The sequence below is a fragment of the Zea mays genome, chromosome 4, assembly GCF_902167145.1.
Source record: "Zea mays cultivar B73 chromosome 4, Zm-B73-REFERENCE-NAM-5.0, whole genome shotgun sequence".
Lineage (NCBI taxonomy): Eukaryota > Viridiplantae > Streptophyta > Magnoliopsida > Poales > Poaceae > Zea > Zea mays.
This window is the reverse complement of record NC_050099.1, coordinates 236,076,648-236,220,522: the sequence shown is the minus strand read 5'-3', so window position 1 is coordinate 236,220,522 and position 143,875 is coordinate 236,076,648. Positions and strand designations below refer to the sequence as shown.

At 49.9% G+C, this 143,875-nt stretch overlaps 2 protein-coding genes across 7 annotated transcripts; one reads left to right on the top strand and one right to left on the bottom strand.

The window, feature by feature from the left end:
* Positions 1-37,643: 37,643 nt before the first annotated feature.
* LOC100286329 (ATP binding protein) lies at positions 37,644-96,976 on the top strand. 6 transcript variants are annotated; one of them, XM_020551609.2, is made up of 18 exons: positions 37,685-37,989; positions 40,855-41,195; positions 47,312-47,655; positions 47,752-47,955; positions 48,268-48,459; positions 48,562-48,800; positions 61,124-61,219; positions 61,327-61,419; positions 80,414-80,494; positions 82,445-82,528; positions 91,230-91,326; positions 94,405-94,693; positions 94,919-95,042; positions 95,128-95,147; positions 95,324-95,480; positions 95,617-95,905; positions 96,003-96,075; positions 96,727-96,960. In XM_020551609.2, the coding sequence occupies exons 3-18, from the start codon at positions 47,413-47,415 to the stop codon at positions 96,807-96,809; spliced, it is 2,364 nt and encodes a 787-aa protein (XP_020407198.1). In that variant the 5' UTR covers positions 37,685-37,989; positions 40,855-41,195; positions 47,312-47,412; the 3' UTR covers positions 96,810-96,960. The 6 variants fall into 6 exon arrangements, with proteins under 6 accessions (XP_008677420.1, XP_008677421.1, XP_020407198.1 ...); XM_008679197.4 differs by lacking the exon at positions 40,855-41,195 and having other exon boundaries at positions 47,353-47,655; NM_001159216.1 differs by lacking the exon at positions 40,855-41,195 and having other exon boundaries at positions 37,828-37,989; positions 96,727-96,976.
* Positions 96,977-136,565: 39,589 nt separating this feature from the next.
* On the bottom strand, positions 136,566-138,275 carry LOC100281891 (hydroquinone glucosyltransferase). The gene has a single exon (NM_001154811.2). It carries the CDS (start codon positions 138,151-138,153, stop codon positions 136,696-136,698), a length of 1,458 nt encoding a protein of 485 aa, NP_001148283.2. The 5' UTR covers positions 138,154-138,275; the 3' UTR covers positions 136,566-136,695.
* Between the last annotated feature and the right edge of the window lie 5,600 nt (positions 138,276-143,875).

Here is a 143,875-nt window from a genome sequence, read left to right as displayed (position 1 = left end):
CGGCGACATCCCTCGGTATGCCAGGCATGTCCGAGGGACTCCACGCAAAAACTTCGGCATTCGCGCGGAGGAAGTCGACGAGCACTGCTTCCTATTTGGGGTCGAGCTCGGAGCCGATCCGGATCTGCTTGGAGGCGTCGTTGCTGGGGTTGAGAGGGATGGACTTAACCGTCTCAGTTGGCTCAAAGTTGTCGGCATGGCGCTTCGCATCTGGCGCCTCCTTGGAGAGGCTCACCAGGTCGGCGATGAGGGCCTCGGATTCGGCGAGGGCCTCGGTGTACTCCACGCACTCCACGTCGCATTCGTACGCGTGTCGGTACGTGGAGCCGACGATGATGACCCCGTTGGGGCCCGACATCTTGAGCTTGAGGTAGGTGTAGTTGGGGATGGCCATGAACTTGGCGTAGCATGGTCTCCCCAGTACTGCGTGGTAGGTTCCTCGGAACCCGACCACCTCAAACGTGAGGGTTTCCTTTTGGAACTTGGAGAGAGTCCCGAAGCAGGCGGGCAGATCGAGTTGTCCGAGGGGTTGGACGCGTTTCCCGAGGATGATTCCGTGAAAGGGCGCCGCGCCGGCCCGGATCGAGGACAGATCGATCTGCAGGAGCCCGAGGGTCTCGGCGTAGATGATGTTGAGGCTACTGCCTCCGTCCATGAGGACCTTGGTAAGCCTGATGTTGCCGATGACGGGATCGACAACGAGCGGGTACTTTCCCGGGCTCGGCACGCGGTCGGGGTGGTCGCCCTGGTCGAAGGTGATGGGCTTGTCGGACCAGTCTAGGTAGACTGGCGCCGCCACCTTTACCGAGCAGACCTCCCAGCGCTCTTGCTTGCGGTGCCGAGCCGAGGCGTTCGCCACATGCCCACCGTAGATCATGAAGCAGTCGTGGACCTCGGGGAACTCCTCTGCCTTGTGATCCTCCTTCTTGTCGTTGTCGGGGGCTCTGCCACCTTCCGCCGGTGGCCCGGCCTTGTGGAAGTAGCGCCGAAGCATGACGCACTCCTCAAGGGTGTGCCTGACGGGACCCTGATGATAGGGGCACGACTCCTTGAGCATCTTGTCGAACAGGTTGGCGCCTCCAGGAGGCTTCCGAGGGTTCCTGTGCTCGGCGGCGGCGACAAGGTCTGCGTCGGCGGCGTCGCGTTTCGCTTGCGACTTCTTCTTGCCCTTCTTCTTGGTGCCGCGCTGAGCGGACGCCTCAGGGACGTCTTCCGGCTGGCGCCCCTGAGGCTGCTTGTCCTTCCGGAAGATGGCCTCGACCGCCTCCTAACCAGAGGCGAACTTGGTGGCGATGTCCATCAGCTCGCGTGCCCTGGTGGGAGTCTTGTGACCCAGCTTGCTCACCAGGTCGCGGCAAGTGGTGCCGGCGAGGAACGCGCCGATGACATCCGAGTCGGTGATGTTGGGCAGCTCGGTGCGCTGCTTCAAGAATCGCCGGATGTAGTCCCGGAGGGATTCTCCCGGCTGCTGGCGGCAGCTTCGGAGATCCCAGGAGTTCCTAGGACGCACGTATGTGCCCTTGAAGTTACCGGCGAAAGCTTTGACCAGGTCATCCCAGTTGGAGATCTGCGCAGGAGGCAGATGCTCCAGCCAGGCCCGGGCGGCGTCGGAGAGGAACAGGGGAAGGTTGCGGATGATGAGGTTGTCATCGTCCGTTCCACCCAGCTGGCAGGCCAGCCGGTAGTCCGCGAGCCACAGTTCTGGCTTTGACTCCCCCGAGTACTTGGTGATGGTAGTCGGGGTTCGGAACCGGGTCGGGGACGGTGCCCGTCGTATGGCCCGGCTGAAATCTCGCGGACCGGGTGGTTCGGGTGAGGGGCTCCGATCCTCCCCGCTGTCGTAGCATCCCCCACGCCTGGGGTGGTAGCCTCGGTGCACCTTCTCATCGAGGTGGGCTCGACGGTCGTGACGGTGGTGCTCGTTGCCGAGGCGACCCGGGGCCGCAGTCGCTGAGTTCCGCGTTCACCCGGTGTGGACCGAGGCTTCTCGCATGAATCGGGAAGTCGCGGCGCGATGCTCCGGGGGGTACCCCTGCCTTCGGGAGGCAGAGCTCTCGGCCCGTCGGACCGCGACATCTTCCAGGAGATTCTTGAGCTCTCCCTGGATACACTGCCCCTCGGTGGTGGATGGTTCCGGCATCGCTCGAAGTAGTATCGCTGCTGCAGCCAGGTTCTGGCCGACCCCACTGGAAGCTGGGGGCAGCCTTGCCCTGGCATCGTCGGCGATGCGGTGCTGGACGTCCTAGGCCAGATGACGCGCTTCTCCGGCCGGTGCTCGGCCTGCCCACTCCTGCCCGATATTTTGCCGAAGCTGCACAAGTTGTCATGCTTCCTCGTCGAGCTTGGCCTGTACCTCGTGGATTTGCTCGAGCTGTGCGTCCTGACCCCCCGCAGGGACTGGGACCACAGCTAGCTCCCGAAGGATGTCAACGCGAGGCACAGGCGTAGGGGGATCACCGTCCTCCGGCATACCAAGATGGTTGCCTTTGTCGAGACCCCCTAGATCGACGTGGAAGCATTCGCGTCTTGGGCCATAGTCCTCGTCGCCGAGGCTGTGGCTGCTATCGGAGCAATCGGAGAGGCAGTAGTCACATGCGGTCATGAAGTCCCGCATGGCACTGGGGTTATCGAGCCCGGAGAAATCCCAACCAGAGTCGGGCTCGTCATCTTCCTCGGAACCCGGGGGCCCGTATGTCGAGACGGCCGTCAGTCGGTCCCAGGTTGACCGCATATGATACCCCAGAGGGTTTGGATATGCCTTTATGAAAGCGTCCACCGAAGCGGGGTCGCTTGGTGGGTCGCAGCTGAATCTAAAAGGCATGGGATGGGAAACGGACGGTACCTCTTGATCGACGGATGGTGACGAAGTCGCGTCAGGGACGGACTGCACCGTTATCTCAGGTACGAGGCTAACGCCTAGCAAGTCCTTCGCGAGCGTGCTGGCGTCGTCCGTCTGCTTGGGGTTGGCGTGTTGCGGGGAAACGACGCTCATCTTCGTCTCAGACGCGAGGTCAACGCCCGACGTGTCCCCCGTTGGGGCGCCAGCGCCGTCGACTCGCTCGACAGCTAACGAGGTGTCGCCTCCTGCTTGGCCATGCCTGCCCCGCCTCCTCCTCCGTCGGTGGGGAAGGTGATGGGACAGACCCGGATGTTGCTCTTCCGTCACGTGGGGAAGACGTCGTCGATTCCGCTGCCGACGGGCGGGCTGACGGTCGCCATTGTCGTTGTCGCGCGGCGGAGGAAGGAGTATCATGTCGTAGCTGCCGTCGAGGGACATGAACTCAAGACCCCCGAAACGAAGCATCGTCCTGGGTTGGAGTGGTTGCTGGAGACTACCCATCTGGAGCTTGACGGGAAGCTGTTCGTCAACACGCAGCAGGCCCCTACCTGGCACACCAACTGTCGGCGTTTCGACCCGGGGGGGTCCCTGGACCGACGAGTAAATTGTCGCTGCGTGTCCCAGCCCAGATGGGTCGGCGTGAGACGGAACACAAAGGGGGGAGAAATAGTAAGGGGAAATCGTGGCCTTCGTGTTGTCCTGCGCCCAGGGCGGATGCGCTTGCAGTAGGGGATTACAAGCGTTCGCGTGGGAGAGAGAGAGAGCTTTGTGCGTCGGCCCGTTCTCCCGTGCGGCCAACCTTCTCGTACGAGAGCCCTGGACCTTCCTTTTATAGGCGTAAGGAGAGGGCCCAGGTGTACAATGGGGGTGTAGCAATGTGCTAACGTGTCTAGCAAAGGGGAGCCAGAGCCCTATGTACGTGTCGTCGTGGCTGTCGGAGAGGTTTTGGCGCCCTGTTCATGTGATGTCGTGGCCATCGGAGGAGCGCTTGAGCCCCGTGGAAGTACAGCTGTTGGGGCTATCGGATCCTTGCTGACGCCTCCTTGCTTCCGTAAGGGGCTGAGAGCCGCCGTCGTCATGGAGCACGCGGGGTGCCATCATTACTTGTTTACCGGGGCGAGCCAGATGGAACGCCGGTCTTGTTCCCCGTAGCCTGAGCTAACTAGGGGTAGGGTAATGATGGCCCCCCTATGACGTGGTCGATCCGAGCCCACGGTCGGGCGAGGCGGAGGCTCCTCCGAGGTCGAGGCTGAGTCCGAGCCCTGGGGTCGGGCGAGGTGGAGTCCGTCTTCCGAGGTCGAGGCTGAGTCCGAGCCCTGGGGTCGGGCGAGGCGGAGTCCGTCGTCCGGCGTCGAGGTTGAGTCCGAGCCCTGGGGTCGGGCGAGGCGGAGTCCGTCATCCGGCGTCGAGGTTGAGTCCGAGCCCTAGGGTCGGGTGAGGCGGAGTCCGTCGTCCAACGTCGAGGTTGAGTCCGAGCCCTGGGGTCGGGCGAGGCGGAGTCCGTCGTCCGGCGTCGAGGTTGAGTCCGAGCCCTGGGGTCAGGCGAGGCGGAGTCCGTCGTCCGGTGTCGAGGTTGAGTTCGAGCCCTGGGGTTGGGCGAGGCGGAGCTTCCTATGGCGCCCGAGGCTGGACTTAGCTGCTGTCAGCCTCACTCTGTCGAGTGGCACAGCAGTCGGAGTAGGGCAGGCAGCGCTGTTTTCCTGTTAGGTCGGTCAGTGGAGCGGCGAAGTGACTGCAGTCACTTCGGCCCTGTCGACTGAGGAGCGCACGTCAGGATAAGGTGTCAGTCGATCCTTGCATTAAATGCTCCTGCGATACGGTCGGTTGGCGTGGCGATCTGGCCAAGGTTGCTTCTCCGTGAAGCCTAGGCCTCGGGTGAGCCGAAGGTGCGGCCGTTGCTTGAGGGGACCCTCGGGCGAGACGTGAATCCTCCTGGGTCGGCTGCCTTTGCCCGAGGCTGGGCTCGGGCGAGGCGAGATCGTGTCCCTTGAGTGGACGGAGCCTTGACCTGAATCGCGCCCATCAGGCCTTTGCAGCTTTGTGCTGATGGGGGTTACCAGCTGAGATTAGGAGTCTTGGGGGTACCCCTAATTATGGTCCCCGACAGTCAGTTATACTTAGTAGATTTTGATAGAGCTGAACTCGACACTTGCTTAATTGCTAAGACTAACATGGGCTGGCTCTAGCATCGCCGACTAGCACATGTTGGAATGAAGAATCTTCACAAACTTCTAAAGGGAGAACACATTTTGGGACTAGCAAATGTTCATTTTGAGAAAGACAGGATTTGTAGCGCATGTCAGGCAGGGAAGCAAGTTGGTGTTCATCATCCACACAAGAACATCATGACGACTGATAGGCCACTCGAGCTCCTACACATGGACCTATTCGGCCCGATAGCTTACATAAGCATCGGCGGGAGTAAGTACTGTCTAGTTATTGAGGATGATTATTCTCGCTTCACTTGGGTGTTCTTTTTGCAGGAAAAATCTCATACCCAAGAGACCTTAAAGGGATTCTTGAGATGGGCTCAAAACGAGTTCGGCTTAAGGATCAAGAAAATTAGAAGCGACAACGGGACGGAGTTCAAGAACTCTCAAATTGAAGGCTTCCTTGAGGAGGAGGGCATCAAGCATGAGTTCTCTTCTCCCTACATGCCACAACAAAATGGTGTTGTGGAGATGAAGAATCGAACTCTACTGGACATGGCAAGAACCATGCTTGATGAATACAAGACTTCGGATCGGTTTTGGGCCGAGGCAGTCAACACCGCCTGCTACGCCATCAACCGGTTATATCTACACCGAATCCTCAAGAAGACATCGTATGAACTCCTAACCGGTAAAAAGCCCAATGTTTCATATTTTAGAGTCTTTGGTAGCAAATGCTTTATTCTTGTTAAACGAGGTAGAAAATCTAAATTTGCTCCTAAGGCTGTAGAAGGCTTTTTACTAGGATATGATTCAAACACAAGGGCATATAGAGTCTTTAACAAGTCCTCTAGACAAGTTGAAGTTTCTTGTGACATTGTGTTTGATGAGACTAACAGCTCTCAAGTAGAGCAAGTTGATCTTGATGAGATAGGTGATGAAGAGGCTCCGTGCGTCGCGCTAAGGAACATGTCCATTGGGGATGTGTGTCCTAAGGAATCCGAAGAGCCACCACATGCACAAGATCAACCATCTTCCTCCACACAAGCATCTCCACCAACTCAAGATGAGGATGGGGCTCATAATGATGAAGGAGAAGATCAAGATGTTGAGCCACCTCAAGAGGAGAGCAATGATCAAGGGGGAGATGCCCATGATCAAGATGAGGAAGATGAACAAGTTCCAAGGCCGCCACACCCAAGAGTCCACCAAGCAATCCAACGAGATCACCCCGTGAACACCATCCTCGGCGATATTCAAAAGGGGGTAACTACTAGATCTCGGGTTGCTCATTTTTGTGAACATTACTCTTTTGTTTCCTCTATTGAGCCACACAGGATAGAGGAAGCACTACAAGATTCGGATTGGGTGGTGGCGATGCAAGAGGAGCTCAACAACTTCACTAGGAATGAGGTATGGCATTTAGTTCCACGTCCTAATCAAAATGTTGTAGGAACCAAGTGGGTCTTCCGCAACAAGCAAGACGAGCATGGTGTGGTGACAAGGATCAAAGCCCGACTTGTGGCCAATGGATATTCACAAGTCCAAGGTTTGGATTTCGGTGAAACCTATGCACCCGTAGCTAGGCTAGAATCAATTCGCATTTTACTTGCCTATGCTACTTACCATGGCTTCAAGCTTTATCAAATGGACGTGAAAAGTGCCTTCCTTAATGGACCCATCAAGGAAGAGGTCTATGTTGAGCAACCTCCCGGCTTTGAAGATAGTGAGTATCCTAATCATGTGTATAAACTCTCTAAGGCGCTTTATGGGCTTAAGCAAGCCCCAAGAGCATGGTATGAATGCCTAAGAGATTTTCTTATCACTAATGGCTTCAAAGTCGGAAAGGCCGATCCTACTTTATTCACTAAAACTCTTGACAATGATTTGTTTGTATGCCAAATTTATGTTGATGATATTATATTTGGGTCTACTAACGAATCTACATGTGAGGAATTTAGTAGGATCATGACTCAGAAATTCGAGATGTCGATGATGGGGGAGTTGAAGTACTTCTTGGGATTTCAAGTGAAGCAACTCTAAGAGGGCACCTTCATTAGTCAAACGAAGTACATTCAAGACATTCTAACCAAGTTTGGGATGAAGGATGCCAAGCCCATCAAGACACCCATGGGAACCAATGGGCATCTCGACCTCGACACGGGAGGTAAATCCGTCGATCAAAAGGTATACCGGTCGATGATAGGCTCTTTACTCTATTTATGTGCATCTCGACCGGACATAATGCTTTCCATTTGCATGTGTGCAAGATTCCAAGCCGACCCTAAGGAAGCTCACCTTACGACCGTAAAACGAATCTTGAGATATTTAGTTTATACTCCTAAGTTTGGGCTTTGGTACCCTCGGGGATCCACATTCGATTTAATTAGTTATTCGGATGCCGATTGGGCGGGGTGTAAAATTAATAGAAAGAGCACATCAGGGACTTGCCAGTTCTTGGAAAGGTCTCTGGTGTCTTGGGCTTCAAAGAAGCAAAATTCGGTAGGTCTTTCTACCGCCGAAGCCGAGTATATTGCCGCAGGCCATTGTTGCGTGCAATTACTTTGGATGAGGCAAACCCTTAGGGACTATGGTTACAAATTAACCAAAGTTCCTCTTCTATGTGATAATGAGAGTGCAATCCGCATGGCGGATAATCCCGTTGAGCATAGCCGCACTAAACACATAGCCATTCGGTATCATTTTCTTAGGGATCACCAACAAAAGGGGGATATCGAGATTGCTTATATCAACACTAGAGAACAATTGGCCGATATCTTTACCAAGCCACTAGATGAACAAACCTTTAACAAACTTAGGCATGAGCTAAATATTCTTGATTCTAGGAATTTCTTTTGATGTTTTGCACACATAGCTCATTATTATACCTTTGATCATATCTCTTTCACGTGCTATGACTAATGTGTTTTCAAGTATATTTCAAACCAAGTCATAGGTGTATTGAAAGGGAATTGGAGTCTTCGGCAAAGACAAAGGCTTCCACTCCACTCCATCAAATTACATATCCTTCGCCGTCGCTCCAAGCAACTCTCCAACTTTGGTATAATCTTCACTCATATTTTATTTGCCAAAGGAGGAGAAAGTAGTTATCAAGGGCTTATATTTCACTCAAGTATCCGTTTTTGGCGATTCATGCCAAAGGGGGAGAAAGTATTAGCCCAAAGCAAAAGGACCGCACCACCACTAATTTTCAAAATTTTAAAGGTCTTGAAATGATGAACCTTTCAATTGATATCTTATTGTTTTCAAAAGGGGGAGAAAGTAGTATTTTCAAAATTAGTATCTTAAAACCCTCTTGAACACTACCCTCTTGAACACTAAGAGGAGAATTTTATTGAAAGGGAGTTTTGTTTAGTCAAAGGAAAAGCATTTGAAACAGGGGGAGAAAATTTCAAATCTTGAGAATGCTTCTCAAAATCTTATTCATTTACCTTTGACTATTTGCAAAAGAACATGAATTTACAAAAGAATTTGCAAAAACAAAACATATGGTGCAAGCATGGTCCAAAATGTTAAAAATAAAGAAACAATCCATGCATATCTTATGTGAATTAATATTGGCTCAATTCTAAGTAACCTTTGCACTTACAATTATGCAAACTAGTTCAATTATGCACTTCTATACTTGCTTTGGTTTGTGTAGGCATCAATCACCAAAAAGGGGGAGATTGAAAGGGAATTAGGCTTACACCTTTTTCCTAATTGATTTTGGTGGTTGAATTGCCCAACACAAATAATTGGACTAACTAGTTTGCTCTAGTCTATAAGTTTTACAGGTGCCAAAGGTTCACAATAAGCCAATAAAAAGACCAAGAAAGGGTTCAAACCAAGAGAGCAAAAGACAACCCAAAGGCACCCTGGTCTGGTGCACCGGACTGTCCGGTGCACCACCGAACAATGTCCGGTGCACCAGGGCACTCGACGCTGAACTCGCTACCTTCGGGAAATTCAGAGGGCACTCCGCTATAATTCACCGGACTGTCCGGTGAAGCACCGGACAGTGTCCGGTGCAACACCGGACTGTCCGGTGTACCAGCGGAGCAACGGCTACTTCGCGCGCAACGGTCGACTGCAACCGCATTCAATGCGCTACAGTGCGCGCCAGAGTCAGAGCACGCGCAGTTGGCGCACCGGACAGTCTACAGGACCTGTCTGGTGCACCACCAGACAGCCCAGAGGCCCCACCTGTCAGAGCTCCAACGGTCAAACCCCAACGGCTGGCTGACGTGGCTGGCGCACCGGACAGTGTCCGGTGGCGCACCGGACTTTCCGGTGCGCCATGCGACAGCACTCTCCCAACGGCCATTTTTAGTGGTTGGGGCTATAAATACCCCAACCACCCCACATTCAATGGCATCCAAGTTTTCCACCTTCAACACATTACAAGAGCTATAGCATTCAATTCTAGACACTCCAAAGAGATCAAATCGTCTCCTAAGTCCGGAATCACTCCAAATCAAATAGTGACTAGAGAGAGCGACATTTGTGTTCATTTGATCTCTTGCGCTTGGATTGCTTCTTTTCTTTCTCATTCTTCTTGTGATCAAACTCAATTGTAATCAAGGCAAGAGACACCAATTGTGTGGTGGTCCTTGCGGGAACTTCGTGTTCCGTTTGATTGAGAAGAGAAGCTCACTCGGTCTAAGTGACCGTTTGAGAGAGGGAAAGGGTTGAAAGAGACCCGGTCTTTGTGACCACCTCAACGGGGAGTAGGTTTGCAAGAACCGAATCTCGGTAAAACAAATCATCGTGTCTCGCTCTTTATTTGCTCTCGATTTGTTTTTGCACCCTCTCTCTCGGACCCGTTTATATTTCTAACGCTAACCCGGCTTGTAGTTGTGCTTAAGTTTATAAATTTCAGATTCGCCCTATTCACCCCCCCTCTAGGCGACTTTCAGGGAGGCAGAGCTCTTGGCTCGTCGGACCGCTGCGTTTTCCAGGAGACCCTTGAGTTCGCGCTGGATACGCCGCCCCTCGGTGGTGGATGGCTCCGGCATTGCTCGGAGTAGCATCGCCGCCGCAGTTAGATTCTGGCCGACCCCGCTGAAGGCCGGGGGCAGCCCTGCCCTGGCATCGTCAACGATACGGCGCTGGACGTCTCGGGCCTGATGACGCGCTCCTCCGGCTAGTGCTTGGCCTACCCACTCATGCTCGATGTTTTGTCGGAGCTGCACAAGCCGCCCCGCTTCTTCGTCGAGCTTGGCCTGCATCTCGCGGAATTGCTCGAGCTGTGTGTCCTGACCCCCTGCAGGGACTGGGACCACAGCTAGCTACCGCGGGATGTCAAAGCGAGACGCGGGCACAGGGGCGTTGTCATCTTGCGGCATGCCGAGGTGGTTGTCTTCGCCGTGATCCCCCTGATCGATGTGGAAACACTCGCGACTGGGGTCGCAACCCACGTCACCGAGGCTGAGGCCATCGTCAGAGCAGCCGGAGAGGCAGTAGTCACATGCGGACATGAAGTCTCGCATGGCACTGGGATCACTGAGTCCAGAGAAATCCCAACCAAAGTCGGAGTTGTCGTCTTCCTCGGAACTCACGGGTCCGGAGGTTGAGACGGTCGTCAGTCGGTCCCAAGATGACCACATATGATACCCTGGAAGGTCAGGGTATGCCCTTGCGAAAGCGCTCATCGAAGCGGGGTCGCTTGGTGGATCGAAGCTGAATCTAAAAGGGACAGGGTGTAAAGCAGACGATACCTCTTGGTCGATGGACGGTGGCGAAGTCGCGTCGGAGACGGGCTGCACCGTTATTTCGGGTACGAGGCTAACGCCCAGCAAGTCCTTCGCGAGGGTGCTGGCGTCATCAGTCCGCTTGGGGTTGGCACGTAGCGGGGAAGCGATACCCGTCATTGTCTCAGGTGCGAGGACAACACCCGACATGTCCCCCGCAAGGGTGCTGGCATCGTTGACTCGCTTTGGTCCGACAGCCGACGAGGTGCTGCCTCCTGCCTGGCCACGGTTGCCCCGTCTCCTCCTCCTCTGACGAGGAGGGTGGCGGGGCAAACCCGGGTGTTCCTCTTCTGCCACGGTGGGAAGTCGTCGTCGAGTTCGCCACCGCCGGGCGAGCCGACGACCGTTATTGCTGTCGCGCTGCGGGGGGAGGAGTACCATGTCGTAGCTGCCGTCAAGGGACATGAACTCGAGACTCCCGAAGCGGAGCACCGTCCCCGGCTGAAGAGGCTGCTGGAGGCTACCCATCTGGAACTCAACGGGAAAGTGTTCGTTAACATGCAGCGAGCCCCTACCTGGCGCGCCAACTGTCGGCGTTTCGGACCCGCGAGGACTGTCAACCGACCAGTAAATTTGTTGTTGCGTGTCCCTGCCCAGATGGGTTGATGCAAGATGGAACACAAGAGGGAAAATGAGGCTTATGTTATCTCGCACCGGGGTGCTCGTAGTTGGGGTTACAAGCGTCGCGCGAGGGAGCAAGGGCGAGAGAGAGAGAGAGAGAGTGAGTCCCTGCGTGTCTATGTCTCAACATCAACGTATTGTGTCAACGTGTCTCCCCGTCTGTCCACGACATCCCACGCGCCTTAGGAAGGCCATGTACATCCCCTTTTATAGATACAAGGAGATGCCCAGCTGTACAATGGGGTGTAGTTATGTGCTAACGTGGCTGGCGGAGAAGCGCCTTGAGCCCTGTACACGAGCTATCGTGGCCGTCAGAGAAGTGCCTTGAGCCCTATAGAAGCACAGCTGTCGGGTGGCATGGATCCTGCTGACGTTGTCTTGCTTCCGTAGGGGGTTAAGAGCGATCCGACATCATGGGCGCACACGGGGAACCATCATTACCTGTTGTCGGAGTAACCTTAGATGGGACACCGGTCTTGTTCCTTTGTAGCCTAAGGCAGCTAGCTAGGAGTAGGGTAATGATGTATCCCCTGTAGCGCAGTCGGTCCGAGACCCAGGTCGGGCGAGGCGGAGGCTTCTCCTAAGACCGAGGCTGAGGTCGGGCGAGGCGGAGTCCTTCTCCCGAGGCCAAGGCTGAGGCCAAGGCCTGAGGTCGGGCGAGGCGGAGATCTTCTTCCGAGGCCGAGGCCTGAGGTCGAGCGAGGCGGAGCTCCCTGTTGCGCCCGAGGCCAAGCTTGTGGGAGATCGTGACTCAGTTTTATCCTGGTGGTTGGCACAGTAGCCGGAGCGGGGCGAACAACGATGTTTTCCTATCAGATCGGTCAGTAAAGGGGGCGAAGTGATTGCGGTCACTTCGACCTTGCCGACTGAGGCACGCGTGTCAGGATAAGGTGTCAGGCGATCTCCGCATTAAATGTGCATGCGATATGGTCGGTTGGTAGGGCGATACGATCTGGGCTCCAGGCGAGCCGAGGGTGCGCTCACTGCCTGAGGAGGCCCTCGGGCGAGGCGTGAATCCGTCCGGGACTTCTGTTCCCGCCCGAGGCTAGGCTCGGATGAGGTCGCGTCCTTTGGTAGACAAGGCCCTGACTTGAACCGCGCTTTACCAGCCGTGTATGGTTTGTTCTGAAGATGTTTTCCAGCCGGATTAAGGAGCATTGGGGGTACCCCTAATTATGGTACCCGACAACACCTATTTTATTATGTGTTTATATAGTTTTTGTCCATATGATGCACATGATGAGTAAGCTCTTTTTCTTAATAAGGAATGAGTAAGCTGTTTATGTGCGCATCTATTGGTGACAATGCTTGTGTCGAAGTTAAGCATTTCATGGTTTAGTGATTTACATATGTCCCTAAACCACATTGATAAGTCCTTGGTGAAAATTAAGAGAGTTCATGGTAGGATAATGTGCTGATAATTCACCCTGGTTAAACACCTGGCCTTTTAGTGTCCCCTAGGAAAGGTATTTCCAAGCGGCACACCTGCTCTACAACTTTGAGTTGTGTTTAGATTAATATATGATATACGGGGTTCCTTTGCTCACATGTATTTGGATGCACCTATCTAGGTCTAGATCTATTGATTACATCTTTTGTGCAGGGTTGATGAGCTATCCCCGGATGAGTTTGAGCGTCTCATGAGTCATGACCATCGTTGGATGGTTGCCAACCCCCAATAGTTGAAGGTCTCTGGCTGGTTCCTCAATAGGAAAAAAGGATTGCAAGGATGGCAGGTTCTCTCAAGGTTGTTTCCAATGCCCTCACCATGAAGCTTAGCTCAGGGATGACCTTGAGAGACTGAAGAAGATCAAGTTAGTCTATTACCATTACCATATTTATGTGTCGAGGTTACTGATGTTTTGTGGCTATACATAAGTCAGCATGCCAACATAGTTACTGTCACGAAACTGCTGAAATATTAGTTGCACTTTTTTGTCTTCATTAGTGCTGTCGTTCATGGTTTTCATAATTGTACATAGCTTTTCATAATTGTACACTTGGTGAAGAAACTTGCTCATCTATGTTGGGAACTGTCATATGCTCTTTCGTCCATAGCTCTATTTTGTTGCTTGCACTCATTATATGATAGGAACCCCTTGTGTTATCTAGGAACCACCGTGGATGTGTCACTACTGGGGCATGCTTGTCCGCGGTCAGCACATTAAGACTACCGGGAGGCGTAGAAAGGCTGTAGGTGATAAAACTTATTTGGCGCCTATCTTGGAAGTTTATTATCTGTAGGATAGATGAATTGTTCTAGTTCATGAAACTTTTGCTGTCCGTGTGCTAAGCTGGTTGAATTGAATGTCCGTAGGATCCAATGTCGTTAGAAAAAGCTAAAATGTTTATGTTGGGGACTTGTTCTCAAATGCTATGAATCAAGAACAAGGCAACATAAAATGTTAAGTGCTAACACCCTTCGTCTTCCGAAACATTATTTCCCTAAGGTTATAATGATCTTCGGATGAAGGGCATACCTTCATCAATTCCTCATACATGAAGATATATGATTGTTAACAATCAATGAAGCATGTAAAGCATAAGTAACAATGTGTATAATAACATTATCATATATGTATTTCTTATCATATAAACGCAAAATCAACATAAAGACAATATTGAATTACATTTGGTACCTTCGGCTTGATAAACAGCAAAGGTACGATCGTGATGCGCAAATGCCAAGTCAGCGTGAACAGTACGGGGGTACTATTCATCTATTTATAGGCATGGGACGCAGCCCATGTGAAATTACATCCATGCCCTTTACATTTGCTAATGTCTATAAGGTAATTCATCAAGGTCTAAATAGCCTTTTCCCCTTTAAGTCGGTTCCCTTCCATGTTGTCATGCTGAAGCTCCCTTGCGCGTAGCTTCGTCGCTGCATCAATCTTCGTATTGTTCGTCCTTCTTCCACTGTGGTTCTGATCCGAGTCCGAAGGTACCTGTTCATGTATTACAACTCCGGAAACATTGTTAAATCACGTTTTTGAGGACCTTCGGAAGACGAAGGCCCCCAACAGTAGCCCCTCGCAAGATTAATTTGTTAGAATAACGAATTCAGATTGCGATAAGGACGAAGGCCCTAAGCCGAAGGTCCAAAAAAACACCTTCCCTTTGCTAGAATAGCAACAGTCAATGACAGATGGGGCCCTCCAACTTGGAGCGCACTGGGCGTATAAATAAGAACCCACCCCGAGCACATTTGGTACGCTATCTGCCGCCTGCTTTGCTTGCTCAATTTTTTAGCTCTTGCCAACCAACGCTTGCTTGGTTTCTTAGACTTTCTAAACTTCGGCTTTAAGGACACATTTTCACCATTTCCGAAGAAAAGATGTCTGAAGACAAAAAAGTTGTTGCTGAGACAAAGCTGAGCGAGAAGGAGAAGCTCCTTGAGGAGAAAACTGCTGGATTTATTGAGTCAATTGCAAAAACAAACACATAAAAGATAACTAAAGAGATATTAGAAGGCTTGTCTGAAGATACTGATGATAGCGACAGCTATGATGTGGAGAGTGGGGGCGAAGACTCTGAAGATCGTCCTTGGCGACCAAGTCATGCAGTCTTCAGGAAATCAACTATCAAACAGAGTCATCTTGATAATATGAGAGGAAGGTACTTTCGAGATATGTCTATTGTGAGGGCTGACGCAGACAGAGCCGTTCCTCCTCCTGAAGAAGACGAAGTTGTAATCTACCGAAGTTTCTTCAAAGCTGGACTTCGGTTCCCATTAAGTAGATTTGTGGTTGAAGTTTTAAAGATATATTAGTTTTTCCTTCACCAGATTACTCCCGAAGCAATTATCAGAATGGGGATCTTCGTCTGGGCTGTGAGAAGTCAAGGTCTGGAGTCAAGTGCAAAATGTTTTTGCAGTATGCATGAACGTTCCTATGAGACGAAGCCTTGGGGTAAGGAACAATATCATAACAATTTTGGTTGTTATGGCTTTGTTGCTCGTTCTGGCTCAAGCTACCTAGTGCCAACTTTTCGGAAGAGATGGCCCGGGGCCTGGATGGAAGAGTGGTTTTACGTGAAAAATGATTTGAAAGCAAGAGAAGATATTAAAGAAATCATTATGCGACCCATCTGGTCCCGCTTCGGCCTCCAAAAGTCGAAAGTAGAAACTGATGAGGTAGCCGAAGCATGCCGAAGGGCTTTCAGCACAGATTGTTCTTTTATTGGGACAAGGGACTTAGTCCAAGAACATGTAGCTTACAGGATATGGCCACTGATAGACAGCTAGGAAATGCCAAAAGAGACCATCAGCAACCCTAGCGAAGGTGGTTTAGTTCGATTGAAATACACCTTCAGGTTTGGAGACTAATTTATCGAATTAGACGATGACTAGCTGAAGTGTGTTGAAAATACTAGTGATGAACTACTTGGAGCATACTCCATGTCTGAAGATAATGCACTATCAGCGACCTTCGGGAGCCGAAAAAAGAAAAGGCTAAATAGAGTTTTTGATGCTATCGGATTTGTGTACCCTGATTACCGCTACCCGCCGCGGGGGCAGAAAAGAAAGGGTGCAACTTCTAGGAAGGCTGCTACTTCGGCTGCTTCAAGCGAGCCCGCACCGAAGAGGAAAAAGTTGAAGGTCCTTACTCACCGACCACGCTACATTGAACCGGCCATAGTGCCTGAATTTGGCGGTGAGACTTCTTCAGTTATTGAAGCCAAAGGACCTGCTCTTACGCAGAAGATTGAAGAGTCGGCTGCAATGTCAAAGAATGACAAAATTGAAAAATCGAGAATCGAAGGGGCAAAAACATTAGAAGTCCTAAGCCCTTCGGCAGGAGTGGAGGTGTCGAAGACACAAAAAGGTCTAGCAACGACCCTCAAGAGAAAAAGGATGGCTAGTGTACTAGATGTGCTGGAGACAATAAAAGCTTCAAGCTCTACTCCAGGGAAAACTGCCAAGGCTTCGAAAGCGCAGATTGAAACCGAGACAAAGCCGAACGAAGCCGAAGCTACAATGAGCCAGGCCGACGCCGAAGCTGGGCCTTCAGAGCCCGCCAAGGAGAAATCCTTAGAAACTGGAGAAAAGGCAGCGGAAGAAGAAGCTATAGAACAGATTCTGCCTGAAAAAGCTGCCGCTCCTACTCCCGAAGCGCCTTCCGAAGTCCTTGATTATATTATTCGGCACGCTTCGGGAAAAAGATTGTCTGAAGAAAAAAAATTTGAAGCTAAGCACTATGCCCGAGAACTAAAGTACCCGAAAGGGGCCTTAGTGTTTAATGGCACAGATGAAGATGACTTCTTGTATTGCCTCCCAGACAACAAAGAATTATCTGTCTACCGGGAGATGGCCAGAAGCATGGGGTTCCCGAAGCTTGAAGCTGGCCTCTGCGCCATGACGAAGGACGATCTTGCAGATAACCTTGCATATAACAGTCTGAAGGTACAAAAATTGTGTATTTTGGAAGTTTATGAATTTTGAATTATTCTTTTGTTCTTATATTAACCCATTCATTTTTTTCATATAGGGTTTAATACTTAGCAATGCCTTAAGGGCACAAAAGAATGCCGAAGACGAGAGTTGCACTATTGCTCTCAACAACCTTCGAACAGAGGTTATCAAGCTGAGGAATGAAGCTTTGGAAAAAGACAAAATTTTACTTACATTAGTGGATAAAGTAAAGGAGAATGAAGCTAACTTCAAAACTGAATTTGAAGCACAAAAGTCTGAGATTGAAGACCTTCGGAAACAGCTGTTCGAAGCTAAAGAAAAATGCGGTCTCGCAGAGGCTAACCGAGATATTAGTGAATATTGGAAGAACTACTTACAAAAAACAGTTGATGAACTTCGCGCATCCAAGGAGAGATGTTTCGAAAAATCCGTGGAGTGCGTGAAGAAAATAAAGAATAGCTTCGCCAACGTGGGCGCCTACTCGAACGAAGATAACTTCATACGGGGCGACCCTGAGGGCCCAATTGAGTGGATCAGCAGCGAAGCCGAAGCTTTTGAGGAAATTTTGAGTGACCGTGGGGACGTCTGTGCCTTCTCTGGTGCGAGGGGAATTGCAACTATTTTGGAGAAGTCAGGTTGTGAGCATGTTAAAACCTTGGCTCAGGCCGAAGCTGCCCTCTGCATTGATGATACGAAGGACCCCTCGGCCGAAGCAAGCTTAATAGGTGGAAACTTTTTCACTGACATATGGGAAAATGGTGGCTGAGGAATGGCCCATGAAATAATAAAGAAAAACAAAAAAGATATTCATGACACTCGAGAGTCAATAAAAGCAGCTAAAAAGGTTGCGGAGCTTGAGAGACGAATATGTATTACTTAATGGTTTTTAACTTTGTTGTTTATTTTTGTGACTTCGAACTGATTTATGTTTTCTACCACAGCTGAACTATCTCCTCCCCCAGAGCCCTTCGAGTCACTGACCGACCCAGAGGCAAAGGAATCAACAGAAATTATTAACATGGCCGAAACTATTGTAGACGAAGTCGTTACCCAACTGTTGACCGAAGCTGCAGATAAAGTTTTGAAAGAATAATAATAGCTATTGTAAAAACATTGCTAGAATATTAATGTAACATTTGCTGGACTATGCTTGTAATATTTGGTGCTCATGGGTTTTGAATGTAATATATGAATGGTTTTTGTAATTCATTTCTTTGCGATGCATGAAACTTTTATTTACATACCGTTTTTGAGCCTTCGGCGAAAAAACACCTTTCCTTCTTTTCATGCTTCGTAAAGAAGACCTTTTAAGCTTCATAAAAAATCCTCCAAGCATCGCAAAAACATTAATGCTTTGTCAACAATAGATTTTTTCCTCCACATCAGAGCTGATGAAGCTGTATTTCTTCAAAACTTATTTTGTGCCTTAGCACAATTTCACTTTTTCGAAGCATTCTTCGAAGGTCAACATTGTATCCCGAAGGTCAACAATTTTGTGCCATTGATGCAATATGATGTATGATGTTATGTTATGCGAGATGATGTGATGATGTTATGTTATGCAAAATGATATTTATGTCGAAGACACACACTCACACCCCTATAGTGGAATACACAATCTCTTTGCCGCTTATTTTTCGGCTTCACCGCTTATTTTTCGGTGTATCAGCGTTGACTTTTCGCTGTAAGTTCTGCATTCCCTTAGGAACGTCTTTTGAACTTCTTCGCCTTCTATTTCGACGGTATTCGCGTTGACTTTTCGCGCTTCGCCTTATATTTCAGCGGTATTTGGCTCTGCATTCCCTTTGGAACGACTTTTGAGCAGAAAACTTACACTGCGCTCCCTTAGGAATGACTTTTTGTATCTTCGGCAAACTTACGCTGCGTTCCGTAGAACGACTTTTGTAGCTTCAGAGATAATTGTAATGTGATTTTTAGCCGCGCGTTCCCTTAGGAACGACTTTTATGCTTCAGCGACTTTTTGGACTTCGTGAGTCTGTGGATAAGATATTTTTCACTTATGACAAAAATGAAGCTATTACAAGAAATTGAAAATGACAAGAAAACTAGGTTTTCAATAATTGTTCCTTAGTAAAAAAGGAAATGACAATGAATGTAAAAACTGTTTCAGGGGTAGGATATTTCTCAATAGATATGCTTCGATTCTGGCACAATACTGTTGACTGTGCGAGCTTCGGACTCCTCCCTGAAATCTCGCTGCTGATGGGTCTGTTGGCTCCCTTCTGGCTGCTGGCCTCGTGAATATACAGGTTGTAGTGGTGGCAGAGGTGGGGGCTGTGGCCAGGATGTCTGTGGCTGGCTAGGTGGTCGAAAAGGATTCACCGGAGGTGGGCGCCAATGTTGGGGACTTGTTCTCAAATGCTATGAATCAAGAACAAGGCAACATAAAATGTTAAGTGCTAACGCCCTTTGTCTTCCGAAACATTATTTCCCTAAGGTTAGAATGATCTTCGGACGAAGGGCATGAAGGGCATACCTTCATCAATTCCTCATACATGAAGATATATGATTGTTAACAATCAATGAAGCATGTAAAGCATAAGAAACAATGTGTATAATAACATTATCATATATGTATTTCTTATCATATAAACGCAAAATCAACATAAAGACAATATTGAATTACATTTGGTACCTTCGGCTTGATAAACAGCAAAGGTACGACCGTGATGCGCAAATGCCAAGTCAGCGTGAACAGTACGGGGGTACTGTTCATCTATTTATAGGCATGGGACGCAGCCCATGTGAAATTACATCCATGCCCTTTACATTTGCTAATGTCTATAAGGTAATTCATCAAGGTCTAAATAGCATTTTCCCCTTTAAGTCGGTTCCCTTCCATGCTGTCATGCCGAAGCTCCCTTGCGCGTAGCTTTGGCGCTGCATCAATCTTCGTATTGTTCGTGCTTCTTCCACTGTGGTTCTGATCCGAGTCCGAAGGTACCTGTTCATGTATTACAACTCCGGAAACATTGTTAAATCACGTTTTTGAGGACCTTCGGAAGACGAAGGCCCCCAACAGTTTATAATTTGGAATGGTCTTGCCACACAGATTTAACATATCATAGTAATGTTTGTCGTTTTTATCTATGTTTTATACTAATTTTTTAACTACCATGGCAACGCAGAGGCATACACTCTACTACTTATTAAGTCAATAGTGTAGATCACACCCCTGCCCCGCTTCCTTCCGTGCGCGCAACATCCGCAGCCCAGCCTGTGCCTACCCCCGCGACGTAGCAACCCCCGCCCCCCGTCGCTGCGCGCAACCCCCCTCCCCTGCAGGTACCGTGAAGAGCGGGTCGAGCATGCAGAGGTCCCGCGTGGGCAGCTCACATCGTCACATCATGGTGGCCTTGTCGATCTCCAGCGTCTGCATGGAGGCCGTGGCGGCCTCAACGCGAATCCAGCTACGCCCGCCACCGCCGCGCTTCTTCAGGTTGGGCACATCGAGGCCCCCTGGGAACCTCGATTTGCATATTGGCCAAAGCGATAATGGAATCTGAGCAGGGTTGTCAACGTGAATGAATGATTGATGACAAAACAAGAGGTGATGGCAAGTACTAAGGTCAGTGGAGCACTGTAAAGTCTAATGCCTTTCCTTCATTTGAAGAGGTATTGAGAGAGCAGATTGCAGGAGGCCAGTCTCATACACACAGGCCATGGACTGGTAAGGGTATGTTACTTCCTGACTGTAATTCAACATGTTTTTGCTCTACGAACCTACTACCAATGACCCCTCCTTTTTTGCATTTTGTAAGAGGAGAGACATGTTAAAAGACTCTATCTTGCAACTGCTACAACACCTGTGTCAACAGGGACAATTACCCATTATACACATCCAGTTAGTCGCGCTTCTATATGAGTTTCTGAAGGTAATTTTGAACTGAAATTGTTGATTCTATATGGTTACTGGTTCAAACAATATGTGTTTTGTGCTTTTATGCTGACACAATTATCTTACTTTGTCATACTTTGTTAATTTATTTTTTGATTTTCCACATAATTATCTCGGCATGCGAATAGACAATATTAAGCCCTCTTGAAAATGAAATTATGCACGGAAGTTGTTTATGTTACTTCTTGAAAATGAAATTATGTGTTGGAATTGGACACAGTTGAATGCAGCAAGAGCTCAAGAGATGCCAATGCGCAAGGTTCCTGAAGCATCGGCATCTGAGCCCCCAACCTCCCAAGTGCAACCGGATATGTATACTAATACGCATGGTTCCCAAATGCAACATCAGTAAAGCACAATAGGGGAGTTCAACCTGCTTCCTACTTCTCCGTTGATACTCTGTGCTATTCGGAACCCCTCAGCTGAGCTATCTCATCCAACCGGTCTTCTAATGCGTATATGTTAGACTGTAAAATGACGTCTAAAGGATGCTAGTGGCCATTGGCCTCCAGCTGTGCCTACACCATCCTCCATTCCTCCTCAACTTAACACTGCTAAATTTGTTAGTAATTAAGTACTTCAATAGCTTACATTTATATCTAAGGCCCTTATATAGAGTTCACACGCGGGTAACCAACCCTTTTTTAGCTTCATAGTTGTTCATAATATAGGACCATGTGTAATCTATTTAGTTGAGAAAATAAATATATAAAGACAACTAACCTACACGATGGCTCTTGTACTTATAGCTAGATGGTTCTCAGTGTTTTCAGGAACTTCTTTTTTCTTTCGCAAAATACTATCTTGCTAACAATACCTCCTATGACCTGCTTACATATAATAAACACACACATATACTAATATTCTTATGTCTCATGATATTCGTTGTTACTTATATTTAAATGAGTCCTAGGTATGGCTTGCTGGAATATGTGTTCCTCATGTTGAAATTGTCATTGAGATTATGAATAACTCTTTTTGGAAGTTGTTTTGCTTAAGATTTTGGAAGGAGAAAATTTCCTCAATGGCATTGAGGACATATGCATAAATTAGTAGAAAATAACATTTATGTGAGGATTCTTTTCCCTCTCGTTGTATTGCTATATTTGTCTATATATTCAAAATCATATATTGATTCTTTAGAAATAACTAGGTCAGTACCCGTGCGTTGCAACGGGAACATATAATACCATGATAACTTATATACAAAATATGTCTTATATTGTTATAAGAAAATATTTCATAATCCATTTGTGATCCTAGCCATACATAAATTTTGTTATTTTAATTTAGTTGTTTCACTACTACATTGCAACCATCAGTATCATGCAGACTTCGATATATGTCATGATTTGCATGGTCTCATTATTGGAGAGCACGTGCCACACCTACCGGTAGAAGTTCCGTTGTACATCGTTAGTCATCAGGCACGCACCACCATACACGCTTGCTTAAACAAAAAATGCAAGTGTGTGTTTGCGAAGAGAATTAAAGGCAGGCCGGCACAAAAGGTACCCCGACGATGGCGAGTGGTCATTGTTGTCGGTCCACCTCTGCTCACCTCCGGTGTCGAGATGACGCCACAATCCTTGATATAATAGTCGTCGAACGCGCGCGATATGGTGAGTACCGATCACTCTTGGCTGGGCTGCCAAATGAAGTGCACCCCGGGCTCATCAACGAGGTAGTACACCTGGTCGTTGCACCACCGGATGTGCTACTCCTCTACATACATCTTGTTCGAGAACACTCACACAACAAAAACAATGGTCGTCATTCCAGCGCACAAGAATTCATGGCCGGTCAGTAGCGACTTACGTGGCAGGTTAGGCTTCAGTTGGATGATGAGCTAGACGACGTGATGGCGTCGTCGTAGGTTGCGATGCCCAGAACAACCCGAGAGTCGTCGACATTGGCGACGACCATGAGGTCCCCATGTTTGATGATGGACAGCGCGGTGCAGCCGCTCTAGACCACGTCCAAGCGGCGGCTGCGCCAGAGCTTGCCGTACATAGCGGCGCATGGGCCATGTAGGACTGCTTCCAGAGGTCAAACTGGCAGTCGCCAAGTTTCTTCTCGTCGTCGGTGAGCGACGCCAACGCGAGCGCCTCGTGCTAGTGGTGTTTGTTCGGGGTTTCCAAGTAAGAAACATGGATTCACCTTTGGCATTGGTTTATGAAAATGATTTATAAGTTAGATCCATGGAAAAATATTACGGAGAATAAATGTTACACATGCAAAAAAAAGTATTTAAGTTGAAAACATTATTCAAACAAAAGAAATTGCATGCAAGGCTCTTCTTTAAATACTACTCCCTCAATCCAAAAATATAATTTAATAATCTCAGTGATACTTATCTACTACTACACATTGTGCAAGGGTAGCAGGTGGGCTTCGGGAGAGATGTATTATATGTTTTTACTATAATAGATGTAGACATAAACACACATGTGGTGTAGTGGTAGCTACAAACACATTTATTTGAGAGGTCGCAGGTTCGAATCCCCTTGGAGCCTGTTTTTTTAATTTAATTTTAGCTAGGCGTGGGATGCACGTGAGAATGAGAATAGGCTTTGTGGGAGCCGGGAATGGAAATGTGAATGGGCTTTGCAGGGAGAGGGTCCAGCTGGGAATGGGAATGAGCTTTGCAGTGAGGACGGAATGAGAATGACAGAACACAGAATGGTAGTATTAGAAATAATTTATGCGATATTATAATGTTTGTTCGTCATCAGTTCATTCTATTTAAGTTAGCGTATTTACAATAATAATATATATTTATATTGGCTATATAATATTAGTGTTATAATAATATTTAATTTTAGCTAGGCGTGGGATGCACGTGAGAATGAGAATAGACTTTGTGGGAGCCGAGAATGGAAATGTGAATGGGCTTTGCAGGGAGAGGGTGCAGCTGGGAATGGGAATGAGCTTTGCAGTGAGGACGGAATGGGAATGGCAGAACACGGAATGGTAGTATTAGAAATAATTTATGCGATATTTGTCGGCGTTTCGAGACAGGGGGGTCCCTAAGCCGACGAGTGAGTGTGCTGCGTGCCCCAGCCCAGATGGGTCGAGCGCGTGGGCGAGCGCGAAGGGGGAGAGGCGAGGTGGCTGGAGTCGAGCGTGAGAGAGGTGGAAGTCCCGCGACCTTCGTGTTCGTCCCGCGCCCAGGTCGGGTGCGCTTGCAGTAGGGGGGTTACAAGCGTCCACGCGGGTGAGGGAAGCGAGCGGCCCCAAGAGAGCGTCTGTCCCGTCCTCGGTCCCGCGCGGCCAACCTTCTCTGAGAAGGCCCTGGTCCTTCCTTTTATAGTCGTAAGGAGAGGATCCAGGTGTACAATGGGGGGTGTAGCAGAGTGCTACGTGTCTAGCGGAGGGAGAGCTAGCGCCCTAGGTACATGCCAATGTGGCAGCCGGAGAGATCTGGGCACCCTGCTGGCGTGATGTCGTGGCTGCCGGAGGTGCGGCGGAGCCTAGCGGAGGGACAGCTGTTGGAGCGGTCGAGTCCCTGCTGACGTCGTTCTGCTTCCGTAAGAGAGCTGGGGGCCGCCGTCGTCATAGAGCTTGTGGAGCGCCATCATTGCCCCTCCGGCGGAGCTGGCCGGATGGGACGCCGGTCTTGTTCTCCGTGACCCGAGTCGATTCGGGGTAGGATGATGATGGCGCTTCCTGTTGACGTGGCGGTCTGTGCCCTAGGCAGGGCGACGTGGGGGTTCCTCCGAAGCCGAGGTTGAGTCTGCCTTCCGTTGCCGTGGCCGAGCCCGAGCCATGGGGTCGGGCGAGGCAGAAGTCGTTCGGCCGAGGCCAGGGCGGAGTCCGAGCCCTGGGGTCGGGCGAAGCGGAGTTTCGTCGTCTTCCGGGTCTTAGCCCGAGTCCGAGCCCTGGGGTCGGGCGGAGCGGAGTTCGCCGTCTTCCGGGTCTTAGCCCGAGTCCGAGCCCTAGGGTCGGGCGGAGCGGAGTTCGCCGTCTTCCGGGTCTTAGCCCGAGTCCGAGCCCTGGGGTCGGGCGGAGCGGAGTTCGCCGTGGCGCCTTTGTCAAGACCTGACTGCCGGTCAGACTCACTCTGTCGAGTGGCGCTGCAGTCGGAGTGGCGCAGGCGGCGCTGTCCCTCTGTCAGACTGGTTAGTGGAGCGGTGGAGTGACGGCGGTCACTTCGGCTCTGCCGGGGGCGCGTGTCAGGATAAAGGTGTCAGGCCACCTTTGCGTTAAATGCCCCTGCAATTTGGTCAGTCGGTGTGGCGATTTAGTCAAGGTTGCTTCTGAGCGAAGCCAAGGCCTCGGGCGAGCCGGTGATGTGTCCGCCATAAAAAGGGGGCCTCGGGCGAGACGGAAGTCTCTCGAGGTCGGCTGCCCTTGGCCGAGGCTAGGCTCGGGTGAAGCATGATCGGGTCACTCGTGTGGACTGATCCCTGACTTAATCGTACCCATCAGGCCTTTGCAGCTTTATGCTGATGGGGGTTACCAGCTGAGAATTAGGCGTCTTGAGGGTACCCCTAATTATGGTCCCCGACAGTAGCCCCCGAGCCTCGAAGGGAGTGTTAGCACTCGCTTGGAGGCTTTTGTCGCACTTTTTTGCAAGGGGACCAGCCTTTCTCGGTTGCCTTTCGTTCCGGCGGGTGCGCGCGAGCGCACCCGCCGGGTGTAGCCCCCGAGGCCTCGGAGGAGTGGTTACACTCCTTCGAGGTCTTAATACCTCGCGTAACGCTTCGGCTGGCCTGGTCGTTCCCTCATGCGAACTGGCCGTAGCCCGGGTGCACGGTCGGGGCCCAAGCTCTCGGGCTGGTATGTTGACGCTGTCAACGATTTGGCCGGAGCCGGTTTTTGCGAGAGCAGCCCTCGAGCCCCCGCACAGGGCGAGAGGACGATCAGGGACAGACTCGACTTTTTACATACGCCCCTACATCGCCTTTCCGCAAGGAGGAGGGGGGGAGTGCGCCATGTTACCCTCGATGGGCACCGAACATGGTGTCTCCGGTGAGCTGCAAGCGGGTAATCCGAGTGGACGTCCGTGCCCCGTTCGTTGGGGGTCGGCTAGGGGCCCGGAGGCACGCCCAAAAGTACCTGCGGGTGATTTGCCGGACCCGGTCCCCTGGCGACGGGGTCCGAGGGCTCGATGCCTCCCTCCGATGGGATTCTGTTACAAGATCGTTCCCGCTGGTCTCGGAAATGTCCTAGGGTACCTCGGGAGCGCAGCCCGAGCCTCGGTTATGTATCGAACGTACCCCTGGTCATCCCTCGCTCGGTGTCTGAGGCGACTGTGAACCCTTCGGGGGCCAGCCTTCGAACCCCTGATCAGTAATGGGCGCGGAGCCCGAGTAGCCTGAGGCGGCCATGGAACCCTTCGGGGGGCTGGCCTTCGAACCCCTGACCAGTAGTGGGTGTCGGGCCCACGCGATCTGAGGCGGCTGTTGAACCCTTCGGAGGGCCAGCCTTCGAACCCCTGATCAGTAGTGGGGGGCTCGGAGCCCGGTTCCTTCGCGGAGAAGGATCCCTTTCGGGGTGTCCCCCTTTCCCGGTCCCTGTTGCAAGAGATAGAGAAAGAGGAAAACGGAAAAGGATATGAAATCGGACGACGTGGCGTACCTTTTCTGACGCGGTTATTATGGCGAAGGTGAAGCGTCGCGCGCTCCTCCCGTCAGAGACGCCGCCTGTCCCGCCGCGGAGTAAATGCGACGGGGCGAGTGGTTGGCGGGGCGGCCGTTGCGCGCGTGCGATCCGTTCGAGGAACGGGTCACGGGTGCAACGTTTCCACGCCGTGAGAGGAGGCTCTCTTGCTGTCCCAGGATGGGACGTGAGCCTGGCTGACGACGTGACCGCTGCGCCCGCCCGCCTGCCATCGCCATTACTGCCGGCCCACTTTCGGTCGCTTTGACCGACGCGCCAGGCTGGCGCTGTTGGGTCGCCTCGAGTCGCGGTACTGGCTCCGCAACAGAAGAGGCGCGATGGTGGCACAAGTGGCGGTGCGGTTGCTTGCATGCAGCAACTGGCGCGCCGGTTGCTCGACGCGTGGGCCTGGGTTCCCAAGCTGACGTGTCAGAAGTCGGAGAAGCGCGTCCACCTGGCGCGGTTGCATGCTGCCTGCATGGCTGCCCGCCCCTTCTGCCCGTTGGTCTGGGCGAAAATGGGGGGTCGCTTGTAACCGCTGGACGGTCGTGCGCACCACGCGCGGCGGTTTGGCTTCTTCTGCCCTGAGCCGGCTTGCATGACATGCGGGACCCGACCCCCGAGTCGCAGGGGAGGGCCTTGGAGCGTGTTGGAGAAGACTCAACCTGTGGCGCCTGGGGGCGCACGTAGGGAGAGTTGCCTTTAAAAGGAGGGAGACTCCTTTCGGAAGGCAACCATGTCTTCTTCCTCCCTTAAGCGTCGTGTCTTCCCATCTTCCAAGCCCCCGGATGGGGGGTATCCGCCGCCTTTCCACCTCCTCGTTGGAGGAACGCAACTTCATGGGAGTTGGTACCTCTCAGCCATCGTTCGGCTTCAAGGATTTTCATCAGCCGGCCCGGCCGTACCCCCATGCCGTCGATCACCCAGGACGGTGACCGCCGGTTTCTGGGTGGGGAAGAGCAAGCCGGGCTGCGATCTTGGTCCCACCCTCAGCTTCAAGGATGTTCATCATCCCCGCTGGGGCGGGAACCACGCTGAGCCGGCGCTCTACCTTCCGCGAGGGTCCGCGGGTCGCCCCTTCCCGCGGCGTTTGGGGGTGGAGGCGCTCGCTGGCCCTGCGGACGGCGCGGACTTAGACAACGTGGGGCTGATCGACGGCGGGCGTCGTCACCTCCAGCGTGTCGGAGTCGTCGGCCGGGCTTCCGGCGGCCCCTCCTGCCGGAGGGTGACCGCCGCATCGTGTGCACGGGAGGACCACCCACGATTCCGCGCGCCGTTAGGGCGGCGTTCGTGTTCTGGGGTGGTCCTGCTTTTGCACTGGGACGGCGCCCTTGCGCGGAGGCCGGCGCCCCACTCGTTTGGGAGGATTTGAGTGGGGATCTGCCGGGGGGCTGGTGTCCCCGCCATCGGCGCCGAGGCGGAGGCGGCTCGAGAAGTCCCCGTCACCGACGGGATCACTGCCACCACCCGCGCCCCGGGCCACCGCGCCGGCGTGCTTGTCCTCGCCCCTCGAGCGTCGGCGGGGGCGAGGGCAAGATCGCAGCAGCGCCGACCCACTGTCGCCGTAGTCAGGATGGGCGGCGGCGAGCCGGCCGTCGGTCTTCTGTTGCTCCGCAGGCCTTCCCCATAGAGTGGGGTCGTTCGTACCTGCGGAGAGGGGAACCGGAGTTCCGTTCGTAATGGCACTTCGAATGCCAGCGTTTTTTGTTCATTGTGGCTGTCGGGGCCTGAACATGTATGTAATTTCGGCACGGAGCCGTGTTTTTTCCTCATTTTCGAGCACTAAGTCTCGCCTGTTGATTATCTGAACCGCTTTACCAAGCATGAGTCGCCCCGTGTTAAGGTGACGGGTGAGGTATCCGTATCCCGGAGGCGTAGGAATCCCTCGGCCCGTTTGGCCTTGTTGTCTGGGGCTCCTCTAGCTTAGTTAAAGAGACCCCTCGGCCGCCCTTCGGTGGACCGAGGCCAGGGGTAGCGATGTCAGTATGAACAGAGGCGGAGTTGGCTCGAGAATGGGAACCTGGTTGGCCGGAGCCTAGTCGTGTTGTCCGTCAGCGGAGCCGACGCCAAAGCCGATCAGTTGAGGCCTCGGGTCGGGCTGGCGCCCTTGGAAGCCAGTTGACCGAGGCCCCGGGGGTAACCGGTTGAGCCGCCTGCTCGGGCCGGATTCCCGGAGGAGTCCCTGGATCGCGTCGCCGCCCGAGGCTGGGTCGGGCTTTGCTGAAGACGTCGTCGATGCCGAGGGTGCTACGGCTCCCTTCAGCGTGAAGACCCGAGCCTGCAGGATCAGATCATCTTGTAGCGTGTGCTTTCTGCGGCCGCCGAGGCCAGAAAAAACACACCCTCGCCACGCTTGCGAAGCTGCGCCTTTTTTCCTCTTGTTTCGCGCATCTGGACTCTGTCGGTAACAGGGATGTTTGTGTGAGCGAGAGTTGCTTTTCGCGGAAGGGACGAGTGAGGTATCCGTATCCCAGAGGCGTGGGAATCCCTCGGCTCGGTCGGCCTTGCCGCTTACGCGTACTTTCACCCGTCCATGAGGCCCTGTCCCCGACTTAGTCGAGAAAGCTTGAAGGACTGCTTCGGCAGGAGAGCTTCCAAACGTGAAGACTTGTTCGGTCCACGGAGTCGCTTTATCCGAGCGCAAGTTACTTATCGCAGAAGGTGATGAGTGAGGTATCTGTATCCCGGAGGCGTAGGAGTCCCTCGGCTCGGTCAGCCTTGGCTGCTTACGTGTACTCCGTCGTTTCCAGGATCCGCTTTTCGAAGTAGTCAAGAAGCATGAAAGAAATCCTGCTAAAAAGAGATCCTTTTTCGAGGAAAAATTCGACGCAGAGGGGGTCTCCCCCCTTTTTAGCCCCCGAGGGAGGGTCGGGCTTTACCGAGGCTAGGCCGACCCTTCCTTGACGACTAAACTTTGCGTAGGTGCGAGGTATATGAACAACTTGAAAACATCTTAAGGGTAGAAGCGACGTAGCTGTTTGATGTTCCAAGCGTTGCCGTAGATTTCGCCTTGGTTGTTGGCCAGCTTGTATGTTCCGGGCTTCAGAACTTTGGCGATGACGAATGGCCCTTCCCAGGGGGGCATGAGCTTGTGCCTCCCTCGGGCGTCTTGCCGCAGCCGGAGCACCAGATCGCCCACCTGGAGTTCTCGGGACCGGACCCCTCGGGCGTGGTAGCGTCGCAGGGACTGTTGGTACCGCGCCGAGTGTAGTAAGGCCCTGTCCCGAGCTTCCTCCAGCTGGTCCAGCGATTCCTCTCGGCTAGCTTGGTTGCTTTGTTCGGTGTAGGCCCTCGCCCTCGGGGAGTCGTATTCCAGGTCAATGGGCAAGATAGCTTCAGCCCCGTAGACCAGGAAAAACGGCGTGAAGCCCGTGGCACGACTCGGCGTCGTCCTTAGGCTCCAGACCACCGAGGGGAGTTCCTTCATCCATCGCTTGCCGAACTTGTTGAGGTCGTTGTAGATTCGAGGCTTGAGCCCTTGTAGAATCATGCCGTTGGCACGCTCTACTTGCCCATTCGACATGGGATGAGCCACGGCGGCCCAGTCCACCCGGATATGGTGATCCTCGCAAAAATCCAAGAATTTTTTGCCGGTGAACTGGGTGCCGTTGTCGGTGATGATGGAGTTCGGGACCCCGAAGCGATAGATGATGTTGGTGAAGAACGCCACCGCCTGCTCGGACCTGATGCTGTTCAGAGGTCGGACCTCGATCCACTTGGAGAATTTGTCGATGGCAACCAGCAGGTGCGTGTAGCCCCCGGGCGCCTTCTGCAAGGGACCGACGAGGTCCAGACCCCATACAGCGAAGGGCCAGGTGATGGGTATTGTCTGCAGAGCCTGAGCGGGCAGGTGCGTCTGCTTCGCGTAGAATTGGCACCCTTCGCAGGTGCGGACAATTCTAGTGGCGTCAGCCACCGCCGTTGGCCAGTAGAAGCCTTGCCGGAAAGCATTTCCGACAAGGGCTCGGGGCGCTGCGTGGTGGCCGCAAGCCCCCGAGTGTATTTCTTGCAGCAGTTCCCGACCTTCGGCGATGGAGATGCATCGCTGGAGGATGCCCGAGGGGCTGCGATGGTAGAGCTCCTCTTCGTCGCCCAGCAAGACGAATGACTTGGCGCGTCGCGCTACCCGCCGAGCCTCGGCTTGGTCGAGCGATAGCTCTCCTCGGCGGAGATATTGCAGGTACGGGGCCTGCCAATCTTGATCTGGCGTGGCCCCGCTCTGCCCTTCCTCGATGTTCAGTGCCCCGCCCTCGGGGGCCGAGGGTACCTCGGGCTGTGACGAGGGTACCTCGGGCTGAGCCGAGGGTACCTCGGGCTCGGGCGCGTCGTCGAGCTTGACGGAGGGTTGATGCAGATCCCGGGAGAAGACGTCCGGGGGGACTGTCGTTCGTCCCGAGGCTATCTTAGCCAGCTCGTCTGCGGTTTCGTTGTAGCGCCGAGCGATGTGGTTGAGCTCGAGCCCGAAGAACTTGTCTTCCAGGCGCCGTACCTCGTCGCAGTAGGCCTCCATCTTCGGGTCGCGGCAGTGGGAGTTCTTCATGACTTGGTCGATGACGAGCTGCGAATCACCGCGGGCGTCGAGGCGTCTGACCCCTAGCTCGATGGCGATGCGCAATCCGTTGACCAGAGCTTCGTACTCGGCCACATTGTTGGACGCCGGGAAATGGAGGCGCAGCACGTAGCGTAAGTGCTTTCCGAGGGGCGAGATGAAGAGCAGGCCTGCGCCAGCCCCCGTCTTCATCAGCGACCCGTCGAAAAACATGGTCCAGAGCTCCGGTTGGATCGGAGTCGTTGGCAGCTGGGTGTCGACCCATTCGGCCACGAAATCCGCCAACACCTGGGACTTGATGGCCTTCCGAGGGGCGAACGAGATCGTTTCGCCCATGATTTCCACCGCCCACTTTGCGATCCTGCCCGAGGCCTCTCGGCACTGGATGATCTCCCCCAGGGGGAAGGATGACACCACAGTTACCGGATGAGATTCAAAGTAGTGTCGCAGCTTCCGCCTCGTCAGGATCACAGCATACAGCAGCTTTTGAACTTGTGGGTAGCGGATCTTAGTCTCGGACAGCACTTCGCTGATGAAGTAGACCGGCCTCTGAACGGGCAATGCATGCCCTTCCTCTTGCCTTTCGACCACAATCGCGGCGCTAACCACCTGAGTGGTCGCGACGACGTAGACCAAGAGGGCTTCTCCGTCCGCCGGGGGCACCAAGACAGGCGCCTTTGTAAGGAGCGCCTTCAGGTTGCCGAGGGCTTCCTCGGCCTCAGGGGTCCAAGCGAAACACTCGGCCTTCCTTAAGAGGCGGTACAGAGGCAGACCTCTTTCGCCGAGGCGTGAGATGAAGCGGCTCAGGGCCGCGAGGCATCCCATGACCCTCTGTACCCCTTTTAAGTCCTTGATGGGTCCCATGCTGGTGATGGCCGCGATCTTCTCCGGGTTGGCTTCGATGCCTCGCTCGGAGGCGATGAACCCTAGGAGCATGCCTCGGGGCACCCCGAAGACACACTTCTCAGGATTAAGCTTGACTCCTTTCGCCTTGAGACACCGAAATGTCACTTCAAGGTCGGAGAGGAGGTCGGAAGCCTTCCTTGTCTTGACTACGATGTCATCGACGTAGGCCTCGACTGTGCGACCGATGTGTTCGCCGAACACATGGTTCATGCACCGCTGGTACGTCGCGCCCGCATTCCTCAATCCGAACGGCATGGTGACATAGCAGTACATGCCGAACGGCGTGATGAAAGAAGTCGCGAGCTGGTCGGACTCTTTCATCCGGATCTGGTGATACCCTGAGTAGGCATCGAGGAAGGACAGGGTTTCGCACCCAGCGGTGGAATCCACGATTTGGTCGATGCGAGGCAGAGGGTAGGGAACCTTCGGACATGCTTTGTTGAGACCAGTGTAGTCTACACACATCCGCCATTTCCCCCCTTTCTTCCTCACGAGCACAGGGTTGGCAAGCCATTCGGGATGGAATACCTCTTTGATGAACCCTGCTGCCATTAGCTTGTGGATCTCTTCGCCAATCGCTCTGCGCTTCTCCTCATCGAATCGGCGCAGAGGCTGCTTGACGGGTCGGGCTCCGGCCCGAATATCCAGCGAGTGCTCGGCGACATCCCTCGGTATGCCGGGCATGTCCGAGGGACTCCACGCAAAGACGTCGGCGTTTGCGCGGAGAAAGTCGACGAGCACTGCTTCCTTTTTGGGGTCGAGCTCGGAACCGATCCGGACCTGCTTGGTGGTGTCGCCACTGGGGTCGAGAGGGACGGCCTTGACCGTCCCCGCTGGCTCGAAGTTGCCGGCGTGGCGCTTCACGTCTGGCACCTCCTTGGAGAGGTTCTCCAGGTCGGCGATGAGGGCCTCGGACTCGGCGAGGGCCTCGGCGTACTCCACGCACTCCACGTCGCATTCGAACGCGTGTTTGTACGTGGGGCCGACGGTGATGACCCCGTTGGGGCCCGGCATCTTGAGCTTCAGGTAGGTGTAGTTGGGGATGGCCATGAACTTCGCGTAGCATGGCCTCCCTAGCACGGCGTGGTAGGTTCCTCGGAACCCGACCACCTCGAACGTCAGGGTCTCCCTTCGGAAGTTGGAGGGTGTCCCGAAGCAGACGGGGAGGTCGAGTCGCCCGAGGGGCTGGACGCGCTTCCCAGGGGTGATCCCGTGGAAGGGCGCAGCACCTGCTCGGACGGAGGACAGATCGACGCGCAGGAGCTTGAGGGTCTCGGCGTAGATGATGTTGAGGCAGCTGCCCCCATCCATCAGGACCTTGGTGAGCCTGACATCGCCGACAACGGGGTCGACGACGAGCGGGTATTTCCCCGGGCTCGGCACATGATCGGGGTGGTCGGCCTGGTCGAAAGTGATGGGCTTGTCGGACCAGTCTAGGTAGACTGGCGCCGCCACCTTCACCGAGCAGACCTCCCGACGCTCTTGTTTGCGGTGCCAAGCCGAGGTATTCGCCTCATGCCCTCCATAGATCATGAAGCAGTCGCGGACCTCGGGGAATTCTCCTGCGAGGTGATCTTCGTTCTTGTCATCGTCGCGGGCCCTACCACCCTCGGCAGGTGGCCCGGCCCTGTGGAAGTGACGCCGAAGCATAACGCACTCCTCGAGGGTGTGCTTGACGGGCCCCTAATGGTAGGGGCACGGCTCCTTGAGCATCTTGTCGAAGAGGTTCGCACCTCCGGGGGGCTTCCGAGGGTTCTTATACTCGGCGGCGGCGACAAGGTCCGCGTCAGCGGCGTCGCGTTTCGATTGCGACTTCTTCTTGCCTTTCTTCCTGGCGCCGCGCGGAGCAGACGCCTCGGGAACCTCTTCCGATGGGCGGCCCTGGGGCTGCTTGTCCTTTCGGAAGATAGCCTCGACCGCCTCCTGGCCAGAGGCGAACTTGGTGGCGATGTCCATCAGCTCGCTCGCCCTGGTGGGGGTTTTGCGACCCAGCTTGCTTACCAGGTCGCGGCAAGTGGTGCCGGCGAGGAACGCGCCGATGACATCCGAGTCGGTGATGTTGGGCAGCTCGGTGCGCTGCTTCGAGAATCGCCGGATATAGTCCCGGAGCGACTCCCTCGGCTGTTGCCGGCAGCTTCGAAGGTCCCAGGAATTCCCGGGGCGCACGTATGTGCCCTGGAAATTGCCAGCGAAGGCTTGGACCAAGTCGTCCCAGTTGGAGATCTGCCCCGGAGGCAGGTGCTCCAACCAGGCGCGAGCAGTGTCAGAGAGGAACAGGGGGAGGTTACGGATGATGAGGTTGTCGTCGTCCGTTCCACCCAGTTGGCAGGCAAGGCGGTAGTCCGCGAGCCACAGTTCCGGTCTCGTTTCCCCCGAGTACTTTGTGATAGTAGTCGGGGGTCGGAACCGGGTCGGGAATGGCGCCCGTCGGATGGCCCGACTGAAGGCCTGCGGACCGGGTGGTTCGGGCGAGGGACTCCGATCCTCCCCGCTGTCGTAGCGCCCCCCACGCCTGGGGTGGTAGCCTCGGCGCACCCTTTCGTCGAGGTGAGCCCGACGGTCGCGTCGTTGGTGCTCGTTGCCGAGGTGGCTCGGGGCCGCAGGCGCGGTGTTGCGCGTGCGCCCGGTGTAGACCGAGGCTTCCCGCATGAATCGGGAAGTCGCGGCATGAGGTTCCGAGGGATAACCTTGCCTTCGGGAGGCAGTGCTCTCGGCCCGCCGGGCCGCAGCGCCTTCCAGGAGATTCTTGAGTTCTCCCTGGATTCGCCGACCCTCGGTGGTTGACGGCTCCGGCATCGCGCGGATGAGCATTGCTGCGGTTGCCAGGTTCTGACCAACCCCGCTGGATGCGGGCGGCGGCCTGATCCTGACATCGTTGGCGACGCGGTGCTGGAGACCTTGGGGCAGGTGACGTATTTCTCCGGCCAGGGGTTGGCCCACCCACGCCTGTCCGACGTCCCGACGGATTGGCTCAAGCGCTCCTGTTCCCTCGTTGAGCCTGGCCTGCGCCTCGCGGACTTGCTCGAGTTGTGGGTCGTAACCCCCCGCCGGAGCGGGGACCATAGCTAGCTCCCGTGGGATGTCGGCGCGAGGCACCGGCCTAGGGAGATCACCGTCCTCCGGCATGCCAAGATGGTTGCCTTCGGAGGGATCCCCTAGCTCGATGTGGAAACATTCGCGGCTTGGGCCGCAGCTCTCGTCGCCAAGGCTGCGGCTTCCATCGGAACAGTCGGATAGGCAGTAGTCGCATGCGGTCATGAAGTCCCGCACGGCACTGGGGTTGCCAAGTCCGGAGAAATCCCAACCGATGCTGGGATCGTCATCTTCCTCGGACCCAGAGGGCCCGTAGGTCGAGACGTCCGTCAGTCGGTCCCAAGGCGACCGCATACGGAACCTCAGTGGGGTTGCACTCGCCTCAATGAGAGCGCCCGCCAAAACGAGGTCGTTTGGCGGGTTGAGGCCGAGTCGAAATGACGCAAGATGGGAGTTAGTCGTTACCTTTTGGTCGACGAGGAGCGACGTAGTCACATCGGGGACTGGTTGCACCATCATCTCTGGTCCGAGGGCGACGTCCTGCAGGCTTTCCGCGAGCGTGCCGGCGTCGTCTTCTTGCTAGGGGTCAGCGTGCCGCGGGGGGACGACGCTTGCCTCCGTCTTGAACGCGAGGTCGACGTCCGGCGTGCCTTCCGTCGGGGTGTCGGGGGCGTCGATTCGCTCGACGGCCGACGAAGCGCGGCCTCCCACCTGGCCTTGACGGCCCCGTCTCCTCCTCCGTTGGCGGGGGAGAGAACGGAGCAAGCCCGAATGTTGCCCTTCCACCACGCGGGGAAGACGTCGTCGATTCCGCCGCCGGCGGGCGGGTTGTCGGCCGCCATTGTCGTAGTCGCGCGGCGGTGGAAGAAGTATCATGTCGTAGCTGCCGTCGAAGGACATGAACTCAAGAGTCCCGAAACGAAGCACCGTCCCGGGGCAGAGAGGTTGCTGGAGACTGCCCATCTGGAGCTTGACGGGGAGCTGTTCGTCAGCACGCAGCAGGCCCCTACCTGGCGCGCCAACTATCGGCGTTTCGAGACAGGGGGGTCCCTAAGCCGACGAGTGAGTGTGCTGCGTGCCCCAGCCCAGATGGGTCGAGCGCGTGGGCGAGCGCGAAGGGGGGAGAGGCGAGGTGGCCGGAGTCGAGCGTGAGAGAGGTGGAAGTCCCGCGACCTTCGTGTTCGTCCCGCGCCCAGGTCGGGTGCGCTTGAAGTAGGGGGGTTACAAGCGTCCACGCGGGTGAGGGAAGCGAGCGGCCCCAAGAGAGCGCCTGTCCCGTCCTCGGTCCCGCGCGACCAACCTTCTCTGAGAAGGCCCTGGTCCTTCCTTTTATAGTCGTAAGGAGAGGATCCAGGTGTACAATGGGGGGTGTAGCAGAGTGCTACGTGTCTAGCGGAGGGAGAGCTAGCGCCCTAGGTACATGCCAATGTGGCAGCCGGAGAGATCTGGGCACCCTGCTGGCGTGATGTCGTGGCTGCCGGAGGTGCGGCGGAGCCTGGCGGAGGGACAGCTGTTGGAGCGGTCGAGTCCCTGCTGACGTCGTTCTGCTTCCGTAAGAGAGCTGGGGGCCGCCGTCGTCATAGAGCTTGTGGAGCACTATCATTGCCCCTCCGGCGGAGCTGGCCGGATGGGACGCCGGTCTTGTTCTCCGTGACCCGAGTCGATTCGGGGTAGGATGATGATGACGCTTCCTGTTGACGTGGCGGTCTGTGCCCTAGGCAGGGCGACGTGGGGGTTCCTCCGAAGCCGAGGTTGAGTCTGCCTTCCGTTGCCGTGGCCGAGCCCGAGCCATGGGGTCGGGCGAGGCGGAAGTCGTTCGGCCGAGGCCAGGGCGGAGTCCGAGCCCTGGGGTCGGGCGAAGCGGAGTTTCGTCGTCTTCCGGGTCTTAGCCCGAGTCCGAGCCCTGGGTCGGGCGGAGCGGAGTTCGCCGTCTTCCGGGTCTTAGCCCGAGTCCGAGCCCTGGGGTCGGGCGGAGCGGAGTTCGCCGTCTTCCGGGTCTTAGCCCGAGTCCGAGCCCTGGGGTCGGGCGGATCGGAGTTCGCCGTGGCGCCTTTGTCAAGACCTGACTGCCGGTCAGACTCACTCTGTCGAGTGGCGCTGCAGTCGGAGTGGCGCAGGCGGCGCTGTCCCTCTGTCAGACTGGTTAGTGGAGCGGTGGAGTGACGGCGGTCACTTCGGCTCTGCCGGGGGCGCGTGTCAGGATAAAGGTGTCAGGCCACCTTTGCGTTAAATGCCCCTGCAATTTGGTCAGTCGGTGTGGCGATTTAGTCAAGGTTGCTTCTGAGCGAAGCCAAGGCCTCGGGCGAGCCGGTGATGTGTCCGCCATAAAAAGGGGGCCTCGGGCGAGACGGAAGTCTCTCGAGGTCGGCTGCCCTTGGCCGAGGCTAGGCTCGGGTGAAGCGTGATCGGGTTACTCGTGTGGACTGATCCCTGACTTAATCGTACCCATCAGGCCTTTGCAGCTTTATGCTGATGGGGGTTACCAGCTGAGAATTAGGCGTCTTGAGGGTACCCCTAATTATGGTCCCCGACAATATTATAATGTTTGTTCATCATCAGTTCATTCTATTTAAGTTAGCGTATTTACAATAATAATATATATTTGTATTGGCTATATAATATTAGTGTTATAATAATATTTTGTCATATGAATTTTACATATTATAGTGATATTTGTAGTTTTTTATTTATGTTTTATACTAATTTTTAACTACCTGGACAACGTGCTGGCTGCTTATGAAAATAAGGCCAAAATTTCTCTCAGCGGCTCTCGCGCTAAGCAGTCCAGTGTCCTTCGTATCAAATCCAGGCCTGGCCTGGCCCATAAGGCCGACTGGTCCCCACGGGCAGCCTCTCTCGTCCGGTATCAGGCTCCTTGGCCATTCGCCCGTTCTACGCCAGAGCCCAGAGGAGGCAGCAAGTCGTTCTCGCATCTCGCGCGCCTCGTGAACGAATCCCTAACCCCACAATTAAAAGCAAGCAACCCCCGCTCCCCCACCTGCGCTAATTAATCACATCACGAGATCCCCTTGCCCACCTCCTTCGCCTCAGTCACACGCCTCGATCTCGCCTCGCCGCGCTCCCACCACCGCACCATCCCGGCCGCCTCGCTCGCGACGCACCAAGGTGCCCTCGTATCCCGCGGCGCCGGATTGGGTTCCCTCCGGGGATCACGCGGCGAGCCTCGCCGCTCGAGCCACAGGTCAGTTCTTCCATTCTCTCCGCCCTTCGAATGTGGACGTTGCTGCGCGCTCGATCGATGGGCGACGTGCTCCGTTACCGGTCCAGGATTGATGCTGAGAGCGAGTGGATGATGGCAGCGGGCAATGCTGTCTTTGCGGCGTTGGTCTTTGTCATTTGTCAACGCCGCTGGGGTTTGACTTTTGCGTGAATACGGGTTTCAATGGGCAGCTCATATGAATTGTCGGTGGCTGCGCAGATAGAGGGCACCAACGCTCGATGGTCAAAATTTAGAGCTGGACCTTGGATAAGGTTAGGCCGTCTAGTGTATTGTAGTTAAGCTTGCTTGTAGGGATGAAAACGGTCGAAAACGATCCAAAAAAACATCTGAAATGATTTTGTTTTCATATTTTCTTAACGGGACGAAAACGAAAACGAAAAACCAACGGTCGAGTACGGTATGACGGTTATTTGAAAACGATAAACTCTAATCGGAAAGATAAATATTTTGTAGTTTCCACAAATACGTAATAAAGTGACATATTGCCTAATTTTTAAGATATTACAATAACAAATAACTCTTCTTCATCATTCATATTATTCAGAGTAATTATAACTTTTTGTTTTTCTCTTCTTCATTCACTTGAACAATAAAAGTCTGTAACTTACATAAATTATACGCTAGTTCTATCTCATATTATATAAAAACGGTAACATCACGACTCAAAGACGGAAAATACGAAAACGATCGGAAAAGTAGCCAAATTGTTTCCGTACCGTTTCTAATCGGTTCCCAAACAATTCGAAAACGAACGGGAAAAAACGATATTTGAAACGGGACAGTACGGGACTCTCTCGTACCGTTTTCATCCCTACTTGGCTACTTGCATGGTCACCTGTTAGCCGGTCTATAAGAGATAGGCTGAAGACCTGCGCTGACCTTTATCACATGCTACACTTTTAGCGTGTTTGGTTTGAGGAAATGATATAGCCCATCATTTTCACACTCCTTACTTTTTTGTTTGGTTTGTAGAATGGTATGACTTGATCCATCACCATTTCATTCCTCATAACCAATGTGGAATAACTCATGATGCACCATCTCATATAAAATGGATCGACTCTTCAAACCAAACACCCCCTTTGTCTTTAGCTTGGCGCCAATTTTTCTACAACTTTTTTATATGAAAACCATATCTACAAGTAAAATGAAGATATTTTTTCGACGAGATCTACAACTTTCTAGTTTTGAGTTTTTTCATTTGTGATCGTTAAAATGTTAAAAAATAATCGCACATTCAAGGGTATTTTGGATTTTTTTCACCGCAGTTTGCTGTTAGAGCCAAATCTAATGGGAGTGTTGTGGAGGGCAAACAAGTTCGAACCAGTGGCCATTCAACTTTTTTTAATGACATACGTGGAATTGCAAACTTTTACAATAGCATACAGGGAAAAGATTAGTTATAATTGGCTCAGTGTTAGTCATGGATTTCTGTGGCCCAGTAGTCCGGAACTAGTTTTCCATTTCCTAGATGGGTGTACATGTTAGTCAAACATGAGGCTGTTGGTTTAGTGTGATCACACATTCACACCTGGTTGCCTTGGCTGTAACATCACCTGTCCCTTTCTCTCTCTTGTGTGGAGCCTGATAGTGATTGTTGTATGGAATTTGATAGGGATTGGCTTTACAATCCCTGGTGGAAGGGATACTGGAGACGTTGAGATTTAGATATCGCACATTTTCGTTGTCTTTTTATGGTGGGAAATGGCTGTAGATACAAGATTAAATTTAACTGACCAATGTGTCAAATTCTGAAGTGACTAACAATTTCATTTTATTCAATTTTAGGCTTGATTTGAATGAGAATTGAAAGTGATGAAAATCCAGAATTGCTGGTATCTAGCATGCATGCTGTATGCCTTAATCCATGTTAATAAATCTGTGCACAATCAACATATGCACGCGTGAAGTCTGATCCTTTGCAGAGCATGTTTCTGGTTCTGTTCCTATATTCCTTTGTGAAATAACTGTTCTGTTTTTAATAAATCTGTACAATCAAAAAAAAAAAAGAAAGAAAGAAAAACTCGGCCGGGGAGGGAATGATCGAAACATGGAGCCTATTTGGTTCAACTTTTCTCTAACCAGCTTTTCTGAGAATCTGGCTGTGGGAAGAATCTGAGTATCGTTGGGATTACGTGCAGAGGAAGATGAAGGTATCCATATTTCATAGGGTTCAGGATATAGAAAGTGACAGATTTCTACTATTGCAATGACTCGACGAATTATGTGTTTATGTTGATTTTGGATGGTTTTTAACAAATTGATTTTTATAAAAGTTGGCTGAAAAGCTAAGTGTTTGGCAGTCTATAATAACTTTTGGTGGCCAGAAGCTGTAAAAAGCTGAAACAAACAGGGCCGATAAATCTGTACAATCAACATATTGTGAATTCTGAACCTTTTCAGAACATGTTTCTAGCAGTGCTCCTGCAGTCATATGTGACAAAATTTAGAGATGTGATGTATCTGTTGTTCCTTTTGTACGTGAATAATCATGTTATAAGCTTTATGTTGCATGAAAGTAATTTCTTTGTGCATAACTTTAACATAAAATGGGATAGAACATCAAGAATGTATCAGTTCCCTGTGAGAAACACTCATGGAATCAATCTAAGAGAATATCTTTAAGTTTCGAAGTTTATATGCAAGTATCGGTGTTGTTTAACATGACAATGCATATATTGATTCTTTGGTGGACAGTCCTTTAATTGCATCTGCAAGAATAAGTTAATACTAGCATGTGGACCCTGCTTTACTGTGGGTTTTAGGTTCAGTCAGTTTCCTGTATTTAACCATGAATTCCCACCATGCTTCTATTTCTTTGGTCAGTTGGTACAGTTGGTCAACATGCGATTGCGATGCCTTGGTACCATTATATGGAGCACCAGGACATATGCAATGCAACCTATGAGTACCCCAGCATATGGAAGCTAGATGCAGCATGTGGCTCAGTTGATCCAGCGCACAAAGGCTACTTCAAACCCTCATTTGTCATCAATTTCTTAGATAAAAGAGAGCAATATTAAAAAACCATTGTCTCAATGGCTGGTCATTATAATTTTATGCTATCTATTCATTTGCAAGTATAAATAAATAAAAGGAGAAGGGGTTTCTTGTGGAAGGGACAGGAGCAAGCCAATGCAGGAAATTGCTTGGTATTTTGGGCTAAGGTACAAAGACCTTATGTATTTGGCGGCCTTGATGTACATGATTTAGAAAGAATAAGTTGGGCATTAGGCATCAGCTGGTTGTGGTCTCTCAAGGCTGATCCATCGAAGCCGTGGGCTGGTCTTCTCATTCATATTCCTAAACAAGCCCAAGCTTTATTTAAAATGGCTGTCACAATTAACATTGGGAATGGGGAAGCTACAAAGTTCTGGACTGACAAGTGGCTGCATGGAAGTAGTGTGGCTGATTTAGCTCCTAATCTTTTTTCTGACCATCCCTAAGAGGATTTCCAAAAGGCGTACAGTAAGCTAGGCTCTCTTAAACAAGGTTTGGGTTTCAGATATCCGGGGTGCGCTAACTGTTCAGGTTCTAGAATTTCTCAGAATCTGGGAGCTTGTCGAGGGTACCATCTTACACCCGGATATCCCAGATCAGTTTTGTTGGAAGCTTTCTTCGACCGGACAGTATGACAACAAATCAGCCTATGATTCAATGTTTATTGGTTCCATTAGATTCTTACCCTGGAAGAGGATTTGGAAAACTTGGGCTCCTCCTAAGTGCAAGTTCTTCATTTGGTTGGCCATCAATGGTCGCTGCTGGACTGCGGATTGCTTGGACAAAAGAGGGCATTCACATTAGACCGCTTGTCCTCTTTGTGATCAACATATGAAAAATATCAGCCATGTTCTAGTTTCCCGTGTTTTTGCTAGGGAAGTCTGGACTATTGTGCTTCGTAGACTCATTGCGACTGTGAGACCTCACACTGCTACTAGCTTCTTTAATTCCTGGTGGTGGCGTGCAGCCAGATCTTTGCCCAAATTGGTGAGAAAAGGATTTAATTCCCTAGTGATTCTAGTGGATTGGGAGCTTTGGAAGCATAGGAATGCCATTGTTTTTCAGAGTGTTAGGCCAGATGTCCAAAGTGTTGTGTCTGCTGTGGTTACTGAAGGGCATATGTGGTGCCTGGCTGGGGCTTCGGCCCTATAGGACCTGGCTGTTAGACTATGTGTGTGTGAGTGTGTGTGGGCCGGCACCACTGTTGGGCTGCCGGCCCATTAGGGTTAGGGTTTCCTGTGTCTCTATATATTGTAACCCCATCTATTATCAATACAACAATTCACACTTCCAACTTGGTATCAGAGGTTTAGGGTTTTCCTCCCACAGCCGTCGGCGTCTTCCTCCCACCCCACAGTCGCACGTCAGCTGCCTAGGTCCAGCCGCCGCCCCGGGAGGCTCATCCCTCCCTCCCGGGGCGGCTCCCAGGCGCGCACCCGACAGCCTTGAGGTTCGCATTCCACCCTGCGCCGCCGCCCAGCCGCCGGAGCCCTCCTCCCCTCCCTGCGCCGCCGGCGCTCCCCATCACCTCCCTGCGACGGCCGCCGGCGGTCTGCTGCCCTTCCCCGCGCCTCCAGCTCCGGCCGCCCACTCAGCCGTCTCCACCGCGCCACCTGCTGCCTTCCCCGCGCCGCCGGCTCCCTCTTCACTCAGCCGCCGCGGGCCGCTTGGGCCGCGCCCCTGCGCCGCCGGCCGCCTCCATCGCGGCCCCGCTCGCTCGCTCGACCAGGCATGAGAGAGACGAGATCCGCTCCGGATCGGCGGCAAGAAGGATCGCCGGAGGCCGGGTGATGCCGGTGACGGACCACCAGCGCTCTCCCTCTCCTCCGTCTCCCAGCCGCCGCCACCGTGCCGTGGGGCACGCGCGCCCCGACGGGCGCCCTGGCCACGCCGCCGCCAGCCGACCCCGCGCTCCGCCTCATCTCCCCGACGCGCGAACCGCGCCCGAGGCCGTGCCGCGAGGGGCCGCGAACCCGCGCGCCGCCGCCGGGAGGACGCGCCCCCACGCCCGGGGCCGGTTGCGCCCGCGCCGCCCGTGGAGGACCGTGCCCACACCGCCGTGCGGGGCCGTGCCGGGCAGCCGCCGGCCCAGATCCGCCTTGGGCCCGCGCAACGCCTGCTCCATCTCCTCTGCCCACCATCCTCCTCTCCAGCCGCCGGCTCCCAGCCATCCTAGGCCGCCGGCCGTCCGCCTGGGGGCTGCACGCCCGTACGGGCCGTGGTGCCGTGCGCAGCCGAGGCCGCTGCACCCGCGACAGGCAGCCGTGCCGCCGAGCCGGGGGCCGCGCGCCGGCGCTCGTGCCCCGAACGACCGCGGGCGCCGACGCCGTGAGCAGCTGCACCAGCGCGGCGATGCTGGCGCGGCCGAGCGTCGCCAGCACGCCCCGCTCGTCCCTGCGCAGCGCCCCCTGCTTTCCTGCGCGCCCTGCGCGCGCCGCCCTCCTCATCGCGCTGGCCACCTGCTTGACCGCGCTGGCACCAACTAGCACCAACCTTTCGAGCTTCTTCCGTCGCCGGCGCCGTCAACACCCCCTACTAGGTCCGGCGCAGGCCCCTGCCCGGCTGGACACGCCCCGCCGCCCACCCCTTTCTTCGCCTTCGCTGGATCCGTCGCTGCCGCGGCCTTCCCGGCCGGATCCACGTTGTTGCGACCTTTCCAGCTCGATCCGCCGTCCCTTTGGCTGGATCGTGTCTTCCCGACTGGATCCGTCGCTGCCGTGGCCTTCCCGGCCGGATCTGTCGTTTCCCCTTCTATTCTGCCGCGGGCGCGAACACCATGACTGGCGCAGACGCGTGCGCTGTCGTCGGCCTCCCTGGCGGGGCTCCTTGACGCCTGGACAATCGAAGAAGCAAGAAGGTCGGCCTGCCGGTGCTCTTTTGTTATGTCGCCCTGCCGCTCGTTGACGCTCGAACGTCGACCCCTCCCGAAGATCAGGCTTTTGCTGCGCGTCTTCCGACCGCGACCACCTCGACTTCGGCTACCTCGGCATCTAGGGGCTATCGTCTTCTTGGAGCACACACCGTTCTCTACTCCAGCTGCAACATTCGCACCATCACGACGCTGCGACTGCGGGGGGATTTCAACCCGTCGGCTCCTACCTTCGGCCTCTACTCCAGTCTCATTGTGTGTGGTGCCCCCGTTGCGACTGCGGGGGGATGTTAGACTATGTGTGTGTGAGTGTGTGTGGGCCGGCACCACTGTTGGGCTGCCGGCCCATTAGGGTTAGGGTTTCCTGTGTCTCTATATATTGTAACCCCATCTATTATCAATACAACAATTCACACTTCCAACTCTGGCCCTTAAGGCTGGACCACTTGGGGTCGAACCGGGGCCCAATAGTTTTAATAGTGTGTTGTAATCCACCCCATCCCCCCTGGGGTGGCTAATCCATTAGGGAGGTTTCTTTTTCTTGCTTAATGAAATGACACAACTCTCCTGGTTGGTTCGAGAAAAAGTATAAATATGTGCCAAGGCAAAGGAAATTGTCATAGGTCACTATTGTTCTATGACTTGGTCCGTTGGTCTTCCTGAAATTAATTATTAGTATCTGACGACATGTTCCCAATCAAGTAGCTCTATTTCCGACATCCTGACTTCCAATTTCATTTTCCAACCAGATTTCCTGGTTTCGATCTCGTTTTTTGGGTAAAAATGTGAAATTGAATGTGGTTAAAGCTTTCCCTAACGTATTCATCCCTGCCAAAACAATTTAGAACCCGATAATTAAAATTTCTTTTAATTTGAGTTGAGCATGATGAAACTGTAGGTTTTGGCCAGGTCTGGAGAGATATTATTTGTGGGTTACTTGGTTCCTCTACTACTCAAGTGCTACTCAATGGCTGTCCTGGAAATAAAATCCACCATAGAAAGGGCCTTAGGCAAGGAGATCTCCTTTCCCCCATGTTATTCATTCTAGTCATGGACGTCCTTTGCCTTATTTTTTCCAAGGCTGAAGAGGCTGGGTTACTGCAACAATTATCCAACAGAAAGAAACTTCATAGGATTTCTATTTATGCTGATGATGTGGCCCTCTTTCTGCTCCCAACTCAGAATGACATATCCACTACTCTGATATCCTTAACATTTTTGGGAACGCCTCTGATCTCCGCAACAATGTACAGAAATCCAATATCTACCCTATCAGATGTTCGGAGCAGATCATCTTAGAGGTTCAAAATTGGTTACCATGTGGGGTGGCTTCCTTCCCTTGCAAATATTTGGGTCTCCCTTTCTCTCTTCATAAACTGACCAAGCAACAGTTTCTGCCATTATTGAGAAAATTGCAAATCTTCTCCCAAGTTGGAAGGCAGATTTGTTGAACAAGGCTGGCAGAAGAATTCTAGTGCAGCATGTCCTCACTGGTATGGCAATTTATACCACAATGGCTATTGATTTCCCTAAGTGGGCAATTGATGCAATTGATAAAATTAGAAGAGGTTTCTTATGGAGAGGTAGAAAGGATGCTAAAGGAGGCCACTGTATGGTTGCTTGGGAAAAGGTCCGCAGGCACCTCCATCTAGGAGGTATGGGGATTTCTAGCCTACCTAAGCTATGTTGGGCTCTTAGAATGAGATGGTTGTGGCTGAAAAAAATCTATTTTTCCAGACCATGGGTAGACCTCCCCATTCAGGTCCCAAGCAATGCCAGATCCTTCTCTGCAGTTTTGGTTTTGGTGGTTGGTAATGGTGCTAATACTCTTTTTTGGGTTGATAAATGGATCAATGGAAAGAAGGTCGCTGATATCGCACCAAGGCTGATCTGCATCATACCTAAAAGAATTATCAACAAAATAACAGTGCAAGAGGCTATGGTCAATAGAAGATGGATTGGTGATATTAGGGGTGCTCTAACAGCAGGGGCCTTAATTGATTATCTGCACCTTTGGGAAGCTTTATAGGATTCAACGTTGCATCCTGATATTGAAGATAGGCACATTTTCTCCATAGCGCCAGATGGTATTTACTCGGCTAAAACTGCTTATGTTGGTCTCTTCCAGGGTTCATGCTCCTTTCACCATCATAAAAGGATATGGAAATCTTGGATGCCACCCAATTGCCATTTTTCCTGTGGCTGGTGGCTCATAACAAATGCTGGACTGCTGATAGGCTGGCAAAAAGAGACATGAACCACCCGGTTAGGTGCCCCCTATGTGACCAAGAACCTGAAAACATCGATCATCTGCTGGTCTCCTGTGTGTTCTCCAGAGTGTTTTGGTACAACCTCTTGAGAAAGTTTGGGCTGCACAGCTTATCCCCTTAGCAAGCAGAGGCTTCCTTCTTTGGCTGGTGGGAGAGATCTTCGGCTCAGGTCCTCAGTCTAGGAAAGAAAGGATTGGATTCTCTTATTGCCTTAGGGGCCTGGATGATCTGGAATCATAGGAACAAGGCGATGTTTGATGGCAGGACCCCTTGTATCTCCTTCAGGCTGCTGGTGAGGAAAGGGAGAAATGGCAGATGGCTGGTGCCAAAGGTCTTTCCTTCTTGGCCGACCAAGCTTCCTAGCTCCTAGGGCTATAGTTTTTTAGATTTGATTCTTATGGATAGTTTTGTGTATGCCTGCTTCTGGCCTCCATAAGGAGTGCATTGTATCTGGGTCCTTTCTGCCCCCCCCTATCCCCTCTACTTTAATATATGGGTGCACAGTTCTCCTGCGCTGTTTTCGAAAAAAATGATGTTGATGTAGCTGAGCATAGATGCTATATTAGGAGTCAATTTTAGAGTAAAGAAAGATGTTGGTGCTTCAATGATTGGCCCACATGATAATTATTGTTAGTGACTGAGTGGCATTCATGATATTATAACGAGAAAATCGATGCTTGACAATAACTGGTAGCAATATATATGCATAATGTCTGGAGCATGCTGAAATCATTGAATTATGCAGATAGTGATCTATTCTGCATAGTTCTCTTTGTTTGATACAGGAATTTGTAACACGAAAATGGCAATCCTCATTTGGATTTGGCAATACACATTCAGACACCCACAGCTCATATATTTGATCATTGGAATTGACATTATAACATAAATCAGATTGCTACAACTGTGAAGTATTTACTCAAACCTGTTCCAAATTTGATTGAGTTGTGCTCAACACATTTAGATATTGTTTATGCATGGTCTCTATGAACATGTCATTGTGATCCCATAATCCGTCGTCACCCTTTTTATTTTGCTTGTTGTTCTTAGACTTTGTAATAAGCATTTGTTTTCTGTAAAGAATTTGAGGCCTCGCCACATGTCTCAAAAAGTAATTTTCATAATTCCCGATTTTTGATTTCAGGATAATATGTTCAATCTGTTTCCTTGTTCATTTAAACGTAGAGTGGCCTTGAAGGATGATAATTGAAGCAAAATGATTCTCTATTTCACCATATTTTGGAGATGGATGATCTGCCAGGAGATGAAGGAAGATCCCAGACACACCCTTCAGACCGGAATTGGCCCTCCCATTTGGAGCAGAAGTTCCAGTCCCTGCCCCTGACTAAACAGGAAAGGAATTTTGATTCTGCATATTCTTCCCTTGATTCTAGGGAAGTTGGTCATTCATTGCAGGCTGCTCAGACATTATGGTCTAGCGGATCCCTTTCAGGTCCAATACCCAATGGTTTTTATTCCATTATTCCGGTATGAGAAGCCTTTTTAAATGACATTAACTTGTTAAAAGATTATGAGTAACTTGCTTTGGCATTTTAGTTCATCTGTTGACTCTGAACATTGCAGGAAAAGAGACTCAAGGAGCATTTTGATACCATACCTTCTCCTGATGACCTTTATTCTCTTGGAATAGAAGGATTTAAGGCTGAGATTATCCTTGTGGACATAGAAAGAGATAAAAAGCTATCTGCTTTAAAGCAGTTATGCACAGCACTGGTAAAAGGATTGAATTCAAATCCTGCTGCAATGATAAAAAAAATTGCAGGTTTGGTAAGTTTTCCGTGGGCTTCTTTACAAAATGTAGGATGATCATGCTAACTTTTTCCCTTTTCAGAGTGCTGCAAGATTCACCCTTGTGATTGATTACCTTAAAATGGTTTAAATAGAATTTTCCTAGTTGAAACTGTTCCATTTCTACTTCGCTCATGTATTTGGTGATTTGTAATCTTGGTGCTTGAAGTATCAATGATCTTTCGTCTTTCCAAACCATTGATTATTTTTTCATTCTTTTGACCTATATAAAATGCCATATTAAGTATGTATTACTTCTCTTTAACTTCATATTTTTAATGATAATTTCAGGTTTTTGACTTCTACAACCGACCAAACCCACATCTCAGTCCTGCAAGAACATCCTCTGAAGATCTTTCCAATTTATTAGAAAATCGAGGAGTTCAATTGCTGGGACAGATAAGACATGGATCTTGCAGGCCCAAAGCTATATTATTTAAAGTCCTTGCTGACTCAGTTGGTATAGATTCTAAACTGCTGGTGGTATGTTTTTTACCTTTCATCAGTATGTCTGAACATGAAATAGTATTCATCTCTTCAAATGGAATTTCCTAATCCTACTTCCTACATCAATAACTTGTGCAGGGCATTCCAAATGAAGAACCTCATGGATATGATAATTCATCCAAACATATGTCTGTTGTGGTCATTCTGAAATCTGCGGAGTTTCTAGTTGACCTGATGCGTTTTCCAGGACAACTAGTTCCATTTTCATCCAAAGCTGTTGTCACATCCCATATGTCTGCAACTGGAGAAAGTGATTCAGCCGACTATGATTCCTGTGATTCTCCTCTTGAACCAAATAGTCCTCTATGTGCTCAAAGGTATACTTGTGAATTTTCATTTTAGTCGTATTTGATAGTGTTCTTTTTTGTCCCATGAATATAATATTTAATGTATTAGCAGTCTGTAAGGCTGTCTCCAACAGCTTACCGCCTTACCCATCCTATCTCCTATCCCATCTTCTATTTTAAACTTCATTTTATGAACAATGTAGTCTACATTATACAATGAAAACAGTGTTTTACGCGACCATATGTACGATCTGCTAGGGGTGAAAACGGGCGGATACGGACGGATAATAGCTTATCCTGTATCCTACCCTAATGTATTTAAAACGGATTCAGGATCGGATACGGATAGTTAGAAACGGGACGGATACGGATACAGGGACCGGATATTTATCCGGGCGGATAAGTGACGGATACAGATTTTATTTGATCGGATATCGGATATTGTCGGATAATGCATTAATTGATTATCATAAAATATTCTTGTTCGACCACGAAATTGCAAGTAAATTAATACTAATAATTTTAATACTAATAAACATTTAATAGAAGATAATCTAAAGTTCCATGTGGGAGAAATGGCCGCCCTTCCGTCTCCCGCCCTTCCATCTTCCGCCCCTGTCCCTTCCCCTCCCGGCGCCAACCTCTCCACCAGCCTCACGCCGGCATCCACCCCGGACCCGGCGGCCACCCCGTCGTCTTCCACCCCACTGGTGTCGGGACCCAACGCTCCTTGCCACCCAACTTCCCATGCGGCCAAGATATTCATCCACCGCAGCCCCCTGCCGGTCTTCAATCTGAAGCCGGCGACCACCTCCGCCCACCACGTTCCAGCGCCAGGATCCTCCACCCACCACGTTCCGGCTTCCCAGACTGGACGCTCAAAATCCCAGAGATGGACCGACGCCAGTGATTACTCGTTATCCTCTGGCGGCTCTAGTCTGGTACCAGATTCCTACAAAGCGGCTGTGCTGTCCTGCTCTAAGAGCACACTTCCCCGTTCTACGTCGGACGCACGGCCGCCAATCGACGGTACGACGGCGGTCTGTAGACGCGCAGAGGTGTCGTGCCAGAAGCCTGTTGTGAAGCTTGACTCTGCTGCGGGCGGGTGGCAGTTGGTAAAGAGTAGGAGAGCGCGACGTTCTGAGCAGGTTTCTCGTCGTAGGTCCCTAGTGGATCTCCGAGGACGATGCTTTAACTGTTTGTCCTTCTCCCACCATGCTTCTTCTTGCTGGCGGCCTACTCGCTGCTTCAGGTGCTTCAAGTTCGGCCACCGCGCAGCTCTGTGCTCGGTTCAGACTGTAGCTGTGAAGAAGGCGGCAGGGCAGCAGCGAGACCAACAAGGGTTGCGTGTTCCGGTGTGGCAGCGGCTGTCCGGAATGGATGGACCTGGCCATCAGGATCTCCAGCGAAAAGGATCGGTGTGGAGGCGGATCACCCCGTCACAGTCGGCAGCAGGGACTGAGAGTTCCACACAGCCGGCCCTGATGGCTGCCTCTAGTGGTGCAACTGCCCCGGCGTTGCGCAGCATGAGGAAGAGGCGACGTGCTAAGCGCCGGAGGGGAGTTGTGGAGCAGGCGCTTCTTCCGCTACCTCCTCCTTCGGATCATGATGCCCCGTTGGTAATGCAGGAGGAAGCTGGAAGTGATGAATCTTCTGTGGAGCCTACTTGCGTTCTGGAACTCTCTATTGGAATGGCCCAAGAGGAAGTGGCACTCCGACGAGCTCTGTACGTCATGGTGGTTGGCACCAGACCAAAGGTTCTTGGCGCTGAGGTTGTGGAGGAAGTGGCACGTTGTTTCGGCATAGATGCTGATTCTTTGGCAATTCATCAAGCCATGCCCGAGGACTTTCTGCTATTCCTCCCTAACGAAGACACCGCCACAAGGGTTTTCAATGAAGGCAAAGTTTTCAGAGGGCCTCGTTTCAACTTGCAATTCAAGCGGTGGTCGCGGTTTACGCATGCAACGGCGGGGGCTCTCCCATTTCTGGTCGACGTGCAGATTTGGGGGATCCCGGCTCATGCCTGGGCAAGATCAACGGCGGAGCACCTCCTGCATGATTCTTGTTTGGTTTCAGATATCCATCCTGCCACAGCCTTGAAGTCAGACCTCTCCTCCTTCAAGCTGAGGGCTTGGTGTTTTGACCCAAAAAAACTCCACCGAAACATGAAGCTCTACATCGCTGAGCCTGGGATGGTGACAAGTGAGAAGCGGTGCTTGTCATACAATATTAGTATGGCGGCCTTTCCGGTTGATGCTTCGTCGGGGGCTGAGGACTCTCCTCCCCCCCCACCGGCTGATGGCACGCATCCAGATGGAGACAATGAACGCCATCGACCGGATTCCCCGTCTCGACATCCTCGTAAAGGCGCTGGTCAGCGACGATCAATTCATCTTCGTCTGGGTCCTCAGCAGACTGAGGGATGTGGATGGGGCGCTGCGACGCTTACAAACGCAGATCCATTCATGACAGGTGCTTCGGGATGTGATGGGCTTGAATTGTACCCTGAGACTGGGCCGCTGGACCTGGCAGTTCATGCTTCACCCCTGCATGACAACTTGAGTGCGGGGCTGTTTGAGCTGAATGGGCCAGGATCGCCCCAGTCTAGACTTGTATCGGTTTCTGGGGACATTACTGGAGGTGACATGTTGAAGAAGATGCACAGTCAAGTTGACATCGTTGCTGTTTTTGCTGATGGATTAAGTGGGCAGCATAGTAATGGTTTTGATGGGCTCGAGATGCGCTCTGGTACTGGGCCGCTGGACCTGGCTATTCACGTTCCACCCCTGCACAATGCCATGTGTGCGGGGTTGCTGGAGCTGAGTGGAGCAGGTTCGCCCCAGGCTAGACTGGTTTGGGGGACTGTGGACACTACTGGAACAGCATCGCCCCAAATTCACAATGGGTCGCTGGAGCTGGCCCAGTTCTGCCCACCTTTAATTCCTTTACCCCAAACTGATCGTCCTCTAAAAGTCTATTACAGAAAGAAAAAAAGGAAACAGACAAAGGCTCATGGAGGAGTCTCAGGAGTCTGCAACTGGGCACAATATTCATACAAAATCTCTACAGAAAAATCAGGATCAGTGTGGAGGAACTGGGGATACATCTGAAATCTCTATGCGTGTTGACTTTTTCAAAAAAATTACTCGTCACATCTCCAACTTGCTGCCGACTCCTAGCAATGACAACCTTTCAATCAAGAACAGGGGAAGAAATCTGGCCTTGCATAATTCAGCTCCGCGTCGTAGCCGTCGGGTCGCTGGAGTTGGGGTAGAATTCAACATTCAAGAATTGGGCAGAAGATCTACAAAACGAGTAATGAAAGCTTTAAAAGTAGTTGGAGAATTGGAGGATATTAACCAGCAAGCTATGGAGGATTATGCTAAGCTGTTCGTGCATCCTCTCTCCCAAACTCACGTGGAAGCTTTGGCAGCCCTGTTTGGATGGTCTGCTCCAGTAGATTTCTGCGCAGATTAGCAGAGTGAGGACATTTAAATGTAATCCTTTTGCTGTTCAGCTTTGGTTGTTCTTCCTGTATTAATGGATCCAGAAAAAATCTTGATTTGGAATGTAAGGGGTTTAAATTCCTCTGCTCGCCAGAATTCGGTTAGGGAGTTGGTGTCCTCTTCACGAGCGGACATTGTGTGTGTTCAAGAAACAAAATTAACTGAAGTCCCGCGACGAACCTTGTTGTCCATGCTTGGATCAGATTTTTCAAATTTTCTGGTTCTACCTTCTCTTGGAGCTAGTGGTGGGATTTTAGTTGCCTGGAAACATCATCTGGGGAGCACAGGCCTTAACAGAATTGATGATCACAGTATCTCAGTCCAGTTCTGCACACAAGAGGGGCAAGCCTGGTGGCTAACTTGTGTATATGGACCGCAGAGTAGTGAAGAAAAAGTTCAGTTTCTGCAGGAACTAAGAAATGTCAGAGCAGCTTGTCTTGGTCCATGGATAATTGCAGGGGACTTCAATCTCATATACAAAGCTGAAGACAAAAATAATTCTAATCTTAATCGTGCAATGATGGGTCGCTTTAGAAGGACCATTGATGATTTATCTCTTAAGGAGATCCCCCTTCATGGACGCAAATACACATGGTCCAACCAGCAAAACATACCTACCTTGGTGAAGCTTGATAGAGTCATGTGTTCTACTGATTGGGAGGACTTGTTCCCTAATGTTTTGCTGCAGAGTTCAGCTTCTGAAGTGTCTGACCACTGCCCTTTACTGCTTGGTCTTCGGGATAACAGGTCAGGAAAGCGAAGATTCCATTTTGAATCTTTCTGGCCAAAGCTAGATGGATTCCAGGAGGCTGTTCAGGAGGCATGGAACTCAGTCCCTGCCTTGGAGTGTCCTTTCCAAGCTCTAGACAGAAAACTTAAGGCGACAGCAAAAAGATTGCAAAGCTGGAGCGATAGTAGAGTGGGACACGTGAACTCCCAACTTGCCCTTGCTCGTGAGGTGCTGCATAGGTTGGAGATTGCACAAGATGCTCGATCCTTATCGCTAAGCGAAAATTGGCTCAAAAATAAATTGAAGAAGCACTCCCTTGGACTTGCCTCATTAAAGCGCACCATCGCCCGTCTAAGATCTAGAGTTTCTTGGCTCAAAGAAGGTGATGCTAATACGAAATTGTTTCATATGCATGCCCGTCACCGGAAAAGAAAAAATTTTGTGGCAAGATTGGTTGCTGACAACCAGGTTTTCACTGGACATAATGAGAAGGCCATTCTAATGGATCAATTTTTTTCCAATCTGCTGGGTGTCAGCATTGACAGAGATTGCTCTGTCAATCTTGAAGCTGTGGGAGTTCCAACCTTTGATTTGGCTGCTCTGGACTTGCCTTTCTTGGAGAAAGAAGTGTGGGAAACAGTTAAATTGCTGCCTTCAGATAAGGCTCCGGGTCCTGATGGTTTCACAGGAGGATTTTATAAAGCCTGCTGGTCTATAATTAAAGGGGATATAATGGCAGCAGTTTCAGCAGTTTGGAGCAGGAGATTTGCGCAGTTCAATAGGCTGAACACAGCGTACATCACATTGATCCCAAAGAAGGAGGGGGCCGATCAAGTAAAAGACTTCAGACCAATTAGCCTGGTACATAGCTTCGCAAAACTGATCACCAAGCTGCTAGCTAATCGCCTAGCTGGAAGGTTAAATGAGATGATTTCACCCATTCAAAGTGCTTTTATAAAAGGCCGTTTTATTCAGGATAACTACATGTTAGTTCAGCAAACTGCAAGGCTCCTCCATCGACGAAGACAGGCCCATTTGCTTCTGAAATTGGACATCACAAAAGCCTTTGATTCTGTCTCCTGGCCTTTTCTCATAGAGGTATTACAAAGGATGGGATTTGGACAGATTTGGAGGGATATTCTATGTGGGCTGCTTGCAACCTCTTCCACTCAAGTGATGGTAAATGGGTTTCCGGGTAAACATATTGTTCATCGTCAAGGACTACGACAGGGTGACCCCCTCTCACCGATGCTCTTCATTCTAGTCATGGATGTGCTTGGGCGAATGGTCACTGCAGCTGAAGGGGCAGGACTTCTTCAACCCCTTGCTACAAGATCTGTGCATCACCGAGTCTCTATGTATGCTGATGATGTAGTCCTCTTCTTGCGACCAGCTGCCGAAGATATAGCAACCATAGTGGATATTCTTCACCTATTCGGCGAGGCTTCTGGGCTACATAATAATGCCCAGAAATCTAATGTATATCCCATTCGTTGCGACGAGAGTGACATTGCAGTTGTGCAAGGTTTGCTGCCGTGTGGAATTTCGTCCTTTCCCTGTAAATATCTTGGACTTCCATTAACGCTGCGAAAGATAACCAAGGATCAGGCGCAACCAATTATTGACAAATTTGCAAATCAGCTTCCTGGATGGAAGGCAGACTTGATGACAAGGGCTGGGAGAACAGTTCAAGTGCGGTTTGTGCTTACTGGGATGCTCATCTACTTAGCAATGGCAATTGATCTCCCAACTTATATCACAAAAGCAATCGATAAAATCCGAAGAGGCTTTCTTTGGAGAGGTCGCAAAGAGATAAATGGGGGGCATTGTCTTGTTTCTTGGAGCAAAGTTTGTCGGCCTCTTGATTTGGGTGGTCTTGGTATTTCAAGCATTATGGAGCTGAGTTGGGCGCTGCGGATGCGTTGGTTATGGCTGCAAAAAACGGAGCCTAACCGACCTTGGTCATCCTTGACTATTCGAGTTCCGGACAAGGTCCAGGCCTTCTTCAGTATGGCGATGCAAACGGAAGTTGGGAATGGTGCTAATACTCTTTTTTGGAAGGATCGATGGCTTCAAGGACAGAGGGTGGCAGATATTGCGCCAAGACTTCTTCAAGTTGTTCCGAAAAGAAAAATCAATACAAGGACAGTCCAAGAAGCTATTACTGGAAGAGCATGGATGTCGGATATTCGAGGGGCCCTATCTGTGGGGGCAATTGTTGATTATCTTCACCTTTGGAACTTATTGTTAACTGCTGAATTAAGGCCGAATGTTGAAGATAAGCACATTTTTAGGTTGGCTGCCAATGGAAAATATTCAGCGAAATCTGCCTACGAGGGGCTATTCATTGGCTCGATTCCTTTTGAACCGTACGAAAGGATATGGAAAACCTGGGCGCCTCCTAAATGTCGGTTTTTTATGTGGTTAGTTGCTCAAAAAAGGTGTTGGACAGCTGATCGTCTTGCAAAAAGAGGATTGGATCACCCTGATAGTTGCCCTCTTTGTGAACAAGAAAGTGAAACAATAGACCATCTTCTGGTCTCTTGTGTTTTCTCAAGGGAGTGCTGGTTCCTTTTGTTGAGACAATTTGGACTGCATAATCTATCCCCTCAACCAGAAAATGACAGTTTCCTGGACTGGTGGAGGACAATAAGTGAAATGGCAGCTGGACAAATGAAGATGGGGATTAACTCCCTTGTTTTGCTTGGTGCATGGATCTTATGGAAGCACCGCAATCAGTGTGTCTTCGAGGGCGGCAGTCCGAGTGTTGCTGCTGTTCTGGAGCAGGTTGGAGATGAGCGAAGGTTGTGGGAGATGGCAGGGGCTAAGGGGCTTATCTTCCTAGCAGCTAACCTTCCTCACGGCTAATTTTTGTTCAAGGGTTTGTTGTTTTTTTATCTGTTTTTTGAGGAGTTTAAACCTCAGTGTTATGGTTTGTAAGGGCTTCGGCCCCGACTTTTTTCTTCTTAAATATAATGATATGCAGCTCTCCTGCATATTCGAGAAAAAAAATAATCTAAAGTTCCCACATAAAAATGGTAAAGTGAAGTATTGATTATGTTGAAACTTTGATACTTAGAGTGATTTCACATGTAACTCACGCAATAAGTGGAAATAAAATAGAAAAAAAACGTTGACATCATGTGGATTTTATGGTCCCATTATTTTTTATGACTATATGTGGCCATATGTTGTACCTTCGTATAATTTCATATATTTCTGAGGCTATTTGTACATTATTAATTTCTTTCTACATAAAATCATCAAAATATAATTAAAATTCATAAATACACTAGTTTTGACCCAAAATTGCAAAAAGCTTACCAAAACAAATAAACATTCTATTCAAATAAAACCTCAAGTCGCCACATGAAAATGATAAGTGAAATATTAATTATGTTGAAACGTCGATACATAAAATGATTTCACGTGTAACTCACGCAATAAGTGGGAGTGGAATTGAAGAAACACCAACATCTTGTGGATTTTATAATCCAAATGTTTTTGAGAACTATATGTGGATATATGCTGTGTCCCCGTAAAAATTCATGAATTTTTTAGGCTATTTGGTGTATTATTAATTTCTTGTTGTAGAAAATCATCAAAATACAATTAAATTCATAAAAATATTGTAGTGTCGACCGGAAATTGCGAATAAGTTACCAATATTAATAAATAGTTTATAAAAAGATAATTCTAAGTTCCCACATGGAGATAATCTTAAGTCCCCACATGAAAATGTTAAAGTCTATTATTTTGATATAAATTTATATATTATTTCAATGATTTTGGCCTAAAGATATGTTTAAACAAAAATGTGTTGTACTACAAAGTTATAGATCTCTTCGAGCTCTACAATTTTCATATAAACTTTATCTTCATCCGATTTCATATGTAAAAGTTATGATTTTATAACTATATTATTATGCAGAAAAAGAAAAAACGGGTACCCGAATTCCGGGTACCCGTATCCGACCCGAATATCCGGGTATTTACCGGGTAGTACTCGTTCCGTATCCGACCCGAATCCGAAGCTGTACTATCCGGGTATTACTCGTATCCGTCCCGAATATAAAAATACTCGTATCCGTATCCGAAAAATGGTCCCGAATTAGTACCCGTATCCGGTACCCGTTTCGGGTACCCTACCCGTTTTCACCCCTACGATCTGCTGGCTATTTAGTTTTGAACTATATGTATGGAAATACAAATCAGTATAGGGTGTCATATTTCCAAAGTCCACGTCTTTTGATTTGATGTAGAACCAAGATACTAGAGAAGTGGAAATGCTACAGATCTACAGTGAGAGTACATGGAACTGATAGATTTATGTTTCTTTAGTGCTACCATTTGGCACAACCACATTGATTGTTTCAAATGTTGTATGTTGAACTTTAATGTGATAACTTGTGAGATTTTTTTCTTCTTCACAAGCCTTTCTTGTTTTACAAAATTTACTCCAATTTACCTTTTTATGATGTTTTAGATGAAATTGTTGGAATATAATATAACTATATAAGTGAATTGCCACACCTTCCTATCAGCTTAAACTTTTGGGTTGAATTGGTTGGTGCATGCAACTTAATATAGTATCAAAACCAGAGGTTTTGAGTTCGAATCCTGGTTAGCGCAATTAAATAAAATAATGGTTGCTTGCTCCTATTCCATGTCTGAGACCTGAGGGATACTCGACGCGAGGAGTGTTGGAATATAATTTAAGTGAATTGCCCACCTCTCCCCACACCAGCTTAAGCTTTTGTGTTGAATTGATTGATGCATACAACTTAATAGAAATGTTGATTTTTTGTGATATTTAACTTTTCTTATTTAAAGCACCATTATTTTACTTTTTGTGCTTTTGCTTTTGAGAAATTTGTGTGTTTGAAAAATTGAAACTTAAAATGATATTTTGGTTGCCAACTTGACATTTGGGAACAATTCTGTGATGGGCGTAGATTAGTTAGGGGTGGATTGCACAAATTATAGTGGAAGGAGGTAGGAGGGTGAGGGATAGAAAGGCGACGGAGATATAAAAAAAGAGAAAATTCTATCTAATATGAAGAATTAGAAAAGGATAGAACTTTCTCTTTTTTTATATATCTTAACATAGGATGACTTAGAACTTGAAATTTGATATATTGATTGAGTATATAATGAAGTATACCTATAAATCTTTTGATAATTTTTTATGATTTTTGGTAGCTTGATTGCACGGCGATTGCTTGATTGCACAACAGTTTCTCCCTACATATATAGCCTAGTCTAGCCATGCGAGGCAAGGGATCCGTAATACAGCTTCCGGTCTGGTAACAAATATGTTCAAGAGCAGCGCCTTTCCAATTAGGTGTGATGATCAGGTGGTGCATGCTGGCTGCAATGTGTTGCATTGCAGTCCCGCCTCGTTTCCTTGCAAGTATCTGGGGCTGCCCATCTCTGATAAAAAGTTGAGGAAGTGTGACCTTAAGTTGTGGATTGAGAAGATTGCAGACCGTCTACCTAATTGGAAGGCTCGACTGCTCAACCTGGCTGGGCGGACAACACTGGTGAAGTTTGTTCTTTCAGCCATTCCGACCTATTTCCTTATTGCTATTAACGTCCCTCAGTGGGTTATTAAATCAATTGATAAAATTCGGTGGGGATTTCTTTGGAGAGGAAGAAAGAAGGTTAATGGTGGTAGCTGTCTTGTTACCTGGGAAATTGTCACGAGGCCTCTAAATTATGGCGGGCTTGGGATCCCCAACCTAAAATTCAAAAGCTGGGCTTTGCAGGAAAAATGGTTATGGTTGGAAAAGACGGACCCGAGCAGACCTTGGCATGGGCTGTCTCTCCCAGTGCAGCGACATGTTAGACAATTTTTCGACTTGTCGGTATTTACCATTTTAGGGAATGGGGCTACTACTCTCTTCTGGTCGGATAGATGGATTCATGGGAATACTATCCAGGACATTGCCCCTGAGGTGGTGTGTATAGTTGGCCGCAGGGCGTATTCTTTCAGAACTGTAGCGCAGGCTCTGGATAATTGGCAATGGGTCAGCGACATTTGTGGTCCTCTTTCCTTGAGAGGGTTGCAACAATATTTGTTGTTATGGGATACTTTGGGAGGAGTTATGTTTTCTCAAGATGCTGACAAACATGTATGGATGCACTCTTCTTCTGGGCAGTTCTCCTCGAAGTCTTGCTATAAGGCTTTTTTCATGGGTTCCATTTCATTTGAGCCATGAAAACGTTTGTGGAAAACCTGGGCTCCCCCAAAATGCAAGTTTTTCCTCTGGTTGGCGATAAGGAATAAGTGTTGGACTGCTGATAGACTTATAAGGAGATGGCTGCAGTACCCTATTGTTTGTGGTCTATGTGACCAAGAGCAGGAAACAGTTCAGCATCTCTTGTGCACTTACAGTTTTGCCAGACAATTTTGGCATGATATCCTTTTTCCCTTGAGTCTAGGGGATCTCACCCCTGCTGCTAATGAAATATCCTTTGCTGAATGGTGGAGAAAGGTGCTTAAGAAGGTGTATAAAAACAAAAGGAAAGGCTTTAATAGCCTCATAATTTTGGGGTCGTGGTGCTTATGGCTTACTAGAAACAAAGCTGTCTTCGATGGAGTGAACCCTTCCTTGAGCTCTGTTAAAAGTTTGTTTCTGAATGAGTTAAGTTGCTGGGATAGGGCCGGGGCTAAGCAGTTAGCAAGTTTTGGTCTTCCTGCTGTTATTAGTAGGGTCTAGGCTGGTTTCCTTTTTGGTCTAGTGTTTTGGCTTGCCCTATGGGCATTGTATTTTGGTCCTCTTGGACCTTTTCCTCTCTTAATATAATGACGTACAGTCCTCCTGCGCGTTCGAGAAAAAAAACACAGGAAGTGGCGGCATCACTTGGAAGAGGGTCCACACAAGGGGCTAGGGAGCAAGAGAGCTTGAGGACTAACCCTCTATTTCTTGCCTGATTGATATATGGGTACATGTTTCTTATAATGACTTGCTCCCTGGGAAAACTAGAGGCAGAGTCCTTATAGATCTTTTTTTTGAGAACGCGCAGGAGAACTGCGCATCTTATATATTAAAGAGGAAAGGAAACATTACAAAAGAGGAGATGTTGCAGAGCAAATCTCCCAAAGACCCACATTATCCCGAAGGGAATTACATAGTAGCACTGAAACTAGACCCGACCTCGCCCAGGGCAGCAACTAAGCCCATGCTCCCGATCTCCTTAGCTCCTGCTAAAACCCAGCAAACACACTCATATGAGAAACACCTAAAAATCCTGGGTAAGGAAGGAGACTCCCCATGAAACACTGCTCTGTTTCTCTGGAGCCATAGGCACCAAGCCCCCAGGATGATCAGAGAGTTAAGTCCTTTTTTCCTGGTCTTGATAACCCTAAGGCTCACCTTTCCCCACCAGTCTGCAAAATTCTCCTCATCAGCAGTCGGAGTGAGATGCCCCAAGCCAATAGCAGCAAGAATTGTATGCCAAAATTGCCGGGCAAAAATGCACGCAGTAAGGAGGTGCTGAATTGTCTCTTGGGCTTGATCACACATTGGGCAAACATCTGGGTGTGGCATTCTCCTCAACTGTAATTTATTCCTTATTGCCAACCAAAGGAAGAACTTGCATTTAGGAGGAGCCCAGGTCTTCCATAATCTCTTCCAAGGCTCAAAAACAGTAGAGCCTAAGAAAAGGACTTTGTAGCAGGATTTAGAGGAGAACAACCCTGATGCCTCATGTCTCCAAACATGGCGGTCTTCCTCCTGAGAAAGCTGCACCTCCCCTAAAGTCCTTATAGATCTGGACCCTCCATTTCCTACAAACTTTATCTTTCCTAATATGAATTTCCTATTTTATTCAAACACTAGTTTGACACAGACAAATTCCTTGGGAGGAGGGGCTGGTCGGCCAGGGGAGGCTGCCACCCCTGTTATTATCTCATCCGGGGCTAGGCTGGCCCTGGCCCTCCTCTGTGATGCACTGGGCCCACCACTGCAGGGCATGTTTGGACCTGTGACAAATTCATTAATAAAAGCAAACCAAATGTTTCAGGCTGCAATTAAATTGTGGTTACATTGAAATTCCTTGCTATGATTTATTGGTCTGTGGTGAGCACTGTAGCCGACCCCTGCCTTTTTCAGGCAAGAGCAAGATGATGGCAATAGATCCTTCAAAGTCCTCTCACTAAGAAACATCATGCTCAAATCGACAAATTCTATGGAGGGTAAAATGAGTTGGTAAGCCATATAATCAAGCTTGTTCAGTGGTTTTTTGTTTCCATGTTTACTGGGTTTTCTCATTGTACACTTAGCTGCAAAATTACTCATTTAGATTTTTTTACCAGTTCATCTCATAGTGAGCCGAATGTTGCAAATGCCTTCTGTGGTCGCAGCCGCGATAAAGTTGTGGATGAACATCAAAGAACTGCAAGCTCAAGGTTCTCTTTTTTATATCGTATATCTTACTAGTAATTGCCATTGAATGGACAAAAAAGCGTCAATAATATTTCTAGTTTTAGTTTGCCTTGGATTCTTTTCTGCCAGGCTGCCACAACACATAGTCTCCTACTGCGTAACTCTAATCACTGAGGCAGTGGTGGATCTAGGCCTAGGTCAGCTGAGGCTGCATCCCTAGGTGGCAAGTTCCATAATCCTACCAAAATTCCATAAAAAACAAATACAAAGGATCTAGTAAAGAACACATAAATGGAGCCACAGACGTGATTTGTTTCTGACACCAACCGTATGCATACAACTCAAACTTTGGTGATTAGTACTCATTAAATTGTCCGCATGAAAATTGTGTCTTCATATGTGTCATCACTTTAATTGTAATTTTGTTATTAAAACATGATAACTTATAACAGAAGTATTTGGAGGCAAACCTGCTGATGATTTCATATGATTGATCCAATCGTATTTGTACAGATGTAGGCGTACTTTTAATTAGTTTGATTGCATGCGTTCAAGGTGGATCTATCTTAACTAGATGGGGGCACTATATAAAAATTACTAATCAGATATTTTGGAGTTTCAAATTTCAAGAAACACTTCTAATACCAGTGGGTTGTTATGACATAAACTACACAACTTCAATATCTCTTTTTTTCTCGAAAAGCGCAGGAGAACTGTGCCCCATTATATTAAGAAAGAAAGGATGGGGGGCCCAAGAGGACACCAATACAAAGCACTCCTTACGGAGGCCAGACACACGCATACATAAAACGATCCATAAACACACAACTAAAACAACTACAATCCTCCAATAGCAGTACTAGAGCCAGCTAAAAAAGAAAGGCCCCTTGCTCCAGCAGCTTGCCATTTCTCCCTTTCCGCATGAACAAATTCTAGCAGCAGGGAGAAACTTGGTGTCACTCCATCAAACACCACTCTATTTATGAGTTTCCAAATCATCCAAGCCCCCAGAATAAGCAATGAGTCCAAACCTTTCCTAGTCAAACCGGACACCATGGTAGAGACTCTTTTCCACCACAACATGCATGTGTCACTCTGGGTAGGAGATAGGATGTGAATTTCAAACTTTCGAAGGATGTTTTTTTCTCGAAAACGCGCAGGAGAACTGCGCCCCTTTATATATTAAGAAGATAGAATAAAAAAGTCTAAAATAGAACATACATCAGAAGGCCTTCTTATGGGGGCCAGAAGATAGCATACAAAAAAGTATTCATCATATGAAAACCAACACACCACCCTAGGGAGCAGCTGGAGAGGCAGCCAGAGAACATAGGCCTTTCGCCCTAGCTGTTTCCCAACGACTTCTCTCCTCATCTGCCAAAGCAAGGATAGAGGTGAGGCATGGAGACAATCCATCAAAGACACATATGTTCCGATGATTCCAAATAGTCCAAACACCCAGGATGATAAGGGAGTCAAGACCTTTTCTGGTAAGACCTGAAACCACATCTGAAATTGCCTCCCACCAACATAGGAAGGACGTGACAGCCGACTGGGGGGCAAGGAGTGCAGCCCCAATTTCCGAAAAAGCTGATACCAAAAGGTTCACGAGAAGGAGCAAGCCACCAGAAGATGATCTAGAGTTTCTTCAGATTGGTCACAGAAGACATTTCTCAGGGTGGTTTAGGCCTCTTTTAGCTAATCGATCGGCTGTCCAACATCTATTATTCGCAGCCAGCCAAATGAAAAAGCGACACTTTGGTGGAGCCCAATTTTCCAAACCCTTGTGTAGTGCTCAAAAGAAACTGAACCCATGAACGACCCATTATAAGCAGATTTTGCAGAGTACTTTCCATCTGGAGCAATACTGAATATATGTCTGTCTTCAATTCCAAGCTGCAGCTCAATGGCTGAAAGCATCTCCCATAGCTGAAGGTAATCAATCAGCACACCAACTGAGAGAGCCCCTTTTATGTCAGCAATCTAATTCCTGTTAGTCAAGGCTTCACACACAGTCCTGCTCAATGATTTCAAGTCGCCTGGTCAAACCCTGTGACCGACCAGACGACTAGTCACAATTAGGCGATGACCAGGGCGATTAGCCGATCACTTAGGATGTCATGTACGGTCAACCGTATATCCGTAGGGGGAGGCGCGCGCGGGACATTTGCCGCGCTGAGGGACGCGCCAACCGCGCAGCAGGAGATGGCACAGATCAGGGGGATCGCGCTGAACAGGAAAGGGCGCCAGTGATTGGCGCAGAACAGGAAAGGGCGCCAGTGATTGGCGGCTAGGAAGGAAAGGGCTAGGAGTGATTGGTGGCTAGGAAGGAAAGGCCTAGGAAGGAAACTAAGTTTTGGGCAGGTTCTATAATCAAGGAGAGCTTCTCCATTTGCGCTGGCCGCTGGCCTTATAAATTGATGGTAGCCGAACCTTTGAAAGCAAGCAATAATCAGTTGTCTCTCACCTTTCTACCTCTGTTAAGCCTGCGGATGGGAGGCATACTCCCCATCGGAGAAGACGGCCGACGACTACGAGCTGCGTAGCCGCGGTCTGGCGAGTCAAGGGTACTCAGTCCTTGACAGCTTGGTATCCCGAGTCAGGCGCACCTCTCCTGACCACTCTCGACCCACCGTGCCCTCCAACGCGCACCAGCTAGCAACCGCTCCACCATCGCCCACTTCGCTACCTGCAGCCACCACCATGTCCGAGCCCACCCTCGCCGACGTGATCCAGATGATGAAGGACACGCAGGCCGACATAGCCGGGCTGAAGGAGAAGTCTGACGCATCGTCGTCCAGCGGCGGTCGCACCGACGCTCCCCACGACCTTGATCGTCCACCGAGGTTCTAGAAATTGGACTTCCCACAGTACGATGGCAAGTCAGATCCTCTCCTCTTCGTGAACAGGTGTGAATCATACTTACGCCAGCAACGTACCATGGGGGAAGAAAGGGTGTGGATGGCCTCATATAATCTCGAGGGCATCGCACACCATTGGTTCATCCAACTCCAGGACGACGAAGGGACTCCTCCGTGGGGTCGCTTCAAGGAGTTGCTCCATCTACGGTTCGGCCCGGCTCTTTGGTCGGCGCCGTTGTTCGAACTTGCCGAGTGGCGCCGCACCGGATCTGTTGAGGACTACTCCAATCGGTTCCAGGAGCTGCTCTCACGAGCGGGAAGGCTGGACGAGTCCCAGCGCGTCCAACTCTTCACCGGGGGGCTCCTGCCGCCGCTCAGTCACGCGGTGCGGATCCACAACCCGGAGACGCTGGTGGCCGCCATGAGTCTGGCGCGGCAGGTTGAGTTAATGGAACTCGATCGACAGCCTCCGGCTCCGGCTTGGCTAGCATCGTGAGGCCTACTACCGGCACCAAAGTAGGCGCTTCCGGCGCCCCAGCAGCAACTTGCTCTCCTCGCGCCGCCGTTGGGCGCACCTCAGGGTCGCGACGAAGGCAACAACAGACGGTTGTCGACGGAGGAAATGGCGGATCGGCGACGCCAGAGCCTCTGCTTTAACTGTAATGAGAAGTATACCCGTGGCCACAACCGTTTCTGCAGGCGGATTTTCTTCATCGACGACGTGGAGATCGATGATGCAACAGACACGGCAGAGACAGTCGGGACAGATGCACCCTGTTTCTCCTTGCAGGCGGTGGCCGGGGTCGCAACAGTCGACACGATGCAGATCGCCGTCACCCTCGGCCCGGTGTCTCTGGTCGCACTGCTAGACTCGGGCAGTACCCACAACTTCATCTCCGCAACAGCGGCACATCGCTCTGGCCTTCCCATCCAACGTCGACCACGCCTCACGACAATGGTGGCCAATGGCGAGCGGATCACCTGCGCCGGCGTCGTTCGCTACGCGCCACTCCACGTCGACGGGGAAGCCTTCTTGGCCGATCTCTTCGTGATGCCCTTGGCCGGGCACGATGTCGTCCTCGGCACCCGCTGGCTCGGCGCACTGGGACCAATTATGTGGGACCTCGCTGCTCGCCGCATGACGTTCCAACGAAGGGGACGCTCCACCACCTGGGCAGGCGCTCCAGGCAACAAAGGGCCGGCGGTGCGCACCACGACCGCAGGCGACGCGCTACTGGAGGCTCTCCTGGACGCGTTTGTGGAGGTCTTCGCGGCTCCTACGGGCTTGCCTCCTAAGCGGGCCCACGATCATCGCATTCTCCTTAAACCGGACGCGCAACCGGTGGCCGTTCGCCCCTACCGGTACCCGGCGGCCCACAAGGATGAGCTGGAGCGGCAGAGTGCGGCCATGATTGACCAGGGGATTGTGCGTCGCAGTGACTCCCCGTTCTCGTCGCCTATCCTCTTGGTCAAGAAGCCCGATGGATCATGGCGCTTCTGCGTCGACTACCGAGCCTTGAACGCCCTCACCGTCAAGGACGCGTTTCCGATTCCGGTGGTGGAGGAACTCCTCGACGAGCTCCACGGCGCCAAGTTCTTCACCAAGCTTGATCTCAGGTCGGGATATCACCAGGAGCGCATGCGGCCGGAAGATGTACACAAGACTGCGTTCCACACCCACGACGGCTTGTACGAGTTCCTGGTGATGGTGTTCGGGCTCTGCAACGCCCCCGCCATGTTCCACTCTCTAATGAACGACGTGCTCCGGCCGTTCCTACGCCGATTCGTGCTGGTATTTTTTGATGATATTCTAATTTACAACAAGACATGGGCAGATCATCTCCGCCACCTTCGGGCGGTCCTTGATGAGCTGCGCCGCCACCAGCTCTTCGTCAAGCGCTCTAAGTGCTCCTTTGGTGTGCCCTCCGTCGCCTACCTCGGCCACATCATCTCAACGGCAGGCGTGGCCATGGACCCGGCCAAGGTAGCGGCCATTTACGATTGGCCACCGCCTCGCTCCGTCCGGGCCGTACGGGGCTTCCTAGGCCTCGCAGCATACTACCGCCGATTCGTGAATAACTATGGCACGATGGCTGCCCCCCTCACGACCCTCCTCAAGAAGGACGGCTTCGTCTGGGATGACGCGACGAAGGTCGCCTTCACGGCACTCAAGGCGGCCATCTCGTCTGCCCCCGTCCTTGCCATGCCGGACTTCGCCAAGCTATTCGTTGTCGAGTGCGACGCGTCATCGTCCGGGTTTGGCGCTGTACTTGTCCAGGAAGGACACCCAGTGGCCTTCAGCCGGTCGGTCGCGCCCAGACATCGGGCGCTCGCAGCCTACGAGCGCGAGCTCATCGGCTTGGTCCAGGCGGTCAGGCACTGGCGGCCCTATTTGTGGGGCGCCACTTCATCGTCAGGACTGACCACTTCAGCCTCAAGTACCTCCTCGACTAACGGCTCGCCACGATACCTCAACATCACTGGGTTGGCAAGCTCTTGGGCTTCAACTTCGAGGTTGAGTACCGCTCCGGCGCCACGAACACCGTCGCCGACGCCCTGTCCAGATGGGACACCGAGGAGGGTGAGGTGCTGGCTGTAACAGCACCCCGCTTCGACTTCATCGAGCGTCTACGGCAGGCCCAAGCCACCGACCCAACCCTCGTCGCCATCTACGATGAGATCAGCACAGGTACGCGCAAGGCGCCCTGGTCCATTGTGGGCGGCATGTCGCCATGGAGGGTCGCCTCTACATACCAGCCGACTCACCCCTTCTGCAGGAGATCGTGGCCGCGGTACACAATGATGGCCATGAGGGCGTCCACCGCACCCTGCATCGACTTAGGCGCGACTTCCATTTTTAGGCCATGCGTCATATTGTGCAGGAGTTCGTCCAGGCCTGCAGCACGTGCCAGAGATACAAGTCAGACCACCTACGTCTAGCTGGCCTCCTACATCCTCTTCCGATTCCCTTCGGCGTGTGGTCAGACATTGGCTTCGACTTCATCGAGGCGCTGCCTCGGGTGCACGGCAAAACAGTAATCCTCACCGTCGTCGACCGCTTCAGCAAATACTGCCACTTCATCCCACTGGCGCACCCCTACATGGCGAAATCGGTGGCGCAAGCTTTCTTCGCTGAGGTGGTTCGCCTTCATGGTGTGCCACAGTCCATCGTCTCGGACCGCGACCCGGTCTTCACTTCGTCATTCTGGAAAGAGATGATGACGCTCACCGGCTCGAAGCTGTACATGTCCTCCGCCTTCCACCCACAGACAGACTGCCAGTCAGAGGCCGCCAACCGCGTCATTGCCATGTACCTTCGATGCTTCACCAGCGATCGGCCCCGGCAGTGGCTTCGGTGGCTTCCCTGGGCAGAGTATATTTACAACACCGCCTACCAATCTTCACTCCACGCGACGCTGTTCAGGGTGGTGTACGACCGTGACCCCCCATCCATCCGCTCCTATGAACCCGATGAGACGCGGGTGGCAGCAGTGGCGCAAGAGATGGAGGAACGCTCCGCCTTCTTCGACGACGTCCGCTATCGGCTACAGCAGGCCCAGGAGTCCCAGAAACGTGCCTACGACCAGCACCATCGAAAGGTGGTCTACCAAGTGGGCGACTGGACGTTCCTCCGCCTCCGTCAACGGTCGGCAGCATTGCTGTCACGAACGCCTACTGGGAAGCTAAAGCCTCGCTACGTCGGCCCCTACCGCGTCCAGGAAGTCATCAACGAGGCAGCGGTGCGACTACAGCTTCCGGAGGGCGCCAGGCTCCATGACGTCTTCCACGTTGGTGTCCTCAAGAAATTGGTGGGCACATCGCCCGCAGAGCCACCAGTGCTTCCAGCGACTCTCAATGGCGCGGTAGTGTCCGCCCCTGGTCGCATCCTTGCTGGTCGGTTGGCCCGTGGCGTTCATCAAGTGTTGGTCCAGTGGCAAGATGAGCAGTCTGTGTCCGCGACGTGGGAGGACCTCAACGACTTCCGCGCCCGCTTTCCCAACTTTCAGCTCGAAGACGAGCTAGCCTTCGAGGGCCGGGAGAGATGTCATGTACGGTCAACCGTATATCCGTAGGGGGAGGCGTGCGCGGGACATTCGTCGCGCTGAGGAACGCGCCAACCGTGCAGCAGGAGATCGCGCAGATCAGGGGGATCACGCAGAACAGGAAAGGGCGCCGGTGATTGGCGCAGAACAGGAAAGGGTGCCAGTGATTGGCGGCTAGGAAGGAAAGGGCTAGAAAGGAAAGGCCTAGGAAGGAAACTAAGTTTTGGGCAGGTTCTATAATCAAGGAGAGCTTCTCCATTTGCGCTGGCTGCTGGCCTTATAAATTGATTGTAACCGGACCTTTGAAAGCAAGCAATAATCAGTTGTCTCTCACCTTTCTACCTCTGTTAAGCCTGCGGTTGGGAGGCATACTCCCCACCGGAGAAGACGACCGACGGCTACGAGCTGCGTAGCAGCGGTCCGGCGAGTCAAGGGTACTCAGTCCTTGACATAAGGATTAGAGCAGCAACAATCATTAGTTCGACACTGGCACCGACAGAGGTAAGCTACAGAGACAGACAAAATCACAGAACAGAACTACAGAGAAGGGGGAACCTTGAGATGATGAGCTCAACTCGTCACTGGTGTTGTAGACGCCTATGATCTAGAGCAGCCGCCGCCCGCCGATGATCTGGAGCAGCCGTCGCCCATAGGTGATTTGGAGTTCTGGACTCGAGCTATAGAACTGGAGCAGGCAGAGGAGGGGCAACCGGCGGCAGATGAAAAGGAGAAGAGGAGGGGCTGCTCAGGGCAGAGGAGGGGTAGCCGGCGTCGAGGTCTGGCCCGACCAGTGAGGAGGCGGCGGTGTCGCGAGGAACCAAGCGACGACAGGAGGCAGCGCGGCAACGGGCGGTTAAGTCTCTTATGGGCGCGTGAAAGAACAGGCACGTGAAAAAACCCTAATGGGCCACTGGCTGCTAGCCCATTAGCACCCTGCAGCCTAGTCATGAGATCACTCCTGGTCTTGCGCAGTGCCTGGTCGCCCGATTAGTCACGATTAGGCGACGGTTAGGCGGACGACCGGACGACCGGACGACCATAACTCCTAGTCGAGTTGGAACCCCTAGTCGGGCATAACAGACCGACCAGGCCGATTAGTCGCGACTAATCGGACGACTTGAAATCACTGGTCCTACTGTTCACAATCCGCTTAGGAATTGTAGCAAGGAGTCTAGGACCCAGGTCTGCAATTATTCTACCGTGTAATCATTTGTCTTTCCAGAATTTGGTATTGACCCCATCTCCAACTTCAGTGAGCACAACCTCATTAAAGAAGGATGTGGCCTTTTTTGGAATTTTAATTGGGAGACTAAACAAGGGCCTGGAGATGTCGGTTTTAGACAGCCAGAGCCATCTCATTAGAAGGGCCCAACAGAGCTCTGTTAAACTGGAGATACCCAACCCTCTAAGCTGAAGGGGGCGGCAAACCTTTCCCCATGCCACAAGGCAGTGCCCACCTTTCACCTCTTTTCGATCTCGCCAAAGAAGACCTTTCCTTATTTTGTCAATGGCATCTGAGCCCCATTGTGGGATATCCACTGCCATTGCCATATAAACAGTCATGCTGGTAAGGACATGCTGAACTTGGACTCTTCTCCCTGCCTTTGTCAATAAGTCTGCCTTCCAACTTGAAATCTGGTTAGCAATTCTATTAATAGAAGGCTGGAACTGCTGCCTGGATAACTTGTGCAAGGAAAGAGGAAGACCCAAATAACGCCAAGGGAACGAAGATATTTCACAGGGCAGCAAGCTTTGGGCCTCCATCATGTCCTCCTCTGAGCATCTGATAGGAATTGCATTAGATTTATGGGCATTATTGTGCAGCCCAGAGGCATCTCCAAAAAGCTGAAGAATGCTAAGAGTGATAGATAAATCTGCTGCTGCTGGGTGAACAAAAAGGGCTACATCATCAGCATATAAGGAGATCCGATGGAGCTTTCTCCTGTTGGATAATTGTTGGAGTAAACCCGCCTCCTCTGCCTTGGAAAACATATAGACTAGGACATCCATGGCAAGAATAAACAATAAAGGAGATAGGGGATCCCCTTGACGAAGCCCTCTCCGGTGAATGATGTGCTTTCCTGGGAATCCATTCAACATCACTTGAGTAGAGGAAGAGGCCAACAAACCACATATAATACCCCTCCAAATCTGCCCAAAGCCTAGCTGCCTCATTACTTCAACTAAAAAAGGCCATGAAACAGAGTCGAATGCCTTAGTAATATCCAATTTGAAGAGCAAAGTAGCCTTATTCTTCTTGTGAAGGAATCTTGAGGTTTGTTGTACCAACATAAAATTGTCCTGGATGAATCTACCTTTAATGAACACACTCTGATTAGGAGAGACCATCTCATTAAGTCTTCTAGCCAACCTATTGGCTAGGATTTTTGTGATCAACTTAGCGAAGCTATGCACAAGGCTGATAGGCCTGAAGTCCTTCACCATTTCAGCCCCATCCTTCTTTGGAATCATGATGATATAGGCTGAATTAAGGCGCCCAAAATTTTCAAATTTCCTGCCCCAAGCAGACGAGACTGCAGCCATCATACCAGCTTTTATAATAGGCCAACAAACTTTGTAGAGACGACCAGTAAAACCATCAGGCCCAGGGGCCTTATCTGCAGGGAGGCTTTTGATGATATCCTCAACTTCTTGTTTAGAAAAGGGGGCATCAAGCTCAGACAGCTCAAAAGTAGGCAACCCAAGGGCTTCGAGATCAATCACCCTATCTCGATCAACAAATTTTCCAATGAGGTTGGTGTGAAAGAGTCCACACAGACAGCCTTTTCATCATGGCTGGTTAGGGTATGATCCCCATCCACCAGCTTGTACACAAAATTCTTCCTCTTGCGATGTCGAGCATGAAGGTGAAACAATTTTGTATTAGCATCCCCCTCCTTTAGCCAGGAAATTCTAGATCTTAGCCTTGCCATGGTGTGCTTGAAAGAGGATAACAGTAAGGCTTGCTTTTTAAGTCGGTTTTTTGAGTCATACCTCAGCCTGGTTGAGCACTCTAACATCCTGAGCCATTTCTAGCCTGTGGAGGACTGAGCCCACCCTAGAAAAGACACAAAAAACCAGCAAGTGGTTAATGGTCTCTGGCTCTTGATCACATAGAGGACACCTGGGAGGGTGATTCAGGCCTCTTCTCTCCAATCTGTCAGCAGTCCAACATCTATCGTGCGCCACCAGCTATAAAAAGAATTTGCATTTGGGTGGAGCCCAAGACTTCCATATTCTTTTATGATTATCAAAAGGAATTGAACCAGTAAATAGGCCTTTGTAAGCTGAGCATGCAGAATAATTACCATCAGGGGCAGCAGAAAAAATATAGTGGTTCTCATTGTTTGGTTGCAGCACTATACCAGAAAGAGAGTTCTAGAAGTGAAGATAGTCAATTAGAGCACCCACACTCAAGGCCCCTCTAATGTCAGCAATCCACCTTCTATTAGGCAGAGCATCCTGACCAGTTCTTTTAGCAGCAATTCTCTTTGGAATTAAACTGAATAACCTTGGGGCTATATCAGAAACTCTCTTCGCATTAATCCACTTATCAGTCCAAAAAAGAGTATTAGAACCATTCCCAACCTCAGTGATCAACACGACAGAAAAGAAAGACCTGGCCTTACTAGGAACTTGAATAGGAAGATCACTCCAAGGTCTGGTAGGGTCAGTCTTTTTCAGCCATAACCATCTCATTCTGAGAGCCCAGCAAAGCTCCTAGACCCCCAAGTCCTGTGGCCTGCAAACTTTTTTCCAAGCAACTAGGCAATGATCTCCCCTTGCTTCCTCTCTTCCTCTCCATAAGAAACCCTTACTTATCTTATCAATTTCATCAATGTCCCATTTGGGAAAGTCAATAGCCATATCAGTGTATACCGACATCCCAGTTAGCACATGCTGGATGAAAGCTGCCTAGAGGGGGGGGGGGGTGAATAGGCGAAACCTGAAAATTATAAACTTTGAACACGCACTTCACTCATGATTAGGATTAGAAATAAATAATAGTAAATACGGAGTGCGGAAGTTAGTTCTTCTTGCTATGAGTTGCTCAATCAATGTGGATAACTTTGGGAGCTAACTCAAAACAATGTGAGCAAGAGAACGTTTAGTGAGAAGGGAGAGGGAAGAAACAAATCAAATGGTGAAGATCAACACAAATGGACACAACGATTTGTTTCCCAAGGTTTGGTTCCAAAGAACCTACTCCCCGTTGAGGAGGCCACAAAGGCCGGGTCTATTTCAACCCTATCCCTCTCTCAATCGGTCACCTAGACCGATTGATTGCTTCTTAATCACATGGGTCACAAAGACCCCGCAAGGATCACCACACAATTAGGTGTCTCTTGCTTGCTTTACAAATCACTTAGAAAGTTTAGAAGGAGAAGAAGAAAGCAACCAAGCAACAAGAGCAACAAATGGAACACAAATCACCCTCTCTCAAGTTACTAAACACTTTAGATCATTTGACTTGATTATGGCACTTAGAGAGGATTGGAGGCTTTGAATGTGTCTTTGGATGAATGTGTCTTTGGATTGTATTCTTTGCTCTTGCATTGAATGTAGAGAGTGGGATGCTTGGATGACTTGAATGGTGGTGGTTGGGGGGTATTTATAGCCCCAACCACTATTCTAGCCGTTGGCTGAGTTCTCTGTCGACGGACACAACAGTCCGGTGGCGCACCAGACACTGCACTGTTCATTGTCCGGTGCATGCCACGTCAGCCGATCGTTGGGGTTTGGAGCTGTTGACTGTTGAAGCCGTCCGTCCTTTTGGTGCACCGGATAGTCCGGTGCGACCTGACATCGTAGACTGTCTCTGACCTCCTGACGCTTTAGACTGCGGTGCAGTCGTCCGCAGTCGACCGTTGGCGAAGTCGACCGTTGCTCGTGGGCGCACCGGACAGTCCGGTGATTTTTAGCGGAGGAGCGCTGCGAATTCCCGAGAGCGGCCAGTTCGCTGGGCGCGCCAGCCTAGGCACCGGACACTGTCCGGTGCACACCGGACTGTCCGGTGCGCCACAGGCTGGTGCAAGTCTGTTTTGCTCTATACTTCTAGAATTCCCCCAAGGGTTATTTTCCTTATGTGTATGTGAACTTTATGCACCTGAGAAAACATCAACTAGGCAAACTAGTTAGTCCATAAGGTTTGTGATGGTCGTCAAACACCAAAATCGATTTTAGGAAATGGTTAAGGCCATTTCCCTTTCACTGGACCAGGATTCTTCTTCCTGCCCTATTTATGCAAGGAAGTCTGTCAGCAATTTTATCAATCAAAGGCCAGAACTGATGCTTGGAAAGTTTGTGCAAGGAAAGAGGGAGGCCCAAATACTTGCAAGGAAAGGAAGCAAGCTCACAAGGTAAAATGTTTTGGACTGCCTGAATAGCTTCCTCAGAACATCTGATTGGATAGCTGTTGGATTTTTGAGCATTATTATGGAGCCCAGAGGCATTCCCAAACAGGTTTAAGATATTGAGGGTAGATGAAATGTCAGATTGGGTGGGGTGCAAAAATATGGCTACATCATCAGCATATATGGATAACCTATGAAGCCTCCTTCTAGAGCAAAGCTGTTGCAGCAGACCAGTCTCTTCAGCCTTTGAAAAAAAACAACTCAGCACATCCATAGCAAGAATGAAGAGCAATGGGGATAGAGGGTCTCCCTGCCTGAGGCCTCTTCTATGCAGAATCTTCCTGCCAGGGCTGCCATTTAAAAGAACTATGGTAGAAGAGGAGCCTAGGAGTCCACAAATAATGTCTCTCCAATTCTGCCCAAAACCCATATGTCACGTTACTTCAATCAGGAAGGACCATGTAATAGAATCAAATGCTTTTGTTATGTCTAATTTGAAAAGCAGTCTGGCCATGTTCTGAGAGTGCAACAACCTTGCAGTTTGTTGGACAAGCATGAAGTTATCTTGAATAAACCTGCCTTTAATGAAAGCACTCTGGTTAGGGGAGACCAATTCATTCAATCTTTTTGCTAACCTGTTGGCCAGAACTTTAGTGATTAACTTGGCAAAGCTATGAACCAGACTAATTGGTCTGAAATCCTCGATCTGATCAGCCCCCTTCACTTTAGGAATCAAGGTAATGTAAGATGAGTAAAGTCTGTCCAGATTTATGAAGTTTCTGTTCCCAACAGCCATTATTGCAGTTAACACATCTCCTTTGATAATATTCCAGCGAACTTTATAAAATCTTCCAGTGAATCTATCAGGCCCGGGGCCTTGTCAGCAGGCAAATTCCTGACTGTGTCCCAAACTTCCTCTTCTGTGAAAGGGAGATCTAAGCTATTGGGATGTTATAAGTGCACTTTCAGTGAAGGGGAGCCTTGGTGCAGTGGTAAAGCTGCTGCCTTTTGACTGGGACACGGGTTGAGTCGTGGAAAGCTTCTTGCAAATGCTGGGAAAGACTGTGTACTGTATACCCAAATTGGTCCAACCCTTCCCCGGACCCACGCAAGTGGGAGCACATGCACCGATAGCTGTCCTTTTTTTATAAGTGTACTTTCAGTCCTTTGCATCCTAGCTTTGTTTTAGTTCCTCTGCTTTAAAACTGGGCAAATTGTGGGTAATTTTTGTTTGTTTTATCTCTCCTTACCGTTTGGATGGAAAGCAGTTGAATTATTGCTACATGTAGGAAGCTGAACCCATACCCCTAACCAGGGATGGGGAGTAGTATTAATAGACATAGTAACTGGGCCAGGCCCATTACAGTGAGGGGTGAGACGGTAATTACATGGGGAATACCCCAAACCCTAGAGTCCTAGACGGGTAGTCTAACACCCCCCCGCAGTCACAACTCTATCCTGTACAGATGTTGAGACTGGAACGAAAGTCTAAGAATACACTCGACGGTAGTCCCTTGGTGAAGATGTCGGCGAACTGCAGCGTGGTGGGGACGCTGAGAACCCGAACGTCACCGGCAGCGACACGTTCGCGGACGAAGTGCAGGTCGATCTCCACATGCTTTGTGCGCTGATGCTGCACGGGGTTGGTGGAGAGGTAGACTGCGCTGACGTTGTCGCAGTAGACGAGGGTGGCGCGCTGGAGGGGACTGTGGAGCTCGTGGAGGAGCTGGCGCAGCCAGGAGGCCTCTGCCACGCCGTTGGCCACGGCACGGTACTCGGCCTCAGCGCTGGAGCGAGAGACGACGGGCTGACGCTTGGCGGCCCAAGAGACGAGGTTGGCGCCCAGGAACACGGCGTAACCGGAGGTGGACCGGCGCGTGTCGGGACAGCCAGCCCAGTCAGCGTCGGTGTAGACCACGAGCTCTGACGTTGGTGATGGTCGGAGAAGGAGGCCGTAGTCGAGGGAGCCGCGGAGGTAGCGCAGAATCCGCTTGAGCGCAGTGAGATGGGGCTCCCGCGGAGTGTGCATATGCAGGCACACCTGCTGGACGGCGTATGCGATGTCGGGCCTGGAGAAGGTGAGGTACTGGAGCGCGCCGGTGAGGCTCCGGTAGGACGTCGCGTCGGCGACCGGAGGCCCATCGTCCTCAGAGAGCTTGGCCTGAGTGTCGACAGGCGTGGAGCAGGGCTTGCAGTCAGACATGCCAGCCCGCTCCAGGATGTCGATGGCGTACTGGCGCTGGTGGAGGAAGAGACCCTGGGACCGGCGCTCGGCGGTGATGCCGAGGAAGTGGTGTAGGGGCCCCAGGTCCTTCATCGCGAACTCCCGCTGAAGGGCGACGATCGTGCGGTGTAGAAGATCGGCGGTCGATGCCGTGAGCACAATGTCGTCGACGTAGAGCAGGAGGTAGACGGTGTCGTCGCCGCGCCGGTAGATGAACAGGGACGTGTCCGACTTGGCCTCGACGAAGCCGATGGAGGCCAGGTAGGAGGCGAAGCGACTGTACCATGCCCGTGGCGCCTGCTTGAGGCCGTACAGGGACCGGTTCAGCCGGCAGACCAGATCCGGACGGTCAGCGTCGACGAAGCCGGTGGGCTGGCTGCAGTAGACAGTCTCCGTCAGAGTGCCATGCAGGAAGGCATTCTTGACATCGAGCTGATGGATCGCCCAGTCGCGGGAGAGGGCGAGGGAGAGGACGGCGCGAACAGTGGCGAACTTGACGACGGGGCTGAAGGTCTCGTCGTAGTCCACTCCGGGGCGCTGTGTGAAACCCCGAAGGACCCAACGGGCCTTGTAGCGGTCGAGGGAGCCATCCGAGGTCAGCTTGTGGCGAAATAGCCACTTGCCGGTGACCACGTTGGTGCCTGGTGGACACGGCACCAGGTCCCAGGTGTGGTTGGCCAAGAGGGCCGCGTACTCCTCCTCCATAGCACGACGCCAATGTGGGTCGGCGAGGGCAGTGCGAACGGAAGAGGGCACCGGGGAAGCGCCGGGTGGAGTGCTGGACGTATCAGCGGCCAGGATCAGCCGGTCGACGGGTCGGAGAACGCCAGCAGCGCGCCGAGTCACCATCGGGTGGACGTGCCCGGGGTCGCGATGGATGGCGACCGGGTGGTATACGGCCGGCTCGGAGTGAGCCGCCGGAACGTCGGGAGCGGCTGGTGGGGCCGGCTCACGGCGGTGATAGACGACGGCGGGGTCGGCGAATCGGGCCGCGCTCGTCGACGGACCCGGGTCGGGGGGCGCCGAGGTAGTGGTGTGGCCGCGGCGATGGTAGACGAGGGCGGGGTTGGCGAATCGAGCCGGAGTCGACGGGGCCGCGCGTGGCGCAGGCGGGGTCGACGGGGCCGCGCGTGGTGCAGGCGGGGTCGACGGGGCCGCGCGTGGCGCAGGCGGGGTCGACGGGGCCACGCGTGGCGCAGGCAGGACCGACGGGGCCGCGCGTGGCGCAGGCAGGACCGACGGGGCCGCGCGTGGCGCAGGCGTGATCGACGGAGCCGCGCGTGGCGCAGGCGGGGTCGACGGGGTCGCGCGTGTCGCGGAGACCGACGGGGCCGCGCGTGGCGCAGGCAGGGTCGTGGGAGCCGCACGAGGAGCAGGTAGCGGCGCAAGACGGGGAGCCGAAGGTGGGGGAGGAATCGGATCGGACTCGAGGAGGGAGTCAAGGTCGGTGGGTGGGGTGGAGCCAGCAAGGGGAAACACATCTTCGTCAAAGACGACGTGACGAGAGATGATGATGCGGTGGGAGGTGAGGTCTAGGCACCGATACCCCTTGTGGTCAGGGGAGTAGCCGAGGAAGAGGCACCGAGTGGAGCGAGGAGAAAGCTTGTTAGGGGCGGTAGCGGAAGTGTTAGGGTAGCAGGCACAGCCGAACACGCGCAGGTGATCGTAGGAAGGGGCTGTGCCGTACAGGGCAAAGTGAGGAGTAGGGTGGCTCACCGCCTTCGAGGGAAGACGGTTGAGGAGATGCGTGGCAGTATGAAGGGCCTCTGCCCAATAGGTGGCAGGGAGAGATGCCTGAAAGAGAAGGCAGCGGATCATGTTGGTGGTGGTGCGAATCATACGCTCGGCCCGGCCGTTCTGAGCAGAGGTGTAGGGACACGAGAGACGCAACTGGATGCCGTGAGTGAGGAAGAAAGAACGGGAGGCGTTGTTGTCGAACTCGCGGCCATTGTCGCACTGCAGGGCACGGACCGGGCGCCGGAACTGGGTGGATACCCAGGTGAAGAAGTGAGTGAGGGTGGTAAACGTGTCGGACTTCAGCCGAAGGGGGAAAGTCCAAAGGAAATGGGAGTAGTCATCCAGAATGACTAGGTAGTACTTGTAGCCGGAGAGGCTAAGGACAGGAGATGTCCAGAGGTCACAGTGGACAAGATCAAAGGCCTGAACAGCCCTGGACGTGGAAGTGGAAAAAGGGAGACGTGAGTGACGGCCGAGCTGACAAGCATGGCAGAGGCGCTCAGAAGAGCCCCGAGTATATGAGATGTCGGAGTGGCCGGAAAGCTGGGACATGACGTCAGGTCCAGGGTGCCCGAGGCGGCGGTGCCAAATGGCGGAGGAGGTGGTGGTAGTGGCGAGAACATGTGAAGTGGTGGTAGTAGTAAGTACAGGAGATGAGGCTACTCTGGTGTGGGGAGTGGAGGGCAAGTGAAGAGAATAGAGGGGGCCGGAGCTGTCACAGCGAGCGAGCACAGCATGTGTGGGAAGGTGGCGTATGGTGAGGCCCCATGGGTCGAACTCCATAGAGCACTGGTTGTCACTAGTGAAGCGACGAACCGAGAGGAGGGGATGAGTTAGACCGGGAGCAACAAGGACGTCGTTAAGGCAAAATGGTCCTGGAAGAGCCGATGTACCTACTGAGGTGACCGGGAGGGTGGAACCGTTGCCGACGACGATGGAGGTAGGATGTGAGGGGTGGGGTGGATGGGAGTGGAGTAACGAAGTAGTGGTGGGGGTAGTGTGGAAGGAGGCCCCGGAGTCAACCACCCAATCGGTGGTGGTCCGGGGAGGTGGAAGTGGCGATGGTACGTGGTGAGCGGAGAGGGCCAAAGAAGGTGCCCCGACAGAGGCACTAGGAAGGGAGGGAGATGACACGGGCTCAACCGCTAGGGAGGCGATCGCAGCACGTGGGAAGACAAGCGGTCCAGGCACGTGACGGCCCGCCTGAGGGTGGACCTCGACGCAGTCCCGAAGAATAGGGTTCCAGACGGGATCGAAGGACACGAACATGCCCCGGATGAGCTGGCCGTCGTGGAGGAGGACACGCACCGTCACGAGAGCGGTGAGCGAGGTAAAGCTCATGGCGACCGGTGCAGGCCGGCGCAGGGAGGCGCGGACAGGACAGCCGGGCTGAGTGCACGGCGTCGGGCGACCACGGCACGGGACTGCAGGGGCGCTGCGTGGCGCGGAACAGCAGGGGCGCGGGACCACCGGGCGGGTGCTCCTGGTCGGGTGAAGCAGGGAGGATAAGGCTGCTGAGCAGTGGGGAAGAATCGGCGTCCGGAGGTGGCCGGCGGCTGGTAGGGGAAGGAGAGCTCGCGTGGGACGCCACTCCCCTGGCCGGATCTCGCCCTGCTGGCCCCTGGTCGGACGCCCAGGCCTCTGCGCGGCAGGTGGAGGGAGCCTCGGCCGTCGGCGGGGGTAGGGGCGGCGGCGTCCAGGTCCGGTGAGGCGAGGGGCGGCGTCGGGGCGCCGGATCGGCAGGCGGTGCGGCGGCCTGGGCCGGTCGCGGACGCCTGGGCAGGAGCGGTGGCGCGCCTGGGTGCGGACCGCTGCTCGGTCGCGGGCCGCTGGCGAGGCCGGCCTGGTGCAGACGGGCGCGTCGTCGGGGTCGCGAGCTGACGCGACGCGGCGGCCCCTGGGCGCGGAAGCGGCAGCCTGGCGGCGAGGAGGGGAGGGGGCGCACAAGCGCCGGCGACGAGGAGGAACCGGCCGCTGGCGGCTGGAGAGGTGGAGACGCCGGTCGAGCTGGCGCGCTGGAGAAGGCCAGGCAGCGGCGCGGCTTGGGGGAGAGGAGAGAGGAGTGGAAGGGAGCAGGGCAGGCGGCCAGCAGGGGGCCGACGGCGGGAGGGAGGCCGGCGGCAGGGGGCCGGCGGCGGCTGCAGGGGGAAGAGTACCCCTGGCGGCTGTAGCTGGGGAGGACCTAAACCTAATTTGATACCATGTAGGAAGCTGAACCCATACCCCTAACCAGGGATGGGGAGTAGTATTAATAGACATAGTAACTGGGCCAGGCCCATTACAGTGAGGGGTGAGACGGTAATTACATGGGGAATACCCCAAACCCTAGAGTCCTAGACGGGTAGTCTAACACTACATGTAGCTGACTGATGAACTTACTGCTTTGGCTCTACATGGTATCTGACAGATCCTCAATGTCCCATTGTCATTACTTGCCTTTCAAACTAGTTTTGCTGTCTGAAACCCTAAAATGGAATTAAGGTTTATTTAGAAGTACAACAAGTGATTAAAATGAGTGGAGAGAACTAAAGGTGATGTAAGTGCAAAATTTGTTTTGAGTATTTTATGGAAGGTTTATCTGCTAGTTATTTTAGTTCTTTTTTCTATTGCATTGTATGGCAATTGACATTTCCTTCTTAAACTCATATAACATCGCAACTTAGAATATGGAATTCATATATAAACAATATGGAATTCATATAACATTTCCTTCTTAAATTCATATAACATCGCAACTTAGAATATGGAATTCATATATAAGGTTTCTTTTTCTCAAATGCATTTCTTTGTTCCTGTAGTCCAGAGCATCCACTGTCCAGAGTTCGTGGGCGCTCAATGCTGGGTGATAAACAATATGGTGGTGCTGTAGCAGTGTCAAGGTACCTCAGTATGTTTTTTTGTGTACTTTTCAATCTGAACAATCCAGAAGAGGCAAATTCTGATCCTCATTGTTTTGGTGCCCAAAACAGACATCTATTGCTGCATCCGTAATGTCTCACATTTTCCATATAACTACACTGGGCTGGCGCGTTTTGCTGCATCCAAACAGTAAAAGTGAAAACGAAAAAGCGTTGAACAGTGCTGCCACGTGTTAGGACCCGGAGGTATCGTGGAATGCGCCGAATGCGGGTGTGAAGGGAGAGAGGTTCAAGTTTTAAGGAACCTAATGTGAAAAAGAATCTTGGACAAAAAGAATCTTGGACATAAAACGAACAATGGCCAATTTGCTTTTAATGACACACTTGCATCTTTGGAATGTCAAAAGCACGTACAATTGATCTCCTCCCCCCAACAAAAAATCGCAAACTGACATGGCTTTGACCTATGTGACTCCTGAGTCCGGACCTTGTTGGCACACCTCAACAACAATGGCTGCAGGCTCTATGTGCGTTTAGGTAACCTTTTTTTAGGAAAGAAAAACATTTCAACATTCATCTTCCCTATGGCTATTCTCCTCTCCAAATACAACTCCATCACTAGAGAAGACAAGAAGAGCCGACTTGGTGTAGTGGTGAGAGCTGTCTCATTGAGTCATTAGGTCTCAGGTTCAAAGTAGCCTCTCCACATTTGCGGGGGGAGGCTTGCCTCGGTTTATCCCTTTCCTAGACCCCACTTATATGGGAGCCTCTAGCATTGGATCTGCTCAATAAAGAAGACAATATGTTGCTTCGTTGCCACTAGTGGAGTAGAACCTGAACTTGAGCAAATCCATGAAATTATTGGCTTCGGCATGAGCATCAATTTTTTGCAACCATGGAATTGTAGCCATTGACTCGTCTAATATTTTGGATTTTATCCCTTACTGGTCCTCGACTAGACCTGCATGGTGGCTGTTTTGTGATGAACGCCTGATACCAGCAAGCCTGCTTTGTGAGTAACATCTTATGTTCGAGAAATAGAATCTATGCAAGTTTGTCCTGCCTTCAGGGCTGTAAAGCTAAGAGTCATTTGCCACAACAGATGAAACGTTGTGTCATTTGCTGCAACAGATGAAAACAAATCATGTTATCGCCAACAAGATAGTTTTATGTAATATGTGGAACACCATTTCTGAGCTTGGCAGGCTGATGATGAGAGAAGACTGTGGGCATTAGCTGGGGCCAAGGGCCTTTCTTTTTTGGCAGCTTCCTTAACAAATGGCTGAATCCTGCTGTTTCTATTTTAGTAGTTTTTTGAGTCTGGCTTTATTGGACTCTTTCACTTATAGGAGGTACTGGCCTCCGTAAGGAGCTTATTGTTTGTAACCTGGTCTATTTTAGACCTTTTTCCTCTTCTTAATATATTTTAAGGCGCAGTTCCCCTGCGCTTTCGAGAAAAAAAAAGCTTGGCATGTGCTCCTCAGTTCTGACATGACCATCGCACCTTCGATGCTGTGCTTCGCTAAGACGATGTCTCATTGTTGGTACTACTGGCCAAGGTTTAATGCTTCATGCATCGCACATACCTGCCATGTCTCGCTTGCCCTATATGTTTGGGCTTGTCATCCTGAGAAACTTGTTGTGATAAGGTTACAACTTTGTAGAAGTTAATTATTTGTTGGAGACATTTTCTCTTATCCTTTGTCACATATTTTTGACATTGTGAAAAGGGACCACTTATCTGTATACCCTTTAGTTATATACTGTTTTATGAAGGTTGGGGAGGCAGAAAAAACAGAAGGGTCTGAAGCAGAATCCTTGTAGCAGTAATAGAAACTATATATGAGCTTAACTTTGATGGCCGGCTTACTCTTGGGCTATAAATGGTTTAACACTAGTGCAGTTAATATTTTTTAATCCAGTAGTACTGCTTTCATTTGCCCTAACTAAACATATTTTGCTTGATCATAGGTCAGATGGCGCATCAACATCAAATACACATAGAGCACGGAGAAGTACTAATATTACTCCTGAAATCAGTGATGATATTGTGAGGTTCGCAAAGATGGTTTTCAACTCTGATTTGTTTCAAAATAGTGGTGAACTGCTAAGTACAGCACTACAGTGAAAACACAGTGATTTTAGTTTAATTACTGTACAACGCAACTTCGCTAAAATCCTTGGTTTCTTTTTAAGATGCAATAGGAGGGATTTTCCTTTTGAACAAACAATGAAATTATGAAAACAAACAAAGAGTTAGTATTTTGAACATTTTATTTCACTTGTATAAAATATTGATAGTTCAGTAACTTATGTCTATTTAGATGTCTTTTGTCTTCTCTAGTTCTTGTGCTACCTATGAACCATGGTTCATAATTTTCATGAATTATATGTTGAGTTCTACTTTTTATTTTGATCCAAAGTTGAGTCATATAACATCCAAGGTTTTAAAGTCGACAAATTGACTCTAGTCGCATGAGCATCGATAAGGTGACTAATCGCGATAAGTCGTTGATTTGCTTGATTAGTCGAGCCTAGTCGACTCCTAGTCGTCCTATAGTCGTCCACCTATATATATATTAATATATATAGCTGTAGCAGCATCATAGGTTCAAAATTCAAATTGCAAGTCATAAGTTTAAATCAAGCGAAGAGCAACTCAAGAGGAGGTCGAGGCAGGCACAATTCTACTGAACAAGTGAACAACCAAAAGAACAGATGGATTACTGTCTGAAGATGTGCTCATCTCCGTTGAAGTCTGAACTCTAAACAGAGGAGGAGGATGGTCGACTGATGGAGGAGTGGAAGATGGTCGCGGCTATAGGAGAATGGTCATGACCCCTGTTCTTAAGGCGTCGCCTAGGCGTCCAGGCGGAGGTCCAACGCCTAGGCGCCTTGCCCGCCTACCTCGCGTAGGCGTCGCCTAGGTGTCCAGGCGGTTGTCCAATGCCTTGGCTCGCCTTACCGCTTTAAAAACCATGGTCATGACTGCAGAAGGCCGCCGCACGTTGGAGCAAAGGCGCCGCATGCTAGAGGCTGGAGTAGAAGCGTCGCACGTCGGAGGCTCGAGCAGAGAGCCTCTGCAGCTGCCGCGCGAAGGAGGGGGGTAGCCACGCGATGGAGCGACGGACGCACAACAGGGCGACGACACTGGAGAAGGGGGCATTGGAGCAAGGGTGGCGGCACTGAGCAGGGCGCACGTCGCGTACGGGTGCCGACAGCAACAATGTTGTGTATCCAGGACTCCACGTAGGGCAAACAATGTATTTAGACCTTTAGAGATGGTGGGCCGTCCCATACAAGACCGGATACTAGCCCAAAATGACAAAATTAGTTGGTCATAACCCTAGTCGGATGACTAATCGCGATTAGTCAGCGACTAGGACGACTAATCGCTTCCTAGTCGCCCTAGTCGAGTCGAAGACCCTTATCGAGCTTGCTCCAGCGATTAGTTGGACGACTTTAAAACCTTGATAACACCTTACATCTCTACATCAAATCACCTATTTATGTTTCTTGTCTAATAGCCATAAATGAATTCAATCTTTTTTGTGTTCGTATAATTTTTTGACCATTTAGTTTTCTTGAAAAATATCATAGATTTTTTACATGCATTTCACTTTTTTGGCTAACTGGCCATAAGTGTTAGAGATTGTATATGATTGTATCCAGACATATCTTTTAGATTTGTAAATTCCTTGTACTCCAAGCCATATTGGTTTGCCTTGTACTCCAAACCATATTGGCCCTATATATATGGAGGGTGTGTGGTTCTTCCCTAGCCCACCAGCCATGTCGCCTCCCCTACGCATCGACCCTCTTTTTGGGCGCCTCCTCCTTTGCGTCCCCACACCTGTCGACACTCCTATCTAGCCCTGATCGCCGGACTACATAATGTTGTCCATCACCCTCACCACCTTTGCGACCAGTCTGTCCCATAGTCACAAAGTTCCTGGATCGATAGGGTCGAGGAACGTGGTATGCTACCTGTGAGAGATTTTTACATGGGGGAAACGAAAATGAGCGTGTGTACCCGGGTTGGGGACGATGTTTCTGGGTCGAGGGTCGCTACCAGTGTACCCATTTCTTGTGACTGGTGTGTCCAAGACCAACGACAAGCTTCCTGCCCTCTGCCCTACACCACTATTTGCGTCAAATCACATGTTCCTATCGTCCTCGAACTCTAGAACCCTAACTACACTCGTTGGTCCAACTTTTTCACAGCCATGTGCAACAAATCAACCTTATGGGGCACATCGACGGCACCACGACCGCCTGACCTATAGATCCATCTTAGCTGCAGGCGGTCTGCTGCATCCACAGTTGGCTCTATGGATTCGTCTTCGATGAGGTCCTTGATCTCGCCACGACGCCGAATGGACTGCCCGCCAGCTTTGGGTCACCATCGACAACCTCTTCACCACTAACAAAGCTCCACAGACAAGATCTTCTTGAGTCATGATTTTCATTCCATGACCCTATGATCTGTCCATCAATGAGTATTGCAAGTGGGTGAGGACCTTCATCGACGCCTTCCATGGCCTCATCATTGACGATCCCCAGTCATCCTAAACCTCCTCCGTAGCCTCAACGCCTGCTACAACACTGTCGACGACGTCACTAATGCCAAACCTCTGCCATCCTTCGTCGAAGCACGAAACATGCTGGTCCTCAAAGAACTGCACCTCACCAACGACATCAAGAATGCCCAGGCTATCACCCTCCTTGCCAGCAGCAGTGGGGGCTATTCTGGCGCCTGCAAGGGACTTGTTGCCCTGACACCAGCTGGCAGTAGCCGCCACAACTGGTGCAAGGGCCGTGAGAACTAGGAGCACATAGGACCACGTTCTTCTGGCCCATGGGTCTATTTCAACCTGTGGGGCGTGGCGTCTGCTGGTCTTGTTTAGCGCCACCTTCTATAGGTATGTTCAGGCCTTATCTTCAGGCCAACATTGTCTTTACTGGTTCCCAAGCGTCTCCTACCACCCAACCATGGTCGTAGTAAGTTGGGGGCTAGTCTCAACCTGCCCCTGGGTGGCAGTAGCAGGTGCCCTCCCCAGCTGGGACCCATCTGGTCTGGTAGTTTCCCTGCAATAGCTACAACTCTAGGGATCCAACCCCTAGGTCCTTGATATCGATACCAGCTCCCGCATGTCATCAACGGATGATATACTCCTCTCTCGCTTCCCTCCCTCCCACTTTTCCATCATTGTTGGCAATGGCAACCCCCTTGTTCTTGCCCATGGTCACTTCTTCCAGCTTCATCCTCTACTTTTCATCTCGACAATGTTCTTTTACCCCTTTGTTTGTAATTCGTTGTCCATTCGTTTGTTTACTCGTGACTACCTTTGATCTATCGAATTTGACCCCTTTGATGTCTTTGTTAAGGATCTTTAGACCAGACAAGAGATGCTTCGATGTGCTAGTAACGACGATCTCTATGCCTTCCCCGTCGTTGCCTCTGCTCATGCCCACCTCGTTGTCCCCTCTATTGTGTGGCAAGTAGCAACATCATCTTGGCCATCCTGCCCTAGCTACCTTAGCTATTTGCCACTCTAGTTAGCTTGGCAAACATACACGGTTACCTTTTGCTAGATCAAATTCATGCACTTCCTCTCCTTTCGAGCTTCTTCATTATGATGTCTGGACTTCTTTAGTTCATAGTATTTTGGGTTGTCTTTACTATCTTGTCATTTTGGATGATTTTAGTCATTTTTTGCTGAATGTTTCCTATGCAACACAAGTCTGAAGTGCACCAGCTAATCACTAATTTCTTTCTGTTTGCACGTACATAGTTCAACTTGTCCATCAAGTGTTTTAAAGCTAATGGCAGATAATTTGTTAAGAATGCCACTAACTCCTCCCTTTTCATGGCACCCTGTTATGCCTATCCTGCCCTTATACTTCCGCTCAGAATGGCAAAGATGAACGTCGTGCGCTTAACAACTTCGTCTGCACCCTGCTTCTTCATGCCTCCATGTCGCCCCCTTATTAGGCCGAGGCCCTAGCAACTGCCTCCTACCTCAATAGCCGCCTCTTCTCTAGTATCCACAATCACATGTCGTTCGAGATTCTCCATGACACAGAACTAGACCTCACTCATCTTTTAGAGTTTTTGGCTACTTGTGCTTTCCAAACCTCTCTGCCACTGCCCCTAATAAACTTGCTCCTTGATGTATGGTTGTGTCTTCATTGGCTATCCCTGATCTCACAAAGGATATTAATGCCTCAACCTTGCCACTTGCATTGTCATCATCTCCTGCGACGAACAAGTCTTCCCCTTTGTGGCCTCCTCTACCCGTGATCGTGCTCTTTCGATTTTCTTGTTACTAATTATGTTGCAGCTCTCCTTGTTGTCTCGCCTGTGGTCACTCTGTCCTTCATGGGTGTTGAGCAGCCACTCCCTTCTGTGTTCCACCGATGTTGAGCAGCTGTGCTATCCTATAGGTCCTATGGACGGTGTTAGACTGTGTGTGTGTGGCTAGCACCGCAGTTGGGCTACTGGCTCATTAGGGTTAGGGTTTCATGTGAGTCTATATATTGTAACCCCTTCTCTATGCAATACATTAAGACACCCATTATCTTACATGGTATCAGCTAGCTAGGTTTTTTCCCAACCCACCACAGCCGCCGACCTCCTACCCCAACAGTCGCCGGCCCTGCTCCAATGCCGCCGCCCCCGGGACTTCCCTTCCCGGGGCGGCCACCATCCTAGTCACCGGCCCTCCCCTTCCTCCCTCAGATTCGGCCTCGGCGTGGCCATGGTGGCCTCGAGCTCCTCTCCTAGCCAGCCCTGGCGGCCGTCTGCCTCGCTCCTCTCCGCAACGGTGACGCCGACGCGGCCATGGGCGTCTCCCTGCGCTCCCTCACCGGCCGTCGTAGCGGGTGAGCACGCGGGCCCTGCCACCGCGCGAGCAGCCGCTGCATCGACCTACACGCTGCCGCTAGCGCGAGCCCACACGCTGCCGCCACCAGCCTGCGTGGTCGGGCTTGTCCCCACCAGGAATGTCCACCAGCGCCCCTCTTCTCCGACCATGGCCCTCGCGGCCTTCTCTTCCCCAAGCCCTAGCCGTCGGCCACCCAAAGCCGCCGGCCTCCTCCCTCTGGCAGTGCTGACCCGCCACCTCCGGTCGCCGCGGCCGGCCCTGGTCCTCCTCGGCGCTGGCGCGCTTTCCTGGCCACGGCGCGACAACCCCTCCCCACCGGCCACCTCGCTTCCTAGCCTTCTTCGTGGCTCAGATCTGCCCCGGATCGACCCTGCCAGGGCCAGTCCCTTCCCTGCCGCGCTGCTAGCCACCTAATCCACCGCCAGCTCGTCTCCACGCGTCGTTGGCTGCCTGATCCGCTGCCACCGCGCCTCCACCCGCCGCCGACCGGCCAGCAGGTCTCTCCCTTCTTCCCCTGCCCTGTGCGCTGTGCAGCCCCCGTTGTCGCGCCGTCCACCTCGTCCCTGACTGCGCCGACGCCTAGCAACTCCTCCTATCTTCAAGCTTCTCCCGTTGCTGGCGTCAAAATCCCCTGCCAGGTCCAGTGCAGGCCCCTGTCCGGCTGGACTCGCCCTGCTACCTTCCTTCTTTGTCGCCTTCGTTTTATTCGTCGCTGCCACGTCTTTCCCGGCCGCATCCACCGCTGTCGCGACCTTCCCGGCTAGATCCGTCCTCCTTTTGGCCGGATCGCCGTCTTCATGGCTGGATCCGTCACTGTCGTGGCTTTTTTGACCAGATCCGCCGATACCCCTTCTTTTCTGCCACGGGCGTTGCCACCATGACCGGTGTAGACGCGTGCGCTGCCGTCGGCCTCTCTGGCAAGGCTCCTCGACGACCGGTCGCGGAACGAAGCAAGAAGGCCCTGAGGTTGGTGCTGTCCTTTTCTGTCGCCTCGCCGATCGTTGACGCTCGAACGTCGACTCCTCCCGAAGATTAGGCTTCTACTGTGTGTCTCCCGACCACGTCCACCTCGACTTCGACTACCTCGGCATCTAGGGGCTATCGTCTTCTTGAAGCGCACACCGGTCTCTACTCCAGCCGCAACACTCCCACCCTCACGACGTTGCGACCGCGGGGGGATTTCAACCCGTCGGCTCCTACTTCGGCTTCTACGCCAGTCTCATCTTGTGTGGTGCCCCCGTTGTGACTGCGAGGTGATGTTAGACTGTGTGTGTCGAACGTCGACTCCTCCCGAAGATTAGGCTTCTACTGTGTGTCTCCCGACCACGGCCACCTCGACTTCGACTACCTCGGCATCTAGGGGCTATCGTCTTCTTGAAGCGCACACCGGTCTCTACTCCAGCCGCAACACTCCCACCCTCACGACGTTGCGACCGTGGGGGGATTTCAACCCGTCGGCTCCTACTTCGGCTTCTACGCCAGTCTCATCTTGTGTGGTGCCCCCGTTGTGACTGCGAGGTGATGTTAGACTGTGTGTGTTCTCTCTGTGTGTGTGGGCTGGCACCACAGTTGGGCTGCCGGCTATATATTGTGGGCTAGCACCACAGTTGCTTTTTAGGGTTAGGGTTTCATGTGAGTCTATATATTGTAACCCCTTCTCTATGCAATACATTAAGACACCCATTATCTTACAGGTGGGTCACCTGCTGTTAGCCATGTCAACATTCCCTCCCCTGACTCGCCAGCCTCCCCTGCCGTTGTTGCTCCAGCTGCCCATGCTGCGCCTACTGCAACAACCTTTGCGCCTGCACCTTCTGCTGCCATCCTCTGCACCTGTTGATCCACTGGCCCCTACTATTGGCCGGTTTGGGCTGGTGTATGAACGTCGACCCTGTCTGTTCCATTGGTCCTTCCAACTGATCGATTCGTTTCGGTCTACGTGCGCCTGCCTCGACCAACCAACATCCATGGGCCATTGCCTGCTCGATGCCCAAGTGCTCCACATGTCGCCCCATGGCGCCCCTTGCCCCATGTTGTCCCATGCAGGGTGCTTCGCCTCTAACACTTTTGTGGCACATCATAAGTTCTATGAGAGGTTCCCTCAAGCCACCTGTCTACAACTTCAGTCTTTTGCCTCTCCGGTGCCATCAAACTACAGTAGCTCGCTCGTCGACCTACAATAGCGGGTAGCTATGATTGATGAGTACTGGGCGCTGATTGACAACGACATGTGGCGCCTCGTCCCTCGGCCTCCTGCACCAATGTTGTTACGGGCAATGGATCTTCAAGCATATGTTTCACTCGTATGGTACGCTTGCCTGCCATAAGGCACATTGGGTGGTCTGGGGCTTTTTAGAGCAGCACGATGTCGACTAAAATGAGATCTTCAACCTGGTGGTCAAACCTGCCACCATTCATGTTGCAGGATTGCTGCCTCTCATGCTTGGCCCATCCATCAGTTGGACATCAAGAATGCGTTCCTTCATGACCACATCAAGGAGACAGTCTATTGTCATTAGCCATCTGACTTCATCGACCCCTCCGCTATTAATCATGTTTTTTTATTATAGAAATCTCTCAATGGTCTGAAAGGCTCCTTGGGCATGGCACCAACGCTTTGCCACATATATAAACCGCCTCGGGTTCATCTGCCTGCGACACGTCCCTCTTTATCTACGTTGACGACATTATCCTCACCGCATCCTGGATGTAGTTACTACAACACTTCACTATGTGTCTCCACACCGAGTTCATCGTGATGGACCTGAGCTCTCTTCACCACTTTGTCGACATCTCTGTCACGTGCTCCACTGATGACCTCTTCCTATCCTAGCGGTAATACGTCGTTGACCTCTAGCAGTGGGTGGACATGGCCTAGTGTCACTCTACACCAACTCCTGTTGACACTTGTGCCAAGCCCTCTTCCACCGAAGACACACCTATTGATGATCCGACCAAGTATCAGAGCCTTGTCGATGCTTCACAGTATCTTATGCTCACTCGTCCATACTTGCTTATGACAATAGGTCTGTCTCTTTATGCATGATCCCCATAAGCCCCATCTCATGTTGATCAAGCGTATCCTCTGGTACGTCAAGGGAACGCTATCCTACGACCTTCAAATCGATACTAATCTGGTTAAGATCTTCACTACTTATGTAGATGTAGACTGGGCTGGTTATCTTGATTCCCGATGTTCTACCTTCAGTTATTGTGTCTACATTGGATAATCTCGTCTCTTCGTCCTCAAAATGTCAGGCGACTGTCTCCTACTCTAGTGCCCATAACCATGTCGTCGTCGAGTGTTGCTAGTTACATCAACTGTTACAGGAACTTCGCATTTCTGTTCCTTCGACGACCATTGTGTATTGTGATAATGTGAGTGTTGTATATATAATGGCCAATCCATTATATCGCCGTTGCATGAAGCATATTAAGATTGACATACAATTCGTCCATGAGAAGGTCGCCTTGGGCCAAGTTCGAGTGCTCCATGTGCCGTCCTCTCACCAGTTTGCCAACATCATGACCATGGGCTTACCTGTTCGATTGTTTACTGATTTTTGGTCCAGTCTTTGCGTTCGTGATTCTCTCGCTGCGACTGCAAGCGGGTGTTAAAGATTGTATCTAGGCATATCTTTTAGATTTGTAATTGCTTTGTACTTCAAGCCATATTGTCTTGCCTTGTACTCTAAACCATATTGGCCATGTATATATGGTCACTCCCCCACCTAAGGGTGTGTGGTGTTTCTCATATATCTTTCTACATTAAGCAAGTTAGGAACTTCTCGCATAACATTTTTTTGCATTATTTTTTGGAGACATTATCTGTCCTGGCTGACTTTGAAGTGTGTTTTTGTTGTCTTCAGAGCAGTTCGAGCAATGAGTGAAAGCATGAGACAAAATCGCCTTTCAAGGGAGCAGAAGGATGGTAGTCTTGGATCCTCAAATGATTCAATGAAACATGTACGCTACTATCTGAAAATATATTTCTGTCGTAGGGTCATGTACACATGTTTATGTCGCTCCATTCGCCCGTATGATTTTCATCTTTTTTAAATATTTCTACGCAATGTTAGTTGTGATTTACTATTTTCACACTTCACAACATGCCTGGGTTGTGAAAAAAAATCTCGGCCAGGGAGGGAATGACTGTCCTCCCGTTAATATTAAAAAGAGATCGAAACAATGGTCGCGGTCGAGAAAATCCCCGAACCCTTCCTTTCCATCACTAACGGGCCGACATCAACCATCCACTCTGCAACGGCCCAACCAGAGGGTGGCACACATGACATCGTAACCTGAGAATGGATAAGACACAACGAGGGGATTTTTTTAACCAAGCCTGAAAATTCGTCCTCGAGGGGAATCAAACCCGAGACTTAGAAGCCTTAACCAGTAGGCTAGAGACCCTTTCGCACATGCCAAGGTTGTCTGTAATTTTTTTTTAATTTTAAAAGCTTCCTTGATTAATTTTGCCACAGGACATTCAAAACATGTCATCCTTGCTTGGAAGACATCAGAAGAAATGATCTTTGCTGCTAGAATCTACAACTTTGCATATAGTCCTGCAACAAATGTTTTAAAAAAATTGAGGCATTTTGCTGGACACTAAATCTTGTGCAGCAGCAAATATGTGGTTTTGTAGTGTTCAGCAACAAAGATTTGTGTTTCTGATGTCTTCTAGCAAAGGTGATATGTTTCAAGTGTCATGTGTTCGTTATATTAAAAAAATTGTATAGGCAAAATGGCAAACGCATGTGCGTGATTTCTACAAAAAGTTGGTCAATTAAGATGTTGATATTATTATTAAAGTAGTAATCTAGAGAGAGTTCCATTGCCTGATGCTTTGTTCACATTTTTCATGTCCTGATGCCTTGATTCGATGGTTAAGAGATTTCCTTTTCCATCTGAAATCAGGTTGCTTTCCAATTTTCATGAATCATAGTTTATGTTTCTCAAACTCATCATTAATTCAGGTGTTCATTCCTTTGTGGAAAGTACTATCTGCTTAGATTTTTTTTTGTTGTCATAGCTTGTGACCTCCATTGATTATGTAACCACATTAGGTTGCCACCATTGGTTAAGTGGATGCTAGCAAACTTCTTCTAAATGCCATTACAGGTGTTGAATTATAAGATACCTAATCTTGTTGCTTTTCACACGTACAACAATCACATATGTACTCTCTCTGCCCCAAATTAAATCTCCATCTCGTATTTCGAGGAGACAAACAATCTGAACATTGACAAAATATATTAAAAAACTAATATTTGTGCTACCGGATAAACATCATTAGGTTAATTACGTAATATATTTTCATAGTAAACCTATTTTGGAGATACACATTTTGATAATATTTTCTATAAATTTAGTCAAAGATGAGATTGATTAACTCCTCGTAATACAGGATGCGGTCTTATTTTGGGACGTGAGGGAGTATGTTACAGACGGCACTAATAGTAGTTAACTCAAAACTAATGTGTTCTCGATATGAATCTTAGTATCAAACACCTGCTATGCTCATCAACTCATCAAAATGAATTTCCCTCTGATAGGAAATATAAGTCCATCTAGGTTTGTCCTAAGTAAAACCTTTTATCTTTGAATATAAATATTTAACATTTTGTATAGATGATAACACAAGATTTTACTACATTTGTTATAAAAATACTTTTAATAGTAAGTAACTCCTTCCATTTGAGATATGTTTTTATAAATATTGTTAGTCAAAGTGTCATAGTGGAGACTATTGATCTCATAATAGACTTATATTTCCCACTGGAGGAAGTACAAGGGAGTAAGCCACTTTATGTTCCAATAGGTACTTAGGTAGATTTATCCTCTTCATCCAGTTGAGTACCAAGGGTGCAGGTCGCATGACATAGGCCCCGTTTGTTTTAGCCTTTTTGCTGATTCTGGCAGCTAGAAGTTGTTGCAGACTGCCAAACACCAAATTTTCAGCCAACTTCTAAAAAAACACGACTTGCGGGGGGGGGGGGGGGGGTAAGACAGCCCTCGAGTATTGTATTAAGAAGAACTGAAGAAGACCTTCTCACACAGGTCGAGAAAACCCCTCGAACCCCTGTCCCACCCATACACAGCAGCATTGAAGCCCATGTGAAAACGACCGCGACCGGGGTTAGACACGTGCTTTGGCGTGGGACAGACGAGGGGATTTTTTTAACCACAACCTGAAATTTGCTCCCACAGGGAGTCGAACCCAGGACTTGAGAAGTGCTACTCAGACCACCTAACCAATTCAGTTAGAGGCCCTTTTGCTTCAGCCAGCTTCTATGAGAATCGCTTTGGTGAAAACCGCCCAAAATCAACGTGAACACATAATTGACCGAGTCGCCGCGATAGTATGAATTTGTCACTTTCTAGATCCTAAACCCTATGGACCCCTTCATCTTCTTCACGTAATCCCCACGATACTCAGGTTATCCCCACAGCCAGATTCCCAAAAAAGCTCGTCAGAAAAAACCCGAAATAAACAAGCCCTATAGTATTTTAACCTCATTTCATATTTGTAGAGTACCATGTACATGTTTAATTAAGGGCCCTAACTTATTGTGAAGAAACATTTAGATCATGATCTATTATCACCCTACAAACCAGAGGCCCAGCTTGGCATGTCCACCAGCCTTATCGCCCAGGCTGCTGTTTTGGAAGATGGCTGCCAACCCCACCAATTTCTGTAAAATTTCTGCGGTAAGAGATTATCTGTCATCTTGCCTTTTAGAACACCGAGAGAGGCAAATATGTGCATGTTGAAAACCAGGTATTGTAATATGCCACTGCAAACACATAAGCTATGAAAAAAGAGGAAAATATTTGAATTTCATTTCATGTCACATTTCATAACTTAGATAATTTTGGAGTGGTATATTTACAAATTCCCTAGTAATTCAACTACACATGCCAGCAGGTTCCATGTTTTTTATGATTTTATATTTTTATCCAATACACCCAAAATTATCTGTAAATCTTAATTACTTTGTTTTGTGATTTAATTTTTGCTGTAATCCATACTTTATATAGGAACCTGCTGGTGACTCCAATGATGATGAAGCATCCACAAGACGACCGAGTGCACTGGAGGGTTTGAGAAGGCAATTTAATAGTCAGAAAGCTGTGTCATTGCCTTCGTCGCCCAATAGGTCAGGTATTCTTGGCCTCAGGAGCCCATCTGACTATACAGAAGCCGATCTGATGGCGACCTGGAATGAGGTGTTGCAGTCTTCACCATTTCTGAACAAGCCTTTATTGCCTTATGAGGAATGGTGCATTGAGTTTTCAGAGATCACTGTTGGCATTCGTGTGGGAGTAGGCAAGTATTATTCCCTGTTATCAAATCACATATTTTTTATATTTTTGTAGCACTTCATCATCTGAAGTCTTTTGGAGTCAGATGCATCATCAGAAGTTATGCTTTATTACCATTTATTAAAAGAATTGAGACAATCATAATGAATCTGAAGTAATAGATGCTATGTTTGCTTTATGTGGCATCTGACCTTATTAAAGGTAGTAACTCATCTAAATTTTTCTTTAGGGTTTTTTGGGGAAGTCTTCCGTGGCCTTTGGAACGGAACAGATGTAGCTATAAAAGTATTTCTGGAGCAGGATTTGACAACAGAGAATATGAAAGATTTCTGCAACGAGATATCAATACTTAGGTTTTACTTGTATCTTTTGGCTGTTACTTTTCTTATGAATTGGCTAAAAGATTGTTTTCTTATTGTCTTTTTTGTTTTGTTTCAGCCGACTTCGACACCCCAATGGTACTACATCCACACTGAACTTTCATTGGTTTAGTTTCAATTTGTTAATTTTGGTTTCATATTCTGTTAGTATCTGCTGGGTCTTGAGTTCGTAAATGGCATGTCTTATTTCATCAAGAAAAGAACTTATAGTTTGAAGAGTAAGCTAATTATGTTTATGGTGCTTTGGACTGCAGTCATACTCTTTCTTGGTGCATGTATGAAGCCTCCTCACTTATCCCTAGTCACTGAGTACATGGAAGTGGGTTCTTTGTATAGTTTGATTCACTCAAAAACACAGAAAACTAAGCTCCATTGGAAGAGGAGGTTAAAGATGCTCCGTGATATCTGTAGGTGAGCATGTTCAATATCTCTAGCTTTTTGGACTGTTAAATGCATGTAGTTTTTCAGACAGTTCTGTCCCTGCTATATCCTTTTCTGTTCCTTTTTCCATGTCTAACACGGTGCTTTGGTTATAATGCTGTACAAGGGGTCTCATGTGCATGCACCGGCTAAAGATTGTTCACCGGGACCTCAAGAGTGCAAATTGCCTCGTTAACAAATACTGGACAGTCAAGATATGTGATTTTGGGCTCTCTCGAGTAATGTCAAATTCTGCAATGAATGACAACTCATCTGCGGGAACTCCAGAGTGGATGGCTCCTGAGCTCATTCGCAACGAGCCATTCACAGAAAAATGTGATATCTTCAGCTTCGGGGTCATCATGTGGGAGCTTTGCACTCTTTGTAGACCTTGGGAAGGAATTCCACCTGTTCAGGTAGCCACCATACTTCCATATGACTCTTTTTTAATAAAGAAAGATAAATTGTCACTAAATTAAACAAACTCACATATGTTTCCTATCTACATGTTAGATCGTTTACTCTGTTGCGAATGATGGGGCAAGACTGGAAATACCAGATGGGCCTCTTGGAAGCTTGATAGCAGGTATGATTTCTGTTCCTTCTATGAAAGGGTAGTTGTTTGGTTGCTCCTGTATCCATTTGGGACTTCCATTGTGGTTTCTCTGGATTAGCAGGAGTTTGTTAATCAACATTTTAATGGATACATATCGATTTTTTCAAGCATTACCTATAAGAAATCCCCTATCTCTACAGGCGGGTGAAGGTCCTTGTTATCCATTCTGTGGAAAGATAGGGGGAAACTGACTGATCATTTTTTAAATACTTTTGACCCTAGAAAAAACGCATAAAGTCCGTTTTCTTTTGTGAGCAACACATAAATGTCATACAAGTTTGAAAGACTACCCAGTAGGCAGTAGCCATACAGAAATGGTTCGCCTGCTCGTAAAGGTATGGTGTTCTAGAACATGGGAAGTCAACTTTGACCATAGATTTTTAAGAAATAATTACATAGACACTATCACACTATCTTTGTAATTTTCATGAGAAGTACTTCCATAAGCTAGTAAACTTTTTATTGTTACATTTCCATGTGAAAAGACTATCGATGTCCACCAAAAACTCACTTCTGAAATTTAGGTCACCGTCGTATTCTTAAAAAAGAGAATTTTTCTTAACTCTATTCAAGCATTTACTGTTGACCTACCCTAAAAACATGCTCATCCCTGTTTAACAGATTGCTGGGCAGAACCGGAGAGGCGTCCATGCTGCCAGGAGATCCTGACCCGCCTTCTTGATTGCGAGTATACCTTGTGCTGAGGCTTTGCTTCTAGTCTGTATAGCGGTTATAGGGGCATCAGACGGTCTGGCTTATATATACATCACTTAATTTTCCATTTCACATACATCATTGAGGGTGTAAATTACCATGTATTAATAAGCAAACTTTTTCTAAACCTCTTTAATGCTATTGCCCCAAAATCCAAGAAAAGTTTTCGCAAAAAAAAAGCCTTGTTCGAGTTCTGTACGTTTTCCCTTTATCTATATCTTAGTCGCTTTCTGAAATAATGAGATTTCACTTTCCAAATAAATCTATATGTGATTTTTTTAACCTTTGTTTGACTAACTGCCGAACCCAACGATTCTTCCAGGACCCGACCCAAACGTTTTTGATTGGATCTCTTTCTTTCTCTCTCCCTGAGAGCAAGCAGATGGGATGTAAGCTTGTCTATGTCATTAAATCCTACGTAGAGATGAGAGAGAATAAGAGACCGAAGTGGGCACCCGATCTACCGCACAACTAAAACACGCCATTTCCAAGGTTCGTTTAACTTTTAATCCATACGAATCGAGTGGTATTGAGTCTTTTTAAATCCATAGCAAGCTCAAATCCATTCCAATCCATTCTAATACACTTCAATTCACACGAAGGGCATGTTCGGTGGTTCTTCAATCCATGTGGATTGGATGATATTGAGGCCCCGTTCGGCAGCCAGGTTTTAGTTGCAGGTTAGGAACAGTTTCAGGCTAGGTTTTAGTTGATCCGAGTCTTTCACTTGTTCCGGGCCTTTCACTTGATCAGCCCAGGTTTTAGCTGGAATAATTCTGTGTTGCTCCATTCGGCAGCTTGGGATCGGAGCTAAACTGACATACTGTGATAACTGGGATCGACACTGCGTCGGCCGCCGCGTGCACGGCCCCGGCCCCGCACCGCGCGCGCACCGCCTCCACCTCAGCCGCCAGTCGCTCCGTCACCGCGGGCACGACCGGGTACGACACCACGCCACCGTGCTGCACGTAGCCCGACACCACCTTCACGAACTCCTTGCAGGCCGACCTTGCGTACATACGTCGTAGCGGCCATGGACCCGTACAAGGTACGCCGTGCTTGTTTGCTGTCTCAATTGGTGTTTCGTCCTTGATGGATCGGACGACTGTTCATATATGCATGCATGCTTGTGCAGCACCGCCCGTCGAGCACCTTCAACGCCCCGTACTGGACCACCAACTCCGGCGCCCCGTGTGGAACAACGACAGCTCCCTCACCGTCGGCGCACGAGGTAATTAACCGCCGCCGCCGCCTGTTACCGTAACAGCAGCTAGCAGAGACATAGCTGGACTGAACTGAATTGCATATATGACCAACCCAACCAAGGTCCCATCCGCCTCGGCCGCCAGTCGCTCCGTCACCGCGGGCACGACCGGGTACGACACCACGCCGCCGTGCTGCACGTAGCCCGGCGAGACGGCCAGGAGAGCCGGCATGGCCGCGATGGCGATTGACGTGGCGGCTGAGCTTAGGCGGCGGCGGCCGCGGCGAAGGGTTGTGCCGCTGCGTCGGGGAGACGAGGCCAGCCGCTGCGTCGGCGAAGGGTCGCGGAGAAGGTGCCGGGGAGGCTCGCCGTCGGGGCTGCGCGGCGCCGGCCCGTCGTCACCTCGCGCCGCCACACAGTGACCTCGCACCGTCCTCATGCGTCGCTAGCGTCTCGCCGTCGCTTTGGCTAGGAATCGATCCAGAGGAGACGAGGTCAGGGTTTGTGGCGGGCCTTGGAGAGAAGAGAAAGTTAAAATCGGGCCGAGTTTACTTCTGGTTCAGACCCAAACGAACGGGAACAGTGACACCGACCAAATTTCAATCCGGGCCAATTTATTTGGCCCGGAACCAGGCCAGAAACGGCCCAATCCGACGAAAACGAACGGGCCATGAGTCGGTTTAAATCCATAGCAAGTCAAAATCCATCACAATCCATTTCAATACACTTCAATCCACATGAAATTGTAATAACTGAACAAGGTCGAAATCGAAATAATTGAACAAGGCCTGAGTGACGAAGACACTTCCCTCCCCGCGCTCCTTTGCTCCTAATCGTGTGCCGCGCCACCTCGCCGCGCCAAATCCTTGTGCTTCTGCCAATTTCTCCCTGAAATCAACTCCTGCTAATTTCTCTCCCAAATCATTTCCTGCGCACTAGATTGGAGCTTCGCGTGCTGAATTGAACTACAACTTCTAGATCCGGTATGACTCATCGCTACTCACCACCTACCAAACTCTAGAAGCCAAACCCTCTGCCATTGGCGCCCCTACAAGATGGGTCGATGAAAGAAAAATGGACTTCAAACTTGTCAGGTATCATAATTAGTGGTACCCAAATTATGCCCCTAAACAAGCTTAATACCCAAGTGCTGAAAAAATCGTAAGACACGTCCCCCGCGGTCAAGCAGGGTTGAATCACGATTCACTCGAGACCCCGCTCAACGGTCGCTCAAAACTCCGCCTCGCCCAAGCCGATCCTCGGGCGAAGGCAGCACTCGGGAGAAATCCTTGTCTCGCCCGAGGGCCCCTCTTCACGAGACGGTAATTTCTGCCTCACTCGAGCTCGTCTTGGACAGGAGGACAGCTCTTAGCCCAGCCTCAGCTAAAGGTCACAGGAACCGTGAGACATGCACGTTAAATGCGATGATTTGGACATCTACTCCACGTGACGCTGCAGTCAAACAGAGGACAATGGGACCGCGGTCCCATCTACTTTCACCGACTATGATGACACACGCCCACGAATAACGGACATTGCTCCCCCATGTTGGCTACTGTTCTCGAATAACTCCAGATGGGACATGCACGCGTCTGAGCACAACCTCACCCTCGGGAGAAAACTCCTCCTCGTTTGAAGACGGTCTCAACCTCGAGAGAAGACTCCGCCTCGCCTGAGCTCGGCTTCGACAACCTGCCCTAGCGACTACTCCTCGCAAATCCCGCAGGAGGCCACTCCGACGATTGTACTAACCACTCCCTGCATGACTGCATGCCTTGTCGCAGGTTCGTGCAAGGCCTCGGGAGGAACCTCCGTCTCACCCGAGCCTAGCCTCGGCCTAGATAACATCGATGAAAGGACGCCCGATGCCACCAACCCTTCCGCAAAGACTGCTGATAATGGGATGGCTACAGAAACCGCATGACCAACGTCAAGTCTGCTTTACGCCATACGGGGTGAATTACCATGTGCTTTTCACCATGCTTATCATTGTTTCAACAACTAAGACTTGGACAACACATCCACCAGGTAGGCTCGGGTACACGTTTGAGCCCCCGACCCTGGCCTTGGTTCTCTGCTTAGTCAAGATGCGAGACACAAGGGCCGGATGTACTCCCCCTGATCCAAGTCAACCCTAGTACAAAAGCCATTTCGGTGGCCATGCCGTCTACAGTGGCTCGGGCTCGTCTTCCCTCCTCAATACGACAAGCCGAGGCGCTCCATGGATCCCTCCTTGAGGCTATTAAAGGAGTCTAGGGCTTCAAACAGGAGAGGAGAACACTTCACATGTTTTTGCCTCCACAACCGGTATTGACACTCGCCTCAATCATCACTAGAGACTTGGGATCCATTTCCTCTCTCGACTATCTTGTACCCCCTACTACAAGCACTTAGGTGCAAGATAATATGTCTCATCTCTCACTGCTGGAAGTAGGGCCTTCTCTTACCCGAACCAGGATAAAACTTGTGTCTTTTTGCATCACCCATCTGGATCGGGGCACGCGTCACTAATTCACTAGTTGGTTAGGACCCTCGGGTCAAAACACACCAACAAAACTATTTTTTTTATTTTGGTATTTGATGACCATCATAACTTATTGGACTAACTGCTTTGCTAAGTGTTTAGTCAACATGTTTATCAAAAAGATTATAGAAGATCAAATGAAGACAAACAACTCAAACTCAAGAAAAAGGCAATATTAAATGAGAAATGGACTTAGAGTTAAATAAATGTTTGGATAAGTCCTATAAACCCGTAGAAACATATTGGAACATGTTGGAACAACTGAATCAGATTTGAAAGATGGTGTTCCAAAGGCCAAAAAAGTGGCTAAGAGATACTTGTCTAAGTCATAGAAGTGGCTAAGAGACTAGCCAAATATGAGCAAATTTATAAATGATCAAGACATATGAATTAAGGTGTTTAGATGAACTTAAGAGATGCTTGTCTAAGTCATAAAAGTGGCTAAGAGACTAGCCAAATGAAGCAAAAGAAGATGTGCCCAAAAAGGACTAAGTCTTGCTGCTTTATGGTGCACCGGACTCGGCACACAGAGAGCATGTTTTGGGGCTTAGCACACCAGACCAGTCTGGTATGCCACCGTCCCGTACCATTCACCAGACTCAGCACATAGAGAGAATGTAAAATAAACTTCGGCGGCAGAGGCACACTAGTCCGATCCAATTAGTCGTAGACCTCCAGTATATCCAATGGTCGGATGGGATGGTCCAATGTTCTATTGACATGACAGTGAACAGTGCGAGGTCCAACGTGCACCGGATGGGTCCTGTGCATACTAAAAACTGACAACTTTATAGAATAGTAACTGATGGGACAAGGACAATCAAAGGTTTGGTGTGCACCAGACCTGGTACAATAAGAGGTCGAGTGCACCTAGTTTCAGACATATTTTAGGAGTGGGTTTCCGACGGCTATAAGCATTTTGGGGGCCTATAAATATGAACCCAACCAATGTGTTAGACATGCAAGAGCTGAGATACAAGTCATATACACAAGAGAAACCCATCCAACTATCCAAGTGATCAAAGTGTCCCAAGTGCCACAAATAGTGAAGTGAGCTTAGAGATAGCCATTCTTGTGAGGATTGTGATAGAGCACTTCTATGAGAAGAAGTTATCGTGTTGTGTTGTGATCTTTGAGCCTTGGAGCTGAGCTCCCATTGAGATTACCAAGCGGGCAAGAGCCTCCAAGTTGTTGAGAGCCTTGTGAAGACTTAGTCTCAATTAAGAAAATAGAAAGGTAACTCATGTTCGATTTTGGTGATCACTTGAGTGAGGAAAGGGTTGAGAGAGATCCGGTCCTTTGTGGGCTCCTCAACCGAGACATAGGTTTCGTTTGGAAACTGAACTCTGGTAAACAAATTGTCGTGTCTTTGTGCCTTTGCTTTTGCAATTTGTTTTCCACATTTCTTCCCTAAGTTCTACTTGCTTTATCATTCATATTCGCTCTACATTGTTGCTAAGTTATACTTCACACCATCATTTGATAGCAACAGTTGCAAGCATTGAACTTGGCTATTTTCCCAAACTAACTCTTTCTTGTTCTAACACTTAATAATATATATTTGGATCAAGTTGTGTATTTTGAGTTAAAATTTCAGGTTTCATCTATTCACCCCCTCTAGGTGACTTTCAATTGGTATTGGAGCCTTCATTTAGAGTCTAACAACTCAAAGTGATGTCAGAGGAAAGATCCAAACCCGAGAAGGACAAGAATGAGCCACTAGAGAGGAGCAATGAGAAGAAAAAGGATGAAGAATCCATCGACTCTAGCTCAAGGAAGATTTGCAAACACAAGGACTCCAAGAAGTCTGAGATGAAGAAGATTGTGATTTCCGACGGCGACGAAACCATTAAGCTCAAGTAGCGAGGAGTAGATCATCCATATCAAATGACAACATAAGAAAAAATCAGTTAAATCTAACTATTCTCGCATGTCGTTCAATTATAATTGTATTCCTTCCAATACCACTACTCCCTTACTTTCATTTTCACTTGGAAAACTTCCACACTTTGATGGACCAAATTATTTCAAGTGGAGCCATAGCATGAGGGAACACTTGTACTCATTCCATCCAAGTATTTGGCATATTGTTGAAGTAGGGATGGAGTTACCAGATAGTGATGATCAGGACTACTCTCAAGTGGAAGTGGAACAAATGATCCACTGCAACACCCATGCTTCCATTGTACTCCTCTCCTCCCTCAACCAAGAGGAGTACGACAAGGTTGATGGTTTGGAAAGCGCCAAGGAAATATGGGACACACTCAAGGTGGCGCATGAAAGAACAAGGGCAATCCAAAAAGCAAGAATCAATCTTCTTGAAGAAGAGCTCAAAAGATTTGTCATATGCCTACACGATTCTCCACAAGAAATGTACAACCGACTCAAGAAGATCGTCAACAAGCTAAGGACCATGGGAGCAAGAAATGTGACAATCATGCAGTTGCCTAGTGGATGCTATGAGCTTTCGTGATAAGGAATCCCACATTATGTAGACTAATCCATGAAGGTCCAAATTATAGGAAGGTCACGCTGGAAGAAGTACTTGGCAAGATCATCAATCATGAAACTGTGGAAGAAGAAGCCAAGTACATGATGAATCTCTCCACCGGAGTCACCACCACCAAGCCACAACAGATCTCCTTGAAAGCAACCAAGAAAGCAAACGGTGAAGGTGGTGGAAGAGGAAGCACCAAGTGGAGTTGAAGAATCAAGCCTTGTTGAGAAGGAGATGGCCCTCTTCATCCAAAGCTTTTAAGAAAATAATGAAGGATTGCAAGGACAAGGGAGAAAAGACATACAAACCATGATCTAAGAAGAGTTGCTATAATTGTGGTAAGAGTGGTCATTTTATTGCAAATCGTCCATATGTTAAAGATGATGATAGGGAAGAGAAGAAAGAAAAGAAAGAACATAAGGACTACGGGAAGAACAAGAAGTTCTTCAACAAGAAGACGCATGGCTGAGAAACACACATTGGAAATGAGTGGGACTCCAATGATGAGAGCTCTTCCGACGATGATGGAGTCAAAACCATAACCATCAACAAGTCTTCTCTCTTCCCCAAAATGAAAAATTAAGTTATCCTATAAATGCTTATTTAAATGGGAGATGACCTAGAATCAAGGATGGTGTTGGCTTCCAAAGAGATGGGAAGCAAAACACTAGAATTAATGTTAATGGGCAAGGGTTTCCTAAATTTGTAAAACAAATGGGAAAGAAGCATGTTTCTAATATTTCTACTCATATGCATGTTCATGCTTGTACTTTACATGCTAGAATTTCATATGCTAGCCATAATGTTTTTTTATGCTCATTCTTCACATGCTAGCACTAAATCTTGTCATGACCATAGTCATAATGTTCCTGAGTCAATTGGGTCAAGCAACAGGGTCATAGGTTGTGGGTCGACACTTGAAAACAATATGTTACAAGGGGGTATACATCTATGGGACATGAATCGTGAGTTTAGTACGTGAACCCAGGTCTAATGGGTCAATGATCTCGAGTCGATTCTATGGGGTCAAGGGTGGTGTTCCAAAATCCTAAGCACCCTATGTGTTATGCCCCATCGGTCTAGCTTAATTCCAGCTTAACAACTCCTAGCTAGCCGAATATCAACCCACTATAGCAACAAAACCCTATACTTCTGCCCTAAATGCACATAGGAGCTCTAGAGCTGACAAGGCAGAAGCACCACTACCTAGTCCAGGACCTTTGTAACCTGCAGGAGGAGCATCGATGCTGGAAGCTAGAGCGCTACCTCTTGCTGGCCATGGGAGGATCCCCGTACACACCACCATACACATCACCCAGAGGCGAAGCTAGCACAACAATAAAGGTGGTACACTACTTAAGGAACTTGTAAATTTTCTTAGGATGTATGATGAATATTACTCAATTTATAAAGGAATTCTTTATGCACCCTAGTGCTAGTGCACCAAGCAACTACAACGTAGTGTCGCCCCTAACGTCACCTTGTCATTATCTATGCCGCCTTGTCCCAATTTACACCACCTTGCCCCAACCTACATGATCCTCCTCTATCATGAATGAGCACGGGTCGTTGTTCCCATCTGCATGGGTACAACGACTACCTAGTGTTCGGAACGATGACCCATGCTGACCCCGACCCACGATTTGGGACGCCGACCCTAGGTCACGGAACATGGCATCAACCTCGTTTCTTGTGACTATGGTCATAACATTGCATCAAATGAATCTTACATATCATACCATACTTTTGATGCTTCATATGTGCTAATAAAGAAATATGACAACATTATCGCAAAATATGTTGGGCCCTGGCACAACAACACTAAGACTTGTGTTTGGATGTCAACGGCTCTTGTTACTAATGTGAGAGGACCCAAATCTTTTTTGGTACCTAAAACTAAGGCCTGAATTTGTTTTGTAGGGTTATGCATTCGAAGGATCAAGTTGGGTAATAGATGGTGGATGCACCAATCACGTTACAGGAGAAAAGAAAATGTTCATATCTTATGAAAGAAATGATGACTCAAATGAGACAATCATATTTGGTTATGGAAGCCAAGAAAAGGTAAAAGGTTTCGGTAAGATAGCCATCACCACTGTCATTCTATTTCAAATGTATTTTAGTTGATTCTTTAGATTACAATTTATTGTTAGTGTCCCAATTACGTGAAATTGGATATAATTGCTTATTCACTGATTTGCGTGTTATAATTTTTAGATGAAATGATGATTCAATTGCATTTAAGGCTGTGTTAAAGGGCAAGCTTTATTTAGAAACTAAACTTGATGCATGCTTAAATGCTAAAACCAACATGGGATGGTTATAGCATCACCGTCTAGCTTATGTTGGGATGAATAATCTTCACAAACTTCTAAAGGTGAACATGTTATTGGACTAACCAATGTTTCCTTTGAGAAAGATAGATCTTATAGCGCTTGTCAAGAAGGGAAATAGGTTGGAGCAATGTAACGCCTTGTCGGCGTTTCGAGACAGGGGGGTCCCAAAGCCGATGAGTGAGTGTGCTGCGTGCCCCAGCCCAGATGGGTCGAGCGCGTGGGCGAGCGCGAAGGGGGGAGAGGCGAGGTGGCCGGAGTCGAGCGTGAGAGAGGTGTAAGTCCCGCGGCCTTCGTGTTCGTCCCGCGCCCAGGTCGGGTGCGCTTGCAGTAGGGGGGTTACAAGCGTCCACGCGGGTGAGGGAAGCGAGCGGCCCCAAGAGAGCGCCTGTCCCGTCCTCGGTCCCGCGCGGCCAACCTTCTCTGAGAAGGCCCTGGTCCTTCCTTTTATAGTCGTAAGGAGAGGATCCAGGTGTACAATGGGGGAGTAGCAGAGTGCTACGTGTCTAGCGGAGGGAGAGCTAGCGCCCTAGGTACATGCCAATGTGGCAGCCGGAGAGATTTGGGCACCCTGCTGGCGTGATGTCGTGGCTGTCGGAGGTGCGGCGGAGCCTGATGGAGGGACAGCTGTTGGAGCGGTCGAGTCCCTGCTGACGTTGTCCTGCTTCCGTAAGAGAGCCGGGGGCTGCCGTCGTCATGGAGCTTGTGGAGCGCCATCATTGCCCCTCTGGCGGAGCTGGCCGGATGAGACGCCGGTCTTGTTCTCCGTGACCCGAGTCGATTCGGGGTAGGATGATGATGGCGCCCCTGTTGACGTGGCGGTTTGTGCCCTAGGCAGGGCGACGTGGGGGTTCCTCCGAAGCCGAGGTTGAGTCTGCCTTTTGTTGCCGTGGCCGAGCCCGAGCCAAGGGGTCGGGCGAGGCGGAAGTCGTTCGGCCGAGGCTAGGGCGGAGTCTGAGCCCTGGGGTCGGGCGAGGCGGAGTTTCGTCGTCTTCCGGGTCTTAGCCCGAGTCCGAGCCCTGGGGTCGGGCGGAGCGGAGTTCGCCGTCTTCCGGGTCTTAGCCCGAGTCCGAGCCCTGGGGTCGGGCGGAGCGGAGTTCGCCGTCTTCCGGGTCTTAGCCCGAGTCCGAGCCCTGGGGTCGGGCGGAGCGGAGTTCGCCGTGGCAAGGCCTGACTGCCTGTCAGACTCACTCTGTCGAGTGGCACTGCAGTCGGAGTGGCGCAGGCGGCGCTGTCCTTCTGTCAGACTGGCCAGTGGAGCGGTGGAGTGACGGCGGTCACTTCGGCCCTGCCGGGGGCGCGTGTCAGGATAGAGGTGTCAGGCCACCTTTGCGTTTAATGCCCCTGCAATTTGGTCAGTCGGTGTGGCGATTTAGTCAAGGTTGCTTCTGAGCGAAGCCAAGGCCTCGGGCGAGCCGGTGATGTGTCCGCCATAAAAAGGGGGCCTCGGGCGAGACGGAAGTCTCTCGAGGTCGGCTGCCTTTGGCCGAGGCTAGGCTCGGGCGAAGCGTGATCGAGTCACTCGTGTGGACTGATCCCTGACTTAATCGTGCCCATCAGGCCTTTGCAGCTTTATGCTGATGGGGGTTACCAGCTGAGAATTAGGCGTCTTGAGGGTACCCCTAATTATGGTCCCCGACAGTAGCCCCCGAGCCTCGAAGGGAGTGTCAGCACTCGCTTGGAGGCTTTTGTCGCACTTTTTTGCAAGGGGACCAGCCTTTCTCGGTTGCATTTCGTTCCGGTGGGTGCGCGCGAGCGCACCCGCCGGGTGTAGCCCCCGAGGCCTCGGAGGAGTGGTTACACTCCTTCGAGGTCTTAATACTTTGCTTAACGCTTCGGCTGGTCTGGTCGTTCCCTCATGCGAACTGGCCGTAGCCCGGGTGCACGGTCGGGGCCCAAGCTCTCGGGCTGGTATGTTGACGCTGTCAACGATTTGGCCGGAGCCAGTTTTTGCGAGAGCAGCCCCCGAGCCTCTGCACAGGGCGAGAGGACGATCAGGGACAGACTCGACTTTTTACATACGCCCCTACGTCGCCTTTCCGCAAGGAGGAGGGGGGAGTGCGCCATGTTACCCTCGATGGGCACCGAACATGGCGTCTCCGGTGAGCTGCGAGCGGGTAATCCGAGTGGACGTCCGTGCCCCGTTCGTTGGGGGTCGGCTAGGGGCCCAGAGGCACGCCCAAAAGTACCTGCGGGTGATTTGCCGGACCCGGTCCCCTGGCGACGGGGTCCGAGGGCTCGATGCCTCCCTCCGATGGGATTCCGTTACAAGATCATTCCCGCTGGTCTCGGAAATGTCCTAGGGTACCTCGGGAGCGCAGCCCGAGCCTTGGTTATGTATCGAATGTACCCCTGGTCATCCCTCGCTCGGTGTCTGAGGCGACTGTGAACCCTTCGGGGGCCAGCCTTCGAACCCCTGATCAGTAATGGGCGCGGAGCCCGAGTAGCCTGAGGCGGCCATGGAGCCCTTCGGGGGGCTGGCCTTCGAACCCCTGACCAGTAGTGGGTGTCGGGCCCACGCGATCTGAGGCGACTGTTGAACCCTTCGGGGGGCCAGCCTTCGAACCCCTGATCAGTAATGGGGGGCTCGGAGCCCAGTTCCTTCGCGGAGAAGGATCCCTTTCGGGGTATCCCCCTTTCCCGGTCCCTGTTGCAAGAGATAGAGAAAGAGGAAAACGGAAAAGGATACGAAATCGGACAACGTGGCGTACCTTTTCTGACGCGTTTATTACGGCGAAGGTGAAGCGTCGCGCGCTCCTCCTGCCAGGGGCGCCGCGTGTCCCGCCACGGAGTTAATGCGACTGGGCGAGTGGTTGGCGGGGCGGCCGTTGTGCGCGTGCGATCCGTTTGAGGAACGGGTCACGGGTGCACCGTCTTCACGCCGTGAGAGGAGGCTCTCTTGCTGTCTCAGGATGGGACGTGGGCCTGGCTGACGACGTGACCGCTGCGCCCGCTTGCCTGCCACCGCTATTACTGCCGGCCCACTTTCGGTCGCTTTGACCGACGCGCCAGGCTAGCGCTGTTGGGTCGCCTCGAGCCGTGGCATAGGCTTCGCAACCAAAGAGGCGCGATGGTGGCACAAGTGGCGGTGCGGTTGCTTGCATGCAGCAACTGGCACGCCGGTTGCTCGACGCGTGGACCTGGGTTCCCAAGCTGGCGTGTCAGAGGTTGGAGAAGCGCGTCCATCTGGCGCGGTTGCATGCCGCCTGCATGGCTGCCCGCCCCTTCTGCCCGTTGGCCTAGGCGAAAATGGGGGTCGCCTGTAACCGCTGGACGGTCGTGCGCACCACGCGCGGCGGTTTGGCTTCTTCTGCCCTGAGCCAGCTTGCATGACATGCGGGACCCAGCCCCCGAGTCGCAGGGGAGGGCCTTGGAGCGTGTTGGAGAAGACTCAGTCCGCGGCGCCTGGGGGCGCACGTAGGGAGAGTTGCCTTTAAAAGGAGGGAGACTCCTTTCGTAAGGCAACCATGTCTTCTTCCTCCCTTAAGCGTCGTGTCTTCCCATCTTCCAAGCCCCCGGATGGGGGGTATCCGCCGCCTTTCCGCCTCCTCGTTGGAGGAACGCAACTCCATGGGGGTTGGTACCTCTCAGCCATCGTTCGGCTTCAAGGATTTTCATCATGCTGCCCGGCTGCTCCCCTCCGCCGGCGGTCACCTGAGATGGCGACCTCCGGCTTGATGGTGGGGGAAAGCGAGCCGGGCTGCGGCCTCTTCCCCTCCCTCAGCCTCAAGGATTTTCATCACCAGGGCTGGGGAGGGGAGTGCGCCGAGTTGAGGTCGGCCCCCGCGTGGGCGGCGGCCCGCTCCTTCACTCAGTGATTGGAGGGAGAGGCGGCCGTCGTCCGTGGCGCTGGCAGCTGCAGCGTGCCTGGCCTTCAGGCGCGAGTGGCTTCGGAGCCGCTCGCGGTGCCGGCATCCGCCACGGCAGCTTGAAGAGGTTCTGCTGCCGGCGAGATAGCCGGGGCCGGCCACGGGCTGACCTCCAACTCTATGGCCTTCTGCCCGTCCTTGCCTCACAAGTTTTGGCACGGGCGGGGGCCTCCTGGCAGCGGCATCGAGCCTGAGGTCGGCGTTGCCGCTGCTTGGTTCCTCGGAGCAGAAGGCCTCGTCGTTGCCGCTGCTGGAGCGGGTGACGGCGCACCATTCGTCGGCCTTCCGTTGCTCCGCAGGCCTTCGCCCTCGGAGTGGGGTTGTTTGTACCTGCGGAGGGGGAACCGGAGTTCCGTTTGTAATGGCACTTCGAATGCCAGTGTTTTTTGTTCATTGTGGCTGTCGAGGCCTGAACGTGTATGTAATTTCGGCACGGAGCCGTGTTTTTTCCTCATTTTCGAGCATTAAGTCTCGCCTGTTGATTATCTGAACCGCTTTACCAAGCATGAGTTGCCCCGTGTCAAGGTGACGGGTGAGGTATCCGTATCCCGGAGGCGTAGGAATCCCTCGGCCCGTTCGGCCTTGTTGTCTGGGGCTCCTCTAGCTTAGTTGAAGAGACCCCTCGGCCGCCCTTCGGTGGACCGAGGCCAGGGGTAGCGATATCAGTATGAACAGAGGCGGAGTTGGCTCGAGAATGGGAACCTGGTTGGTCGGAGCCTAGCCGTGTTGTCCGTCAGCGGAGCCGACGCCAAAGCCGATCAGCCGATGCCTCGGGTTGGGCTGGCGCCCTTGGAAGCCGGTTGACCGAGGCCCCAGGGGTAACCGGTTGAGCCGCCTGCTCGGGCCGGATTCCCGGAGGAGTCCCTGGACCGCGGAGCCGCCCGAGGCTGGGTCGGGCTTTGCTGAAGACGTCGTCGATGCCGAGGGTGCTATGGCTCCCTTCAGCGTGAAGACCCGAGCCTGCAGGATCAGATCATCTTGTAGCGTGTGCTTTCTGCGGCCGCCGAGGCCAGAAAAACACACCTTCGCCGCGCTTGCGAAGCTGCGTCTTTTTTCCTCTTGTTTCGAGCATCTGGACTCTGTCGGTAACAGGGATGTTTGTGTGAGCGAGAGCTGCTTTTCGCGGAAGGGACGAGTGAGGTATCCGTATCCCGGAGGCGTGGGAATCCCTCGGCTCGATCGGCCTTGCGGCTTACGCGTACTTTCACTCGTCCATGAGGCCCTGTCCCCGACTTAGTCGAGAAAGCTTGAAGGACTGCTTCGGCAGGAGAGCTTCCGAGCGTGATGACTCGTTCGGTCCACGGAGTCGCTTTATCCGAGCGCAGGTTACTTATCGCAGAAGGTGATGAGTGAGGTATCCGTATCCCGGAGGCGTAGGAGTCCCTCGGCTCGGTCAGCCTTGGCTGCTTACGTGTACCTCGTCATTTCCAGGATCCGCTTTCCGAAGTAGTCAAGAAGCACGAAAGGAATCCTGCCAAAAAGAGATCCTTTTTCGAGGAAAAATTCGACGCGGAGGGGGTCTCCCCCCTTTTAGCCCCCGAGGGAGGGTCGGGCTTTGCCGAGGCTAGGCCGACCCTTCCTTGACGACTAAACTTTGCGTAGGTGCGAGGTATGTGAACAACTTTGAAAACATCTTGAGGGTAGAAGCGACGTAGCTGTTTGATGTTCCAAGCGTTGCCGTAGATCTCGCCTTGATTGTTGGCCAGCCTATATGTTCCGGGCTTCAGAACTTTGGCGATGACGAATGGCCCTTCCCAGGGGGGCGTGAGCTTGTGCCTCCCTCGGGCGTCTTGCCGCAGCCGAAGCACCAAGTCGCCCACCTGGAGTTCTCGGGACCGGACCCCTCGGGCGTGGTAGCGTCGCAGGGACTGTTGGTACCGCGCCGAGTGTAGTAAGGCCCTGTCCCGAGCTTCCTCCAGCTGGTCCAGCGATTCCTCCCGGCTAGCTTGGTTGCTTTGTTCGGTGTAGGCCCTCGCCCTCGGGGAGCCGTATTCCAGGTCAGTGGGCAAGATAGCTTCAGCCCCGTAGACTAGGAAAAACGGCGTGAAGCCCGTGGCACGACTCGGCGTCGTCCTTAGGCTCCAGACCACCGAGGGGAGTTCCTTCATCCATCGCTTCTCGAACTTGTTGAGGTCGTTGTAGATCCGAGGCTTGAGCCCTTGTAGAATCATGCCATTGGCACGCTCTACTTGCCCATTCGACATGGGATGAGCCACGGCGGCCCAGTCCACCCGGATATGGTGATCCTCGCAAAAATCCAAGAATTTTTTGCCGGTGAACTGGGTGCCGTTGTCGGTGATGATGGAGTTCGGGACCCCGAAGCGATGGATGATGTTGGTGAAGAATGCCACCGCCTGCTCGGACCTGATGCTGTTCGGAGGTCGGACCTCGATCCACTTGGAGAATTTGTCGATGGCGACCAGCAGGTGCGTGTAGCCCCCGGGCGCCTTCTGCAAGGGACTGACGAGGTCCAGACCCCATACAGCGAAGGGCCAGGTGATGGGTATTGTCTGCAGGGCCTGAGCGGGCAGGTGTGTCCGCTTCGCATAGAATTGGCACCCTTCGCAGGTGCGGACAATTCTAGTGGCGTCAGCCACCGCCGTTGGCCAGTAGAAGCCTCGCCGGAAAGCATTTCCAACAAGGGCTCGGGGCGCTGCGTGGTGGCCGCAAGCCCCCGAGTGTACTTCTTGCAGCAGTTCCCGACCTTCGGCGATGGAGATGCACCGCTGGAGGATGCCCGAGGGGCTGCGATGATAGAGCTCCTCTTCGTCGCCCAGCAAGACGAATGACTTGGCGCGTCGCGCTACCCGCCGAGCCTCGACTTGGTCGAGGGGTAGCTCTCCTTGACGGAGATATTGCAGGTACGGGACCCGCCAATCTTGATCTGGCGTGGCCCCGCTCTGCCCTTCCTCGACGTTCAGTGCCCCGCCCTCGAGGGCCGAGGGCACCTCGGGCTGAGCCGAGGGTACCTCGGGCTGGGCCGAGGGTACCTCGGGCTCGGGCGCGTCGTCGAGCTTGACGGAGGGTTGATGCAGATCCCGGGAGAAGACGTCCGGGGGGACTGTCGTTCGCCCCGAGGCTATCTTAGCCAGCTCGTCTGCGGTTTCGTTGTAGCGCCGAGCGATGTGGTTGAGCTCGAGCCCGAAGAACTTGTCTTCCAGGCGCCGAACCTCGTCGCAGTAGGCCTCCATCTTCGGGTCGCGGCAGTGGGAGTTCTTCATGACTTGGTCGATGACGAGCTGCGAATCACCGCGGGCGTCGAGGCGTCTGACCCCTAGCTCGATGGCGATCCGCAATCCGTTGACTAGAGCTTCGTACTCGGCCACATTGTTGGACGCCGGGAAGTGGAGGCGCAGCACGTAGCGCAAGTGCTTTCCGAGGGGCGAGATGAAGAGCAGGCCCGCGCCGGCCCCCGTCTTCACCAGCGACCCGTCGAAAAACATGGTCCAGAGCTCCGGTTGGATCGGGGTCGTTGGCAGTTGGGTGTCGACCCATTCGGCCACGAAATCCGCCAACACTTGGGACTTGATGGCCTTCCGAGGGGCGAACGAGATCGTTTCGCCCATGATTTCCACCGCCCACTTCGCGATCCTGCCCGAGGCCTCTCGGCACTGGATGATCTCCCCCAGGGGGAAGGATGACACCACAGTTACCGGATGGGACTCGAAGTAGTGTCGCAGCCTCCGCCTTGTCAGGATCACAGCGTACAGCAGCTTTTGAACTTGTGGGTAGCGGATCTTAGTCTCGGACAGCACTTCGCTGATGAAGTAGACCGGCCTCTGAACGGGCAATGTATGCCCTTCCTCTTGCCTTTCGACCACAATCGCGGCGCTAACCACCTGAGTGGTCGCGGCGACGTAGACCAAGAGGGCTTCTCCGTCCGCCGGCGGCACCAAGACAGGCGCCTTTGTAAGGAGCGCCTTCAGGTTGCCGAGGGCTTCCTCGGCCTCAGGGGTCCAAGCGAAACATTCGGCCTTCCTTAAGAGGCGGTACAGAGGCAGACCTCTTTCGCCGAGGCGTGAGATGAAGCGGCTCAGGGCCGCGAGGCATCCCATGACCCTCTGTACCCCTTTTAAGTCCTTGATGGGTCCCATGCTGGTGATGGCCGCAATCTTCTCCGGGTTGGCTTCGATGCCTCGCTCGAAAACGATGAACCCTAGGAGCATGCCTCGGGGGACCCCGAAGACACATTTCTCAGGATTAAGCTTGACTCCTTTCGCCTTGAGACACCGGAATGTCACTTCAAGGTCGGAGAGGAGGTCGGAAGCCTTCCGCGTCTTGACTACGATGTCATCAACGTAGGCCTCGACTGTGCGACCGATGTGTTCGCCGAACACATGGTTCATGCACCGCTGGTACGTCGCGCCCGCATTCCTCAAACCGAACGGCATGGTGACATAGCAGTACATGCCGAACGGCGTGATGAAAGAAGTCACGAGCTGGTCGGACTCTTTCATCCGGATCTGGTGATACCCTGAGTAGGCATCGAGGAAGGACAGGGTTTCGCACCCAGCAGTGGAATCCACGATTTGGTCGATGCGAGGCAGAGGGTAGGGAACCTTCGGACATGCTTTGTTGAGACCAGTGTAGTCTACACACATCCGCCATTTCCCCCCTTTCTTCCTCACAAGCACAGGGTTGGCAAGCCATTCGGGATGGAATACCTCTTTGATGAACCCTGCTGCCATTAGCTTGTGGATCTCTTCGCCAATCGCTCTGCGCTTCTCCTCGTCGAATCGGCGCAGAGGCTGCCTGACGGGTCGGGCTCCGGCCCGAATATCCAGCGAGTGCTCGGCGACATCCCTCGGTATGCCGGGCATGTCCGAGGGACTCCACGCAAAGACGTCGGCGTTTGCGCGGAGAAAGTCGACGAGCACTGCTTCCTATTTGGGGTCGAGCCCGGAACCGATCCGGATCTGCTTGGTGGTGTCGCCACTAGGGTCGAGGGGGACGGCCTTGACCGTCTCCGCTGGCCCAAAGTTGCCGGCATGGCGCTTCACGTCTGGCACCTCCTTGGAGAGGTTCTCCAGGTCGGCGATGAGGGCCTCGGACTCGGCGAGGGCCTCGGCGTACTCCACGCACTCCACGTCGCATTCGAACGCGTGTTTGTACGTGGGGCCGACGGTGATGACCCCGTTGGGGCCCGGCATCTTGAGCTTCAGGTAGGTGTAGTTGGGGACGGCCATGAACTTCGCGTAGCATGGCCTCCCTAGCACGGCGTGGTAGGTTCCTCGGAACCCGACCACTTCGAACGTCAGGGTCTCCCTTCGGAAGTTGGAGGGTGTCCCGAAGCAGACTGGGAGGTCGAGTCGCCCGAGGGGCTGGACACGCTTCCTAGGGATGATCCCGTGGAAGGGCGCAGCGCCTGCTCGGACGGAGGACGGATCGACGCGCAGGAGCTTGAGGGTCTCGGCGTAGATGATGTTGAGGCAGCTGCCCCCGTCCATCAGGACCTTGGTGAGCCTGACATCGCCGACAACGGGGTCGACGACGAGCGGGTATTTCCCCGGGCTCGGCACATGGTCGGGGTGGTCGGCCCGGTCGAAAGTGATGGGCTTGTCGGACCAGTCTAGGTAGACTGGCGCCGCCACCTTCACCGAGCAGACCTCCCGGCGCTCTTGCTTGCGGTGCCGAGCCGAGGTATTCGCCGCATGCCCTCCATAGATCATGAAGCAGTCGCGGACCTCGGGGAACTCTCCTGCTGGGCGATCTTCGTTCTTGTCGTCGTCACGGGCCCTGCCACCCTCGGCGGGTGGCCCGGCCCTGTGGAAATGACGCCGAAGCATAACGCACTCCTCGAGGGTGTGCTTGACGGGCCCCTGATGGTAGGGGCACGGCTCCTTGAGCATCTTGTCGAAGAGGTTTGCACCTCCGGGGGGCTTCCGAGGGTTCTTATACTCGGCGACGGCGACAAGGTCCGCGTCGGCGGCGTCGCGTTTCGATTGCGACTTCTTCTTGCCTCTCTTCTTGGCGCCGCGCGGAGCAGACGCCTCGGGAGCTTCTTCCGATGGGCGGCCCTGGGGCTGCTTGTCCTTTCGGAAGATAGCCTCGACCGCCTCCTGGCCAGAGGCGAACTTGGTGGCGATGTCCATCAGCTCGCTCGCCCTGGTGGGGGTTTTGCGACCCAGCTTGCTCACCAGGTCACGGCAAGTGGTGCCGGCGAGGAACGCGCCGATGACATCCGAGTCGGTGATGTTGGGCAGCTCGGTGCGCTGCTTCGAGAATCGCCGGATGTAGTCCCGGAGCGACTCCCCCGGCTGTTGCCGGCAGCTTCGAAGGTCCCAGGAATTCCCGGGGCGCACGTATGTGCCCTGGAAATTGCCAGCGAAGGCTTGGACCAAGTCGTCCCAGTTGGAAATCTGCCCCGGAGGCAGGTGCTCCAACCAGGCGCGAGCAGTGTCGGAGAGGAACAGGGGGAGGTTGCGGATGATGAGGTTGTCGTCGTCCGTCCCACCCAGTTGGCAGGCAAGGCGGTAGTCCGCGAGCCACAGTTCCGGTCTCGTTTCCCCCGAGTACTTCGTGATAGTAGTCGGGGGTCGGAACCGGGTCGGGAATGGCGCCCGTCGGATGGCCCGACTGAAGGCCTGCGGACCAGGTGGTTCGGGCGAGGGACTCCGATCCTCCCCGCTGTCGTAGCGCCCCCCACGCCTGGGGTGGTAGCCTCGGCGCACCCTTTCGTCGAGGTGAGCCCGACGGTCGCGTCGATGGTGCTCGTTGCCGAGGTAGCCCGGGGCCGCAGGCGCGGTGTTGCGCGTGCGCCCGGTGTAGACCGAGGCTTCCCGCATGAATCGGGAAGTCGCGGCATGAGGTTCCGAGGGATATCCTTGCCTTCGGGATGCAGTGCTCTCGGCCCGCCGGGCCGCAGCGCCTTCCAGGAGATTCTTGAGTTCTCCCTGGATTCGCCGACCCTCGGTGGTTGACGGCTCCGGCATCGCGCGGATGAGCATCGCTGCGGTTGCCAGGTTCTGACCAACCCCGCTGGATGCGGGCGGCGGCCTGATCCTGACATTGTTGGCGACGCGGTGCTGGAGACCTTGGGGCAGATGACGTATTTCTCCGGCCGGGGGTTGGTCCACCCATGCCTGTCCGACGTCCCGACGGATCGGCTCAAGCGCTCCTGTTCCCTCGTTGAGCCTGGCCTGCGCCTCGCGGACTTGCTCGAGTTGTGGGTCGTAACCCCCCGCCGGAGCGGGGACCACAGCTAGCTCCCGTGGGATGTCGGCGCGAGGCACCGGCCTAGGGAGATCACCATCCTCTGGCATGCCAAGATGGTTGCCTTCGGTGGGATCCCCTAGCTCGATGTGGAAACATTCGCGGCTTGGGCCGCAGCTCTCGTCGCCAAGGCTGTGGCTTCCATCGGAACAGTCGGATAGGCAGCAGTCACATGCGGTCATGAAGTCCCGCACGGCACTGGGGTTGCCAAGTCCGGAGAAATCCCAACCGATGCTGGGATCGTCATCTTCCTCGGACCCAGAGGGCCCGTAGGTCGAGACGTCCGTCAGTCGGTCCCAAGGCGACCGCATACGGAACCTCAGTGGGGTTGCACTCGCCTCAATGAGAGCGCCCGCCAAAACAAGGTCGTTTGGCGGGTTGAGGCCGAGTCGAAATGACGCAAGATGGGAGTTAGTCGTTACCTTTTGGTCGACGAGGAGCGACGTAGTCACATCGGGGACTGGTTGCGCCGTCATCTCTGGTTCGAGGGCGACGTCCTACAGGCTTTCCGCGAGCGCGCCGGCGTCGTCTTCTTGCTCGGGGACAGCGTGCCGCGGGGGGACGGCGCTTGCCTCCGTCTTGAACGCGAGGTCGACGTCCGGCGTGCCTTCCGTCGGGGCGTCGGGGGCGTCGATTCGCTCGACGGTCGACGAAGCACGGCCTCCCGTCAGGCCTTGACGGCCCCGCCTCCTCCTCCGTTGGCGGGGGAGAGAACGGAGCGAGCCCGAATGCTGTTCTTCCACCACGCGGGGAAGACGTCGTCGATTCCGCCGCCGGCGGGCGGGTTGTCGGCCGCCATTGTCGTAGTCGCGCGGCGGTGGAAGAAGTGTCATGTCGTAGCTGCCGTCGAAGGACATGAACTCAAGAGTCCCGAAACGAAGCATCGTCCCGGGCTGGAGAGGTTGCTGGAGACTGCCCATCTGGAGCTTGACGGGGAGCTGTTCGTCAGCACGCAGCGTGCCCCTACCTGGCGCGCCAACTGTCGGCGTTTCGAGACAGGGGGGTCCCAAAGCCGACGAGTGAGTGTGCTGCGTGCCCCAGCCCAGATGGGTCGAGCGCGTGGGCGAGCGCGAAGGGGGGAGAGGCGAGGTGGCCGGAGTCGAGCGTGAGAGAGGTGTAAGTCCCGCGGCCTTCGTGTTCGTCCCGCGCCCAGGTCGGGTGCGCTTGCAGTAGGGGGGTTACAAGCGTCCACGCGGGTGAGGGAAGCGAGCGGCCCCAAGAGAGCGCCTGTCCCGTCCTCGGTCCCGCGCGGCCAACCTTCTCTGAGAAGGCCCTGGTCCTTCCTTTTATAGTCGTAAGGAGAGGATCCAGGTGTACAATGGGGGTGTAGCAGAGTGCTACGTGTCTAGCGGAGGGAGAGCTAGCGCCCTAGGTACATGCCAATGTGGCATCCGGAGAGATCTGGGCACCCTGCTGGCGTGATGTCGTGGCTGTCGGAGGTGCGGCGGAGCCTGATGGAGGGACAGCTGTTGGAGCGGTCGAGTCCCTGCTGACGTTGTCCTGCTTCCGTAAGAGAGCCGGGGGCTGCCGTCGTCATGGAGCTTGTGGAGCGCCATCAATGCCCCTCTGGCGGAGCTGGCCGGATGAGACGCCGGTCTTGTTCTCCGTGACCCGAGTCGATTCGGGGTAGGATGATGATGGCGCCCCCTGTTGACGTGGCGGTCTGTGCCCTAGGCAGGGCGACGTGGGGGTTCCTCCGAAGCCGAGGTTGAGTCTGCCTTTTGTTGCCGTGGCCGAGCCCGAGCCAAGGGGTCGGGCGAGGCGGAAGTCGTTCGGCCGAGGCTAGGGCGGAGTCCGAGCCCTGGGGTCGGGCGAGGCGGAGTTTCGTCGTCTTCCGGGTCTTAGCCCGAGTCCGAGCCCTGGGGTCGGGCGGAGCGGAGTTCGCCGTCTTTCGGGTCTTAGCCCGAGTCCGAGCCCTGGGGTCGGGCGGAGCGGAGTTCGCCGTCTTCCGGGTCTTAGCCCGAGTCCGAGCCCTGGGGTCGGGCGGAGCGGAGTTCGCCGTGGCAAGGCCTGACTGCCTGTCAGACTCACTCTGTCGAGTGGCACTGCAGTCGGAGTGGCGCAGGCGGCGCTGTCCTTCTGTCAGACTGGCCAGTGGAGCGGTGGAGTGACGGCGGTCACTTCGGCCCTGCCGGGGGCGCGTGTCAGGATAGAGGTGTCAGGCCACCTTTGCGTTTAATGCCCCTGCAATTTGGTCAGTCGGTGTGGCGATTTAGTCAAGGTTGCTTCTGAGCGAAGCCAAGGCCTCGGGCGAGCCGGTGATGTGTCCGCCATAAAAAGGGGGCCTCGGGCGAGACGGAAGTCTCTCGAGGTCGGCTGCCTTTGGCCGAGGCTAGGCTCGGGCGAAGCGTGATCGAGTCACTCGTGTGGACTGATCCCTGACTTAATCGTGCCCATCAGGCCTTTGCAGCTTTATGCTGATGGGGGTTACCAGCTGAGAATTAGGCGTCTTGAGGGTACCCCTAATTATGGTCCCCGACACGCCTCAAACCCATCAATTAAAAATAATACATTAATAGTCATTTAAGATTTAGTAGAGAGTAAAGTAAAAAAGTTTAAGCAAATATTTGATCTCACTTATCTTTACAGAATGATTTTTGTTTGCTCATAATTGGTTGGTGATTTTTAAATTCCTTTTATGTAAAACCCAATTAATTAATATAGAAACATTGGTCCAAAAATAAATATTTTAGTTATAAATAATTATTATAATTTTTAGAAATATCTAAAAATATATATATTTATTTTTTAATGGAAAATAAAAAGGAAAAATATATATTTCAAAACCCTAATCGGCTAGTCCGAATTCGGCCTACTAAGGCCCAACTGGCCACTCCCCTTATCACACCCGGTTTTAGAAGGTAAACCGAATGCGAACCATGTACGTGCCAGGATTAGAAACTCATGTACACAGCGATTACATAATTGGACATCGTCACACAATGCTCGAAATAAATAGCGGAAAGGTACTTTAATTACATCAAGATGTCCAAGACATCCACAGAGTCTAATACATAACCATTGTCTTTAACATAAACATCAAAGTGCGGAGAAAACGAAACGTAGATGATAAGCCTACATAGGCAGCTGACTGGGGGTTTGCCACTAAGAATAAACTAGAACTCGTCGTAATCCTGGAACTCCTCAAAGTCCTCCATGTTGCCAGCATCACCTCCTGAGCACTGAGTACAGTGGGGACAATCTGGGGTGTGGGTGGTGTGTAAAGCAAGGGTGAGTACACATCAATATACTCAACAAATGTCCCGTTTGGCTAAAGTGGACTAGCTGTATGTGCGGTTGAGGTTAAGTAGTTGCTTTTAGTTGGTCAAGTATTTATTATTACTAGTAGAGCCAAGTTTTAGTAATATACCCAGTTATTACCCAAAAGTACTCCCTCAAAGAGGAAATACCAGATATCAGAATTATATCATCATTGTTAACCATCATCATAAAAGTAACTAGAATTCTTCTAATCAAAGAAGATCCCAAGGCTGCTCTTAACCGTGAGCTCGGCTGATATACCAGTTTTTAACACTCTGCAGAGGTTGTACACTTTACCCACGAGTCGTGATCCCTTTCTAGCCTGTGTTGTATATACCCGATTTTCACTACCGAGGTGAATGGCGAGGGATACACTACATAGCCTTTACAAAGACTCCCCTGGTGCATAGCTGCTCGTTAGGTTTCGCCAGTCGTACAAACGCAGTACACCTCCCCAAGGTGGGTGACTAACAAAACCAAATTGAATGAACTTCTGCACCCCCTTGGCAGAGCGAGCACTACGCCCCGATGCCCCATTGACGGCCCTCCGACAAAGCCAACTACATCCCCAGGTTCATCTAATTATTTAGCTAAGGGCGTCCCATTCCACCCTCATGGTTGCACTGTTATCCCGGGTGGTCACTCCACGAACAGGTGCTTACGGAGAGGTACTCAGGAAAAAGGCCTGAGCCCCCTAGAGTATCACAATATCATCATTGGGATAACATCATCGTATCATAAATAATCACATCATGTTGATTGATTAAGTTAAGGCAATAGCAAAATGCTAACCATGATAACCCAAAAGGTAAACAAGGATAAGGTAAATACAGACTAGTCAATCCTTAGGTTAAGTAATGTAATGCAGGACAGTGAATCATAAAGTATGTAGGACATAATAGGTCAGAGGACACTTGCCTTCACCAGGTTGTTGCTTAGGGAGGTCTCCAGCAACACACTCGGGAACCTCGGACTGCTCGTTGTCCAAATAAAGCGAGCATGCATTCAATACATTTGGAAAGTACAAATGAACAGCACACCAAACATGTACAAACATTGGAATACATCATAAAAAGACACAATACTAAATAAGGAATAATGAGATCAAAGTATAACATGAACTAATTTCATTTAGAAATAGATTATTCTTTAAGTGTTGTCCATAATTACACAACCTAGTTCTATTTATTTTATTGTGACCTAAAAGTTAGACCAGAGATAAATTCATGTGCTACATGTTATTAGTCTCACAAAACTAAATATACTTTAACCCCTAGGGTTTTCCTTTTATTTATTTTATTACATAAACAAATCTGCACATATACTAGTTCATAGTTAACCACAAATTAGAATGTACAGATTGTAAATGGAACTAATTTATTTAAACAGAGAATATTCCTATGAACATTTTGCAATTTGAATCACTAAATTTGGAGTTCATATGCAAAATATATGAAATAGACAAGTTTGGGAATTTAAAATATGAAATAAGTCTAATTCTATAATTATTTAAAAGTGAAAGTCGCCTAGAGGGGGGTGAATAGGCAAATCTGAAATTTATAAACTTTAAGCACAACTACAAGCCGAGGTTAGCGTTAGAAATATAATCGAGTCCGAAAGAGAGGGCAAAAATAAATCAACCAAGAAAATAGAGCGGATGACACGGTGATTTGTTTTACCGAGGTTCGGTTCTTGCAAACCTACTCCCCGTTGAGGTGGTCACAAAGACCGGGTCTCTTTCAACCCTTTCTCTCTCTCAAACGGTCACTTAGACCGAGTGAGCTTTTGCAGACGACCGTTGGTGCTGTTAGCCGTTGCTCCACTTGGCACACCGGACAGTCCGGTGCTACACTGGCAGTCCGGTCAATTATAGCGGAGAGCCATTTCGAGAAACCCGAAGCTGAGCAGTTCGAGTGGATTCACCCTGGTGCACCGGACACTGTCCGGTGGCACACCGGACAGTCCGGTGCACCAGACTAGGGCTGCCTTCGGTTTCTTTTGCTCCTTTTTATTTGAACCCTTTCTTGGACTTTTTATTGGTTTGTGTTGAACCTTTGGCACCTGTAGAACTTATAGTCTAGAGCAAACTAGTTAGTCCAATTATTTGTGTTGGGCAATTCAACCACCAAAATCATTTAGGAAAAGGTTTGACCCTATTTCCCTTTCAATCTCCCCCTTTTTGGTGATTGATGCCAACACAAACCAAAGCAAATATATAAGTGCAGAATTAAACTAGTTTGTATAAGGTAAGTGCAAAGGTTACTTGGAATTAAACGAATTTACATTTTTATAAGATATGCATGGATTGCTTTATTTCTTTTAATATTTTGGACCACTCTTGCACCACTTGTTTTGTTTTTGCCAAATCTTTTGGAAATTCTTTTTGTAAATAGTCAAAGGTAAATGAATAAGATTTCAAGAAGCATTTTCAAGATTTGAAATTTCTCCCCCTGTTTCAAATGCTTTTCCTTTGACTAAACAAAACTCCCGCTCAATGAAATTCTCCTCTTAGTGTTCAAGAGGGTTTTAGATATTAATTTTGAAAGAGGTCATACCAATTTAAAATTATATCAAAAATAAGATAGCAGTTGAAAAACTTCTTTTAATACCAATTGAAATACTATATTTACACATTTTTGAAATTGGTGGTGGTGCGGTCCTTTTTGCTTTGGGCTAATACTTTCTCCCCCTTTGGCATGAATCGCCAAAAACGGATACTTTGTGAGTGAAATATGAGCCCTTTTCAAACTTTCTCCCCCTTTAGCAAAGAATATATGAATGAAAGATTATACCAAAGTTGGAGAGCGGTGCGGAGTGACGGCGAAGGATGAATAATTCGATGGAGTGGAGTGGAAGCCTTGTCTTCGCCGAGGACTCCATTCCCTTTCAATCTATGACTTAGCATGAAATGCACTTGAAAAACATATTAGTCATAGCAAATGATCAAAGGTATATAAATGAGCTATGTGTGCAACGTATCAATCAAAATTTCTAGAATCAAGAATGTTTAGCTCATGCCTAAGTTTGGTAAAGGTTTTCTCATCTAGTGGTTTGGTAAAGATATCGGCTAATTGTTCTTTGGTGCTAACATATGTAATCTCGATATCCCCCCTTTGTTGGTGATCTCTCAAAAAGTGATACCGAATGGCTATGTGCTTAGTGCGGCTGTGCTCAACGGGATTATCCGCTATGCGGATTGCACTCTCATTATCACATAGGAGAGGGACTTTGGTTAATTTGTAACCATAGTCCCTAAGGGTTTGCTTCATCCAAAGCAATTGCGTGCAACAATGGCCTGCGGCAATGTACTTGGCTTCGACGGTAGAAAGGGCTACTGAATTTTGTTGCTTTGAAGCCCAAGACACCAGGGATCTTCGCAAGAACTGACAAGTCCCTGATGTGCTCTTTCTATCAATTTTACACCGTGCCCAATCAGCATCTGAATAACCTATTAAATCAAAGGTGGATCCCTTGGGGTACCAAAGACCAAACTTGGGCGTATAAACTAAATATCTCAAGATTCGTTTCACGGCCCTAAGGTGAACTTCCTTAGGATCGGCTTGGAATCTTGCACACATGCATACGGAAAGCATAATATTCGGTCGAGATGCACATAAATAGAGTAAATATCCTATCATCCGCCGGTATACCTTTTGATCTACGGATTTACCTCCCATGTCGAGGTCGAGATGCCCATTGGTTCCCATGGGTGTCTTGATGGGCTTGGCATCCTTCATCCCAAACTTGGTGAGTATGTATTGAGTGTACTTCATTTGGCTGATGAAGGTGCCCTCTTGGAGTTGCTTGACTTGAAATCCTAGAAAATACTTCAACTCCCCCATCATAGACATCTCAAATTTTTGAATCATAATCCTACTAAACTCTTCACATGTAGATTTGTTAGTAGACCCAAATATGATATCATCAACATAAATTTGGCATACAAACAAATCATTTGCTATGGTTTTAGTAAAGAGTGTAGGATCGGCTTTTCCGACTTTGAAGCCATTAGCGATAAGAAAATCTATTAGGCATTCATACCATGCTCTTGGGGCTTGCTTGAGCCCATAAAGCGCCTTAGAGAGTTTATAGACATGGTTAGGGTACTCACTGTCTTCAAAGCCGGGAGGTTGCTCAACATAGATCTCTTCCTTGATTGGTCCATTGAGGAAGGCACTTTTCACATCCATTTGATAGAGCTTAAAGCCATGGTAAGTAGCATAGGCAAGTAATATGCGAATTGACTCAAGCCTTGCTACGGGTGCATAGGTTTCACCGAAATCCAAATCTTCGACTTGTGAATATCCCTTGGCCACAAGTCGGGCTTTGTTCCTTGTCACCACACCATGCTCATCTTGCTTGTTGCCGAAGACCCATTTGGTTCCTACAACATTTTGATTAGGACGTGGAACAAGTTGCCATACCTCATTCCTTGTGAAGTTGTTGAGTTCATCTTGCATAACCAACACCCAATCTGAATCCCTTAATGCGTCTTCCACCCTGTATGGCTCAATAGAAGACACAAAGGAGTAATGTTCACAAAAATGAGCGACACGAGATCAAGTGGTTACCCCCTTATGAATATCGCCTAGAATGGAGTTCACGGGGTGATCTCATTGTATTGCTTGGTGGACTCTTGGGTGTGGCGGTCTTGGACCCTCATCATCTTCCTTGTCTTGATCATTGACATCTCCCCCTTGATCATTGTCCTCCTCTTGAGGTGGCTCATCTTCTTAATCTTCATTTTCATCATCTTGAGCTTGATCCTCATCTTGAGTTGGTGGAGATGCTTGCATGGAAGATGACAGTTGATCTTGTGCTTGTGGAGGCTCTTCGGATTCCTTAGGACACACATCCCCGATGGACATGTTCTTTAGTGCGACGCATGGAGCCTCTTCATCATCTAGCTCATCAAGATCAACTTGCTCCACTTGAGAGCCGTTAGTCTCATCAAACACAATGTCACAAGAAACTTCAACTAGTCCAGTGGACTTGTTAAAGAATCTATATGCCCTTGTGTTTGAGTCATAACCAAGTAAAAAGCCTTCTACAGCCTTAGGAGCAAATTTAGATTTTCTACCTCTTTTAACAAGAATAAAACATTTGCTACCAAAGACTCTAAAATATGAAACATTGGGCTTTTTACCGGTTAGAAGTTCATTGGATGTCTTCTTGAGGATTCGGTGAAGGTAAAGACGGTTGATGGCGTAGCAAGCGGTGTTGATTGCTTCCACCCAAAATCGGTCTGAAGTCTTGTACTCATCAAGCATGGTCCTCGCCATGTCAAGTAGAGTTCTATTATTCCTCTCTACTACACCATTTTGTTGTGGTGTGTAGGGAGAAGAGAACTCATGCTTGATGCCCTCGTCCTCAAGAAAGCCTTCTATTTGTGAGTTCTTCAACTCCGTCCCGTTGTCTCTTCTAATCTTTTTGATCCTTAAGCCGAACTCATTTTGAGCCCGTCTCAAGAATCCCTTTAAGGTCTCTTGGGTGTGAGATTTATCCTGCAAAAAGAACACCCAAGTGAAGCGAGAATAATCATCCACAATAACTAGACAGTACTTACTCCCCCGATGCTTATGTAAGCTATTGGGCCGAATAGGACCATGTGGAGTAGCTCAAGTGGCCTATCGGTCATCATGATGTTCTTGTGTGGATGATGAACACCAACTTGCTTCCCTGCTTGACATGCGCTACAAATCCTGTCTTTCTCAAAATGAACATTTGTTAGTCCCAAAATGTGCCCTCCCTTTAGAAGCTTATGAAGATTCTTCATCCCAACGTGGGCTAGTCGGCAATGCCAGAGCCAACCCATATTAGTCTTAGCAATTAAACAAGTATCGAGTTCAGCTCTATTGCAATCAACTAAGTATAGCTGACCCTCGAGTACTCCCTTAAATGCTATTGAATCATGACTTCTTCTAAAGACAGTAACACCTATATCCGTAAAAAGACAATTGTAGCCCATTTTGCATAATTGAGAAACTGAAAGCAAGTTGTAATCTAAAGAATCTACAAGAAAAACATTGGAAATAGAGTGGCCAGGAGATATAGCAATTTTACCAAGTCCTTTGACCAAACCTTGATTTCCATCCCCGAATGTGATAGCTCTTTGGGGATCATGGTTTTTCTCATACGAGGAGGACATCCTTTTCTCCCCAGTCATGTGGTTTGTGCACCCGCTATCAATTATCCAACTTGAGCCCCCCGGATGCATAAACCTACAAAACAAATTTAGGCCTTGTTCTTAGGTACCCAAACAGTCTTGGGTCCTTTAACATTAGAAACAAGCACCTTGGCTACCCAAACACAAGTCTTTGAGCCCTTGTGTTTGGCCCCAACATATTTGGCAACTACTTTACCTAATTTGTTAGTTAAACATAAGAAGCATCAAAAGTCTTAAATGAAATGTTATGATCATTTGATGCAATAGGAGATTTCTTTTTAGGCAATTTAACATGAGTGGATTGCCTAGAACTAGATGCCTCACTCTTATACATAAAAGCATGATGAGAGCCAGAGTGAGACTTCCTAGAATGAATTCTCCTAATTTTGTGTTCGGGATAACCAGCAGGATATAAAATATAGCCCTCGTTATCCTGAGCCATGGGAGCCTTGCCCTTAACAAAGTTAGACAATTTCTTAGAGGCATTAAGCTTGACATTGTCTCCCTGTTGGAAGCCAATGCCATCCTTAATCTCAGGGCGTCTCCCACTATAGAGCATACTTCTAGCAAATTTAAAATTTTCATTTTCTAAGTCATGCTCATTGATTTTAGCACTAAGTTGAGCTATGTGATCATTTTGTTGTTTAATTAAAGCTAGGTGATCATGAATAGCATCAACATTAATATCTCTACATCTAGTGCAAATAGTAACATGCTCAATGGTGGATGTAGAGGGTTTGCAAACATTTAATTCATCAATCTTAGCATGTAACATGACATTTTCATTTCTAAGATTGGAAACAATATCATTGCAAACATTCAAATTTTTAGCCTTAGTAATCAATTTATCATTTTCTATCTTAAGGCTAGCAATTGATTCATCAATTTATCATTTAACTTGTCAATCTTAGCAATCAAATTAGCATTATCATTTTTAAGACTAATAATGGAATCATCACAAACATCAAACTTCTCAACCTTAGTACGGGCACGCGGGGCAACGGCTCGACGACTAGCAAAATGGGCCCGCAAAGCAGAGAGAGAAGAGGGGCGCGCAGGCGAAGAAACCGACACCGACAGCTTGGCCCCACTGGGCAGCGAGCGAGAGAGAGAGAGAGAGGAGAGTGCAGGGCAGTCTGGCGCCGACAGGCGGGGTCCGCCTGTCAGGGACGGCAGGCGCGCGGGCGCGGGCGCGCGCGACTGGGCCTGGTGGGCTGGTTTGGGCCAAATTGGCTTTTTCCTTTTTCCTGAATTTCCTAATTGCTATTCTATTTCCTTTTCTCTAGGGTTTTCATTTCAAATTCAATTCAAGTTTCAAATTCAAGCTAATTCAAACATGTGCAACAATTGAAAGAATATTTAAACTCAGCATGATGCAACATTCCATGACTCATAATGTTTTGGCAAAAATAAATAATTAATCCTTCCTTAATTAAGATATTTCTACTCAAAAGAAAAAAGAGAGAGAATTTAGAGATAGATAAAAACTAGATAGAGAGAAGAGTAACACCTGAATTTGGGTGATAATCAGAAAGAAATTTTATACCCCTAAATTCAGGGTGTTACACCCCTCATCTCCCCCTCCCTCCTCGTCCCCTTCGTCTTCCCCGCGTGGGGCCCACTCAGCCCCTTCGTCTTCCCCGCGCCATCCCGGTGACACGCCGCCACACCCAACGCCCGACCGAGCCACCCTGCCTCGTGCCTGAAACCGCCGCCACGCGCCCCTTCCTCTCCCCCACTCACTCCCCCATCAATGGAGAAACTCCCGCCATCAATGGAGCCACCACCTCTTCCTCTCCCCTGGTGGCCTCTCACCTCCCTCCTCCCCTCTACAAAAGCTGGTCGAGCCCTTGCTCCCTCCCCTGTCGAGCTCGCCCAAGCCATCTCTCTCGCGCTCGTGCCGCGCCCCGTCCTGGTCGCGCCGCGCTGCCCACCGGGGCCCCTGCACGACCCCGACCGTGCCTCGCCGTCACCGTTCGCCGCCTTCGTCCTCCGATCGGCCACACCCGTGCCTCACCTCGCCGTGACCAAACTCCCCCATTCATCGCAAGGTTGAAGACAACCCGGATTTTATTAATTTTTCAAATCATGTTTTGAATTAGTTTATGAATTTTATAATTATTTTGTTGTAATATGGGAAAATTGTGATTTGGAATGCATGTGTATGTGAACTATTGATTTTGGGTATATATGCGATGAATTAGTGAATTGCTATTAGACATGATATTGGTTTACAATTACTTTAGAATTTGGGATTTGAAAGAAGTATGACAAAATTTGGTAGACCACACGTTAGTAATGAAAACACTAGATAAGTAATTTCATAGTTAGTTTTGTTTATGATGAATTTTAGAATTAATCTAGAAATTTATAATCATAGGTTCATTTAGACTCACTAAATAAATAATAGAAACTTTCTTAACATGGAAGAGATAAGTAGTACCCGTATTCATAATAATTCAAATATTGAAGTCTAATCAGTGTTTTAATTTATTATTAAAATGTTTTGACCTCTGATTATTATAATGATATTTTCTTTTAGAAAGAAAAGATAAAACTAAAATGAGATCATTGTTCATAGTAGAAATCATTAAGTAATAATTAATTCATTTCTGTATAATTGGTTAATCATTACATCTAAACCATGTTATGTAAAATACTTTGTAGTCGAATGTCCACCTAACTTTCACTAGTGGCAACCAAAGTAGAGTTATAGTTTATGTCATAGCAAATAGATGACAATATGTGTAAACGAATAATAGGAATATGAATTAGGTGTTATTCTAGACATTTTTATAAAGTATGGTTTGTGTGGTGAATGTTATTCATGTAATGGTGAATGTTATTCATGTAATGTTGAATGTTTATTTATTTGGTGAATGTTTTCTTTTGTATGTACGATATGTGAATCTATATTACAAGCTGAGTTTGTGGTAGAAGACCAAAATACGTTTGAAAACGATCCGCAGGACACCTTTGTGCAAGGCCTCTGCATTTCTGTTTGTACCCAAATAATACATATAATACTGTTTACTTTTTGAATATTTGCATAATTTGATGGAAGCCTAAATAGGATTTCCTAGAAACACCAACCTATTCATTGATTACCCTAGGATAAATACTATGCTTAGCAATTTGTGCTACATCTCAAGTTGATAATTATGATGTCACTCTTTAATGATACTATTGTTCCGGACATGAAGTTTGTATTATGATGTTAACCCAATGGTTAAACAAGATCATTTCATATTAAATGGAACATGGAGTGACCACCCAGGATAACAGTGCAACACGAGTGCTATCATGGCTCTAGCTTTGGTAATTAGCTTAATGCGCTTAGTACCTAGCAACCTTTCCTAAAATATGGGCAAGAGGGGGGTCGTTAGTGGTGGCAGCTCACGTTAACATGGGGACGTAGACTTGGCTAAGCTGCCTCGCCTAGAGGGCCTCCACACTAACCTGGAAACCTTAGCAGGTTGTTTCGTATTAAGTGTGTTTTGTGAAAGCCTCGTAGTGGATCCCTAGCCATTCACCTCGGCAGTATTTATGGGTCCATACAACCCAGGCTAGATGGGATACATGGCTTGTGGGTAAAGTTGTACCGCCTCTGCAGAGTGTAAAACTGATATGTCAATCGTGCTCACGGTTAAGAGCAACCTGGACCCTCACGTGATAATTACACTCAAAGATGGAGAATAAATTGTGATATGATGATTTATAAATGGTTTGCTTAAGTGGTTTCACTTAAGTGTTTTTGAGATATAATCTTATACTTATGTTTAATTGGGAATTTTGGGATACACTTACAATTAGTAAGTTAGGCGTTGATAATAAAATATTGACCAACCAAAATGCTTACCGCTTAACCATAGCCTACCTTGTTAACCTTGCATAACTCCTCCCACTTGCTGAGCCCCCACCATAAGTGAGCTCACCCCTTGCTAATATTTTGATCAGAAGGTGATGAGGAAGACTTTGACGAGGAGTTTATGAGTACTGAGTCTGGCGACGCTCCGGTCATCTTCCTGTGAGAGATTGCCCCTGATATTTATGTTGTACTTTGATGATGAAACTATTTAATACATTTATGTCTGGATGATGTAATAAAGTTATTATACTCTCTTTACGCCTTTATTGCATTATCTTTTGATATATTACACTTGTGACTTCAACATATGTGTGGAAAATGGATCCTGACACACATATGCTATGCATTCGGTTTTGCCCCTAAAACCGGGTGTGACAAGCAAGCCATCCCACAAAGAACATCATGACAACGTCAATGCCATTAGAGTTGCTACATATGGGCCTATTTGGTCCGGTGGCCTACATTAACATCGGTGAGAGTATGGTTTAGTCATTGTTGATGATTTTACATGCTGCACTTGGGTATTATTTTTGGAGGACAAAATTGAGACCCAAGAAACATTGAAGAGATTCTTGAAAAGAGCTCAAAATGAGTTCAATTTGATAATCAAGAAGATAAGGAGTGAATAATGGCACGGAATTCAAGAACACTAGTTGAGGAGTATCTTGAAGAAGAAGAAGGCATCAAGCATGAGTTCTTAGCTCCCTATTCACCACGACAAAATAGGGTGATGGAAAGGAAGAACTGAACTCTACTTGACATGGCAAGAATCATGCTTGATGAGTACAAGACCTCCGATCGATTTTGGGTGGAACCAGTTGTATCTACATTTCCTTCTCAAGAAGACTCCATACATGTTCTTAATTGGTAACAAACCAAATGTTTCATTTTTAGAGTCTTTGGGAGAAAATGATTTATTTTGATAAAAGAGGTAGAATTTCCAAATTTGATCCTAAAGACGTAGAAGGGATTTTTACTTGGTTATGATTCAAACACAAAAGCATATCGAGTCTTCAACAAAGCCACCAGTGTTGAAGTGTCATGTGATGTTGTGTTTGATGAGACTAATGGCTCTCAAGCAGAGCTAGTTGATCTTGATAAACTAGACGATGAAGAGGCTCCATGTGTCACATTGAAGAACATGCCACTTGGTGATGTATATCCAAAGGAGTCAACTCAAGAACAAGATTAACCATCCTCCACAAAAGCATCACCTCCAACTCAAGATGAGACTCGAGATGATCAAGGAGGAGAAGAAGGGAACAAAGGAGAAGAAGGCTTCAAAGGAGAAGAATAAGCAAGACCACAATTGCCAAACCCAAGAGTCCTTTAAACAATTCAATGAGATCACCCCGTCGACATGATCCTCGGTGACATCCAAAAGGGAGTCACCACTCGTTCAAGAATTGCTAATTTGTGTGAAAATTACTCTTTTGTGTCTTCTCTTGAGCCTTTTAGGGTTGAAGATGCATTAAAGGATTTAGATTGAGTGGTGGCTGTGACGACTCGACCAGATTTATAAGAGATCAAGTATGAAAACCAACTGCCATACAATGATTTAACACACTTGAACCCATATAAACCCAGGGTCTAATGAAATCGTGAAGGATCTCAAAACTTTTCCTTTGCAACCAAGATCGTAATAAATTGGCATTCACTGCATCGTGTGATACAACATTCCACAGAAAATAAAGTAGATCTAAGTAAATTAGAGTTATTACAACTTAGTCAGCACGAAGGCCCAAATGTAACATACTAAAGTAGTGTCACCATTGTGATAATTTTAGCGGAAGCTTTTGTTCAAGTAGCACCCAAAACACATGTGGGTTTTTCGAAATATAGTGCCAACACTAGGGTTGTCAACCCATCAAAAGCATGAGAGAAGAATGGAGAAGCCATGCCCATGGCTTAGTCATCTCCCATAGTCGGGTCTAAGCAGTGCTCACAATATCCATAGAACATCTAGCCATCTGCAACAATATTGAGAATAGAACCCTGAGTATTGGAATGTACTTAGCTAGATTGACCCATCCATAACCAGGAAATAAGAAAGTAAAAGACACCAAGGATCATGCAAAGCTTTATCTGAAGCTGGCTCTTTACTTTGTAAGAGTAAAAGGCATTAATGTAATCATTAACAACTTAATGGGGTATCAAACTTATTAATCAACTTTTAGCAGTTCAGTATTAATTCCTATTTCTCTACAAAACTAGATTTACACCTAATTATCTAAATGACCATTGCCAAATTAAGTTTTAGTCTAATTATGACTTTAGTGTTGAATCGAGTTAAGAAATACTGCTGATGATTAACCAAACAAGATTAACCCAACCTTTAATCGTTAATGTTCTCATCCTTAATCCATATCATCCTTCTCATGGTGATCATTGTTCTTGCTACGATGAGATAGCTCAAGTCAAGTGCTCACTATCCAGGAGCGATGGCGATTCGAATCGTGTACTGGCCAGCTGGCGGGGTATTCCTAACACAAACCACATCCATAGTACTTCGTGCGATACGATCACCACCATACGTATTCCAGAAGCAGCTCGACTACACATCGCGGATTCCATAGGGGCCACCATATCCAAGGACCAACCCGACTACCAGAGGGTCAGGTCGCCGTCGTAAACATGGGTCATCTCGCCGTGTCCCCGTCACTCCTCACCCACACCAATAAGTACACCGCAAGGTCAAATCTGGCTAGAATAATACTCTAGCTTCACAGTCAGAACGAATTATCCGGCCAGCTAAATGCTTAGGCATAAATTCAACATGACTCGTGGGACCACAACGGTATGGTCCTTAATCGACACAGGTGGGATCACTATGGCCTATTTTCCCCATAAGACTCTGCCCGGTCTCAAAATTAACCTTCATACTATCATGGATATGACCCAATAACTTTACCCGAATCATGTGCAAGGTAACCGCCTATATCTCGCAGGTGACAAGAAATCACCCAACTTCTACCGTCTAAGCACACCACACATGCATTACACACATATACAACACACCACATACACTTAAAAATTAGTTATTACTTAAGAAGAAAGATTCAATAGAAGAACCTGGTTATCATCCCAGCAAGCACCATTACCTCAATCATGTACTAACCAAGACTAAACCAAGAATCAATTCATTTCTCTTAAATCATATATCCTTACTTAATTGGACTTACATTGCAACTACTATTTCAACTTTTCCAAAAATACTATAAAAATTACAATGAGTAGTTATTAGCTAATAGAGTTCACCATAAAAATATTAACTCATTTGAACCAATATTTTTCACTGTACAAAAATAACAAATAACAGGGCAGAGAAACACTTTAGACTACTTTGCACTACCAAACTGACCAAATAGCTAGCGTGCTCGGGTGTGAGAAATGGAGTGGGGCGCGGCTGCTAGCGCGTCCACGCCCGGGGACAAGGCGCTGCGAGCCAATAGCTCGCGCTCCACGAGTCCGCGCGCGAAGCACGTGGCGAGTGAACTCTGGGAGTGTTTCAAACAGGAAAACGACGTAGAGATTGTGCGAATTGGGTCACGGGCACTGTAGCAAAGCTATTCTCCACGCTCCTAGCTACAACTTCTATATAGCACTTGAGCTAATTAGAGGCTCGGTTTAGAAGTTAATGACCTCCTAACTTGGGTTTGTCAGAGCTACAAAAATCGGTGGAAAACCGAAGTCTAACCATGTAAAAATATTTCAAACGACTTCAAAAGTTTTCCATCTTTTTAAAATAGGGTGCCTCAAGTAATTATCTACAACTTTCGTAATTGGAGCAATTCAATTTGAGGCTTATCTTCAAATGAACATGTCAAAGTTTGAAGAGAGGTGAAGAAATGGGTTTAGAAAAATCAGATTTTTCCTATTTCTTTTAACCCATTTCTCCAACCTTTACTACCACTTAAACTCATTCCCTTTTAGTTTGGGTCCACACAACTTGGTAGTTTTATGAAGTTATTTACTTACTCCTTAGGTTTTGGTTCTAAGTAACATCTTTACACATCAAGCAAAGCTTTTACTAAACCACACATATCACATAAAAGTTGAGCAACTATCATCACATGAAATCAAGGGTTCAAAAGCTAACCAAACCAAATCTAAATTTATTCAAGTTGTTTTAGCTACACTCACAAGTACTCCTTAATGATCTAAGATTCTGGAACATAAGCTTCTATTATTCCAATCATAAAATCATTCCACCCAAATAGCAAGCAATTCAGAATTAGATTCAAATGATGAATGATTGATGATGCTTGAGATGATGCTTTCATGATGCATATGAGATGTATAAGCATGCTTAACATAGGGGAGATACTCTGGATACATTTATGTTGATGGTTTAATGATGATGGCTATACTTATGGTTTATGGTACTTTCCTCTCTAAGGAGGTGCTTTTTGGGATATCAGCTTGGGTTTCATGGTAAAACTTGGCTTCCACTGATGATAAATACCTGACAAACTAAAAGCAACTGCTTCATCTTAACCCCACATACAGCTAGTCCACTTCAGCCAAACAGGACATTTGTTGAGTACGTTGATGTGTTCACCCTTGCTTAAACACCAAACACCAGGTTGTCCACATTGCAACCACTGCCCAGGAGAAGATGAAGGCCACGTAGAAGATTTTCAGGAGTTTCAGGACTTCAAGGAGTTCTAGAGTAGATTAGCGGCAAACCCCCATTCAGCTGCCTATGAAGGCCTTATCTTTACTGTGTTTTGCTTTAGCACTTTGATTTATGTTTAAGTTAATGACTATGTGGATGTTTCAGACATCATGAGTAATGAAGTAATACTTCTTTACACTATTATTTGAGTACTGTGTGATGATGTCCAGTTTTGTAAACGCTGTGTACATGAATTTCTGATCCTGACACGTACATGGTTTGCATTCGGTTGCCTTCCAAAACCGAGTGTGCCATTGAGCCACCAGACAGTCCGATGAGCCCCAATGCTTTTGTCCAGCTGCCCAATTTTCTATCTTTTGTCCAAATCTTCTCCAAATCTTTTTTACTTTTTTTGAGGAGGTACCTATGACTTAGAAAAACATATAAGGTGACAATCCAACTGGTCTAAGTCATGGTTCTTGGACTTTTTGCTCTCTCTAACTCAGAAACACGTTTTGCTCAAGCTAGCTCCTAAATTGTGACTTTGTGAAGATGTGGTTTGCAATCTCCTTCGATGTGCCAAATAGGTTTTTAGGGTTGTATGCGACTTATCCAAAGTGTGAAACTAGGTATTCTTTACATTTCCAAGTTCTACCCCTTTGGGGTTGTTTTGAGATGTTTCTAACTTTGAACTGAGTTGAGTGGACTTATGCTCCTGTGAATCAAAGACTAGGAAAACTAGTTAGTCCATAAGGTTGTGATAGTCATCAAGCACCAAAATTAATTAGAGAAAATGGTTAAGGCCATTTCTCTTTCAGTCCCCATGAAGATTCAGTATAGGGGATGTCTCCAAACTCGCTGCGTGGCCAGCCATCGACGTCATGGTCAGTCAAGTAGTTGGTGGAGTCAGAAGATGTGCTACACCTATTCGACATGACAAGTGCAGCTGTGTTAGCATCATACCCACTACCTACTATCATGCCCTAGTAAGCCAAGACATGGCACCAGTGTGGTACTATAGCAACATGCGTGTTCTAGGGCACACCCAACCATGACCACTATGGTGATATGGGTGGTGCCCATCGTGGAGTGTTTCGTCCCAAATCACCCACTACGTACGCAACGGTGTATTACCACCTTGGTGATCAATGACATACAATACAACTTTCTAGGTCTCATGTGGAGGCATGGAGAACCTGCTTCTCTTCCTGACACATTCCAAGCTTTAAAAAAACTCACACATGCCCCGCATGGCGCTCGGGATATTCAGTACAAGCGACGCGGGTGCCTGCAGCACCACTAACAATCCTACAAGACAACATACTGACAATAACAAGGCTTCCATTAATATAGTATGGGGCTTCCATAAATAAAGGATAAGACCGACGTTAGGATTGGCCCCTCGCTACTAGATGTACCCTTCTCTCCCTTAGCTTGGTCTATAAAAAGGAGAGGGAGGCCTTCCCTATAGAGGCACACAACCTCACAACACATGCCAACTAAGACTCAGACACCAAACTACTCTAGAGCATCTCTCCTTAGACAACTCCACGCATTTTCACTCTCAGGTTCTAAGTACCCAACTGTAATAGGACTTAGCCCATCTCTTATAGTCCAATCCACGAAAGGAGAACGTAGGGTATTGTTCATCAGTGGCTCGAACCTCTGGTTTTCCTAGTCATGTTCAGGGTGTTTGCCGTAGTCATCCCTCGACAACCGAGCTAGGCCCCTGCGCCATGCTAGACAGTAGAGTAGCAAACCAAGAGCCCCTTGTTAAATTTTTATGGTGGTATTGACGTGGTACCCCTCATTGTCAAACTACGACAACATTAGTACCCTTATCCTTTTTAACGTAGCCCTCAATGTCCACTTGACACAAGGACTGAGAAATAGTAGTCAACCAATTAGGTTAAGGTTCCAAACTGTTCCTAACTAATAGTTAGACACATAATAGTTCATTGGTCCATTTTAGCTAATAATTTATTAGTCGACTAACTATTAGCTGTAGAGGTTCAAACATGACTTTAGTATCCAATGTTTATTTTTAATAGAGTATGAGCAACAGGTCTGGCGGCCGCTAGGCCTCGCCATATTGGTGGATCCGCCACCGACTCCTACACTAATAGAGCTAAATTATTATGGCATCCAATAAGCTTTGTTTTCAACAATTTATTTATCATAGAAATGAAACATGTACGCAAGCAAAAAAAACTTTGAATAGATACAGCTAGTCCATAAATACATATGCCATAATTACCACACCCAATGAATTGCAGTAAAAAATAGTTTTTTTTATCTCATCCGATTCACGGGAAGAAAACGAATCATGGAGCCGATCCGTTCCCGTTGACAAGTGCAGCCTTCAGCTTGCCGGCGACTTCCCCGAGCGCCCGCCGGGAAGACCCTTCCGACGACCACGCACGCTTCGAAGCCTCACGCAGCTCTCTCGTCCGGCCGCGCACCGCGCTTCCTTTCTCCCCCTCCATTAGCTCCTTCACTGAAGCCGCGATCTCTTCGCGCGTGACCAAGCCGTGGCCGTTGCCGCGCGCCGCCGGCCGCAGCGCCACGCCGGTCACCTCGGTCAGGATGGCTGCGTTCATCTTTTGCTCCGCGTACAGTGGCCATGCGACCATCGGCACGCCGGCTGCCACGCTCTCCAGCGTCGAGTTCCACCCGCAGTGCGACACGAAGCACGCCGTCGCCGAGTGAGACAGCACGCGCACCTGCGGCGCCCACGCCACGACGGCGAGGCCCCGGCCGCTCGTCCTCTCCAAGAATCCCTCGGGGAGCCACGCCAGTGGGTCGTCCTTGTCGCCGGGCATCGACCCATAGGCACAGGGGTTGCCGTCGAGGCTCGGCATGCGCACGACCCAAAGAAACCTGTGGCCGCTCATCTCCAGCCCGGCGGCGAGCTCGGCCGTCTGCTCCACGGATAGCGAGCCCCCGGTGCCGAAGGAGAGGTATACCACCGAGTTCTCCGGTTGGCGATCCAGCCACTCAAGGCAGCCCGATTCATCGGCTTCTTCGCTGGAGCTTGACCTGACAAAGGGTCCCACAGGGTACACCGGAGGGAACGCGCCGTCCTCGGCGTCCCGCTTGAACGTTTCCACCATGACGACCTCCAGCTCCTCGAAGCTGTTCACCAAGAAGCCGTTGGCGCGGCCGTATCTCCGGGCCTCCTCAACGTGATAGGCGTACACCGGGTCTTTCCGGTCCTGGAACCCTTCGGGGAGGTCGGCGTGGTGAAGAACCAGGCCTCCAGCTGGGAGCGGGAGCAGGTCCGGGAGGTCACGGTATTCGCCGGGGGCAGCGGCGTCGCCATGGAGCCCCGCGAGGTGGCGCATGATGGAGATCATGGCGAAGCTGTTCGGCAAGAAGACGTACCCCTGAACGCCGAGCTCCGCGGCGAGCGGCAGCGCCGAGGTTCCGAAGAAGTCACATACGAGCGCGGTCACCGAGCCGCGGCTGGCGTCCTCCATGAGCGCGCGGAGGTTTGGGAGCGATCGGCGGACGAACTCGAACACGAGGGCACCGAAGCCGATGTCCGACGGGAGGTCGTCAAGAGGAACAGCAGGAAGCACCGCGGTCAGGACGTAGGACGGCAGCGAGGACAGCACGACGGCCTCCGTTGCCGGGTTGGACATGCCGGGGATGGTGACCAACGTGACCGCGAAGCCGTGGTCAGCGGCGAGCCGCTGCGCGAGCTCCACCATCGGGATGAGGTGGCCCGCGCCAGGACTCGCCAACAGCACAACCTGCTGCTGTGACGGAAGCTTCTCCATGATTTCCGGCGATGGGAACTCGGTCGTCGCCGGACACCGACGTTTCACTTTCACCGGTGGTCGTCGGAGCCTTGGTGAAATATGCCCACACGTATGGTTGGTGCCAACTGCCAAGTATATACGGGCAAACGGCTGACCAGACTCGTAGTATTCTATTGGGCACTACGTCATAGCCCTGTCATGCCGTGTCGGACCAGTCCCTATATCTAATCCTCGGCCCTACAAGAACTTAGTCATGCCGTAGAGTCTGTAATAAAGACCGTCCATGCCTATCTCCAGCAGCTTAACTATCTCCATATCTAATATTGAACGGAGACCGAAAATGACCTTGATCACGGAGTGAAGGCTCCCATTTTCGTTTAAATTAACCAGTACACAAGACCTCGAGTGAAGGGGCTTTCGAACGACGACCGACCGTAACAAGGGATAACGTCAAGCGGAGGCCCCTAAACGATCGGCACCGATTAAGGCCTTCAGTAGGCGTCGCCCCAGAACCCTCGGCACCATACACCTATCTAAGGACAGCGAAGAGCACTGAAGGCTCCAGTGGTGGCGTCGAAGGCTACGAAGTGATCAACACGTCGTTGGTGCACTAGGAGACATTTCTAGAGGCCCACCTGTCATTGTAACTCATGGGTGTACTATTTGGTGTGCGCCCTGTTGAGAGCACGGTGTTGTAATTACTCTGTTACGCGGAATATTCCTCGAATATAGTTGATGGGCGTGGGTAGGACCATACTTTGGGTTACCTACCCCGGACGACCTTATAAATACCATGTTCTGTAGCTAGATGGAGCACGTATAACAAGATGCTATAGTTCTCACCTAATGTCTTGTTGCGCTTCGGTGTTTATTTATGAATGGAGAAACTCCCATCGAAGCACAAGGCAAGTGATCAGTTCTTTTTTTTGCACAACATATTTAATGAAAAATGTTATGAATGGTAAATATTTATGAATATTTTCACAACATGTTTATTCCTCTAACAAGGCAAGTGATCAGTTCTTTTTTTTTGCAAAAGCACTACATCGAAGCACATACTCTGTTGTGCTATTGGTTTGTGCATTCCCATTTTTTTTATTTTGGATACTTGCTGCATCGCTAAGTTTGGACATCGTTTTAACTACAATCATTTTAACTATGATTAGTGTGTTATCCACCGCCGTAGCTTCTCGCTCAGCGACACCGAGGTCGCCGGCACCGGAGCGTGGAGGGCCTGCATGTACTTCGCGCATGGGTTCTGCGAGAATGGCTCTACCTGCCGCTTCTAGACGACGGCCCCGCGGGTCGTCATGCGCGCCAAGGCACTCACCGTCGTGCCCCCTCAGCAGCAGCTCATGACGACCGTGTTCCCATTCTCGTTGGCATCATCCAGGGCTGCCAACCTCAACTTCCTGCTCCACCACTACCAACAGCAAAGCGAGCCACAAAGGTTCAGTGTCTTGCTTTTTGATCCTAATTAATTTGCCAGCTTTTTCTATGTAATATCATTCTTTTTAAACTTGTGGTTACTTATATTCTTTATTCTGGCCTCTGAGCATATTAATCCTTTTGCAGGTCATTAGCAAACCGGAGGTCCACACCTGTGCCCCTTTGACACCCTTGACGCGCTAGGGTTTTCCTCTCCCACCCCACTCGTTGCCGCCCTCTTCGGTGTCGAGTTTGCCTCCTAGGTTTCGCTCCCGCCCATTTCACCCCCATAGGATAGTCATAGCAACAAACAAACACCTAACTATATCTTCTAAGATATGTAAACATCCACTTTTAGTGATGCTAACAAAAGTATAGAATAACAATTAGTGTTTTTCCATATCAATGCATTTTATCGTATTGATTCCGTAGCAACGCACGAGAATATACCTAGTAATTAATTAAGGGCACAATATCGCGGGTATCCAGTGTGACGAGAGAGTAGTTCAACGACAATGGAGCGAAGTCAGGATAAAATATCAACGCTAGTAACTTTTGCTCCCTCCTATCCTTATTTCAAGGTCACAAAGATATGTACTAAGTTAAATATTTTTAACTTTAACGGTTAATAACAAAATAATCATAAATATTGTCTAAAATAAAATTATTAGATTTATTATTAAAACATCATCACAATATATAATTTATATAATCTAAAAATAATTATAGCTTCATGATCTTAAAATAAGGGTCGGAGGGAGTAGATTGTGATAGTTGCAACTATAAATAATATTAGTTAATAATAATATAATACTATGAGCAACATCATATAATCTCAGACACTATCATGTCAACGTTATTCTTATGATTAAGATCCTTTTAGTTCTTGAAATCAGTAAGTATGACTTAACAAACTTTATAAAACTAAAATTTGAACCCCCTCCCCCACCCCAAAAAAAACTCAGATTGCAACAGTAAGCGATTTGGTATTTATCTCGTTAAAGCACTTCGAAAATAAATATGTAAGCTGCAAATCAATAACTTGTTTAAGAAATTACTAATAAGTCTCCCTCACCTTTAAAACCGTGGGTTCTGTCCTTCACCTCTGAGATAATCTGGTTTATATTTATGTGTTGCTTTTAATTAGCTTCTCTCTATTTTATCCTATTCAAAAGTTCCACTGAACACTAAAGGCGAGTGATACATATTTTTCTCAAAAACATTATTTCAATCTCCACACAAATTTAAAAAGAGGGCACAGAATGGACTTGGACCCATGAGAAGACGAGTGACGGATAGCCGGATAGGAACCGTCGATCAGTGCAAAGGCCAACCATGTTTGAAATGCACATATCTTTTCTTTTTAGAAATATTAATTTCAAAATTATATCTCAAAAACTCAAAATTTATAGTGTGTGCATCCGTATTTAAATTTGATCTGTCTAAGAAGGCTAAGATCCGATCAGTATCCAGATCCAGGTATACAAGATCCGATCTATATCTGTATCCGTATATCCAAATTTGGATATTTAAGATATCGATATTTATTTAAATCTTATCCGATATAACTCAATAATACTGTATACAATCCGATTCTGAAGAAAAAAAATGAAAACAAATATGGAACGATAATATATGAGCGTATCTGATCTCATTATATCACAGACTGCTAGGGACCTTATTATAAAATTTTCAAACTTTCTTTTCACCGGGGTCCCTAGGATGACCAGACGCCTTAGACTATCTCCAGTAGCTTATCTATTCTTATATTCATATTTAAACTGTACTCTACGAAGTGTGTGGTCTACAGTAAAAAACAGTGTAAAACAATGTTTTTGATAAAATATGGATAGATTGGTGCAGCCGGACGAGTGAGAGACTGCAAGTCACTTTAGCTCACGGGAGGGGCGGCGAGTACATGGCAGCAACCTCCCTCCCCTATATAAGCAAATTTTTCTCTCATGGAGTTTTATTCCATCCATATAAAATTCAACGAGGTGTGAGGGGTGAGGGATAAAGAATTAAAGAAAGGCGTGAATGCCAGACGAATTATTTGCCTGTCGTCTCTAGATAAATCAAAGTTGGTCGATTTTATTTTAGATTTTGTTGTAAATTGCCGTGATGTGTTGCTTAGCTTACAAAAAATATCATTTAAGTCATTTAATCTCGTAGTTAGTGAATAATAGATACTTATTTGTTTAAATGTCTAGATAATGTACTAGATTAAGATGTGTATAGATTAGTTAATAATTCAAATAAATATATAGTGAACTAAATTAGAATTTGTAAAGATTAGTAATTAAGTGGAACATGTACGACAGTGACGGCGAAACTAGTTTTCGATACTAAGAGCATCTCCAAGAGATCCTTAAAACCCTCAGCCCAATCCTTATTCTAGGAAACAAAAGAAAAAATTGTCTCCAACAGTTTCCTATGTGGCATCCGTAAAATACCGCATGCGAAAAAATTCTCCTCCACGGCGCAAACCTTCGCCGCCTCTGGAGCTCCCAATCGAGGTCGTACACCGTTCCCGCCTTACTTCCACCGATTCGCGCCAGTCCGGTTGTAGCGTTCATTTGAATTCGCGTGAAAGGGTTTGTGCTACTCTCTCTCTCTATCATCGTCTCTATCCGCGTCGGACGCCTGGCTCTCGCATCTTCACCCGTCCCCATGCACCTTGTTCTTCCTTATTCAGACATTGTATGCTCTGATTTGTTAATGTCCGACGACCATGATGACTTGATAATTGGAAGCAAGGTTTGACCTTCATGCGTCTCCAGTAATCTTGCAACAAAATTCGTAGGTGGAGCACTCTGCCAGATGCAACTGTTTATATGTGCGTTTAATACTTGGTCTCATCTATTGAGAACTGAGATAATATGACGATTGTTTTCAGTTGCTTACAGACTACCTCTAGATACGGTAGTGGTGGGCCTATGCATTTAGATTTTTTAAAAATCTTGGGAGCTGTTGGGGATGGTACCCATGGATTGGAATTAAGAGCATCTCCAATAGTTCCTAATCTTTTTAATCCTAATCTTAATTTAAGGAAAAAAATAAAAAAGACTCCTCCAACGGAGCCCTATCAACGCACCCTATCTGTTCGCACGCGTATAATCTCTCGTCCGGTGCGGGAATTTCCGCATTCCTTTCTTCTCCCAAAACCCTTTTTTTTCATCATCCCCGCGCCATAATCGTCGTCGTTCCCTTGCCTCGAGCATGTTGAATCTGGGGCCGAGTGACACCGAGGAGGGGGCCATCGCGGCAGCTTGGACTGACAGCAGCCTCGAGCTCTCAACGCCAACGTCGTGGAGGGGCCGAGGGGGCCACTGCGGCGACTTGGACTGGCAGTAGACCGAGCCCTCACCGCCAACGTTGTGGTTGCTCACATACACGTTAACTGGACGAGCTCATACTCATGTACACCAACCTGCTCGACGAAATGATCGAGACGGACATCAGCTATTCAGCTCACGTACACGTTAATCAGATTGCCAGTACATGTGGTTAACTAATTTTTAGGTGAATTCAAGGGAGTTGTTGGAGTATGGACTTTTTTTAGGTACTCAAGGCTTCTAAGAAGGTCCCAATCCATACTTATTGGGAAATATATTTTTAGAAGCTATTGGAGATGCTCTAAGAGATTTAGGGAGATCCTAATTCTCTTGTATTGGAAGATTTATTTTTGGGATCTCTTGGAGATGCTCTAAGTTCAAAGAGGGACTTAAGTTTTAGGATTAAGTTTAGAAAGGAACTGAGGTCCTTAATAAAAAATGTCATGTGCAATATTTTGGTCGAAGCATTATTGTATATTGTCAATGCATCAGGGATTACATTTTCGTTTCGGGGTTTCCGAAATTCATGTTGTTGACCAAAGTTTGAATTTTATATTTCTAGTTTGAATCTGAAATAAATAAAAAACTATTTCGGTGTTTCTCGAGTGAGATATATGCATGGTTTTTTTTATAGAGTACAAGGACGCCACACATACTCACACTACTACACACAACCTCCGTACATGGGCACACACAATATCACTGAACACACACAAGTGTGTATTCTATACCTGAAAAAAAATCCTAGATAAATGGTGCCCAGCCACTGCGCCGTGAGCCCCTTGCTGATATGCATGTGCTGTCGTAGTGAGACATGTTGGAAATGTGTAAAATGAAGAAGGAAAATGAGCTTGACGAATGCACGAGCATGTTTTTGTTTTGCTTTGCTTTGCTTCTTTACGTACATGCATAATTGCATACAGTTGGATAGGGCTATAGATGGTCAAGTGAACCATACTAAATGGGTCGGCACTAAG

Coding starts and splice junctions, on each gene's coding strand:
- LOC100286329 (NM_001159216.1), top strand. CDS start 47,413: ATGGATGATCTGCCAGGAGATGAAGGAAGATCCCAGACACACCCTTCA. Junction 61,420..80,413: donor CAAAGAACTGCAAGCTCAAG/GTTCTCTTTTTT, acceptor TTGTTCCTGTAG/TCCAGAGCATCCACTGTCCA. Junction 82,529..91,229: donor ATCAGTGATGATATTGTGAG/GTTCGCAAAGAT, acceptor TGTTGTCTTCAG/AGCAGTTCGAGCAATGAGTG.
- LOC100281891 (NM_001154811.2), bottom strand. CDS start 138,153: ATGGAGAAGCTTCCGTCACAGCAGCAGGTTGTGCTGTTGGCGAGTCCT.